The 144,179-nt window shown below is 48.0% G+C and overlaps 1 protein-coding gene across 1 annotated transcript; it reads left to right on the top strand.

Annotated features, from left to right (window-relative positions):
• Positions 1-40,047: 40,047 nt before the first annotated feature.
• Positions 40,048-129,037, top strand: LOC118025890. The gene is made up of 5 exons (XM_035028615.1): positions 40,048-40,130; positions 41,853-41,996; positions 113,469-113,747; positions 120,143-120,294; positions 128,981-129,037. The coding sequence occupies exons 1-5, from the start codon at positions 40,097-40,099 to the stop codon at positions 129,035-129,037; spliced, it is 666 nt and encodes a 221-aa protein (XP_034884506.1). The 5' UTR covers positions 40,048-40,096.
• Positions 129,038-144,179: the final 15,142 nt, after the last annotated feature.

Genomic DNA, 144,179 nt, shown 5'->3' with positions numbered 1-144,179 from the left:
CACTGATGTGGGCTGAGGGAAAGTTGCTTCAGGTTGTGATGTTTAGACCTTGTGATCAGGGATTGTCCAGAGCCCCCTTGAGGTAAGGCTTATAGGCATCTGAAGCAGCTTTTATTCCCATCCTATAGAATTTATCTTGGCTGTAGTCAGCTTTCTAGAAAAACAAGAACAAGGGACAAAGTACCTTATACCAGTGTTCAGGGGCCTCTTGTGATAGGACAGTTCTCTTATCACTACTGGGAAGCCTGTCTCAGTGGTGTGGATCACAGAAACAGCCTGGAAAAACAGACAGAAGGGTTGTGAGCCTTTATAATCTCACCAAGCCCCTAAATATTTCCTGGATGGCTTGGGAAGTTGCTTGACAAGCCCAAGCCCATGAATAGGATTTTCGGCCTTTCAGGCATATGATTTTGGGTGGGCTCAGAGGTGATGCTGCAGGGATGACTTGGGTTTTCCCAGATTAGGGGACTTTGGGGGTAAGGTTTGGAGAATAAATGGTAATATGATCCAGCTTTACCATTGCTCCTTGGTCCAGAAGGGCTGGAAAAGTCAATCCAGAATTTGTTGCTAAGGGCAACATTGATTATTCAAACTGTCCTAAGTGTCTGTAGTGTCTGATTCTTTAGTGAGGACTGAAATGGGCCCCTTTGGAAAGCTAGGCAGTGGTTGGGTAGCTGCTATAGTTTAAGTTCCAAGGTCTAGAGCTGAATGATTATAAAGTTGGTAAACCATGACTTTTAGGTAGACATGGGACACAATTAATTGGAATTCTGGAATTATTCACTAGCTGACTTATTCTCTCTGAGCCTCATTTTTTTCTCAATTACGGAATGGAAAGTCTGACAATACTTACTTTTGGGAGGAGCTATTTTGAGAATCAAATTAAATGAGGCAACACTTAGCACAGTGCCTGGAACATAATAGGTGCTCAGTAATGGAAGATACTGTGGCTGCTGTTATTTTGTGGTGTCCACAGGTGGCAAGAGCCAATAAGTAAATACCAAGGGTCAAAAAAACTCAGGGAGTTGAGTCCAAAGTGGAAGAGTAAGACTGGAAATGAAAGACAAAGTCAGAATAGAAAATTGGGAAAAGTTGAAAGGGAGAAAATAAGAGCTAAAGTGGGAAGGACCACTATTATTGGCTATTGGCCACATGCTCCAGGGGTGATTCAGGCTGGTTTGGAGACACAAGGCCCTCAAAGATAACTGGAAGGCTATTTTCCACTCACCACTTACCTGTAGTCACAAACATCTTATAGGTCCAGCTTTGTGAATAACCTTTTGAGCTGGGCCAAGAAGCTGAGGTTATTCAAAACAGGAAGTGGTTACTTATAGTCACCATGTTGAGGCTGAGTAATTCTGCCAAAGTCATATTTTGCCATTCTTGTCTTTTACCCAAAGATCTGAGGTCTTAGTGAGGAATGGAGCCAGAGAAGCTGAAATCCTAAGGTCTTATCTGTACCCTTAAATTCCTGAACCTCTCATCTCTGAGAGAGAAAATACTTGTCTGTATTAGTCAAGATAGTTTAAGCTATGCTGTAGTGACAATCCCTGAAACTAGTGCTTAAAACAATAAAGGTTTATTTCTTGCTTATGCTGTGTGTCCATTGCAGGTCAGCCTAGGGCTGTACTCATCATAGTCATCAGAGACCCAAGCTGACAGAGCTTCCATCTCAAATCATTTCCATGATTCCTGCATCAAGGGAGAGGAACAGCTGAATTACTCACTGATCCTTAAAATTTCCACCCAGAAGTAACCAAGTCAATTCTACTCAGTTTTCATGGGCCAAAGTAAGTCATATGGCCATGCTTAAATTCAAAGGGGTGAGGGAAGTGCAATTCTACCATGTGCCTGAAGGAGGAAAGCCAGAAATTACTGGTGAACAGCATTTATGACTACTATTGCTGTCTTATTGAAATATGGGCTCTGGTACATTAACATGTGGTATAGTCAAAATCTCAGTGCAAAATCTCTCTTGTCTTTTTCTGAAAAGTTTTATTATTATAGAAGGCTATTTCCTTAGTCAGTATTCCAGGTACCTTAGAGGCAGATAAATTGGCTTAAATGCCTGACAAGCTCACTGAAAGGGCATGTGACAATATTTTGGGGTTAACTAGTAAAGTGGATTGTGGACTTCTAACCAGGTTAGTTTGAGAATCTACAGACAGTATCAAGGTGAACATGAGGCATAAAGACTATCAATCACATAGCATGGCTTTTTATATCTACAGCAACACTAACCACAATGAGAACAGTTGCATGGTGATAAGTCCCCCAGATTTGTGATGCAGAGTATGGAAGCAAAGCTGAAGGATTTCTAGCCTGATGAGGGAGGACAAAACACTGGTTTTCCAAGTGCATGGTCAAGAAAACCTCCCCTGCATGGTGGTTATGCTGGGTTCATGGAAAAATTAAAAGGAATGTACCAAGTTCTACCAAAGGTGATCTGCCACTAAGAGTCAAGGTGGGACAAGTTGGCTTCTTTGCCTTGGAATTCCATAGTCTTGTGCAAGCCCTCTCTAGGATGATGCCACTTACTTGGTGAGCACTTTCAGGTTTTTCCAGGGCTTCTATACGATCAGTTGTCTCAGGTGTTCGAAGTGGGAAATCTCATTAAGTGGGTACTCAGTGGCACAAAAACAGACACATAGATCAATGGAACAGAATAGAGAACCCAGAAATGGACCCTCAACTCTATGGTCAACTAATCTTCAACAAAGCAGGAAAGAATATCCAGTGGAAAAAGAACAGTCTCTTCAACAAATGGTGTTGGGAAAATTGGACAGCCACATGCAGAAGAATGAAACTGGACCACTTTCTTACACCACACACAAAAATAAATACAAAATGGATGAAAGACCTAAATGTGAGACAGGAATCCATCAAAATCCTAGAGGAGAGCACAGGCAGCAACCTCTTTGATCTCAGCCACAGCAACTTCTTGCTAGACACGTCTCCAGAGGCAAGGGAAACAAAAGCAAAAACAAATTATTGGGACTTCATCAGGATAAGAAGCTTTTGCACAGCAAAGGAAACAATCAACAAAACTAAAGGGCAACCTACAGAATGGGAGAAGATAGTCACAAATGACATATCAGATAAAGGGCTAGTATCCAAAATCTATAACTTATCACACACATACCCAAAAAACAAAAAATCCAGTCAAGAAATGGGCAAAAGACATGAACAGACATTTCTCCAGAAGACATACAAATGGCTAACAGACACATGAAAAAATGTTCCACATCACTCTAGCATCAGGGAAATACAAATCAAAACCACAATGAGATATCACCACACACCAGTCAGAACGGCTAAAATTAACAAATCAGGAAACAAGAAAAGTTGGCAAGGATGAGGAGAAAGGGGAACCCTCTTACACTGTTGGTGGGAATGCAAGCTGGTACAGTCACTCTGGAAAACAGTATGGAGCTTCCTCAAAAATTTAAAAATAGAGCTACCATATGACCCAACAATTGCCCTACTAGGTATTTACCCAAAAGATACAAACATAGTGATCCAAAGGGGCATATGCACCCCAATGTTCATGGCAGCAATGTCCACAATAGCCAAACTGTGGAAAGAGCCCAGATGTCCATCAACAGATGAATGGATAAAGAAGAGGTGGTATATATATACAATGGAATATTAGCTATCAAAAAATGAAATCTTACCGTTTGCAATGACATGGATGGAACTAGAGGGTATTATGCTAATTGAAATTAGTCAATCTGAGAAAGACCTATATGATTTCACTCATATGTGGAATTTAAGAAACAAAACAGGTGAACATAGGGGAAGGGAGAGAAAAATAAAATAAGATGAAAGCAGAGTGGAAGACAAAACATAAGAGTCTCTTAACTAAAGGAAACAAACTAAGGGCAGCTGGAGGAGAGGTGGGTGGGGGCATGGGGTAACTGGGTGATGGGCATTAAGGAGGGCACGTGGGTGTTATATACAACTGATGCATCATTGAACTCTACCTCTGAAACTAATTATAAACTGTATGTTAATTAATTGAATTTAAATAAAATAAAATATTTTTAAAAATCCACTCAGTGGATATGGCTAAGAATGTGAACTTGAGGCCACAACTATTTTCTAGCATAGCTAGGACTATTATTTGGGCCCTTCCTGCAGCTAAAAAGAGTGCATGTATTTGGGTGATTCTACCATCTATTACTCATGGCCAAGCATACATGTTTTGAGAGGCATCATTGAATCTATGTCATGGGGCAGTTGAATTCCTGGGCCTGCTCTTTCCCCCATCCTACCTTCATGCCTGCCCCATTTTCATATTTAGAGCTTGCTTGCCAATCCAGGCCATAGTATATTCCAGAATAGCATGCAATTTTATTCATGGGAATCCTCTCTATCAAAACTTGTTGATTCTCTGCCCCAATTTTGTTGTATTATGAATGGATACATTCTATGGGCAACATAGCAAAAAGGTTAAAAGCTCAGGCTCTGAGATCAGATTGCATGTATTTGAATTTGGACTCAACCAGTTACTAGCTAGTATGTAACTTTAGACAAATCACTGAACCATTCTGAGTTTTGGTTTCTTTAGCTGTAAAAATGAGGATAATAAGAACCTCTCAGGATTACTGTGTTGATTAAGTGAGATAATTAATATAAAACATATTAATATAAAATTTAATATAGTGTCTGACATACAATACGTGCTCAATAAGTGGGAACCATCCCATCATCATCATTACCATCATCACCATCATGAGTCCTGCTAAGAGGGTTTTTACATGTAAACTTCTTTCTCAGAAGCCAGGATAAGTTGCTAACTTTTGTGGTCACTCACTGCCTGTCTTTTCCACTGTAGAGCAATGGCTTTCATCTTGATCTACTGTTGTCGACACTTAATGTGGGCCCCTCAGCCAGCAGTCCAACCTACCCTGTCAGTAGCTGAAATTCTGGTCAACTATGTGGTGTCTGGGATGATTCTCTTGGAGCATAAACTCAGGAAGCTTCTTCCTCCCAGGAGTTGGAGGGACAGGATTATTTCCTCATTTCCAGGGTCCAGTCTATATCACGTGGGAATACTTTGTGGCCAGGGCCAGAAGTAAGCATGTTCTGAATTGTTATTGACAGAAATCTCTGGGGAAATAGCAAGGCTTTACCCACGCTTCAAAATAGTAAACTAAAATTCCTCTAGGACAACCAAGTACTAGAAATCATGACCACACGAGACTGGAAATTTCAGGTATCAGGAGACATAATACCTTCATCTGTAGCCCCAAAGGCAAGTGGAGGAACATCTGCCAGTGTCTCACCCTGCCCGATTGGATTCTTAGCATTAGCCCACTTCCACCTAAACCTCAAACCACATAGTTGGAACAGACCTCTGACATGACTTGCAGCCTACACCCTGAACCACTTTCATTGACCAGCTGTGCACTGCTTCCTAACCTATTGTTGATTTTCTTGGCATCAAACTTATGATTTGTTTTACATCCTCCCCCCATCTCCCATGTTATCTTATGGCCTAGTCTAATCCTCAGATAAAATCTTATATTCAACCCCAGCTCTCTGGTTTGTACTTCTTCTTTTCCTCTTAACCACAGCTAGGACTTTCTATGGCTATAGTGCTATTGGCTGATCCTGGGAGCTCCATCCTAGTTCAGGCCTTCAGAAGCAGTGATCTTAGTAAGTTCAAAGCAGCCTCACAAGTAGCTAGGACCCCAGACCACCAAGTCAAGTATTTTACCTTGGTCATCCTAGTACTACCAGGAGTGTTCCACCATGTCATGACCAGCATCCCACGTGTATTCCAAAGCTATGAAGTTGAGATATATTTGGGCAACATGCTTAATTATACCTCAGCTCAGATGGTTTGGGTGACCTTCAGAGCAATCATCCTTGGCCACCCCAGAGTAGAATTCCCTGAGACCATACTCTCCTCAAAGCATTTAGATAATGCTGACAAAGGTGACTGTGGTCTCAGAGCAGGAGCTCCCTTAGGCCCTTGTAATTAAAAAGTTTCTTAACTTCATGAGCTACTATTACCTTCTATCTACAGCAGTCTGACTTGTCTTCATTTCCAGTGCTACCCATGATCCAAACGATCACCATCTGTCTCCTGGACCACTGAAGTAACCTAACAAATCTCTTCACTACCATCATTGAGCACCTATAATCTTTTCTCCATAAGTAGCCAGAGTGATCTTTTAAATACAAATCATGCCACAGCACTCCCATGTCTAAATCTCTCCAATGTTTGTGGTTATATTAAAAAATAAAGTCCTCATTTTTTGGGAACTATATATAAAGTATTTATGGATGAAAGGTTATAATGTCTGGATTATGTTTAATAATTCAGTGTGTCGCAGGATACAAAATCAATGTACAGAAATCTGTTGCATTTCTAATCAGCAATAATGAAGCAGCAGAAAGAGAAATCAAGGAATCATTTCCATTTACCAATGCACCAAAACCAGTAAGATACCTAGGAATAAACCTAACCAAAGAGGTGGAAAACCTGTACTCTGAAAAGTATAAAACACTGATGAAAGAAATTGAAGACGACACAAAGAAATGGAAAGACATTCCATGCTCCTGGATTAGAATTGTTAAAATGTCTATACTCCCCAAAGCAGTCTACATATTTAATGCAATCCTTATCAAAATACCAACAGCATCTTTCACAGAGCTAGAATAAACAACCCTAAAATTTGTATGGAACCACCCAAAACCCTGAACAGCCAAAGCAACCTTGAAAAAAGAAGGCTGGAGACATCACAATTCTGTACAAAGTTATTACAAAATTATATTACAAAGCACTAGTGATCAAAATAGTATGGTACTGGCACAAAAATAGACACATAGATCAATGGAACAGAATAAAACCCCCCAAAATGAACACATAACTATATGGTCAATTGATCTTCAACAAAGCAGGAAAGAATATCCAATGGGGAAAAGACAGTCTCTTCAACAAATGGTGTTGGGAAAACTAGACAGCTACATACAAAAGAATGAAACTGGATCACTTTCTTACACCATACACAAAAATAAATTCAAAATGGATTAAAGACCTAAATGTGAGACATGAAACCATAAAAATTCTAGAGGAGAACACAGGCAGTAACCTCTTTGACATCGGCTGTAGCAACTTCTTTCTAGATATGTCTTCTGAGGCAAGAAAAACAAAAGCAAAAATAACTATTGGGAGTACATAAAAATAAAAAGCTTCTGCACAGTTAAGGAAACAATCAACAAAGCTAAAAGGCCACCATATGAAATGGGAGAAGATATTTGCAAATGACGTATCTGATAAAAGGTTAGTATCTAAAATCTATAAAGAACTTATACAACTCAACACCCAGAGAACAAATAATCCAATTAAAAAATGGGCAGAAGTCATGAACAGACATTGCTCCAAAGAAGACATACAGACGGCCAACAGACACATGAAAAGGTGTTCATCATCACTTACCATCAAGGAAATGTAAATCAAAACTACAATGAGATATCACCTCACACCTGTCAGAATGGCTAAAATCAATAACAGAAGAAACAAGTGTTGGCAAGGACGTGGAGAAAAAGGAACCCTCTTGCACTGTTGGTGGGAATGCAAACTGGTGCAGTCATTGTGGAAAACAGTATGGAGGTTCCCCCAAAAGTTAAAAATAGAACTACCATATGATCCAGCAATCACACTACTGGGTATTTACCCAAAGAATACAAAAACACTAGCTCAAAGGGATACATGCACCCCTATGTTTATAGCAGTATTATTTACAATAGCCAAGATATGGAAGCATCCCAAATGTCCATCAAAAGATGAATGGATAAAGAAATTATATATATATATATATATATATATATATATATATATATCTCCATATATATACGGATAAAGAAGAAATGGTACATATATATATATTTCATATATTTATACATGTGAATATTATTCATCCATAAAAAAGAATGAAATCTTGCCATTTACAATGGCTTGGATGGAGCCATAGAGTATAAGTGAGATAAGTCAGTCAGAGAAAGACAAATAGCATATGATTTCACTCGTATGTGGAATTTAAGAAACAAAAACAAATGAGCAAAGGAAAAAAAGAGAAAGACACACCAAGAAACAAACTCTTAGTTATAGAGAACAAACTGTACCAGAGGGGAGGAGGTGGGGGATGGGTTAAATAGGTGATGAGATTAAGGGGTGCACTTTGATGAGCACTGGGTGATGTATGGAAATGTTGAATCACTATATTATACACCTGAAACTAACATAACACTGTATGTTAACCAACTGGAATTAAAATAAAAACTTTTAAAAAGGGAATGTATGTAAAGCTAATTGAGTTTCTTTGGCCCAAAATAATCAAGGAATTTCAGGCAAAACGTGACAACTGCATTTCAAGTGTTTAGTAAAATCATTGCCCACACAAACAAACTATAAGGATATAAATCATCCCTCAAACCCCTAGAATTAATTGTTTTCCCTTGAATAAAATAATTATTATCTGGGCAACATATTGGTGTCTTGACACTTGTCGTGCCCAGTGAACCTTGCCTGGAATCAGAGAATATCCGTGATAGTACAGGTATGCTGGGAGGCACTTTTGCTTGCATGCATTTTGCCTGAGAGAGTTTGAGAGTTCGTTGTTATGGAAACTGTCTCAATTGTCAGGAATCAAAAAGTGAGAATTACTCCTGTCATTATCCAAAGAACCTCTGTATTAAAATTTAAGAAATGTTAATAAACATGGTGGGGTTCCTCTGGCCATAATAAGATCGGGTAGAATGGGCATGTGGGCTGTCAAGTCCATACATATAATGATATGAAGAGTATGCCTCTGGCCTCCCACCCACCTCCTTGATATTTTGAAGGGAGCCCTATCTGACCATTGGAATCTGAAATCAATGGAAGGGCCCAGATGGGTAGATAAGGGCTCTGTTTGCAGGTAAGCTAAGGAACACATTTCCATTTGCTGATGGGTAGGTGATGGGGGCAACACAGTACCCCAGACACAAAGGAAAAACACTATGACACCTGCATAAGGCACCAAAGTGACTGTTCAGAGATCAGGTTTTGTTACATGTGAAAGCTGCTATACTGTTGGACAGCAATTCTGTATCTGGTAGTGAACTGGTTAGAATACTTGTCACTTTACAAAGTACAACTGGAAAGGGGAACAGAAGCTGGACCTATAATGCAATGATTTTCAAAACTCAAACAACATCAGCATTTCCTGTAGGAATTGTTGAATACAGATGACTGAGGCTTACTCTAGAATTTCTCATTGACTAGGTCTGGAGTGATGCCAAGGATTTGCATTTCTAGCAAGTTTTCAGGTGAATTCTGATGCTACTGGCCTGGGGACCACATTTTGAGAATCACTGACATAATGCATCATATCAGTGTTTACCCACCAGGGAAGTAATTAGGATAGGAGATATTCCAAACTCAAAGCAATAATGATGATGATCAGATTAGCTGTTTATTCTCAAACCTGCTAAAGAAAGAAGAGCATGGGGACATATAGTGGGGTGTGTATGTCACACATTTTGAGGGGAATTCCATGACTACCTCAATCTTTGATAAGTGGGAAGCTCTTTCCAAAGCACCAGGAATTAGCAAGCCTCCACCCACAAAACATTGTCTAGATACTGCAGTGTTTAGTCTTTGGAACTGGAAGTTGTTTCTGTGACAGGAATGTTGCTAGTGATTTTGAGAAGAGGACACTCTCATTGTTTACCTGGAGGATCCAGAGATAGTCCCCTGAGAACATGTTGGGAAATTCTAACTCACTGAAGGAAGTGGCAGTACTCTTCTTTGCAAGGGTACTCCTAGGATGCTTGTTCCTCATCACTCTTACTCCTGGTGAGAAGGGAGGAATTCTTTTCACAACAAAAGTTATCCAACTCCTCCTCCCCATCTTCCTTAAGGTGAGGAGGAGGCCATTTATTACAGTAATGCATAGACTTTTTCTTTTTTTTTTTTTTTTTTTCTTCAGGAGAGGAAACAAATAGAAGCAATAGAGGTTTATTGGTCTGGAAGGTACTTCATCTGAAGAATAGGTGTTTCCACTCTCCTCCTAGAGCCAAGAGACATTCCTGCTGGTCTTGACCACAAGAAGCCAATGGATCCTGCCATCCTTGACCACAGAGGTAAGCAGAATAGGGCCATAACCCTGGGAGTGGAAGCAGGGGCAAAAGAGTAACAGAGAAAAGGAGGGGGATCTAGGAATGGGAGCCTGCTAGGCACCTTTCTGAGACAGAGTCTGTGGACTAAAGCAGTATTAGCTGGCAATAGGGGAGAAATGGTTCATACCATTTTCTAGATTTCAAATGTATTTAAGTAAGCCATAACTAAAATACTTTTTAAAAAAATCTTATAATTAATCCTACTCTTACAAGTCATCATGGAACATAGTTGCAGTGTTATATAGATAAAATGCTAAGTACAGGATCTGGCACAAAATGTAACAGAAACTACCATTTGTTAAACACTAACTCTGTGCCAGACTCAGTACTGAGCCCTTCATCTACATTTTCTCATTTCATTCTCCTAACAATCCCCTGAGGTAGACTGTAGCATTTTATAAATGAGGAATTACAGCTCTGAGAGATGAAGTGACTTACCCAGGATGATACAGCAAGAGAATTGGGAGTATTTGGCTGCAAAAAGAAGAGCAAACTAAATCTAAAGCAAGGAGAAGGAAGGAAATAATAAAGATTATAATGGAAATAAATGAAATAGAAAGTAGAAAAACTATAGAGAAAAGAAATAAAACCAAAAATTGGTTCTTTGAAAAGAACAACAAAATTGACAAACCTTTGGCTATATTGAAATCAACAGAGAGGATTCAAATTAGTAAAATCAGGAATAAAAGAGGGAACATCACTACTGACCTTATAAATATGAAAATGATTATAAGAAAATAGTACAGATAACTATATGCTGAGAAATAAGATAACTTAGATAAAATGGGCAAATTTATAGAAAGATGTAAACTACTGAAATAGACCTAGGAAGAAGTTGATAATCTTAACAGGCCTGTAACAAGTAAAGAGAGTGAACTAACAACAACAACAAAAAATTACCCACTAAGAAAAGCTGAGGTCAAGATGGCTTCACTGGTGAATTTTACCAAAATGTTTAAAGAAGAAAGAACACCAATCCTTTGCAACCTCTTTCAAAAAGTAAAAAAAAATAGAGAACACGTCCCAATTCATCCTATGAGGGCAATATTGCCCTGATGATAAAACCAGACAAAGGCATCACAACAAAATGAAATTACAGACCAGTATCTCTTAATGAAGATCCTCAACAAAATACTAGCAAAATCCTCAACAAAATACTAGCAAAGCTAATCCAGCAGCATTTAAAAAGGATTATCCACAATGACCCAGTGGGACTTATCCCAGGAGTTTAAGATTGGTTCAACATATGAAAACCAATCAATGTAATATACCATATTAATAGAATACAGGGGAAAATCTACATCTTTATCTCAATAGATGCTGAAATAGCATTTGACAAAAATCCAACACCCTTTCATGACAAAAACATGAAACAAACTAGGAATAAAAGAGAACTTCCTCAACCTGATAATGTGTATATATGAAAAACACACAGTTAACATCAGACTTAATGGTGAAAGACCAAAAGTTCTTCCCCTAAGGTCAGGAACAAAACAAGGATGTCTACTCTCACCACTTCTATTCAACATTGTACTAGAAGTTTAAGCCAGGAACATTATACAAGAAAATGAAATAAAAGATATCCAAATTGGAAAAAAAAAAAAAGAAGTAAAACTGTATTTATTTATAGTTGACATGATCTTGTATATAGAAAATCCTATGAAATACATGGGGTGCCTGGGTGGCTCAGGTGGTTAAGTGTCTGCCTTCTGCTCAGGTCATGATCTCAGGGTCCTGGGATCGAGTCCTGCATCAGGTTCCTTGCTCAGTGGAGAGTCTGCTTCTCCCTCTGCCCCTCTCTCTCTCGAATAAATAAATAAATCTTTAAAAAAAAAGAAAAGAAAATCCTATGCAATACATATACATGCAGCAACTATTAGATTTAAAAATAAATTCAGCAAGTTTGCAGGATACATGGCTAATGTAAAAAAAATTAGGTGTATTTCTATATATCTGTAATGAATAATCTAAAATGAAATTAAGAAAATCCTTTTTACAATAGTATAAATACTTAGGCATAAATTTAACTAAGGAAGTAAAAGACTTGTACACTAAAAACTATAAAACATTGCTGAAAGATGACAATACTCCCAAAGTAATCTACAGATTCCACCCAATTTCTATCAAAGTCCCAATTGGCTTTTTTTTTTTTTTTTTAGAATTATACAAGCTGATCCACAAAATCATAGGGAAAGGGAAGGGACTCACAATAATGAAAACAATCTTGAATGGGAAGAAAAAAAGTTAAAGGACTCATACTTCCTGATTTCAAAGCTTACTACAAAGCTACAATAATCATGACAGTGTAGGGCTGGCATAAGGATAGATATTAAGATCAATGGGATAGAACTGAGAATCCAGAAATAAACCCTTGCATTTATGGTGAGTTGATTTTCAGCAAGAGTGCCAAGACTATTCAATGAAGGAGGAATAGTGTTTCAACAAATAATGCTGGAATAACTGACAATCCACATGCAAAAGAATGAAGTTGAACCCCTGCCACAGAATATACACACAAATTAACTCCAAATGGATCATAAAACTAAATGTAAGATGGAAAACTATAGGGGTGCCTGGCTGGCTTGGTCGTTGACCATCTGCCTTCGGCTCGGGTCGTGATCCCGGGGATCTGGGATCGAGCCCCGCATAGGGCTACCTGCTTAGCGGGAGGCCTGCTTCTCCCTCTCTCACTCCCCCTGCTTGTGTTCCCTCTCTCACTGTCTCTCTGTCAAATAAATAAATAAAATCTTTAAAAAAAAAAAAGATGGAAAACTATAAAACTCTTAGAAGAAAAACCTGAGTTATTCTCCATAACATCAGTTTAGGCAAAGCCTTCTTAGCTATGACACCAAAAGCACAAGTGACAAAATAAAATGTAGATAAGTTGTACTTCATCAAAATTAAAAACTGTTTTGCTTCAAAGTATACTATCAAGAAAGTGAAGGGGCACCTGGGTGGCTCAGTTGGTTAAGCATCTGCCTTCAGCTCAGGTCATGATCCCAGCATCCTGGGATCAAGTCCCTCATCGGGCTCCTTGCTCAGTGGGGAGCCTGCTTCTCCCTCTCCCACTCCCCCTGCTTGTGCTCTCTCTCTCTGACAAATAAATAAATAAAATCTTTAGAAAAAAGAAAGGAAGTGAAGAGATAGCACACAGGACAGGAAAAAATATTTGCAAATTGTATAAGGGACATGTACATAGAATATATAGAGAAATCTTACAAATCAATAATTAAAAAGCAATTAAAAATTTAGGAAAGGCTTTGAATAAACATTTGTCCAAAGATGGTTCACAAATGGACATTAAGCACATGAAAAGATGCTCAACATGTTAGCCATCAAGGAGATGCAAATCAAAACCACAATGAAAAAAAAATGAAAAAAAAAAGAAGAAAAAACCACAATGAGATACCATTTCATACCCACTAGGGTGGCTATAATCAAAAAGACAGATAATAACAAGTGTTGTAGAAAATGTGGAGAAATTGGAATCGTCATCCTCTGCAGGTTAGAATGTAATGTAAAGTAATGCCACCACTGTAGAAGACAGTGGTGGTAGTTTTCCAAATAGTTTAACAGAGTTACCATATAACCCAGCAATTCCATTCTTAGGTAATACCCAAGAGAAATAAAAGCATATGCCCACAGAAAACCTGCACACAAATGTTTATACAGCAGTATTCATAATAACCCCAAATGGAAACAATCAAAATGCCCAGTAACTAATGAATGACTATATAAAATATAGAATATTATTTTGCAAGAAAAAGAAATGGAATACTGATACATGCTACAATCTTGGAAACATTATGCTAAGTGAAAGAAGCCAGCCAGAAAAGGCCACATGTTGTATGATTCCAATTATATGAAATTTCCAGAGTGGGCAAATCAGTAAAGACAGAACACAGCTTGGTGATTGCCAGGGGCTGCAGAGGTGACAAGACTCTTTCCTTGACCAATCTTTAGTCAGCCTCCTCTAAGCCCTTTACTCAACTAGGACTTGTCCTTGGACCTAGATCTTAGGCCTACATAGCCTAGTTTTAGCAAGAATCCTGTTAGGACAATTTAGTGAGAATCCCCTACTCTAGACTTGATATGTCAAATTCCCAATTCCCTACTGTCCCCCAGGTATTTCTGATTACCTTAGCCTGCCTTCAGCAAAAATACAATTTAGTAAATATCTCCCTACGCCTGTTGCCTCCTCTTAATTTTCCATCCACCAACCACGCCCCTCCCCAACCTGCTCCTTCGCTATAAATCCCTACTTATCTTTGCTGTATTTGGAATTGAGTTCAGTTCTATACTGAGATCTCTTTTGTCCCATATTGCAATAGTTCTGAATAAAATCTGTTTTTACTGTCTTAACTACTGTCTGGCTGCTTTTGTTTGTTTGTTTGTTTGTTTTTTAACAAGGGTTGGGGTGGGAATGGGAAGTGATTGTTAATGGGTATGGAATTTCTTTTTGAGATGATGAAAATGTTATAAAATTGATAGTAGTGATTGTTGCACAGCTCTTTGTACACACTGAAACCCATTTAATTGTATACTTTAAATGGGTGAATTGTATAGTATGTGAATCACATCTCAATAAAGATGTTAAAAAATTGGCTATGTCTGGATCTGAACGCAGCTCTAACTAACTCTAAAGCTCACACTCTTCACAAGACTGTTAGGCCCCCACCCTGGATGTGCTTGATAAATGCACGGCTGTCCTTAGGGCTACTGCTTTGATTACTCAGTGGAGAGAAGAATTCATGACTTAGAAGATCACCTTGGAAGGGCTTTGGAAGTTCATGGACCTGAGGAGCAACCAACACGGCCCAGAGCAGTTGCTAACTGCCCCAAAGCAAGTCTGGATTCCCAGGGATTCTACTATCAGATTTTAACTATGAGGGGAAGCAAGAACTGCTTACTGACACTTGTCAACCTGGGGACACAGAACTCTTCCGTGACTTCCCATTTCAGGACCCAGGAAATAGCACTCGACTGGGTCTTGCCTACAAGCCTCTCGTCACCAGGTGCAGGCCATCCCCTGTGCTCACTGGGTGCTGGCAGAGTTCCAGGACCAGCTACCACAGACCTAGAAATGACTGAAGGCAGAAATGATCTTAGGCATCACCCCCGCTCTGCTACCTGGGTCCTGGCAAGACTGAAGCCAGCACCTCCACCTGGGTCACCACAGCAGACTGGGGGTGCCTGAGGCCTGTTCACCCTGGCTATTCAGGACATCAGGCAAGATGCCCATGGGCATGGCACTGTCTTATCAGAGACATGAGGACAAGAGAAAGAGAAAAGGCTGTGCCTAGGCAACCAGAAGGACCACTACACTTATCCTTAAACCCCAAATTCCCACAGGGACAGAAGCCATACAAAGAATCTTGACTCCTTTCCCTCAAGTCATTATGTCACACTTCCCAGACAACCCCTGCAAAAATGGCCTTTCCTTTGCCCAACACAAGACTCCCCTTGGCCTTGGGTCCCTTGTAACAATAGCGACTATTGATTGGGCCCTTACTCTATGCCAGCTACTCTGCTAAGTCCTTATTCCTCTTATCTCATCTCATTCACTACAATATCACCAGAGATAGGTGGCCCCATTTTGCAGAAAAGGAATCTGAGACACAGAGAGGCTAAGTGGCTTGCCCAAGTTTGCACAGCTAAGTGGTAGATCTGGGCTTTGAATTCTGGCAGTCTGGATTCAAACCCATGTTCTGGGTCACTTCTCGAGCATCTGTATCTCTGACCAGGTACCTATGTGGTGACCCCATCAGGGAAGGAGCTTCAAGAAAGGTGCAGATGCCTTTTGTACTGTTAACCAAGCCCAAGTGTGAAGCCAGCCTGGAGACAACCTCAGGGATCCCACCACCACCAGGAAGGCCACTGACCCACCCACCTCCCCACAGCTTATTCAGTCAGAGCAGCCCATTCCACAGTCCATATCTGCTGTAATTATGATCCTCTGACCCTGTCACTGGTCCATCCTACCCGGCTCTGTTGTGAAGCCAGGTGCAGCAGGCCAGAGCTCAGACGGGCATCATATGCCGATGCCCTGGCCCACAGCATCACCAGCAGCAAGCACACCAATCTGTCTTTTTTAGGTTTCCTCAGCCCTGGGGACCCTGCAGCCCACCAGAGGGCACTGTGAGTATTTAATTAAGTGACATACTACCAAGCTGGGGGAAGTGGGGTATCCCCAGAGGTTTTAGCCCACTTCAAGCTGGCTCCACCAGGCAAACCCAGAGAAACTCTGCCTTTTCTTGCCCCTGTCCCTCACCCATACACACAGGTAAGCACCTGAGGATTCCAGGCCCAGGATAACTCTTTTTAGTAGCTGCCTTACTCTGTCATAAGGACAAAGATAGATGTACAAGAAATAGCCAATTTCCTTATTTTCCTTAAATCAATCAAAATCTGACTTTATTCTCACCTCCTGGGCTCTTAGGAACTTTAATCTGTTATTAACACGTATTTTTTCCTATCACAGAGTTAGGCAAATCCTGGAGTCAAATGTGGAACAAAAGCTTTGATGAGACCCTTCTTCTCACCAGTCATTGGTCCATGGACAGCCAGCCTCTATTTTGAATTGGACATTGCCTCATTTTGACTGGTTGGACAGCATGCCCTTCCAGTCATTAAATATTTGATCACCACCTTTGGGTTATAGGAGCCAGGTGAAATTCCAGCTTCTTTAGTTTGGTCCCAAGGTTTTCCTGAGCCTGCTTCCTGTCACCTTTCCCAGTCTTATCTTTTGCTGCACCCTCCCTTGCACCTTATGTTCCAGCAATACTAAACTACACAGAGTTGCCAGACTATAGCATGCTACTCTCACCTCACCTCACCCCTGCCTTTACTCTAGGTGTTACCTCTGCCTGGGTTGCCTCCTACACTGCCTCAGCTCAAGTGCCCCCTCCTCTGGAAAGCCTTCTCTAACTATGCTAGTCTGCACAAGGTGATCCTTCTCTGTTTCCACACTCCTCTTTGCTTCCTCCTGTCATAGCAATGAGTGCAGCATACTGTACTTGTCTGTTTTCATTATGTGCGTTCTCACAGGTCTGGGAGCAACCAGAGAGTGGAAACTACATTTCCATCTATACCTATTTGTACCTCCTACACCTTATTTAGAGCCTGGCACAGTGAGTTTTGACAATTAAATGAATGAATTATTAAATGGAATAAATGAGAAAGATGGGGCAGAGCTGAAGTCTGGAGAAGTCGAGAAGAAGCCCATCGTAATATCCCATGAATGGAGTTGTCTGATGTGGCTAGAATGGGTTTTTCCCTCTCTACCCTTCCTGGGCCCCAACTATACCAAGCTGGGACAACAGAAGGGGACCTTCTGTGATGCAACTCAAAGAGGAGAAGATCAATATGAGATTCTTTTAGCAGCATTACACATAGGGGGCAAGCTAAGTGGCAGTCTTGTCAGTGTGAAAGGCCTGATTGTCTTGTAATAGCTTGACAGCGAAGCTGGACCAGTAAGAAATGTTTTCCTTCATCTCCCTTTCTACCTGTAAGGGTCCAAAGCCCTTTCTAGCTCCACTCAGGGGCAAACTAGATGCAACAGTAACCCTAAGGCCTAACCCTAAGGCCAAGGAAGAGAAGAGATGAAATTTTGAGGGGATAGGAAGCTTAAAAGGCCAAGGAGCCTCGGTTGGGGTCAGGGAGGAAGAAAGGGGTCCCAGAGAAGAGGCACTTGAGCCAACTCTGTGGGTGGCCCTTAAAAGGAAGAACAAAGGCCTGCTAAGGCCATTGATTCAGACAGAGAAGCTAATCACAAATTGGGAGGGGCGTGGTAGGGAGGACTCTCCAGATTGCAAGAGTTGCTGGGAGTAAAGACCTATTCTTTACATTGTTCTGGACTCTCTGTGTATGATTGAGCAGGTAATAGTAAGACCTCTTGCCCCCCCCCCCCAGTAAAGGCCTATATTAGCCTACTCTTCTGATATTAAAAGGCATAATAACAGGGTTATATGATGGGGGGGGGGAGTGGGACAAGGGCATTCGGGGTATGGGCCCTGTCCAAGATTGTTAAATTGTAATGCAGAGTCTAACTGCACCCAAAACAAAGCATGCTAGAGAACTGAGTCGAGGAGTGGGCCCCTGGCCTCGAAATTGTTAGCAAAATGGGCCTGGGGCTTAAGAGACAAAGTGGACACAGCCCAGGCAGGAATGGTGCCGGAGAGCCCCTCCCAGTAAGAGAGGGATGTTTTGGAGACAGCTGTGACCTCAGCACTAAAGTTTCTGGAGGAGGGTCACATTTGGAAAGAGGTACTTCACCAAGGAGCTGGGAACCTATTTGTGTTGGGAATTTTCTAGGCTGGTTCAAGCCTAAGATTTCTCTCAGGATATCAGACACAGGCACAGAATTTTTATAGGCATTTCGTTTGCTTCTGGAGATATAAGTTCTCCATATTCCTTGAGGGATATGGCAGAATTAATTTTGAAAGAGCTAAACAGATATTGGAGCCAGTGGGACACAGGAGCCTGAGACAGGTGCCAGAACTAGGGATGCAGCTTGTGAACAAGGAATGCTACTGGGTACCAAAAGCTCTGAAGTTTGGTGGCCTGTTCGGGGATGGGTATGCTATAGGGGGCAGGAGGCAGTAGATCACCTCCTGAGAAAGGAGTTTGAGGAGTGGTTTGGATATGCTAAATAATACATATTTTTTTAAAAATAGAAAAGTCTTGGAGACTATGCTAAGGAAGCATGTCAGAAAGCTTCCAGGGTCTCATTCATGAGGGGGTACATGTACAAAATCTGTCAGCAATGGATGGTGGTTGAATTCAATATAAGTTTTGGAGGAGAGAAAGTGCTGGGGAAGCATATATCAAGTTCTTGGCCCCCTGGCAGAGAGGATCCAAAGTCCCGTGTTTTGGATAAGACTAAACACCTATTTACATAAAGCAGTAGAGAGGGGAGCCTAAAGCCCCACAAAGAATCAAGCATTGATCAAAACTGCTGACTGGAGTTTCTCATAGCCAGCTGTGGGAGACAAAACTAGGCTGCACAGTTGGCTTAAGGTATTTGACCACTGTAACAACCAACCCTGAAATCTCAATGGCTTAACATTATAAAAGTTTAATGTGGTCTGCAGGGATGGGGGTTCTCTGTTCCTTGTTGTCATTCAGAGATCCAGCTTCATCCATCTTGTTATGCCAGCATCTTTACCACAGGTCCCAAGGTTGCAAGGGAAGAGGAGGACAGCGTGAGGAAGGCACACTTAATATTAACTATCTCAATTTGTAAGTGACACCTATCATTTCTGCTCACTTCCTATTGCCACAAAAACCCATCATGTGACCTAATTTTGATGGAAGGACACTGGCAAAAGTAGTCCCTAGCTGGACAGTTGGTTCCCAGCAAACCTTTATACTACGGAAGAGAAGCACAGATTTTTAGTGGACAGCTGGCTGTCTCTGCCACAACCCACTGGAATTTTCCCTGTTGATACAATTACTTGCTGCTGTGAGATTGAAGTTGAAGTTATTATTATTAGAGATAACCTGGAACAACTAAACCTACATTTTAGGCCCAAACTCAGGTTTTCATGGTTGATGCAGATATAGCTATGGAGAGGCATGTGGAATCGTTGGTGGCTACACCAAGGACAGTGTGGGTTAGGAACCCCTAAGCCTTACCTTAGCTCCCAATCAATCTGAAGGGGCCCCAGGTTAGAATCAGCAGTTATAGGCTACACAGGACTCACTCCTGTGTGGCTTCTCCAAGACCCTCTGGAATAGATTCCCAGCAAGTTCAGGCCCTATTCTCCAAGGCAAATGGGGCTGCAGATAAATGTAAAAATAGAGAGAGACCCATGACAATAATTTCATGGGCAACATCTGACCCAAGTAGAGTGGCCACTACTGGCCATCTACCCAACATCCCCTTCTCCACCACATGTTTTTCCTAACAGGTCTGACTGCACTGATCTGGTAATGGAAGTAGGGGTATGAATGGTACTCTGGGGGAGAGGCTGGTTCATGAAGGAGATGGAGCTACGTTGTTGGGTTGGGGTTTCCTTAGATCTGGTGTGAGTGAAGTGAGATGTTAACAAAGGCAGCCTGCAATAATATTGCTGGGATAGAGTCAGGATTGATGCTTAAGAGGTCACAAGTTGGAAAATAAGAAAAAGCATTGGAGCCAAAGGATGAGGTAAAGTTGGAAGCAGGAGGATAAACAACGAAGAATTTAGGCTGGGAAGTTGAAGGTAGGACAAGGTGGGGTGTGAGACCTGAGTGAAGGTGAGTCATTCCAGACTAAGGCTGAGCACGGATTATTAGTTTAAATGTCCCACCTAGGGGCTTCTCTGAGATTGGAGCAATGCCTTAAGTTTCAGGGGCTGACCACAGCAGTGTGGTATGTAATAGTGTTGTAGGCTGGAGCCTGAGAGGACTCTGAAAACCTCTATAAACACCAAAACAAATCCAATCCATAACTACTGAATGACTGTTGTAGCAATAGATGGGAGGAGGCAGTGGTGACTGACCACTGAGTTTCTAAATGCCCTGCCTGTTTGGGGTAGCATTCTTAAGATAGGTCCAGAAGCCAAAGGCAGACAGGTAGTTTTCCTTCCAGCTCTCTAACAGCTCTAGGTAAGGTCATATGAGCTGAACACAGCCAATCAGATTCTTTCACTGATGTCGAGAGATTATTTGTGACGGCTGTATCAGAACCCAGAATGTGCTGGCACATCCATAAGTGTTCAGAGGTGGCAGTGTTAGCTAGAGCCTGGTGTTAAGGGAGGCTCTTGGCTAGACCTCATCTTCCTTTTTTAATGATTAGATCCTAATCTTCTAGATGATTCTGTGAGCTATATCCCTCCCACATGAGGAGGTTAGCTAGAACTGTTTCTGGCATGTGTAATCCAGAACTCTGACTGATATGATGTCTAGTCTGCTTAAGATGCACATGATCCAGTCCTGGCCCTCATGGAGTGTGCAGTCTAGCTTCTGCTTTGAATACTTTTTGGAACAAAGTGTGTGCTGAAGAGCTAAATATGGTCTGGATGGGGAGACAGACAAGTGACAAGTGATGAAATGATTTAGGAACAGTTCAAGATGAGGTTAAAGAAATAGGAAGTAACTTAATATTTAGTGAATTCTACAAATGTCACCATCTGTAGCAGCTCAGGACAGAGAGGTCAAGAGGCTAGTAAGATCAGGGAAGTGATGAGGTGGGATCTCAGCTGGTCTTGGAAGCTGGGAAGGTTTGGGGGAAGCAGAAGGGATGCACTAGGAGGCTGCCTGCTCCCCCAGAAGTACAGGCTACGCTGGTGGTCAGGAAGCAGTGACACCCAGAATCATCCTTTTTTGGTTCTCTAGTCCTTCCATAGCTTTCATGTACACAGTATCTCTTTTAGGCCTCACAATTCCATTGTAAGGGAGGTAGGACAGGGCTTTCCATTATTCCCTCTTCCCAGATGAGGGAGTCAAGATTCAAATGAGCCAGGTGATTTGTCTAAGGTCACAGAGCCATAAAGCCACAGCATGAGAAGGAAGCATTGGATATGTTTCAACATCTCAATGGATAGGCTAAACCCATGCTCTATTTGCATACTCAAGTATAGGTGTTCACTATTTCCCTCTTTTAAGCTAGACTTCTAGAAAGTTCTTCCTTGTATTGAACTGAAATGTGTGTCCTGTTAACCCACCAGCACCACAGAACTGATCTACAGCAAAGTAAGGACTAGAACTCATGTCCTTTGACTCTCAGTCTGTGTCCTTTCAATCGTCCCTCACTGCAGACTGCTCATGGCCTTGTCCTCCCCTCCTTGCCCCTCCTCCTGCCTAGACTGTGGATAACAGCTGGCTCTTGCCAGGGGGAGGTAAGTGGGAAAGACCAGAAGTTGGTAGGGCAGGCGTGCAGTGGGAGCAAGGTGGCCAGCAGGGCGGCCTGGCCTCTGGTTGGCTCCATTGCCCTGAAAACAATTTGCTTGTCTGGCGTGCTAATTTGCTTTATGTCTTCCCTTATTAATCACATTATTTTGCACAGGCCTGTGAGCTTCAAATGTGTTTGTTATGACTTCAATTAAGTGTGACTGACCATGGCCCCAGCAGTCTGGAAGCAGGATTTCCTCCCTCCCTTGCATTCCCAGATTCCAGAGGCCTCTTTGGTAGCCCCAGCTTGTTCCTCTTGGCAAGACTGTGGAGGGGAGTGAGGTTCCCACTTTCTTCACTCTCAGGGCCCAAGCCTTCATCCTATGGGCAAATAGGCTCCTTCAGGTAAAGCTCAAAAGGAGGGAGGGAAGGAACCTCTATCCCTCCTCCAAGATGTATACCTACCCTTTCCAGGAGTGCAGGAAGACAGCAGTGACAGACATGCAGGGGACAAAATGACCAATCCTGAAAAACATGAGAAAGCAGCCCCCAAGCACACTTTCACTTGTCAGCAAAATGATGAGCATTTGAATGAAATGGAGTGCCTTCCAATTGCAAAGAACTTAATAGGAACCAGCTCAAAATCCTGCAAGCCTACTGAAGGCCCTGTTCCTTTGTAAAAAGCCAGATGGGGTCTATTATTTTTAAGTGTCAACTAGATGGAGGATATGACAGGGAGAAGGATGAGATTCCTCTTCCTGAAAGCCCAGATGAGGTTCAGCATGCTCTGGGGAAGGTACCCTCCTGGCTCCTTCCCGCCTTTCTGCAAGGTGCCAACCAGGAATGTCCTGGTGCCAAGAGCCAGGTCAAGTCCCAACCTGGGTCTCCTCACTGAGGCAGGTCAGCAGCACATCTGGTTTCCATTAACCATTCTCCCCCACCACCCCTCCTCCACTTCTCAGTGCCTCATTGTGTCTCATTGGTGACAGGCTGTTGGAGATGTCTTGACACAAGCTTGCTGAGGGATTCTCAGTATGTGTTGTCCCTTTGCTTGGTGTGCTAGTTTTCTTGGGCCCTCTGGGGTCTTTCCATAGTTAGTCGATCTGTCAGTTTATCTGTCTGTCAGTCAGCCTGTCCATCAACCATCCATCTCTATTAGCCAGCAAGACAGTCTGTCAATTAGACAACCAGACAGTTCGTCTGTTTGTCAACCAGTCTTGGCCACCTGGGCAATCCACCAGTCAATCTGTCCATCTGTCTGTCAATCAGTCAGTATTTTAGGAGGGGAGATGGGACACAGACCACAGGAAGGACACACACCACACCACATGGCAGAGGGGGGGGAGCAGGGCTACCCTTGTTAGCCTAGTGTGCAGTGAAGGCATAAATGCTAAGGAGGCAGCAGTTGAGAGGTGGTCAGAACCAGGGTAGGGCTAATTTGGGAAGGCTTCCTAGAGGAAAAGCATTTGAAAGGGCTAAAAGAACTTTGATTGGACTGGGATTTTTAGCCCCATCCTTGACTCCAACCAAAGCAGCTCAGGGTTTGACCCTGAACTAAGGGGTTAGGGACTGAGAACTGAGGATTCGGTTGTGCTGTGGAGAGAATTCTACTCCTAGCTGTCTCTTGATGAGCTGTGGGACCTCGAACTAGTTCTCTGAGCCACAGCTTCCCATCTGTACCACGGAGGAACAAGTAGGGGGCAGCAGTAGACCAAACAAACCCCAAAGGCCCTTCCAGCTCTGATGTGCCCTGGTTTTTTCTCAGGTTTGTGTCTGGGAGAAGGAGGGAGTGAAATCCTGAAGCCTAACTTAGGCCCTCAACTAGGGCTTTGGGTCTGGATCAGTTTTCTGGACACAGGGCCTCCAAATGGAAGATACCAATCCTAAAGAAAAATGGACAGACATACAGACACACAGATGCATGTGCACAGATGTCTGGGTGGGGCACCCCTCAGCTAAACAACAAACTGCAGTGGTTGATCTGTCTGAGGGTGGATTTATTGGAGGCAGTTGTTCTGGGTTGGGGTGTTGTGGAATGGGTGAGCCATTTCTGGGACTGGTAGAGGGACGGGAAAGACTGGAGGAAGTGGATTTGTCAAGAAGTTTGTGAAGGAGGAGGAAAGGTGCTTGTCAGGGAGAAAGGGAGAAGTGTCAGGACTCAAGATCTTGCCCCTCCTTCCCAAGTCATTTTTTCTCTTCACCTCTGTATCCCCTCCCCAGGCCATTGTCTGGGGGGCATATCCAGTTTAGAGGTCTCTCAAACACAGACCTCAAGGTCATAGGAAGGCCAGCCTGGGAGGGCCCTTTGAAGCTGTCCACCAAGGATACTAAAGCCCAGAAAGGGGACAAGACTTTCTCCTTAGAATACAGTGTAAAAATCACAGTAATAGATACATGAACAAAATGCTCTGGGTGCACAGAGGAGGAATCAGCTGTCTGGAAAGGCTTTACCGGGGTGCTGACAGTTGGCTTCAATCTTGAAGAATGAGTAGGAGAACAGCAGGTGTACAGGGAAAAGGATTCCAGGCAGAGAGAACCACAATGCACACAGGCACAGAGCAGCAAATGTAAATGAGAGGAAATGGTAAACATAGTCTAAAAGACCTAGAGCAAAATGAGCAGAGCAAAGGTAAAATAATGGATTGAAACTAGGTTTTGACGGACCTTAAAGCCCAGGTTGGGAATTTGAGCTTTATCTTGTAAGTATTTGGGACTTGTTGGTTTTTAAGCAGGGAGACCTCAAATTATTACTCTTTTTTAAAGATCTCATTTATTAGAGAGAGAGCAGGGGGAGGGGGAGAGGGAGAAGGACAGAGAGAATCTCAAGCAGACTCTGCACTGAGTGCGGAGCCCAACGCTGGGCTCCATCCCATGACTCTGAGATCATGACCTGAGTCAAAATCAAGAGCCAGATGCCCAACTGACTGAGCCACTCAGGGGCCTCATCAGATTACTTTTAATAATAATGCAGATTACATTAGAGTTCATTAATGGAATCATTCTTGTCTGCAGGCTCGGGCGTCAGCCAGCCTGGTTCAAATCCTGGCTCCTTATTAGTTGTGTGACCCTGGGCATGTTAAGCAATTGTCAATGGCTCAGTTTCATCTTCTGTGAAAACAGAGGCAATAATGGCACTTTTTTTCACAGGGTTTTACTGAGGTAAAGCATGTAAAGTTCTTAAAATGGAACCTGCGTCATAGTAAGCACTCAATAAATGCCAGCTAAAAGTAATGATGGTGGTATCTTCCTTTCATGCAAGAGGATTTTTGAGGCTCAGAGAGGTGAAATCACTTGCTTAGGACCACACAGCCAGTTTGTGGCAGAGCTGGGTTTCAAAGCCAAAGTCTGGGCTAAGATTTGTGCCTTAAAAATATCTCCAGAGGCCCCATGAGGGATTGCCTAAAGTGAGGGAGACTGGAGCCCACGCCACCACTTGGGAGGCTGTTGCAACTGCCCGGGCATGAAGATGCCGGCTGGAACCCAGGAGAGCCACTTCGCCCAGCCAAGCTGTCATTTGGGAGCCTCTGAGGAGCTGGCCTGGCCCAGGGAAGAGCTGTTCTTTCCATCAGTGCGGCTGGGGAGGTTAATGGCATTCCCAGGAAGGGCCAGGGATTAGGGGGAGCCTGCTCGGCAGAGCCAAATTCTTTCACCTCTAGTGAGTTTTCCAGAATTTCCCCCTCTGCCCCTCAGTGCCTGGCCCCAAGAAAAAAGAGGGGGGATGGTCTGAGACACTCCCCCTCCCCAGACCCGCGGACCTGGCTGGAGGAGAGTGTGGCCCCCCACCGGGCTGGCCCTAGTCCCGCTGTGGCTGTTCCGGCACAAGCTGTGGGAAAGGAGGAAGGCCCCAGCATGCTCTCTGGGGTGCAGCAGGGGAAGACAAAGAGGAGGGGGCCGGGACCCTTCAGAGGATGGACAATTAGAGAGAAGGCACATTCCAGGGGAATCCACATCTGGGATGAGCCTGAGCCAGGACCAGCCTTGTAATCCATTGCAGATGTGACGGCCAGCAGCAGATGTGGGCAGGACCTCCCTCATGGGTGGCTGGCGGGTAGGGGGGGAGGGCGGGGTTGGGTCTTGCAGGGGCAGGGAGATGAGGAGCAACTCCCAGACACCACCAGGCAGCTCCTCTTGAGAGGTTGCTACCTGGTTGCAATTCCATGCCCAGTACCTTGCCAATGGCAGCATCCAGGCTGGGAGGCTGCAGCCAGCCCAGGAAGACTGGCTTCAACTCAGTGTTTCTGGGAGCACAGCTTGGGCCAGGAGGCCACCAGCCCCCTGGATGGGCTTTTTGCTCCACAAGAAAGCCTTATTTTCAGATGCCATTTGCTGGGCAGCAGTGGTTTCAATGGCCTCAAACCTGAGGAGGCAGGAATTTGGGACTCTGGGTCTAACTTGGACCAGCTCCAGCCTGTTTATCCTCCAGGGACTCTGGGTCTAGCATTGCCAGGAGGAAGTCTAAAGGACGTGTCGGTGCCAGGAACTGATTTTCTGGACCCCAGTGGGCAGGGCTAGATAATGTCTAGTCCTCTGTGCCAGCCATGTGACCTGACAGTTGGCACTAGAACAGTGCCCTGCAGGAAGAAAGGAGGAGCACAGCAAGGGCTCCCTCGTTGGTTGGTTTTGTGAAGGCCAGTCAGAGGCCTGGGGGTGGGGGTGGAGGGAGTCTGGGGAGTATGAGGCAGGATATCCTTGGTCTCTGAGTGGGGATGTGTAATTGTTCCATCACCCAGCATGTTTGTCAGGGCACCTGCTGCCAGAGAACCATCATCTTAGAATGGCAGAATGGGGGACTTGCCCTGGTCCATCCCAATCCCTTTGTGTCACGGAGGAGAGAATGGAGGCTCAGAGAGAAGCACAAGTTTGCCCCAGGTTAGACAGCCAGGAGCAGAGCTGAGCCAATAAGGCAGGGCTCTCCATTCCCAGCTGAGTGCTGTTTCCCACAGCCCCAGGCTACATGGTAGAATGAATGGATGAGTAAGTAAGTGAGTGGATGAGTGAATGGAAAGGCTTGGCTGCTAAGATGGAGTTGTGGCCTGGCCAAAGTTTTGTAGACAAAGAGGGCATGTCCATTTCCAGCTTCTCAGCAACATATTGCTTGCTTGAAATGGGAATCCATCTTGCCCCCCTTTCTCTCAACCATGTCTGTCTCCTCACAGGCTCCAAAGAAGGGGAAGGATTCACCCCAGGTCACCCACCATGCCTAGGGCAGGGGCAGGGTGGAAAGCCAGGTGTGCCTTGAGCCCCCACTCCTCATCTCCTTCTGCCAGAGCTGAAGACAACTTCCATCCATTTCAGAGGCAAGGAAACCGGAGACAGGCCCAGAGGGGGCACAAGACGGATTACAGGATGAGCTTTAAATCAGGCCTGGCAGGACACTGTGTGTAATGGATTCCTGTTGGCGGGAGCAGCATTTGTGGCCCCTGTGGGTCTAGGCAGCCCCCAGAGCTATGTCATGCCAGGCTAACGACAGGTGGCAGCAGAGGACCATGGTAGGTAGCCTAGGCCTTGTCTAGTAGGCTTACCCAGCCCCCTTCCTCAGGGCCGAAGTTGGCTAGATTGGTACCCTGAGTGCATGTGGGGCCCTATGGCAGAGAGCCCAGGCTGAGGTGCCTGGGGTACCCCGAGGTGGGATACGTGGGTGTTTACTGAAAATCAGTGTCCTCAGCAAAGGCGAAAAGCAGGACAGAACATCTGAGAGGGAAGAAGTGGTGGTGGTGGTGGTGGGGCTGCTGGACAGAGCCTAGGAGGGAAAGGGAACTGCAGAGAAAGAGAGACAAAGAGACAGAGGGAGAGATGGAGAGACAGAGAAATGGGCTGACAGTTTACAGAAAAATAAAGAGATTCCATGGGCTAGATCCACACACATATGCTGAAATCATGGAACTCTACAGCTGGAAGGATCCTTAGAGGCCACTTAGTCCAAACATTCCACCTTACACACGAGTATACTGAGACTCAGAGAAGTTGTGATTTGCTTGAGATCCCACAAGCAAATTTCCAGTAAACAGGCCCCAGCCTAGTTCCTTCCCTGATTCCTGGACTTCACAGGCCCCAGCCTAGCTCCTTCCCTGATTCCTGGACGTCAGTTCTTTCGTCCAAAAGCCACCTTGGATGGTATGCTTAACTGCCCAAAGATCTACCCAGTATTTGCCACTGAGTAGGGGAGACAGAAATGGAGACAGGTACCTCAGACAGAGGCATAGAGAGGCAGAGCAAAAGGAGAAAGGGAAGGGGAGCAGGAAGGAGCAGAGACCTCAAAGGCAGGTGAGGCAAGGTTGTTCTGGTATCAAAAAGCTTATTTCCCAACTGGCCTGCCTTCTAGGGTCCCACCTGAGGTCAGGTAGCCAGCTAACTGTGAAGGACACTTAATCTTCCACATTGGACATTCTGTGCCCCTCAGCCCAAGCCTAGTCCACTCTAGAACAGGGACCAGTTACATGAAAAAGGGGCCCAGGTGGGATGCCTGGGTGGCTCAGTCAGTTGGGCATCTGACTCTCGATTTTGGCTCAGGTCATGATCTCAGGGTTGTGAGATCAAGCCCCGCGTTGGACTCTGCACTCAGTGGGGAGTCTGCTTGGGATTCTCTTCCTCTCTCTCTGCCCCTCCCCCTGCTCACTCTCTCTCAAATAAATAAAATAAATCTTTAAAAAAATAAAAGAAAAAGGGGCCCAGGTTGGATCCTAGAGCTGGAGAGACACCTTGATTTTCTTCTACCTCTGTTGCCACATCACTTTGAGATCACTGTTTGATTTTTCCACATAGCATGGGCACATTGGTTTCTGACCAGGGCCCAAGCTCTGCCATCTCAGGCCTGCTGGTCCAAGATAGGACATCCATGCTATGTCATCATCAACTCTAGTGACCATATTTTTCAAACTAAAAATCAGACCAGATTGTCTAATGCATCATCCAATCACAGAACAGAGTATTTTAAATTAAGCTTGTCCCTGGAAATCTGAGCCATCTGGTTACTGTCCTGTTACTCCACCCATTGGTTTCCCCTTCACACACAGGCCTGGAGATGCCCCCAGCTGTTAGCCAGGCCCTGGGACTGAGAAATGAGGAAGGGGAAGGAAAGCTAATGTATACTGAGCTCTTGCCATGTGTCAGGCATTTTCTGTCCATTATCTCATTTACTTCCCATGACAGCCGTATGAGTAGGTGCTTTTTTAATCCTCATTTCACAGATGAGGAAACAAGTTCAGACAGCTGGACTCACTAACCCAAGGTTGCACAAATATACCCAGCTAGGTACAGAGCAGGCTCCATGACCCCAATATAAGGAGCTGAACTCTCCAGCAGAGAAAGCCCTTGTAAGGAATGAAAGGAAGCATGGAACAGAAATGCCACCCTGAAAGCTAGTGGGAACTTGGATGTATTAACAGAGGTAAAGAGACCAAAATGAAGTAGGTTACAGACTTACCCTTCTCTGCCCTCTGGAATATGTGCCCAGTTCTGGGCCCCGTACATTGAGGGCACACTGGTGCCTGTCTATAGGGCAGTGAGGAGGCTGGGGAGCAGGTTAGAACCCATGTCCACGAGTAACGGTGGAGGCACTAAGGCTATTAGGCCTGAAGGAGTGACTTCAGAGACTTCAGACCACAAAAGGGGTATGTATGTTTTATGCGACTCCGAGATAAAAGGTGGTAGTTACGGAGAGACAGATGTGGACTCAGTGCAAGGAAGAATTTTCTCAGAACCCAAACGATCTTGTCATAAAACTGGTTGTCTTGAGAGAGAGTGAGCTCTCCATTACTGCTAATGTGCAAACATGGTTGAGCTGAACACTTGGTCGAGATGTTGCAGAGAAGGCTCAAGTTCTGGATCAGAGGTTAGACTGGATGCCCCCTGAGTTTATTGCAGTGCTGAAACTCCATGAATCTGTGATGGTTGGAACTGTCTCAGGCCACCCCCATGGAGATTCCATAACTTCCTTCCACTGCTTTTTTTCAGGGCTTCACATCTTTTAAAACCAGAAAATCCTTTCTTAGGTCCCACCTAAATTCCTCTTACTGGAGTCATTCTTCGTTCTGTATAGGACCGGCTGCTGAGAAGGGAAGGGTGGAGAAAGCAGCAAAGCAAGGCCACCAGAGACCTAGAGGAGAATCATTCTCAAATAGCAAATGTTAAGCAGACAGATGGCCAATGACGAAGGTGGAGGGAGCACTCAGAAAACATTACAGTTGAGATGTAAATGTATTTTTTCCTTAAAGATATTATCGTTTCTGATTGATTTTGTGATTTAAATTGCTAACACTTGAAAAGTGGTGGGAGCAGTGAGTTGCTCACATCTTCATTATTTGGAATATGACGTTAACCAACCACTCGGTAATGCTAAACATTTTCCTGCTGGTCAGGAAATCCTTTCTTAGGGCTAATCTAGATGTCAATTACAGCACCACCAGACCGTTGTTAAACGTTAAATGTGCATAATGATCTATTAAGTAAGAGGTGCAGATTGTCAGGTGCCTGGAAGGTGCATGAGACTGATGGTAGTCGTGGTATGTCCTGACAAGACCACTGGGATGTCCTGGACTGAGAAAATTTTGACTGAAACAGATGGACGGCCCATTTCTGCTAAATCAAATCTTATTTCTCTCCATTTTCTCAGATCTCTATTACTTAAGTCAACATCGATTTACCAGAGATGTGTGCAGCACTCAGAGGATGCTGGCCTGAGGAGCTATCATCCCTGTCCTGGAGGCTCTGGCTAGCTCTTAACATTTCTCTCCTCCATCACCTTAGAAATATACGTTGTCCATCCTTGTGACCAGCTATTCTCAGGAAAGTGCCCCGACTCCGGCATTTTTGCCTGGAGTAGTTTATCCAACTGTGAGAAGCCTATGAAAGGCTGGGAAGTAGTGTAAAGAAAGCCTGTCTTTCTTCCTGCAGGTTGTGTGCATGTCTGGCTTACTATGTGATTAAGGCCAGGTTCTATTTTAGACGTGGACCTGTGGGTTTCTGTAAGAGATACTCTTGTTTTGGAGGAAGATATGGGAGCTTGTTCTAGTGAGTATTTATATAAATTCTAGCTGTGAGGGAGTGTCTTAGGTCAGGTTACTGAGAAGTGGAGCCTGAAACTGGGATCAGGGCATGTGATTAATTGAGGCCATGCCCTTCTAGAAAAGTCCAAAAGTGAGTCAGGAAATCAGGATAGGGAAGAAGTAGCCCAGAAAGGATTCGGTCTTTAGGAAAAGTCTAGCTTTGACCTGATCTAGAGTGGATGTGGGAGCTCTGGAGCATGAATCACACCACAGAGTTATGCCATCTTCAGGAAAGGGACTGGATTTTTGTATTCCTGGATCAGTCACTTATTGCCCCACCCCCGTAGGAGGCAGGTATAACCTCCCATGCAGCTCTGGATTAGGTGGTTTCCATTAGCCAAGGGCAAGTCTCAGGTCTTGCCATTAGCCACAGCACTCAAAGCAGCTAGGACTGGGTGTACAGTTGGAAAGGAGGATCTGGCCCAGGCACCAACATCCTCTACTACAGCACGGCTGCCATTTTAGGTTTCTAAAAGCCTCCTCTTTCTATGAGACACAAGGACTTCAGTCACTATGGCTCTGCCAATCAGCTGTGAGCTAGCTGTGTCTCACTGACCAGAGCTACTGGGGGGTTGTAAATGGAAGGGTTAGGAAGTTGTCACTTCTGCAAGAATGAGATAAGAGTCCAAGTTCCTGGGTCAGGGAAGCCACATGGCTGAAATAGGCAGGGAGCTGGGGCAGAGATACCAGGCAAAAGTGACACTGGAGTTGTGTCAGACCATCAGGAGCATAGTGCTATCACTTCTAGTGGCAGGGTTGGGGGTGCTCATCAGCTTTTACACTGTGATGAAGCTGGAGTTAATCCGGATGGGTTGTTTTCTGTTGCATATAGTTTTATAAATTATAGGGCTTCCTTTTCCGTCTCCTTGTTCATTTTCCTTGTGAAAATGTTGGTCCTTATCAATATGTTCAAGGGAACCAAGGGAATAGCTTGGCACCCATCCTGGGGGTGGGATGTGGCCCGTGAATGATAGCAGCTAACCCCTATTGAACACTTAATATGTACTGAGCACCTCCTGAGCACTTACTTTCAGACATTATTAGCTCGTTGAGTTCTCCTAGTAGGACTTGGAGTTGTACTGTATATGGGTGAGGGTGGTGAGAAAAGGAGGTGTCAAAGATAACTCCTGGTTTCTGAAAGAATGCCATTATCTGAGATGAATGATAGAGAACACTTCTCTGGCCTCAGTCCTGTCTTCTTTAGACTGGAAAATTATAGTTTCTGTAAATGCTTCCTTGAGGGCCTGTTTTGAAAGCTCTGGAACTTCTTAGAGATGCACTAGATCCTGATTGGGAAATTTCTAGATCACAGAAGATTTACACATTTCTTTATTTCTTTAGTCCCTCTTTACTGACACAATTAGTGTGTCAAAACAATCAGGTTGCACTCAGCCCACCCGGTTTCTCAGATGGACATCATCCTGTAAATTGCTCTGAAACAGAACCACGGCTCTCTTCCTTTACCCCAACTCTAGCAAAATCCTAATCATGAGGATATGTAGGAAGATGTACATTTGCTACCTTGTCCCTTCCCTAAAAAAGAGTCACAAGAAAACTCCATTTTGACAGCAAATAAACAAGCAAGCACTTTTTAAAATTCCAAACACTAAAAAGTAATATGTATTGAGTGCTAAACTAACCTATTTACATGGGTTATTTTATTTAATTCTAAAATCTGTATGAAATAGGTAGTTGTCCATTAGGATGCTTTTAGCTGAAAGTAAAAGAAACCATGATACAAACTGGCTTAAACAATTAGAAAATTTGTCCTCAAATAACAGGATGTCTAGAGGTAGAGCAGACCTAAGCATGGCAAAATCAATGACTTAACTAGGAGGACTAGGATCTTTTCATTTCTTGGTTCTGCCATCCTCAGGAAAAGTTATGCTTAAGGTAGTTCCAAACATCACTTCCAGGCATAACATCACCTGAAGGAAAGGAAAAACTTTCTTTTTCTCCATAGGAGGAAGGAAATCTTTCCCAGAATTCCCCAGATAGACTTCCCTTCATGTTCTGTTGGCAAGGATTGAGCCACGTGTTCACTTCTGAACCAATTACTAGCAAGGAGAATGGAAAATACATGATTGGATTAGCTTACTTATTTGAGATGGAAGGAAGGACACTAAAATATTACCATGTTCCCATTCTACAGAAGAGGAGACTAAGGCTCACTGAGATGAAGTAACAGAGCAACTTGCCCAAAGTAACATATCCAGTAAGTGACAGAGCTGAGTTATAAATATAGTACTTCCCTATTTGCTGTACTTATTAATTACTAAATACTTGTTAATTGCTAAGAGCTTACTGAGGTTATACAAGGAATCCTTATTATCCAAGTATTCGTTTTCCAAGTCCCTGCAGTCAGAAGGTTGGGTAGCAAAGCAAGAGACCATTAAGATATTCACTAGTGAACTGGCCAATGATTAAATTACTTTGGCATCCCTCCCAGATTAACAGTAGCATCTAGATCAGTCTTTTCTTGTTGTTGGGTATTATAGACATCAGAGAGTAAAGAACAAATTCAATGCCAATCAGTTTGCAAAGTGAAACTGCAAATATGAGAAAAGATTCAGGAGTTCATGAACAAAGCATCAACAAAAGTGATACTGGAAAACTGCTGGAATCTCAGAAAAGCCATGAACACATGAGAGCCTGGCAGAATTAGATCAGTTAACAGTTAAAGAAGAGCAAGTCATCAAGGATGAGAACAAGATAAAGGCTTCAAAGGATAATGATTTGACTCACAAACTCTTAAGAGATATCCTTGGGAAAGCCAAAGTCCTTGGATTATTTTGTTATAAAGTGATCTTTATGATCATGCTATGTAAATCAAAATAAAAATGTTATGCCATGCTGTCATTCAGTTTTGTCAGAAAAATCATACTATAAATCAACTAATGCTTGAGTGATTCTTTGCCTGACCTAAGAAATAGAACATAGCTGCAATTGCAGCCTAAATTTGTGAAATATGAGATAACCTGCTTGTCATAATTTTTGATTTTGGTTTTCTGCGACAAATTCAAATAAACTTTAAAAAAATTTTTTTGTTCAAATTCCAGTTAGTTAACATAGAGTGTAATGTTAGTTTCAGGTGTACAATATAATGATTCAACACTTCCATACAACACCCAGTGCTTATCACAAGTGTAGTCCTAAATCCCCATCACTTTTAAAAAATGTTTTACTATGACAGTTTAAACAGATTCACTTTAAGCGGAATTTCCCCCCCCCGACCCATATCAATTATCTGCAGATAAAGAAGTTCTCCTATAGAATGTTAAGATCACCCTGGGATCAAATCAATCTCACCCAGCCACTCACTAGTTTTTTAGCTTTGGCCAAGTTTCTCAGCTTTTCTAAGCCCTTGTTTCTCATTTATAAAATGAGGAAGCTTCATAAAGTTATTGTAAAGATTAAATTACACTACTCATATAAAGCACTTACCTTAGTCCTTCACATGTAGTACGTACTCAAGGAATGTTAGCTGTTGTGATGTTGTTGAAGTGATTGTGTGGAATGACAGCAAAAAACATGGGCTTCAGAGTATGTCAGACCCCAAGTTCTAATTCTGCTCAGTCATTTCCTTATTATGTGACCTGGAACAAGCCACTTCCCCTTTCTGGACCTCAGTGATCTTACCTAGAAATTAGCGTGGGTAGGGTTGCCGTGACAGTTAAATAAGATAACTGATGCCCAGTAGTCACTGTCACTTAACCAGTAAGAGTTTTTATTTATCTGTGTTGAATATTGTATCCAGTGTTGTGTGCAGCTGTGAATGTGTCTGTTGGGGAGACATGGATAATAAATGTAAGGGGTTCCTGTCCTCAAAGGGCTTATATCTCACAAAGAAAACCATTAATGTGCTATATGCCAGCTACATGCCCTCTCTGGGCCTCAGTTTTCCTTTCTGTAGTACTAAGTCTTCAAACTAATTGATCTTTAAGGTTCTCAAACTCTGAGAATCTATATAAGCATGTGGATTCCTGAAACAAGTATAAAGAAAGCCAAGGCAACTTGGTTCCAAGCATGATATACTGGAGTTCATAAAGAGGTCCTTCAGGAACTCACAGGAGGGAAGGGAATGTCATCCAATGGAACAAGTACTGGCTTTGGGGCCAGACAGACCTGGATTTAAATCCCAGCTCTTCCACTTGCTAGCTGGATATCCTTGAACCATGAACTTCTCCTTTCTGAGCCTCTGTCTCCTCCTCTGTAAAATGGGACTTAAATGCCCTACTTATAAGGATATGGTGAGAAATAATCAAGCCCACACATTTGAAAGTGTCTCATATGCAGTAGGTGCTTTGCTTCTTGCTTAAGGAGACTTCCTGGAGACTTGGGGCCAGGAGTTTTTGGTGGGAATAAAGCTGCTAGAGAACTGGGTACAGTTGGGCAGAATAGCAGAGAATGGCTTTTTGGCAGATGCCTTTATTGGGAGGGCAAAATGCCAGGCTCTGACAGGGCAAGCCCAGTACCCTGAGGTCCACGAAGAAGCCATCCCTTTGCCAACCTCTGCCTGGGATTCTCATCAAGCCCTAGAGGGAAAAAAAAGAAACCAAAATGAAATATATATTTATAACAATAATAATAATTATTCTTTCACCAATTTTCTCTTCCTTCGATGGAGTCTGGCAAGGACTACAGAGCAGGAAAACTGCTAAAGTTGAGAGTAATGGTGCCCCCAGGACAAATAAAGAGGGAACTTCAAACCAGCAGATGCTGCTGAAAACCCCAACACAGGAAATATCTGCAGAATGAATTGAGAATTTATGGGGGTTTGGGTTTTCAGGATTTATAAGTAAGTTCCATGAGCAGAGGAGGGAGATGAAGGAAAGAGAGCAGGACAGGGCAAGAGGAGTGGGCTGGGGGCAAAGGCCAGCTGTTCCCCCACCTCCCACTAGGCAGATCTGGTGTCAGTGGGGTGCTCCAGGGACAACAGCGGCCTGGGCAGGTTGAGCTGAGCTGGGGCAGATCCTAGTGTGTCCCATGGCCCTGGTGTCACCCTCATGGTGGGCTGGCGGCTGGGTGGAGGTGGACACATGGGCCTACGGGCAAATGTGCATGGGCAAGAAAGGCCATCTGATAATGATGGTGATAATCAGTAAGCCGACCATCAGCAGGTCTTCCTGGGGTTCAGACTTAGAGGCTTCCCTAGGCCTTTCCCAACCTTAAGCATGTCAGAGTCAGGTAAGAAAAGGTATGTCCAGAGTGTGAAAGTAGGTCAGCCCAAGGACTATGGAAGGAATGAGTGAGAATGGCATTCCTGCAGGCTCCTGGGAGGCTCCATGTGCTGAACCCACACATGTTCAGCAGCCCAATCCCTCTGGGGGCCTCAATTTTCCCACCTGTAAAATGGTGGGGTTGGGGTTTAGACTATAGTACACAATGGGCTTGTTATTGAAGTGTTGGTAGTGGAGAGGTGTGGGACTAGGGAAGCAGGACACTAGGCTGCCAGAGATGAGGCAGAAGGAGAGTAGAGAGGGGCCCTTGCCCAAGCAAAGGTGCACCCTGGAGGTGTTGACAATTTCAAGAACTCCAGGGACTCTGGAATACCTTTTCCCACCACCTCAGGTGTGGCACTGTGAGTTCAGACTGCATTCAGGCCACCCTGGGTGCAGGCCCTTTAAATATACCAAAGGACCCTAAAAGTTTTCCATTTCTGGTCTCTGCCCAAAGGGGGATTTGGGAGGAAAGCCATTCGGCTGCATTTAGAGGTTAGTGATACTTGGAAAGTGTATGTTCAGCCAGCTTCTGGAAACGGAGGCCCTTTGCTTTGTTTACATCTGTTGTTGAACCCCACCTCCAGTGAACTTTTAATTTCAGTTATTATACTTTTAGGTGCTCAATTTCTATCTTTAAATATAATTTCTATCTTATTGATATTCTCATTTTGTTCATACATTGCTTTTCTGGTTTCCTTTAGTTCTTTGACCATAGTTTCCATTAGTCCTTTGAGTATATTTAAGACAGTTGATTTAAAGTCTTTGTCTAGTAAGTCTAATATTTGAGCTTCCTTTTTTCCCCCTTTGAATGGGCCATATTTTTTTTCTCTTTGTATGCATTTGTGATATTTGTTGAAAAGTGCACATTTAAATATTATAATGTGGTAACCCTGTAAGAAGATTGTCCTCTTCCCCAGGGTTTGCTCTTCTTCATTGTTAAAGGTTGCAGTCCTCCATTTATTTAGTACATTTTCCAAGCTATTTTTGAAAAGATCATATTTGTTGTCATGTATGGCTACTGAAGACTCTGTTCCCTTTACCTTGTGTTCAGCTAGTGCTTTGACAGAGAGTTCCCTGAAAAGCAGGAGCATTTTAATGTGGCCTTTTTTCTTGATTCAATGTTTGCTTGGTTGCTATATAACTTTGACTCTTTTCCAGAGTTCTGGCAAAGTTGATACTGATGGTTTCTGTGTGCTTTCTGATGTTTCCATGGAGTGATGGGTTTGGAGCTCTGCCACTCTGCCAGTGTCACTTGGGTCTTTGCTTCTTGCCCATAGGTACCAAACAGTAGGGGTGGTGTCTCCAGCCTGGATATTCTTGGCCATAGGAAAAGTTGGTACCCTGTTGCTCTGTGCAGGGCGAAACCTCCATGTGTTGTGACTATTCTGAAGCAGGGTTGGTTTTTCTGGCAGCATGGTGAGATGGTTTAAAGGATTTGAGTCAGATTCCTAGAGAATCGTTGGAGTGCAGAGCTGCCTGGAGAAAGGGAGGGATGAGATCATGATAATACTTGTAATAATAGCTACCATTTAGGGAATGCTGACCACATGCCAGGTGCTGGCCTAAGTGCTTTGCATGTACTCAGTTCTTCCTCCTGGCAGACTACTGGGATTACCATCACTGAGGCCAGGGAAGGTAAGCCACTGCCCAAAGTAACACCGTAGAGCTGGGTTTGAACCCCAGGTCTATTTGACTTTAAGACCTCTTAATGGTAATTAAATGCTTCCTTTTTGAATCTCATGGGATTTACACTTTGACCTCAGAGACCCTGGCCACCTGTCCTATGGGCTCTCAGTAGAAGAAAGGGACATCTATGGCTCACACTTACTTCAGTTGCTGTAATTTTCAGTCCTGGATTTTCTACTTTTATAACTTCTATAACTTTATTGATATTCTCATTCATACATCATATTCTTGGTTTCCTTTAATTCTTCATCCATGATTTTCTTTAGCTCTTTTAGCATATTTGAGAGTTGATTTAAAGTCTGTGGCTCACTCCTGCCCTGGGCAGATTCCAAGAAGCTAGCAGCTAAGTGCCATGTTCCTTTATTCCCTTCATCTCCTGCCTCCCATACCACCACATTCTAACATAACAAAAATGAAGAGGATTGGAGTTATTTAACATGAAGGCGGGGAGGAGGGTAGTTGCTCTCTGCTTCCATTGAGGACAGAACCAGAAAAATCTGGTAGAAACCGCAATGGTCATTTTAATAATTAGTAATTTCTAGTTCAAGGCACTGTGTTCATTATATCTATTATCTCATTTACTCCTCACAAGAGCTCACAAGGTAGGTGCAATTTTTCCCATCTTAGAGATGAGGAAACTAAAACTTAGAAGAGTTAAGTAACTTGCCTAAAGTCACACAGTTTATAAGCAATAGGATTTCATTCATCCATTCAATCACCATTGGGTACCTACCAAGTGCTAGGCACTATTCTGGGCATTAAGCAAACAGAGATGGAGGCAGCCAATCATCAAATAAATATGAAATATGATACCTGGCAGTGATAAGTGCTTTGATGAAAACTAAAGGAAGGTTGTAGACTAAGGGGTATTTGTGAGTAGAGCTGAAGCGGGGGCTGTTGTAGCTAGGATGGTCAGAGCAGACCTCTTGGAGGAGGTGATCTTTGAGTAAAGATGAGAATGAAGGAAGGGAGGGCACCATGTGAAGATCTGGGGGAAGAATATCCTAAGGACAGGGAATTGCAAGGGCAAAGTCCCTGAGAAGGGAATGAGCTTGGTATGTTCAAGGAATAGTAAGGGGACAGTGTGGCTAGAGTAGAGTGGGTGAAGTGGGGAGTGAGGGGGGGATGTGGTTAGATGACATAGGGCTTCATCAGCCACAGTGAATACTTGGGGTTTGGTGTGATAAGAGGGCAAAGCAGGGTTTTAAACGGAAGAATTGCATGATATGAATGACATAACCATTTAAAATATATTCCCAGCTTCTCTGGAGAATGGAGTGTACAGGGCAACAGTGGAGTGGCAGGGAGACTGAGGAGGTGTGCAGCCATCCAGATAGACATAATGGAGGCTTTTGGCCCATGGTGGTAAGTGTTGCTGTTGTGCAAGGAATCAGATTGGGAATACAGTTGAGAGTTGGAGCTATCAGGTTTATTGAATAATTGGACAAGGTGGGTAAGAGAAAGAAAGGAGGCTCCCAGGTTATGGCCTGAGCATCTGGGTAAATGGTGGTATTGGACACTGATATGTAGAAGACTGAGGAAGGCAATTTGGGGCTTGGTTGCAAATTTGGGTTCTACCATGAGTGATTCCATGGGTCTGCGTTCTCCCTGAAATGTCTTCACAGTGCAGGGATTTATTCCCAGAACAAGGTACTGGGGAAAGACACTAAAAAAATCTCTGGCCTGTGTTCTTAAAAGATGGAAAGACAGACATTGTCTTGGCTGGTTGGGGCCTGACCTGCTCTGAGGTGCAGCCAAGCCAGATGGCCCCTTGAAGTCCCTCATGGCTTGAGGATTCTCTTCTGTGATCTATGACCTGGAGGTGGGAGTAAGAATTTTCTCTTTTAACTAACATTTTTCCTTTTCCACAGCCTGATCTCTTTTAGATCCAGTCTAATTTCTTACAGGCCTTGGGCTAATTTGCACAGCTGGGTTTTACATCTGGGTGATTGCCATCTGCACCAATTGCCTTGCTGGCTGCAGGCAGGATGAGACTGCAGCCCCAGGGCAGGCCACAAGCTTCTGGAACTGCCTTTTTGAGGGCACTCTGGGCTTGAGGATGGACTGGGCCCCCTGAGCCTGATGCCTGAGCCAGTCTGTTCTGTCCCCCCAGCTCCCAGTCAAGGAAGTCCTGAGCTTCAGCTTCAAGTGGACCTCATGGACACCAGCATCCTGGGAGGTCAAGAAACAGGTCTGGAGATGCACACACGTGCACACGCACACACACACACACAGAAATAATGCGACAGATATATAAGCAAGACAGCAAGAGACAGAGAGATAGAGACAGGGATAGAGAATCAGAGAGACAGAGACAGAGAGAAAACTCTGGGAGGGAGATGGACCGAGTAAGTGTGGGAAACAGTGAGAAGCCACAACAGAGAAAATGAAATCAAGGTAAAGAGGGAAACATGCTGAAGCAGACAGAGTAAGATAGAAAAGCCCAAAGAGACAGATAGACAACAGAGGAAGAGAATGGGAAACTTGTGGGAATGATGTGTTTGGAGGCCTGTGTCTAGCCTTAACACAGTATAAGGGCTTAATAATCTATGGCTATTAGTATTACCAATATTAGAAGAATGAGAGGATTTTGTCATTTTTGTACACCAATAACAGTTGAAAACCAGCAACCTCATATGGTTCAATCTTAACGTTATTATTTCATCCCATGGGACCCTAATAGGTGGTGGAGGCATGATCTTGAGTTGTAGGTATGTCATTTTCAGAGCTGAGTTTGAAAAAGATAGCTCTCGAAGGCAGCATGGATTTGAACAGGTAAGACTGGGGGCCAAGAGGTCAAGGAGGAAGAGGCTGGGCCAAGTGTCCAGGCTGGAGATACAGAGGGTCTGAAGTCTGGCAGGGACAGGAGGGTTGAAATGAGAGAAAGGGTATAATTAAAGGCATTTCCAATGAGCATTAATAGAACTCGGTGACAGATGGGTAGAGACGGTGAAGGGGAATTGGCTCAGTCCTTTTTTAGTTTTCAGGGCCAAACTCAGGCCCCATGGTCCTGCCAGGAAGCCTCCCTTGGCCCTTGCCCCCTGCCTAGGGTTCTCCCCCATCAGCCTCTGAGCTCTCACATTCAGCAGCATTGGGACAGAGTTTGCTTCAGACTCCTCAGGGGCTCCCTCACTAGGGGAGATACTACCTGGCACAGCGGTTGCAGCCCCACATGGGCTCTGGAGCCTGAGCTCTTCCATTGGAATCCACGTTCTGTATTCTGTGTCAGCTTGGGCAAACTACTTACTTTCTCTGAGTTTCACACATCCTACCTGCTTCAGAAGCTAGTGTGAGCATTAAATGGAGTAATACATGCAATGTGGTCAATAAGTGTTAGCTATTCTTATTATTATTGGCCATTAGTCATTGTTGATTTTTAGTGTTCTATATCCTCTTGGGCTGAAGCACATTAACTGCATCCAATTTCATTTATGTATCCATCCTCCCTCTCCAAGACTTAGCTCATAATGGGTCACAGAAAGTACTGGATGATTGTCTGGAGCCTTGATTCAAATCCCTTCTATTCATCAAACACTGCAGAAGCAACTCACAGCTTCTCTGCTGGCCCCTTGGTACACACACAGATGACAAAGACCTGGTCCCAGCCTGTGAAATACCCAATCTAATAATACTAATAAAATAACATTTATTGAGCTGTGTCTGTTCGAGCCTGATCAGGGAAGCAGAACCACTGTGAGTGATCTGAAGTAAGGCATTTATTATGGGGGTTAGAAGTTCCACCATCTTGGGAGCAGATGAAGAAACCTGTGGAAGGCTGTGAGCTCTGCATCTGGTGGTAGGACTAAAGTCATTGTAGGTGAGCAAGGCTGGCAGTCAGGAAGAAAAACTGAACATGAAATGGGAGAGAGTGAGGACAAATCAGAACCTACATCTTGTCTCTCACCACCTCCAGCCAAGACTTTGTGGGTGACCTGCAGAAGAAGCTTGGTGTCCTTCACCACAGAACTGCATGTGTTCCTGGCCCAGGACGCACTGAAGCTCAAGATCTGCGGAGCTGGGAGTGCTGTTGGCCTGACAGCTGCCCCATGCCAGCAAGGTGAGCCAGCAGAGTGATAACAACATAGGCCAGCTTCAGCAGCACCTCTTCATCAACCTGCAGAGAGCAATGGCTGATGCTGCATTTCTGCCTTCCAAATCTGTGTGAATTCGTCTTGTAGCCAACCCTTAGCCTGGAACCATACAAAGAAGGGAATTCTGAGGAAGGGGAAGGGGATTTCTGAATTACATAAAAGAGGATTCTGGGTCTCTCTTACCTTGTCCTCACCCAGAAAGAGAAGAGAGTTTTGCCCTTTGATAACATCTGTGAGAGTGGGGTTGTCAGTACCTGGTGTTTGGTGGGGATGGAGGGATGGGGCAGGGAACAGAAGCCGAGGAACTAATCCCTACAGAGGATGAGTTGGTGAGTGTGGTCCCCAGTCCAGTTGAGACGGAGGTGGTTTGGGCTTCATAATCCAGAAAATCAGTTCAATTCTCTATGTCACTTATGTGCACAGTCCCACGATTCCTGGTTCTTTGAGGACTTTCTAGGCACCCCTCCTCTGGCCTCCTCAGTTAAGTATGACATGGTTTCCATTAATTTTTCAGTTAAAATCAGGTTCAAATTCATTTTGTTTAGAGAGTTAGAGGAAAGTTTCATGGCACCCCATAAGATTCCCCCTGGAGTATCACTGGGCTGTCACCAATCCAAGGCCAGAATGGCGAAAAAGAAGGCAGAGAGGCAGCGAGCATGAGGGTGTGTGTGGCAAAGCAACCAGTTTTGAATTAGCCCTTGTTTGCTTTTATTTAGACCTCATTGAGACCACACTATAACCATGCCCTCCTCGAGGCCAAGAAAAGGAATAAGGAAAATAATATCCCTTGGGTGAGCAGCCCAGGGCTTAGTTTAGAGAATGAGATGCATCTATGTCTACCTTGCCCCTCTGATTACAAACGATTTGCATTTCAAAACAAACCATCTTTAATTCAGAACAAATGCTGTCCCTCTTGGTAGGGCCAGGCTGGGGCAAATTCCGGAGCTGATACAACTGCTGCCTGGGGTGGGAGCCTCAGCCCCTAGGAAGCCCTGAAGGGAGAGCAAGAGAGGAAGGAAGCACTGAGGCTGGGCCTGGGCTAGGCTGCCTGGCTTTTCAATCTTGACCTCACCACATGCTAGCTGTGTGACTTTGAGCAGATTCCTATACCTCTGGGTCTGTTTCTCCATCAGTAAAATGGGGATAAAATAATAGTGTCTGCCTCAGAGGATGTTTGTGCAGACACATAGAAGGCTCTCTGACACATTTTGTTGTTATTGTTGTTGTTGCTGTTGTTAATAACATTATTATTATTGATTGCATGAAGCACTGAGTTGTTTCATTTAATTCACGGCACAACCCTACAAAGTAGGTACAGTTCGCAGTTAAAGTATCTGAGGCTCAGATAGGCAAGTGACTGGTCAAGATCACACAGCAAGCGACGGAAAAATGATTTGATCCCATCTGTTTTCTCCTGCTATGTCACGAAAAGTGAGAGGAATTTAAGAGAGGTCCCAGTAACTACCGAGTCCAGAAAGGGAGTTCACCGCCAGCTGTGGTGTTTAGACGAGTCTTAACCAAGGAAATGGCATTTTGAGCTAGGTCTTGAAAATGGCTCAAATTTGAAGACATGAGAATTAGAAGAGGGGCAATGCAGCTGTGGGCACAGCACAGGATGTACATGGGGAACAAAGGATTGTTCCGTTGGGCTGAAGTGCGGAGGAGTCAGGCCTGGTTGAAGCCAGATTGTGGAAGAGCTTTGAATTCATTTGAATGTTGAAGCCAGATTGTGGAGAGCTTTGAATTCATTTATTTAGTCATTTATTTAGCCACTACTTGCTAAGTACCTACTACGTGCTGGGTCCCTTCCTGGATGCTGTGAACACAGCAGTGAGCAGAATAGATCAAAACCCTGCTCTCGGGGAGCTGGTGCTGCTGGCAGAGAGGAAGAATTCCTCATCAGGCTCCTGGGCACCTTCCCCAGCCTGTAGGTTTTGAAGCCCAGAGGGAGGACCTGGGCAGGCCCAGGGGGACTGTCAGCATGTTGGAAGGTAGACGGAGTAGGTCTACGAGGAGGAGTCCTGAGAAAACAGACCAAGTGGGGACTTGGAAGGCTCTGGAGGCTGAGCTATTTGGAGTGAAACGATGAGTAATGGGGAAACATGGGAAGTTCTTGCGAGGAAGAAAGGCAGCACCAGAGCTGTGCTTCAGGGACAGTACTCAGGAACCACGAACAGAATGGACTTTGAGTGGGAAGAGTAGACACCAGGAGGCACGGAACCATCATTCCAAGACTTAAGGATTCCCTGTAGAACTGGTCTAGTGTCAAATTAAAATGCAAGCCTCCTGTTCAAAAATTATTAAGAATGTCAAGACAGTGGCACCAGAGCATTAAACCAAGTGCAAGGCCTTTCTGAGCACTGGGCCTTACTGTGCACAAGGCTGTGTATGAGTGCCCAGATCACATGTCCTTGAAGCTGGCCCTGCTCCCAGACTTTACAGGTGTTACCACTCAGGACAGCTCCAAAAAGCCTCATGGAAACCAAGTTCACCTTCATCCACCCCCTAGGCACATCTGACATCCTCCCTTCCTTTCAAGCGGGATGGCTCCAGCCACCACTTGAAACCAACCAATTCTCAAGGCAGATGTTTCCTTCCAGGCCTTCCAAGAATTATCTGTCCTTGTTAATTCACTTATTCTTTTTTTAATCAAATATTTATTGGGGGGATATAGTAAAAAAGGTTATGTATCTTGGAATGTGACAGACATTGGTTTAAAACTAAGCCTCACTTCTCACCACCTGGGCAAGACCTTTAACCGGTGTGAGTCTCAGATTCATAAGTTATAAAATAGGGACAACATACATACTTACTTTGTAGTGCTGTCATAATGCTTAAATTAGACAATGAGTGTAAAATCACACTACAGTTCCCACATTACACAATATGTGTTCAATACATATTTGGTAGAGAGAACCAGGACTCAGAAGTCATTTTCTAGATCTGCCATTTCCTAGCTGTGACCCTGGGAAAGTCATTTCAAGTCTGAGGTTTTTTAATTTGCTCACTTGTAAAATCGGAACAATCATACACATTTCATAGGGTGGTTGTGATAAAAATATAGGCAAAGTGTTTAGTAGAGTAGTTGGTGCTCTTTCAGTGGAAATTCTCTCTCTCCTTAATATACATCCACTCACTTCCCCTCTCTGCCCACAGTGTGAGCCACAGTGATCCTGGTCACTCAAGGAACCCATCTCCCTCTGTATGGACCCCTCATTTGATTGCCAGGTTACCCCCGGGTGCCTTGGGCCCAGTCACTGACCTAGGCACAGAGTTCCTGAATCCCCAACTCTTGGCCATCTGGCTCTTTCATATCCCTGGGCCTCTCCCTGAGAAGCCCAATGGTGTTTGCTTCCCTCAAAACTTTCTCCGCACCTCTGGACCAGGTTTTTGTCCTGTTCCTTTTCCACAATGTTATCTTTAACTCAGCACAACCCCAGACCTGCCCATGGAGGTAGGAGCTGCTTCTTTCTAGAGCTCAGCATTCTAAGCCCACCTCTACCTGGGAAGGCTCAAACAGCATAAATTACAAATCCTCCCCCAACCCTCTTCTCTCAATTCCTTGGGTTGCTTCCTAGGCAAGTCATTAGGTACCTTTGGTTGGTGTGGCATGGGTGGTGGCAGGATGCAGAGTAGGCTTGCCTGCCAAGTTCCAGGCTTAAGAGCCTGATGAGCCAGAATATGGCTGGCCACAGTCCTGAGTCTCACAGGTGATGATGCCAGGCCAGAGGATTAGATGTGGCTGGCAGGAAGGATCAGGCAGACAGAAAATAGGCATCAGAAGGACAGGAGGGGGGTGGGGCACCTGGGTGGCTCAGTGGTTAAGCGTTTGCCTTGGGCTCAGGTCATGATCTCAGGATCCTGGGATCGAAGTTCCTGGGATTAAGCCCCGCATCAGGCTCCCTGCTCCGCGGGGAGCCTGCTTCTCCCTCTCCTGCTCCCCCTGCTTGTGTTCCCTCTCTTGCTGTGTCTCTCTCTGTCAAATAAATAAATAAATAAAGGAAGGAAGGAAGGAAGGAAGGAAGGAAGGAAGGAAGGAAGGAAGGAAGGAAGGACAGGAGGGTAAGGCTCTGGTGTCAGCTTCCATAGGCAGAGTCAGGCTGAGCCCAGTGCTGAGCAAGTCAGTAACATTAAAAAGCAGAAGCACAGGGGTGCCTGGGTGGATCAGTTGGTTAGGCGTCTGCCTTCAGCTTAGGTCATGATCGTGGGGTCTTGGAATCGAGCCCCACATCAGGCTCCCTGCTCAGTGGCGAGTCTGCTTCTCCCTCTGCCCTTCCCACCTCGTGCTCTCTCTCTCTCTCAAATAAATAAAATCTTTCAAAAAAGAAAGTTTTATATATATATATATACACTTCATATATGCTATATATATATATATAGCTATTTATTTTGTGGCTTTGCCATTCTTATAGAAGAACTATATATATACACATATATATATGTATATATACATATATATATATATATGTATGTGTATATATATATATATATATATATATATATATGCCAGAAGCACAGAGGGAAACTCCAGTGTTGGGGCAGAGACAGTTGGCTCTCTGCCCTGTTTGGTGAACTCACAGGGGTGCGTTCTAAACCACTCATTCATTCAATAGTTATTAAGCACCTACTATATGCCAGCCATTGTTTTAAGTGTTGAGGATACAGCAGAGAAGAGAAGACATTGCCTTATATTCTAGTGGTCAGATAAAGGCAATGCAATGTATCAACAAATATACAACTGGTAGGAAGTGATATGGAGAAAGGAAAGGCAGGTAAGAGGGGTAAAGAGTACTGGGTAGGATAGGGTGGTGGAGTTGCTATTTTATACCATGCAGTCAGGGAGAAGGCCTTTCCAAGAAGGTGACACTGGAGCAGAGATTGAAGGACATGAAGGTATGTTATATCAAGTTATATGGAAAGAGTGTCTCCAGTAGAGTGAAGAGCAAAGGCATAGAGGTGGGCATGTGCTCAGTGGGTTTCTGGTTAGTGGGCAAGGTAAAGTGGAATGCACAATGAAGCGAGTAGTGTGAGATGAATCAGAGAGGTGGCCTGGGGATAGATCCTATAGGGCCTTGTAAGTCATTTGGCTTTTATTCTGAGGAGAATGGAGCCATTGGAGGATTTTGAGCAGGCAATTGACAAGATCTGACATCTTGACAGAAACACAATGGCTATTGTGAGGTAAATGGATAGCATGGAGGACAGGAGTGGATGAAGAGAAAGCAGTAAGGAGGCTTTGGTATTGTCCCAATGAGAGATGATGGTAGTTTGGACCAAAGTAGAAGTGAAGAAATGGTTTGAAAATGATTAGATTCTGGATCTCTTTGGAAGGCAGAGCCAACAGGACCTCCAGCTGGGGAGCAGGGAAAATGCAGGAGGGTAATTTGGCCTGTGTTAAGGGAAAGATGGAAGCACCACACCTCCAGAGACAGATCCTTTCTAACCAAGCCTCCAACAGCACCTTCCCCAACCCACTGTTTTGTGCCTAGCAGAATTATCAAGTAGTTGGTGGAGCAGTGCCCTACAAGGGCATAGTGTCTTAAGTTGGCCTGTAAGGCACAATTGCAGATAGTCAAAATTACTTTGGGAATCTTTTCAATTACCCACGAAGTTGAAACCAATCACTGCCTCCTGAGTTGAGCCTCATTTGAAGCTATTAGGAGCCATGTGACATGAAAAAAGTATTAAAGATGTCCACTGTACTTGGTATGGTGAGATGCTGGTGAGAGGCTGGAAGCTTATGAGGCAGATAATGAGAGAATGGCAAAGCCACAAAATAAATAGCTACATGGTGCTACTCCACCAAGCTAGCTGTCTGGGAGGTGCGGACTCAAGTCATAACCCCTTGGAGAACTCAAGGAGTGAATGCTAGTTCCTTGGACTCCACCTCACAGACGTAACCCATCTAGTTCATGGGGCCAGAGATTCTCATGATAGGGCGCAAGAGGATGCCAAGGGACCACCTCCATCTACTCTTTGAATCACAAAGTGGACATCCAGTCCTTGTTCACCTGCCTTCAGTGATGGAACATTCACTATCTCCCTCCTCCTCAATTTTGAGCATGGACAGCTCTCGAGAAAATTCTTTTTTGGATTGAACTGAAGAACTCTGTTTCCCTGTGGCTTTCCCCCAGGAGTATCTGCCCCCTTAGGCCACACAGACACTGTCTGCTCCCTCTGCTCCCTCTGCCTATGACAGCCCTTCAGAACACTGAGAAAAGAGATCATATTCCCTTATTTCCTCTGTTCCATGAAGCTCTAGCTCCTTTATTAGCTTCTTATGGGATCTGAGCTTCAGCCCCTCACCAATCCTTCTGTACTTCCTCATGAATTCTACCTTTCCTGTTCCATTCTGAAGACCTCCTCAAAGGATCATCCATAAGGACCCAGTCTTCCCACACTGGATCCTGTAGGGCTCCCACCTGAGCCCTTGCCAGCTACCTGGCTTACCAACCTTTTCCTATAAGCAGGGACCAGAACCCATCTAAAACCTGCCCTGCCACATGCTGCTGCCCCTGCCTTTCCAAGCAAGAGCTGCACTTGGAACCCATGAATGTGGGGACTGGGAGCTCTTTCCCAGCATCTGCTTCCTAGACTGGTTCTCCCAAGTCAGTTGATGATGGTTACTTTCCTGAAGCTGCCCCTCTAGCTTCTCCCTTCTCTTCTGACTTGTCCATCTTCATATTTCTCACTCACTCCACTAAATACTCTGTATCTCATCCCCACACAGCTCTTCTCCCTCCCCCACTGGTGGGAGCAAGGCCCAAAGCACTCAGTTCTGGGGGCTCCCCCTTTTCCCCCATGAGGTCATACCAAGCTTGATTGCATCCAGACAGTCTGCCACTGCTGCCTCCCAGCCCATAGCCCCTGGAGGAGCCCTGGCACCCTCTTGGCTTGGCTTCTGTGCTGGTCCAGGCCCCAATTTCCTGCCCTGCCCATCAAGAGGAAGTGTCACCTCCCAACCTGAAGAGTGAGCCTCTTCTCCACTTCCTGCCACCCTAAGGCCGTGATGGATTCTCTCCAATCAGTCACGATCCCCTTAGCAGTAGATATCCCTTTGCTGAAACCTCCAGACAGGGCAGGAGGGTGGGGTTAGGGGTAGGGGTGGGTGGTCATCACAAGGGAGCAGACATGGGTTGGAGTTTCCTCAGGACCCTGCAGATTCAGGGGCAGGGGAAGCTAGGGATGGCCAGCACAAGACGTGAGAGCAAGATTGACCTCTACATCTGGCCCATGGGGACGGGGGTCAGGGGTCAAGTCTGGTGAGCTCTTCTGTCCTCCCTGCCCCTCCTGTGGCATCAGAAGCTCTGCTTCCCGCTCCAAAACCCAGACAGCATGTGGCAAGCAGCTGGCCGGAGGTTCTGTGCAAAGTTATGGTTGTGGCTCACCAGCGTCAGGCCTGAAAATGGATGAGCCTCTGTGTGGCTAGGGAGGTGGGCTCTAGTGGGTAGAGTTCTAGCCCCAGGGATGGCTGCCTTCCCTTCTGTAGTCTGTCTTTGGACCAAACTGCTGGGCTTGGGGCCCAGTGACAACTCTTTGATTCTTATTCAGTATATCTCTGCTGACTTTTACTACCAGCATCAGACTCCTCTGATCCTTCCCTGGAAGACCAAGCAGGGAGTACAGGGCCCTACGTAGTTGCTTCCCTATCCCAGGCAAAGTCTCCGGAAAGTTGCTTTGCCTTCTCCCAACACCAGCTCTGTCCCAAAATAAGAATAAGAATGATAATAATAAAATATTCTGCCTAATGAAGAGTACCAATGAGGTAGGTATTATTATTCAAACCATTTTACAGATGAGCAAACTGAGGCTCGGAGAGGAAAGTTACTTTCCACAGATGTAGGAAGAAGTGAAGATAAGATTTAAACACAAATTTGTAGCTCCAGGAAGTTGTTCCTGTTCCATCATTTCCAGCCCCTCTGCATTCACAGTTCTCCTTGCCCCCTTTCCCACTTCTTCATCTTGTTTCCTCTTTCCCCTCTCCTTGCCTGCTCCTCACACCTATCCCAATCTCTGTTTTGTGTCCTCCCTCCATCTCCCAACCCTGCCCCCCACCCCAAACTGCATGTAAGCCAGCCAGCGGCCAGCTCACCTCCTTGGCTGAAACGTGGAGTTCAGCTGCTCCAGACACACGTTTTTACCAGAGCAGATAAGGTTTCACCATTGGGGCAGTGAGCAATTTATTTCTGAGTCTGAAGTGGGGAAGGTGGGGGAGTCCTAGAATTTAGCCTGCTGAAGCAAAAAAGAAGTGAGGAAGTGTGTGTCTGGTGTGTGTGTGTGTGTGTGTGTGTGTGTGTGTAGAGGAATGGGGGGAGGGAGAACCAGACCTGAGGATAGTGGAAAACAATGGAAGCTTGCTGGCTCCTCTTCACTCCTAAACAGAGAAACACAATTAAAGAGAATGGAATGTAGCAGAATTTAGGGCAGATACACTGGGCTGTCCCTACCTTTTCAACTACTGCAGTCCAGCTACCATGCTCATCAGTACTGAAAAATGCTCTTAATGAAAGTTGCCAAGGACCTTTTAATCACCAAATCTGCTGAACACTTTCTCTTCCCTATATTTGACTTCACAACATTTGACACAGTTGATTACCCTCTCCTTTTGGCAATACTTTTTCTTGGCTTTTTTGCCCCTGTACCTTCTAGATGTACTTCCTATTTCTCTGATCCAATTCTGATCAGTGTCCTTGACAGGCTTTCTCCTGCACTACTCATTCCTGAAAGTTTCCCCAGACCCTATCCTCAGCTCTCTTTTTTTCTCATGCCATGCTTTTGCTCTAGGTCAGCTCACCCACTCCTGTGGCTTCAGTAACTGTCTTTTTGCCAATATCTCCATATATCTAGGTCTGGAGTGGAGCTCCAAGGTCTGCCACTTCCTGACCACTATCTCAATCTCGATGGCCCATGAACACTTCAAATTCCACATGGCCAATCTAGAATTCAACTGGTCTCCAAATTGTGTCTTCACTTGTGACTTTGGGCCAATAATGGGCATCAACAGCAACCCAATTGTGCCAGCCAGAGTCTGCTTTCACATCCCCCTCTCTGCCATGCCTATAACTAATCAACCACAAACCCCCATTGCTCCCACATCCTAAATATACGAGAAAAAGTCCACTTCTCTTCATAGCTACATCCTGGTCCAAGCCTCCATCATCTCTCACCTAGACTACATTAACAGCCTTCTTAAAGGTCTCCTTGCTTCCATTCTTGCTTTTCAATAATCCAGAGTGATCTTATAAATTACAGAGAAATCATCTCCCTTCCTCTGCTTAACAACATTTACTATCCCCCTAGCAGTCTCGAGATTAGGTGCAGACTCTTACCTGGCTTGGTCCCAGCCTACTTCTCCAGTCTCATCTCTTGACATTTCCTCCCACCTCCCTCCCAGGTAGCCATTCCACATTCTACTGAGCTTCTTTATGCTCCTTCAGGAGCAAGCATCAAGTTCTTCTGAATGAGGTTGAGGCCAAAACTGAAGTGAGTACCAGCAGGGATGTGTGACATCTAGATATGGACAAAGGGTGTCTGTGGTGGAGCCAGACTCAAAGGTAGGGCCTCTTAAGTGTCATTGACTCATTACTGAGTTCTTCGAGTTCTGAGTAGGCCAGGAGCTCCTGCTGGAGCCTGAAGGAAGCCAAAGATGTTACTTCCCCTTTGGGGGAAAGAAGTTGCAGGACCCAGGGCTTCCTCCACCTTCTCAGGGGCCAAGATGATTTTGCACAAACCTAACCCCCCAATATCAGCTGCTAAGGTCACAGTCTGAGACTGGAGAAACACAAATCAAATAGGTGGTTCCTTTGTAGAAAACTGAGGAAGGCAGGCTGTGCCAAGTAGAGCAGGTCCTTAGTCAGGGGAGGCTCTGAAGGGAGGGGGTGGGGCAGGGGAGGCAGAGAGAGAAGCAGAGAAAGATGGGAAATATGAGAAAGACAGAGAGAGAGGGAGAGAGACTGATTGGGACCAAGGGAAAGAAGACAGAAACAGAAAAGCAGAAACAGAACAGAGAGGTGGAGAGAAGTAAGAGGAAGTAAAAATACACAGAGAAAGATACAAGGAGACTGAAAGAGAAAAATAAAGAGGCATAAAAAGACAGAGACTGGTGGAGAAAGAGAGATAAAGAATGGGAAATGAGAGGCTGAGTGCAAAACTGAATAATAATAGAAGGGTTCACATAGGAAAATGAATACCTAAGTCAACAGAACTTGTTGGAAGGATTCCCAGCTTGGACGGCCCCCCAGACAATGCCTGGGGCTGAGCAGTTGGCCCTGCCCATCTACCCTTGGACAGCTTTGACTGTTAGAAAATTCTTCCTTATTGTCAAATCAGGAGGGCAGGGGTAGACAGGATGGGAACAGAGGGCAAACTACCTGGGCTGGGTTCAGTTCTGAGATGTCCAAAGTAAGGAAAGTATAAGGGCAAGTCCACTGGGGAGAATGAGTGTTGCCCCTAGGTGAAAGGGAATGCCAGGGGCAGATGTGGAGCTGCGGTACAGGCCAGGAATCTAGATGGGGTCAGGGTAGAGGAGATGTGGAGTTAAACAGTAGCTTCCAAGCAGTTGCTGCGAGCAGCCTGAGGGTATACACAGCTCAGCCTTTACAGTGCAGTGCCTGAGTGGGGTTGGGGATGCTGGTTGTGATGGCTTCAATGAGCTGTGTGCATTGAACACAACACTGCCTACTTTGTCCATTGGTCAGAGCAGTAGGATGTGGAGAATGCTAGCTATGATGTTAGATGACCTGGTTTTGAAAGGCAGCCCTACCATGTCATAGCTGTATAGACTTGAGCCTTAGTTTCCTCACCTATAAAATGGGGACAATACTCCTTAAATTGTTGGGATGATTCCATATAATAATAGAGTAAAAATACTAGCAAGGGCCTGGTTTAGCTTTACTACTTAGACCACAGAGAACACATCCACTTCCTCTGCCCCATGACAGCCCTTCAAAAGGCTGAGCACAAAGACTCTGGCCTCTTCAGGTCTCTTCTCCTCAGAAGACATGTTGTCTCTTGACCTAGACATCCAGCAGAAGAAGATGTTGCTGGAACAATGTTAGGAGGTAGGCAGTGAAGAACTTGAGTAGGCAAAAGCACCAAATTTCAGGGGGCTTTTAAAAAACTCTAGCCCTGAAAGACACCATTTGGTCCAAACCACTTTCCTTTTACTAAATTAAAACCTCCCAGAAAGCCACAAGGAAAACCTTGTAGGGCAGGTCCTCCCCAAACAGGCGGTTTATGGGGTAGAGTGTGAGGGGGCCTCAGCTATAGTTGCCGACCCATTCCCAAGAAAGAGCCACAGGGCAGGGCACTCCCAAGAAAGGCTCCATAGAGCTGGAACAACTAACTCACTGCCTGGGAGTTATAGCTCAACCCCAGCCCCATGGGTTGTCAGGCAGGAAGGCTTTCTAGACAGATGGGCAGGGTTGGGAATGATGGAGGATGGGACAGGGTGGAAGGGGGAGGCTCAGCTGTGTGCTCAGGACCAGATTCTGGGACCTGCCAACAAACTGAGCCACGAGCAGAGAATATTGACCCAGAAATGGCAAAACCAGGGCTTCTCAATGGAGGTGATGGTGGGGGAATAAGAATGGGCTATTTTGCAACATTAATTTTGCAATCTCACCAACACCTTTGATATGCTCTCTCAGTGCCACTCTCCTTGCCAAGGCCCCCTTCATGTTTCAGCATGAGGAGCTCAAATTTTCCTGGGAGCCGGGGGCCTAATGGGAAGGGAAGAAAGGAGCTGAGTGGGGAAGCTGTTCTCAAGGGGAGGAGGGAGGCAGTGGGGAGCAAGGCAGGCTGGTGAAGCCCTCCCCCCAGCAGGCACTTCAATAATCTGATTTCCATAAAGAGAACTTTCCCGGCTATAAAGATTTTATTGAAACTCCCAGCAGCCTGATAAAAGCATAATTCCACTGACCACAATCTACCTAGGAATAGCTCCAGGATATTAGGCTGAAACTCAGCAAAGCTATCCCTTCTGGAAGGCTGCTCCACTCCATTTCCCCCTTTCCCCTCTCCTCCCACATGCAGGAGGGGCCTCCATTTGGCTTAACTGTGGACCATCCATATTCCGTGGGGAAAATGTCTGTCCAGCCCTGAAAATAAGCCCAGCTCTACAGGCTTGGGACGAAGAGAAAGGAGGCCCTGGGCCAGGTAGTACTGGAGTGCACTGATACTCTTCCCACAGTTCTGGGCTTGCCATGGCCTGTTCTAGACCTGCTGCTCCTCCAGGGTACATAAGAGCCTTCATCTCTGAACCCCTGATTGAGACCCAGTCTAGAGTTAGAGTCCCCAGAGAGCAAGCTGGAGATGGAACTTAAAAGAAAGTCTTCAGACTCTATTGGCCAACAGACCTGGATCTGAATCTTTGCTGTTGCTTACTATGTAATCTTAAGCAAGTCACTTCTCTGAGCTTCAGCTTCCTTATCTGTAAAATGGGGAAAAGAATACTTATTCAAAGTGTTAAAGATAATGACAGAATATGAGATGTCCTATGTAAAATGGCTGGTGTGAGGCCTGGCACAAAGTAGGCATTCAATATGCTACTCTTCACTACCATATTACCCCCTACCCTTCATGACCCCTACCTTCTCCTCATGACCATTAGTTGCTCATAATCTCCTTCAACCATAGTTGTTCTTCCACCCCCAAGAAAGAGCCACAGGGCAGGGCATTCTGAAGAGAGCCCTCTTAAAGCTGGAACAACACTGCCTTGGGGTCAAACCCGAACCCCAGCCCTGCCAGATACAGGGTAGAAAGCCTAAGAAGACAGATGGGTGGGGTAGGGGATGTGAGGAACTCAGCTTTGTGCTTCCTTGTAGGAAGGAAAGGGCTTTCTTGTAGTAGAGGATAGGTCCCAAGAAAACAGCCCATGGAAGCCTCCCTAATTCTATGGGTTAAATTGCTGATTTCTGACTAAACTAACTCCCGCTATAACTTTGGGAAAGTCCTTTTCCTTCTGCGTGTCAGTCATACCACTTGTCAAATGGGAGTGGGCAGTTAGATGAAGTGGTCTAAGAAACTTCCAGGCTGATGCTACACGACTCAAAAGCTGTCCAAAATTCTGATTCTTTGGGACTATATACTTATTTATTTAGTCAACAAGTATTTATTAAATACCTACTATGTACCAGGCAATGTTCTAAGTGCTGGGAATAAAGCACTTTGAGAAATAGACAAAAGTTGTTGCTTCGTAGAGCTTGATGAAATCAATAAATAGAATCAATCAATAAAATATGTTGTATGCACAGGTGTTAAGTCCAAGGAGAAAAATAGAAGTAGGGAAGAGGGATAAGCAGAAGGGTAGGGGCTAAAAGCTTTAAAAAAAAATGTAGTCAGGGAAGACCTCACCAAGGAAGCAGCAGCATTTGACTAAAGATTTGAATTGGATATGGGAGCATACCATACAGCTACCTGGGAGATGAATATTCCAGGAAAAATGAACAGCCTGTGCAAAGGTCCTGAGATAAAAGTATGACTGGCTCTTAGAAAAACAGCTAGGAGATTAGTATGCTGGAAGAGTGAGAGAGGGACAGAGTTGTTAGAGATGAAGTCAGAGATTTAACATGAGCCAGTTTGTGAAGGGTCTTGTAGGCCTTTACAAGGACTTCAGATTTTATTCTGAGTGAAATGGGGATCTTGCAGGAGGGTTTTTCAGCAGAGGAGGGATATGGTCCAGCTTCTGCTTTAACAGGATCCCCCTGGCTTCAGTTCAGAGAATAGACTGGTGGTGGGAGGAGAGCCTGAAGAGAAGCAAAGAGACCAGTCAAGAGGCAACTACAATAATCCAGGCAAGAGGTGATGGTGGAGTAGAGAGGCTGTAGTGAGTCAGGAAGAGAAATCAGCAGGGAAGCCAATGGAGTAGTTTACAGAAAGGGGGAGGTTGTCATGGAGCTGTGGGTCAGAGAAAAGGGTCAAGAAAGGGCCAAAGCTGCCTTGCCCCAGAGCATGCACAGATGGCCTCACTGATGGGTGGGTCTGGAGATACTATCCTCTGTGGAGAAGGACAGAGTCAGTTTATTCAAGCTACATGCAGGGTTTTTTTTATGACTTATTCTATACATCTCTCCTCTTTGGTTAGGGCAGAAGTGGGAAGAGTGACAGCTCTCCCCATCAGAGAGCCCTCCTGAGGGTGGGGATCAGAGAGAGTTCCATGCTCTCCATAGTGAGGTGTAACTAGTACCCCTTGGTTCACACTACCTGTATCCAAGTGCTGCTTCTCTGGGCTGCCCACAGAGTATCCCATGTAAAAGTGGCTACTTGCAAATGTGTCTTAGTAGTTAGCAAAAGAAGGTAGGAACAGGATACCCTAGTGTAGAGATAAGAGACAGACATATTGGGACTGGACAGAGGGCAAGACAACATCAAGTCCCAAAAAAAGGGTTAATTGATGTGAACCCAGGGGTAGTTAGAATTCTGTTGGAGGTACTAGCAGGGATAGAAGTACTCTGGGAAGGCTCCCCAGAGGTGGTTGGGAAAGACAACTTGAAGAATGAGTGTGGTCCATGTATGTAGCACAAAGAGGACAACCTGGTCCTTGTCTCGGCTCTGCCACTGATTTGCTGTGTGACAGTGGTAGGGTTCCTAGCCTTTTCTGAGCACCAATTTTCTAGGCTAAGCAGTTAAAGATTTGGATGAAATTATCTCTTGGGTAAGTCTCAGCAAGGAAGTCGTAAGTTGAGAGAATCTAAAACTAGACTGGAGCTTCCTTGAGAGTTGGTATCCCAGTACTCAGTACAGACCCCAGCACAGAGCTGGTCCTCAACCAGTGTTCCTTGAGTGGTTTGTTAGGTCTGTGGGGTGATGCCAGAAATGGCAAGATCTCTCTAGAGACTTCCTAGTCTCAGTTTCTATTATTCCTCCTAGGGGATATGTTTATTGTTTTTTGCCTGATTAGTACTTATTATTCAACTTCTGGTAAGATAATCTATATGTTCTTTAAGGAACTACCCTTCTCCCATGCTCAGTCTCTCTGGTTCAGTTAGGGACTGACACCACGCTTGGCTCAAGGGAAGAACACATAATTCAGGCCTGGCTCCAACTCCCCTGGCCATGAAAACTAGTTTAGACATGGGCACAATAAGACTTAGTTTGGGAGTTTTGAAAGAATTGTTGGGAAAAGATAATTTCTCTTTACATTGAATTTGGAGCTTTGAGGATGTTAACCTGAACCTGATGGCTGCCATCTTATAATCATAAAGGGAGAATGTACCAAAGAATGGCACCAATGCATAAGAGAGCAGAACTGAGAGGAGAGCAGAAGAATGAGTCTTAATGACTGAATGAAGCCCTAGATTCAGCTGCACCTAAGGCTAGAGCTGCCGATAAGCTTATCTACTTTGTGAGCTGATAAATATTTTTCTTAAAAAAAAACTGAAGCCTGATTGAGTTGGTTTTAGTTACTTGCAACAGGAGGAATCCTGAATAATATACACCCACCTCACCTTCCATATGGTCCAGTCATTCAGGGCCACTTGTCAGTCTGAAATAAGGCACAAACTTTCATATCTCCATCTTTTGCACATACAGTTGCTTCTGTATAGAATTTTTCCCCTGCTTTGTTCATAGATGTCTGTCTATCCCACAAGAGTCAACCATAGCATGTCATCTGGAATAGTGGAGTAAGGACATCTAAAAATCTGCTTCTTCTTAAAAGCAGTAAGAACTCTAGTACAAATGGTCAAAATCAACTTTTCCAGAACTCTAGCAGCCAACCAAAAGTTTGCTACAATCTGAAGAGAATTATTTGAAAAAAAAAAAAAAAAACCTGTTGATTCTTGGTAAGAACAGCAAGTTTTGTAAGGTTTAGACTTGCCCTATTTCCATCTACTTCTTCCCAGATCCATGATAACCTTGAAAACCAGCAACCTAGCAGCAACCAGAAGGCGCAGACCAGGTTTGGAGATCCTGAAAAAGCCTAATTCCCAGAAATTGTCACTACTTGAACTATCTACCTGCTTCTTGGAAAAGCATCTTTCACAAAGCTTTTTTTTTTTTTTTTTTTTTACCTAACTCAGGGTTCACTCAATGGGGAAAGTCTTATCGCTCAAGCATTTGTTGAAAATGACCAGTAACAATGGTTTAATATCACAGCAGAAGTACGAATTGGGGCAAAAAAGAGGTTATCAGGTCAAAAACCTTAAAAGGAAAATCTGGGGAATGAGACATTCATGGGGGCTTTGAAATGCTCTGACATATCATATTGTTGGGATCTAGGAGGCCACTTGCATATGCAGGGTTGTGTGCATGTACCAAATACACCTGAAAAAGCCTTATGCTTTCACCTCTGTCTGACATTGGGGCTTGCTAGAAGTAGAAAGTGATGGCTAAGGTAGAGTTGTAAACTGATGGAGCATTGAAGTAGTGCCCCAACACACACACACACACACACACACACACACTCTCTTATCAGAGGGTGGTTGTTTATTGATTGATTCAAGGTATTTAAGGAAATCTAGTATTTCCTTAATACTCTCTCTCTTTCCAATTATTAGCTGACCACTAAGCTAACAAAGCATACACTTCAATTAGTTAAGAAAAATCACTAAACAGAAAAACAACAAGAACCAAAGCAAGCAGTAACAAAAACAAATCCTCGGGAGGGGGAGAAATTAATTTTCAGAGTTGTCACATTATATTATTTGAAATGATCAGTTTTCAACAACAACAACAACAAAAATGAGGCATGAAAAAAAAGCATGACCCACACATAGGAAAAAAATCAATAAAAACCGTTCCTGAGGAAGCACAAAGATTGGACTTACTAGACAAACACTTTATTTTTTTTTAAGAATTATTTATTTATTTTAGATAGAAAGAGAGCATGAGCAGGGGGAGGGGCAGAAAGAGAGGAAGAGAGAGAGAGAGAGAGAAGCAGACTCCCCGCAGAGTGCAGGGCTCACCATGGGAGCTTGATTCCAGGACCTGGAGATTACGACATGGAAATCATGACCTGAGCTGAAACCGAGAGTGAGACGCTCAACCCACTGAGCCATCCGGGCACGCCTAGACAAACACTTTAAATCAGCCATTACAAATATGTTCATCAAAAATCAACTAATGTAATGCACCACATCAACAGGCTAAAGAAGAAAAAATATAAGATTATGTCAGTAGATGGGGAAAAAAACACATTACCAACTCATGATAAAAATTCTCTTGATAACTAACATCTACAAAAAACTTACAGTTAACATCATAATCAATGTTGAGAAACTAGATGCTTTCCCAGTAACATCAGGAACAGGCAAGGATGTCTGCTTCTCACCACTTCTATTCAATATTGTACTGGAGGGCTTAGCTAATGTAAGAAGACAAAAAAGGCATACATATTGGGAAGGAAGACATAAAAACATCTTTGTTCATGGATGACATGATTGTCTATGTAAAAAATCCTAAAGAATCAACAAAAACTCCTGGAACTAATAAGCAATTATAAGAAGGCTGCTGAATAGGTTGGTCAATACATGATTTTTTTTTAAACTGGAGGAAACCATGTCTAAAAAATTAAAGGGCATCCAAGTTGGAAAGGGAAAAGTCAAATTATTTCTGTTTGTAAATGACATGATCTTATATGTAGAAAACCCTAAGGATTCCACAAAATGTTTTTAGAACTAATAAACAAATTCAGTAAAGTTGCAGGATATAAGCGCAACACAAAAAGATCAATTACATGTCTATACATTAACAATGAACAATTCAAAAAGAAAATTAAGGGAACAATTCAATTTACAATAGCATTAAAAAGGGTAAAATACTAAAAAAAATCTTTAAAAAAAGGGTAAAATACTTAGGAATAAACTTAATGAAAGGGTCAAAAGACTTGTACACTGGAAACTACAAAATAATGTTGGAGTAAATAAAAGATGACACATAAAGTGAAAACACATCCCATATTCATGGATTGAAAGACTTAATATTGCTAGGATGACAATATTTACTTTAAGAGGTCTACAGATTCAGTGCAATCCCTATCAAAATCCTAACAGTGTTTTTTGCAGAAATAGGAAAAAACATTTTAAAATTCATGTGCAATCTTAAGGGAGCCTGAATAGCCAAAACACTCTTCAGAGAGAAGAGCAAATTTGGAATACTTACACTTTCTGATTTCATAACTTCCCACAAACCTACAACAACCAAAGCAGAGGGATACTGGCATAAGGACAAACATATAGACCAATGGAATAGAATAGAAAGCCCTAAAATAAACCTTTGTGCATAGGGAGAGGTAATTTTTGACAAGGATACCAAAACCATTCAATAGGGAAAGGAGAGTCTTTTCAACAAATGGTGTTGAAAAAACTGGATATCCACATGCCAAAGAATGAAGTTGGACCCTTATCGAGCACCATGCACAAAAATTAACTCAAAATTGATCAAAGACCTAAGCATAAGAGCTAAAATTTTAAAACTCTTAGATGAAAACATGGGAGGAAATCTTCATGGCATTGCATTGACACCAGTAGCACAGGCAACGGAAGGAAAAATAGACAAACTGGACTTCAAAATTAAAAAGTTTTGTCCATTAAAGAAAACTATCAACAGAATGAAAAGGCAATCCATGGACCAGGAAAATATATTTGGAAATCACATATCTGATAATGGGTCCAGAGTATATAAAGAACTCCTAAAACTCAACAACAAAAATCAAACAACCCAATTCAAAAATGGGCAAAGGACTTGAATCAGCATTTCTGCAAAGAAGATATACAAATAGCCAATAAGCACATGAAAAGATGCTCAACATCATTAATCATTAGAGAAATGCAAATCAAAACCACAATGAGACACCACTTCATGCCCATTAAAGTAGCTAGTATAGAAAGAAAGAAAAAAGAAGAAAGAAGAAAGACAAGAAAGAAAGAAAGAAAGAAAGAAAGAAAAAGAAAGAAAGAAAGAAAGAAAACAAAACAATAAATGTTGACCAGGATGAAAAGAAATCAGAACTCCTGTGCACTGCTAGTGGAAATGTAAAATGGTATGGCTGCTGTGGAAAAGAGTAGGACAAAAAATTTAAAAAAATGAATTGCCATATGATCCAGTAATTCCACTTCTGGGTATATGGCCAGAAGAATTGAAAGCAGGGACTCAAACAGATATTTGCACACCCATGTCCATAGCAGCATTATTTGCAATAACCAAAAATGTGGAAACAACCCAAATGCCCTTCAATAGGTGAATGGACAAACAAAATGTATAAACAATGGAATATTATTCAGCCTTCAAAAGGAAGGAAATTCTGACACATGCTATAGCATGGATGAACATTGAAGATATTATGCTAAATGAAATAAGCCAGACACAGAAGGACAAACATTGTGTGATTCTACTTATATGAGATACATAGAGTAATCAAATTCTAGAGACAAAAAATAGAATGGTGGTTGACAGTGGGGCTGAAAAGAGAGAGGAATGGAGAGTTATTGTTTAACAGGTGGAGATTTTCAGTTTCAGAAGATGACAAAGTTCTGGAGATGGATGGTGGTGTGGTCTCACAACAATGTGAATGTAATTAATGCCAATAGCATGTACAGTTAAAATGGTTAAAATGGTAAGGTTTTTTAATCTTGTTTTTTTAAGGAGGCTCCATGCCCACCATGGGGTTTGAACTCATGATCATGAGATCAAGAGTTAGATGTTCTACTGACTGAGTCAGCCAAGCACCCCTAAAATGGTAAATTTTATGTTATGTATATTTTACCACAATAAAAACAAAATTTAATTTAAAAATGTGTACAATAAATTTATACTTACTACCCCCCAAAATGGTTAAAATGGTAAATTTATGTTATATATATTTTACTACACAGACACAGACACAAAAGAACCAAATAGAAATTATAAAATTGAAAAGTAGAGTAACTGAAATGAGAAATTCACTAGCAAGGCTCAACAGCAGATTTGAATTGTTAGAAGAATTAGCAAACTAACTTGAACTGAGATTTTCCAGTCTGAAGAGTAAAAAGGAAAAACAATGAAGCAAAATGAACAGAGCCTCAGAGACACATGGGACAGCATCAGGTGTACCAACACATGCATAATGGTAGTTCCAGAAGAAAAAGAGAGACAAAGGGGCAGAAAGAATACCTGGAGAAAAAAATGACCCAAAAGTCCTAAATCTGATTTTAAAAACCCAACAACACCAATCTACATATACAAATAGCTTAATGAACTTCAAATAAGAGAAACACAGTGAGATCTCCACATAGATATGTTATAATCAATTGATAAAATAAAAGGCAAAGAGAGGAGCTTGAAAGCAGTAAGAGAAAAATCACATGTACATGATCAGCAATTAATGAGATGAAGAGAACCTAACTTCTTATCAGAAACCACAGAGGCCAAAAGACAGAAGGATGACAAAATCCAAGTGCTGAAAGAAAAAGATTGTCAAGCAAGAATTCTCTGTCCAGCAAAACTATCCTCCTTCAAAAATGAATGAGAAATTAAGGTATTGAAAGATTAAAAAAAAAAAGATATTTCATTGCTAGCCTTACCTACTGATATTTCATCACCAGACCTGCCCTACAAGAAATATCAAAGGGAGTTCTTCAAACTGAAATGAAAGGACTCTAGATGGTAATAACATGAATCAGTAGAAAGAAAAAAAAGAGTACTGATAGAGGCAACTACATAAATATTTAAAGACAGTACAAATGTAATTTTGTTTGTAATGCTTTTTTTCTATCCGACTTAAGAGACAATGATATAAAGCAATAATAAAATTGTGTTAATGGGCTTACAATGTATAAAGATGAAATTTGTATGGCAGTCACAGCATAAATGAGGAGGGAGGGAATTAAGCTATATGGGAGCAAAATGTTTTTATACTATTGATATTAAAATAGTATTAACCCAGACTGATAGCCTTAAATTAAGATCTTAATTGTAATATCTGGGAGAGCCACTAAAAAAGACAAAAACAAAACAAAACCAAAAAAGTCAAAAATATGTGGTAAAATAAATGACAAGACAATTAAAATGTTACACTAAGATATCTAATTAACACAAAAAAGGGCAATAATGGAAGAATTAAGGAAAAAAAAGACATAAGACATATGAAGAACTAACAGCAAAATGGCAGGTATAATTCCAATCTTACTAGTAATTGCATTAAATGTAAATGAATTAAACACCCAATCAGAATGTAGAATGGATTTTAAAATCTATGATCAACTATACATTCTCTATAAGGGACATATATTAGATTTAAAGGCACAAATTGGTTAGGAATAAAAAGATGGAAAAAGATATGTAAATAGTAACCAAAAGAGAGTTGGAGTATCTATACTAATATCAACAAAATCAACTTTAAGACAAAATTGTTACTAGAAAAAATAATGTTTTATAAGGCTAAAAGGGTTAATCCAATATAGAGATATAAAAAATATAAATTTATATGCACCTAACAAAAGAGCTCCAAATTAAATGAAGCAAACACTGACAGACTTGAGGGAAGAAATAAAAAATTCAACAGTAATTGTTGAAGACTTCAATACCCCACTTTCAATAATGGATAGAACAACTAGGCAGAAGATCAACAAGGAAAAAGACTTGAACAACACTATCAACCAACCTAACAAACATCTATATAGAACACTCTACTCAACAACAGCTTCATACATACTCTTCTTAAATGCATGTGGAACATTATCCAGGGTAGACCACATATTAGGTCATAAAACAAGCTTCAGTAAATTTAAAAGGATTAAAATAATACAAAGTGTGTCCTCCAGTCAAAATGAAAATAAATTAAAAGTCCACAAAACAAGAACATTTGGGAAATTTGCAAATATGTGGAAATTAAACAATGCACTCCTAAATAATGGGTTAAAGAAGGAATAACATGGAAAACAGGAAAATACATTGAGATGAATGAAAACAGAAACACAACATACCAAAACTTATGGGATGCAGCTAAGGCAATACACAGAGGGATATTTTATAGTTGTAAATGCCCATATTTTTTAAAAAAGAAAGATTTCAAACAATAACATAACCTTCCACCTTTTAAGTTTCTTAAAACTAGAAAAAGGAGAGCAGACTAAACCTCCAGAAGGAGGAGGGAAATAATAAATATTAGAGCACAAAATAGCCAAATAAATAATAGAAAAACAATAGAGAAAATCAACAGAATTAAGAGTTGGTTCTTTAAAAGTAACAACAGAATTGACAAATCATTAAGTAGGCTGATCAAGAAAGAAGAATAGACTCAAATTGCAAAAATGAGAAATGAAAGCAAGATAGAAATAAAAAGGACTTTAAATACTATGAAAAATTGTATGTCAATAAGTGAAATAAATTAGATGAAATAAACAAATTTCCAGAAAGAGAGAAACCACTGAAATTGATGCGATAAAAATGGAAACATTTGAATAGACTGTAACAAATAAAGATATTGAACTAGTAATCAAAAAAAAAAGAAACACAAAGAGGGGTGCTTGGGTGGCTCAGCTGGTTAAGCATCTGCCTTCAGCTCAGGTCATGGAGCCCTGTGTCAGGCTCCCAACTCAACAGGGAGTCTGCTTCTCCCTCTCCCTAGGCCCATTGCCCCTGCTTGTTCTCTCTCTCTCTCTCTCTTAAATAAATAAATAAATAAATAAATAAATAAATAATAAAATCTTTAAAAAAAAAAAAACCTGTTGGAACTGATAAACAAATTCAGTAAAGTCTCAGGATACAAAATCAATGTACAGAAGTCTGTTGCATTTCTATGCACCAATAATGAAGCAACAGAAGGAGAAATTAAGAAAACAAACCCATTTATAATTGAACCAAAAAATAATAAGATACCTCAGAATAAACCTAACCAAAGAGGTGAAAGACCTGTACTCTGAAAACTGTAAGATACTGATGAAAGAAATTGAAGATGACACAAAGAAATGGAAAGACATTCCATGCTCGTGGGTGGGAAGAACAAATATTGTTAAAATGTCTATACTACATAAAGCAATGTACACATTCAAAGCAATCCTTATCAAAACACCAACAGCATTTTTCATAGAACTAGAACAAACAATCCTAAAATTTGCATGGAACCACAAAAGACCCTGAATAGCCAAAGAAATCTTGAAAAAGAAAAGAAAAGCTGGAGGCATCACGATTCAAGACTTCAAGTTATATTATAAAGCTGTAGTGATCAAAACAGAAAAAAAAAAACCAGACACATAGATCAATGGAACAGAATAGAAAACCCAGAAATGAACTCACAATTATATGATCAATCGATCTTCAACAAAGCAGGAAAGAATATCCAATGGGAAAAAAAGACAGTCTCTCCAACAAATGGTGTTGGCAAACCTGGACAGCAACATGTAAAAAAATGAAACTGGACCACTTTCTTATGCCATATGCAAAAATAAATTCAATATGGATTAAGGATCTAAATGTGAGACCTGAAACCATAAAAATCCTAAAGGAGTACACAGGCAGTAACTTCTTTGACATTGGCATTAGGAACTCCTTTGTAGATATGTCTCCTGAGGTAAGGGAAACAAAAACAAAAATAAACTATTGGGACTACATCAAAATAAAAAGCTTGTGCACAGAGAAGGAATCAGTCAACAAAACTAAAAGGCAACCTGCTGAATGGGAGAAGACGTATCTGATAAAGGGTTGGTGTCCAAAATATATAAAGAACTTATACAACTCAACACCCAAAAAACAATGCAATTAGAGGTGGGCAGAAGACATGAAGAGATATTTCTCCAAAGAAGACATACAGATGGCCAACAGACACATGAAAAGATGCTCAACATCACTCATCATCAGGGAAATGCAAATCAGAACCACAATGAGATATCACCTCACACATGTCAGAATGGCTAAAATCAACAACACAAGAAACAAGACGTGTTGGTGAGGATGTGGAGAAAAAGGATCCCTCCTACACTGTTGGCGGGAATGCAAGCTGGTGCAGCCACTGTGGAAAACAGTATGGAGGTTCCTCAGATAGTTAGAAATAGAACTACCCCATGATCCAGGAATCACACTACTGTGTACTTACCCCCCCCCAAAGAAACACTAATTGGAAGGGATACATGCACTCCTATGTGTATTGCAGCATTATTTACCATAGGCAAATTATGGAAATAGTCTAAGTATCCATCAGTTGATGACTGGATAAAGAAGATGTGCAATATATATATATATATATATACATATATATATATATGTATATATATATATATGTATATATATGATGGAATATTATTCAACCATAAAAAAGAATGAAATCTTGCCATTTGCAATGACATGGTTGAAGCTAGAGAGTATAATGCTAAGTGAAATAGGTCAGTCAGAGAAAGACAAATACCATATGATTTCACACATATGTGGAGTTTAAGAAACAAAACAAATGAGCAAAGAGAAAAAATAAGAGAGACAGAGAGAGAGAGAGATACCAAGAAACAGACAACTATAGAGAACAAACTGATGGTTACCAGAGGGGAGGTGAGGGGGAGGCAAAATAGGTGATGGGGATTAAGGAGTGCACTTGTGATGAGCACTGGGTGGTGTATGGAATTGTTGAGTCACTGCATTGTATACCTGAAACTAATATAACACTGTATGTTAACTATACTGGAATTAAAATAAAAACTTTTTAAAAATCCCACAGAAAAGATCTCAGACTCAGGTGACTTTTCTGGTGAATTCTACCAAGCATTTGAAGAAAAATTAATACTAATTCTCATAATGTCTTCCAAAAAAATAGAATAGTAGGGAGCACTTCTCAACTCATTCTATGAGGCCAGTATCAACCTGATACCAAAACTGAAAACATTACATGAAAACTACAGGCCAACAAATATAGACTCCAAAATATTCAACGAAATACCAGCAAACTGAACCTAGCAATTTATAAAAAGGTAAATCCACCAAGTGGGATTTATCCCAGGAATTCAAGTTTGCCTTAACACCCACAAATCAATCAATGTACACTGTATTAACAGAATAAAGGACAAATAAAGTGCAATAATTTTAATGAACACAGAAATAGCTTTTGACAAAAATCCAATAAGTTTTCATAATAAAACACTAAACCAGGAGTAGACGAAATCTTCCTCAACCTGATCAAGAGCATATAGCAAAAACCCACAGCCAACATCATACTTCATGGTGAAAAAAATTCATACTTCACTCTAAGGTCAGAAACAAGACAAGGATGTGTGCTTTCACTGCTCATATTAAACATTGAACTGGAGGTTCTAGCCAGGGCAATTAGGCAAGAATTCTTGCCTAATATATTTAAAATATATAATATATTATATTTATATATAAAGGCATCCAGATTAGAAAGGAAGAGGTAAAACTTTGGTTATTACTTCTAATAGTGTTGTCTCTGTGTGCGTGTGTTTCTTGGGATTTTCTATATACAAGATCATGTCATTTGTGAATAGAGATAGTTTCAACTGATTTTCAACAAGAGTGCCAAGATAATTCAGTGAGGAAAAGAGTAGTAACTTTTTAACAAATAGTGGTGGGAAAATTGGATGTCTGCAGGCAAAAGAATGAAGTTGGACTCCTACCTCACACCATATTAAAAAATTAATCCAAAATGTGTTCAATATAAGAGCTAAAAATATAAAACTCTTAGAGAAAAAGGTGAGTTTGAATTAAGTTCTTGGGGTGCATGGGTGATTCAGTCGGTTAAGCCACTTCCTTTGGCTCAGGTCATGATCTCAGAGTCCTGGGATCAAGCCCCAGGTCAGGCTCCCTGCTCAGTGGGGAGTCTGCTTTTCCCTCTACCTCTCCCCCTGCTTGTGCACTCTCTCTCTCAAATAAATAAAATCGTAAACAAAATTAGGTTCTTTTTTTTTTTTTATGTTATGTTAGTCACCATACAATACATCATTGGTTTTTGATGTGGTGATCCACGATCCATTGTTTTCGTATAACACCCAGTGCTCCATGCAGTACGTGCCCTCCTTAATACCCATCACCGGGCTAACCAATCCCCCCTCCCCCCTCCCCTCTAAAACCCTGTTTGTTTCTCAGAGTCCATAGTCTCTCATGGTTCATCTCTCCCTCCAATTCCGCCCCCCCCATTTTTCCCTTCCTTGTCCTAATGTCCTCCACGCTATTCCTTATGTTCCACAAATAAGTGAAACCATATGATAATTGACTTTCTCTGCTTGACTTATTTCACTTAGCATAATCTCCTCCAGTCCCATCCACGTTGATGTAAAAGTTGGGTATTCATCTTTTCTGATGGCTGAGTAATATTCCATTGTATATATGGACCACATCTTCTTTATCCATTCATCTGTTGAAGGGCATCTCGGCTCTTTCCAGTCTGGCTATTGTGGACATTGCTGCTATGAACATTGGGGTGCATATGGCCCTTCTTTTCACTACATCTGTGTCTTTGGGGTAAATACCCAGTAGTGCAATTGCTGGGTCATAGGGTAGCTCTATTTTTAAATTTTTGAGACACCTCCACGCTGTTTTCCAAAGTGCCTGTACCAACATGCATTCCCACCAACAGTGTAAGAGGGTTCCCCTTTCTCCACAACCTCTCCAACATTTGTTGTTTCTTTCCCTGTCCATTTTTGCCATTCCAACTGGTGTAAGGTGGTATCTCAATGAGGTTTTGATTTGGATTTCCCTGATGGTTAATGATGATGAACATTTTTTCATATGTCTGTTAGCCATTTGTATGTCTTCTTCAGAGAAGTGTCTTTTCATATCTTCTGCCCACTTTTTGACTTGATTATTTGTTTTTTGGGTGTTGAGTTTGAGAAGTTCTTTATAGATCTTGGATACCAGCCCTTTATCTGTAGTGTCATTTGCAAATATCTTCTCCCATTCTGTGGGTTGCCTCTTTGTTTTGTTGACTGTTTCCTTTGCTGTGCAGAAGCTTTTTATCTTGATGAAGTCCCAAAAGTTCATTTTTGCTTTTGTTTCACTAGCTTTTGGAGATGTATCTTGAAAGAAGTTTCTGTGGCCGATGTCAGAGAGGTTACTGTCTGTGTTCTCCTCTAGGATTTTGATGGATTCCTGTCTCACATTGAGGTCTTTCATCCACTTTGAGTTTATCTTTGTGAATGGTGTTAGAGAATGGTCGAGTTTCATTCTTCTGCATGTGGCTGTCCAATTTTCCCAGCACCATTTATTGAAGAGACTGTCTTTTTTCCATTGCATGTTTTTTCCTGCTTTGTCAAAGATTATTTGACCATAGAGTTGAGGGTTCATATCTGGGTTCTCTATTCTGTTCCATTGGTCTATATGTCTGTTTTTGTGCCAGTACCATGAAGTCAAACTCTCTCTTTTCGCAGACGACATGATACTTTATGTGGAAAACCCAAAATACTCCATCCCCAAATTACTAGAACTCATCCAGCAATTCAGCAATGTGGCAGGATACAAAATCAATGCACAGAAATCAGTTGCTTTCTTATACACTAACAACGCAACTGTAGAAAGAGAAATTAGAGAAACGATTCCATTTACAATAGCACCAAAAACCATAAGATACCTCGGAATAAACCTAACCAAAGAGGTAAAGGATCTATACTCTAGGAACTACAAAACACTCATGAAAGAAACTGGAGAAGACACAAAAAGATGGAAAAATATTCCATGCTCATGGATCGGAAGAATAAACATTGTTAAAACGTCTATGCTACCCAGAGCAATCTACCTTCAATGCCATCCCGATCAAAATTCCGATGACATTTTTCAAAGTGCTGGAACAAACAATCCTAAAATTTGTATGGAATCAGAAAAGACCCCGGATCGCCAAGGAGATGTTGAAAAAGAAAAACAAAGGGCATCACGTTTCCCGATTTCAAGCTATATTACAAAGCTGTGATCACCAAGACAGCATGGTACTGGCACAAAAATTAGGTTCTTATGGTGTCTTAGATGTGACACCAAAAACACAGGTGACAAAAAAAAAGAATAGAGAAATTGGACCTCATCAAAATTAAAAACTTCTGTGCTTCAAAAGACACCATCAAGACAATGAAATGATAAAAATACGTTACAAGATGGGAGAAATTGTTTGCCAATCATATATGTGATCAAGGACTTATATTCAGAATAAAGAACTGTTACATCTCAACAAAAAAAACACAATTCAGTTAAAAAAATTGGGAAGTGATCTGAATAGATATTTCTCTAAGGAAGATATACAACTGGCCAAGAACACATGAAAAGATGCTTCACATAATTAGCCATCAGAGGAATGTACATTAAGACCACAATGAGGTACCTGTTAACACACACTAGGATGGCTATAATAAAAAAGACAACTAACAACAAGTGTTGGCAAGGATGTGGAGAAATTGGAACCATCTTACACTGCTGATGGAAATGTAAAATGGTGTAGCTGCTTTAGAAAATAATCTGGCAGCTCCTCAAAAAGTTAAACATAGAGTTACTATATGATTTAACAATTCCACTCTTATGTACATATTTAAGAAAAATGAAAACATATGTCCACAGAAAAACGTGTACATGAAGGTTCATAGCAGCTTTATTAATAATAGCCAAAGGTGGGAAAAAACGAAGTGTCTATCAACTGACGAGTGGATAAATAAAATGTGGTTTATCCCTATGATGGAACATTACCTAGCCACGAAAAGGAACAAAGTACTGTCACATGCTACAACATGGATGAAGCTTAAAAACATTATGTTAAGTGGAAGAAACCAGATGCAAAATGCCACATATGACATGAATCCATTCATATTACATTTCCAGAAAAGGCAAATCCATAGAGATAGAAAGGAAATTGGTGGCTGTCAGAGGCACAGAGTGGGGAAGGTGGGACTTGGGAGTTACTGCTAATGGGTATAGGGTTTCTTTTGGGGTTGATGAAAATGCTCTAAAAGTAGATAATGCACAACTCTGAATATACTAAAATTCACTGACTTGGGTGCTTTATTTTTTTTAAGATTAATTTACTTATTTGAGAGAGAGAAAGAGAGAGTGGCAGGAGGAGCAGAGGGAGAGACTCTCAGGCCGACTCCCCACTGAGCCCGGAACTCCATCCCAGGAGCCATGAGATCATGACCTGAGCCGAAACCAAGAGTCGGACGCTTAACCTATTGAGCCACCCAGGTGCCCCTGACTTGTGCACTTTAAATGAGTGAATTTGACGGTTAATGAATTCTATCTCCATAAGGATCTTATTTTTTAAAAAAATGAGTCACTCAGGTTCATTCCTCTGTGAAACAGTCCCGAGTTTCACAAGGGCAAGGGGACAGGGCAGAGAATTAGAAAGGCCTGAGCTGCCATTGCTGAGTGCCTCCTTTTGGCAGGCACTGTGCTGGGCACTCGACATACCTGAACTTGTTTTGAATCTAGGACCAATTCTGTGAGGAAGGAGTTACCATCTCCATTTTATAGTCACTTTATAGTTGGTAAAACTGAGCCACTTGCAGAAAGTGGTGGAGGCAGGATTTAAACCCAGATCTGTGCTCCATGTCCTCTTCCAGGGGCCTGGCTATGGGGGGGCTCATAGATGATCCTGCTCCTTTGATCCCTGTGTCCCCAGCCATGGAGTGGAGGGGACAGTGGGCCCTCGTTAGAGCTCGGTCCCTGATGCCCTGTCCGACTGAACTCTCCATCTTGATGCAGCTGGCTGGGGTGGGGAGTGCACATGAGCTCAGCTCTGGCTGCTGAAAACCTATCTTGAGCTCCAGACTTGCAGACTGGGTGTATTTTTATCATAGGTCACAAGGAATTTCCCGACCAGGGGATCAATACCAGTTCATTATTCATGGGGGGAGGGGTGGAGTCTGGGACAGGCAGCCGGTGGTAGCTGTGCTTGAGGACTCCTTCAGGCATTTCCTGCACATGACAGTGCTCCCATCCTCCCTCTCCCTCGCCCTAGCTCTGTCTGAGCACCGTTAGGTGCTTTAGAAACGTTGCGTCATTTATACCCAAGATCTTAAGAGTAAGTAAGGTTCATCTAATACCTGGCTTGCTGGGGTGCAGAAGGGTTGAGAGACTTGCCTGAGGTCACACAGCTAATAACTGTCTGGGCTGGGTTTCCTGTTGAGGTGGGATAGCGGCATCAGTGGAGACCCCGCTGAGGAAGTGACTTCACCTTTCCAGACTCAGCTTCTCTCCCCACTCCCTGCCTCCACTCCAGCCCTCCCACCTATCTGAGCTCTCTGAGGACACTGTTCCTAGCAGTGTCAGCTGACTCAGTAAGGTAGGCAGCAATTCTCATTTGACAGATGAGGAAACTGAGGCACAGGGATGGAGAAACCACAAAGTAGCACATCAGTAGCCGCAATCCAGCTCCTCTCCCTTTCAGCTGAGCATTTTTCCCCACAGCACACAGGCAGACAAACCAGTTTTCCAGACCAGCCTAGAAAGTTTGGGGTGAGGGCCTATAATCACATCGTACCTGCAGGAACACAGGGCCCAGTCAGGAGTCTAGGCCCCAGCAGCTTCCTAAGTGAAGAAAATCCCTTCAAGGCTCGTGCCCGGCCAACTGCTCTGCCCGCTACCAGCTTAGACCCAGCTGGGGCCTTGCAGAGGAGACCCTGGGGAGCATCAGTTCCCCGTGAGGCACCTGGAGCAGCTCCAGATGCTGGCCTTTGGCCCCGAGAGTACTGTACTCCTGCCATTTTGGGCTTCCCCAGCAGCCGCAGACACCTTGCTTCTCCTCCCCTGGCTTCCGTCAGGACTCAGGCTGCTTCCTGGAGCCAGGCAGGCCACGGAAGCCCCATCCTCTCTCCCCAGAGATAGCTCAAATGACCATTAAGCTTTGAGCAGATGCAGGCAGTGGTAGGCGAGGGCCCAGGGCAGGAAGCATTTTGTTCTCTGCTAATTAGCCTCCTATGGTCAGCTGAGAGGGTCTGGAGCCTCTAAGCAAAACAGCCACATCAGTTCTCCATAGCTGCTCCTCTGTGGCCCACAACCTGAATGCTTTGGGCCTGGTGGGCAAGCAGATGTCTGGACAGCCCACGCTACATGGCAGGGAATGTGCAGACGGGGGCTTCGCAGATGGTCTCAGCCTCGTGGAGTCCAGTCCAAAGGGCCTCCCTGGGAGATGTGAGAGGGCCAGGGAGCCTGAGGGGCAGAGGCACATCCTAGGATCAGAAAGCGCTTCCCAGCCCTGTCTGCTCTGAAAACCTGGGTTCTGCTCATTCCTTGTCATGACCATTCCTTGTCATGACCACCAAACCACTTCCCCAGCTCAGACTCACAGGTCCTCAGAAAGCATCTACTCCCCCACCTTCTCCATTGTACAGATGAAGGAAGAAGCTGAGGCTCCGAGAGGCAGAAGGCTCTATTATGCAGAGCAGTGACAGAGCGGGGATAAAGCTTTACCCCCCCAGCCCTATCCCTCACCCTGTCTGTGCCCCACTACCTTAGCTACGAGATACCAACTCGTCAGAAGGCAAGGCCTGTGGGATTCCCCTCTATTTTTCCAGCCCTGGTGTCTGATGCTTAGTAAGTGCTTAATGTTTTTAGACTGATGACTTCCTGATCTGAGCAGCTCCTCAGAGACCAGTTGAGCTTTGGAAAACCCTGATGACTGGCTTGAGGTGGCCCTTGAGGTTTGGCCCTTGAGGCTTTCCGTATCTTCCTAGAGCCCTCCCAAAGCTGTCCAGTGTTCAGGTCTCCCTTCGTCCCTGCCCCTATCCCTGTCTTTCCTTGCTCTGGCATCCAGGAGGCTGAAGCTCAGGGATATTTCACATCAAACAGGTTGTGGTTCCCTGCTTTCCCCAACTCTGGTCTCAGACCTTGCTATATCCCAAGCCCCACCCAGGGAAGATCCATCCAGGTCCATCCAGAGAGAGAGAGCAGGCACCAGAAAACTCTTCAGGCAGGCCTTGGTCACAGAGAGGGACTGGCCTTTGAAATCTCTTTGACCCTTGGCCCTCAGACTACCACCTCACTTCTTTCTGGTTTAATTAGAGTGCTGTCAGCATTCTCTCAACCCCTGCCTCCCCATCGCCACCCAAAGGGATCACTTCCCAGCCAGTCTCCCTCTTCATGTTCCTCCACGTAGGCTTGAGCTCTTCAGGAAACAGCCCTGGGTCCTGCTGCGAATGACCAGGTCATTGCAGTCTGCGAGACTTTATATTAAGGCTTCTGCTGGAGTCAGATCAGCCCTACTGTCCCTGCCCACTGCCTGCCTCATGCCTAAGCTTGCTATGCCCTTCAGGCACTGCTTTGGTGTTTGGCTACTCTTGCCAGGGCTTCCTTGGCACCCTTGCCAGTTTTCCCGGCCATTCTTCTCCTTTTGTACCCACCCCACCCTCCGGCCCAAGCCAAACTAGCCTCACACCTGAGCTCCATGGATGTGGCAAGATAAATCCTTACTGGGTGACCAGCATTGTGATAGGCACTTCGATGGCCACCATCTCTTTTGATCCTCATGTCAACCTGTTGAGGTCGGAGCCACAGTCCCAGTTTAGAGATAAAGAACCTAAGGCTCAAAGAAATCCTCAGAGGTAAGTGGTGAAACTAAAAGTGAAATCAGTTCTGTCTGATTCCAAAGACAGAATTCGGGCAGCTGAAAGAGGATGAACTGGGGCCAGGGAAAAAGCCCATCTGACCCATCTGCGTCCCTCGCCCATCAGACTAGGAGCAGCACAAGGGCAACACAGTTCATTGAGGGCTGACTCCACACTGGCCCCTGTACATACGTTGCTTCTCTCCATTGCCTGAAAGTTCCATGTTGGATCTCACTGAAGTCTGTAGAGCTGGGAACCTAACTTGGTGCTGGGCCCCAATGCGTTCGGTGTAGATGCCAGTGGTAGGAACAGGTGAGAAATGAGTGTAGGTTTTGGTGACTAACGTTGGTCACCAGGGTGGGGCCCTGAGGTGGTGGTCAGCGGTAGGGTGGAGAAATGTGTGTGTGTGTGTGTGTGTGTGTGTGTGTGTGTGTGTCTGCTAGTCCAGGTGGCAGCTGACTCAGATCCCTGGTCGCCTGTGTGGAGGGAACGATGAGGCCTGGGACTGAGTCTTCCTGAGTTTGCCAAGGACTAGGGGGAGACACCATGAGCTCCACTCTGCTCCTTTCCCCTGGGACCCCTGTGGTGAAGCCCAGCACCCCATCCCACCCCACAGCCTCCCAGCTACTCTTCCTCCCTTAGCCCCAAATGGAATCTCATCAGCATATTAATAGGACATTATGGTTTCTAATGAGGAGCCAGAAAACATTTATGGAGCAGATTAAAGACAGCTCCACCCCATTAACCAGCTCTGGGCCCTCCCTGGGGATCCTCAGGTGGGGGGAGGGGCAGAGAGGCTTGGAGGAGGGGAATTGTTGTTTCCTGCTGGCCCATAGAAAGGGACGGTGGGAAGAGAGCCACAGGGAGAGAAGCTGGGCTCAGACCCCCAGGCTCCTCCTCCCTCCTTTTTCTCTGGGTCTCAAGGTGACCGTCGGACTGGCAGAGCGTTGGCATTGCTGCTGTCCTCGTCCCAGAAGGCTCTTGAGGGCGAGGAAGTCTAGGGCCTGAGGCTGATGGGTCCACCACACCAGCTGGGACCTTCATCCAGCCCCAGCCCCAGCCCCAGCCCTTAATCTTGTCCAAGCGTGGGGGTAGCCAAGGCTGGCCACACTGGCCTCTGCCTTTACATTTAAGGTAGACATAACTCAATGAACGTCTATAAACAAGAACCTGCACTGATTGGCCATCTGTGTGCTAGGCACTATACGGGACACCCTCCCACATGGGATGTCACTGACTCCATTAAAAAATAACTGCACAAAGCAGACGCCGGAAGCAACTTGCCCAAGGTGGCACAACAACTCTGAGATTCTAAGCTCAGTCTGTCTGATTTTAAAGCCCACACTGTTTCCCTTATGCCATGCGGCTTATTAGCAGCTCCTCGGTGTAAGTGACCTTGCTTACACCCCCGGGCTTTGCTTCCTAACCTCCTACTGTTTCCCCAGGGGCAGCGTGGTATTATGGGAAATATGAGTTGGTAGAGAGAAAGATCTGAATTTCAACTCCAGCTCTTCCATGACCTAGCTGTCATCTGTCAAAAGAGGCTGGGACTCCAGGGTCCTTGTGAAGAGTCAATGAAAAGTACTTGGTAAACATTGACCACTAATACTACTCTCTATCCTTCATTTGTTTCCGTCCGTCAAATGGGGCTACTTTCGCTCACCCTAACTGCTTCCGTGGGTGGGGAGGGCTGTGGCAGGATTAAGTAACACAGGGAAAGCAACAGAATGCTACCCCAATGTAAGGGTTATGGCCAGCAGCCCTCTTTGTCCTCAGCCAAGCTGGTGAAATTGTCCTATGTATCATAGGCAGGGCAAACTTTTTTTTTTAAATATTTTTTATTTATTCATTTGAGAGAGAGAGAGATAGTGAGAAAGAGAGCACGAGCAGGGGAGAGAGGGAGAAGCAGGCTCCCCGCTAAGCAGGGAGCCTAACGTGGGGCTCGATCCCAGGACCCTGGGATCATGACCTGAGCCGAAGGCAGACACTTGATCAACTGGGCTACCCAGGCATCTCCTGAATTTGTATTCTTTCTGCCCAGGCTGGACATCTTTTCTGGAAGGAAAATGTTGCTCTGGGTTTAGTTGTTTGTTCATTCATTCATTTAATGTGTGCGTGTGTGTGTGCCAGGCACTATCTCAGGTGCACGGGTTACAGAAGAAAACTAGCCAGACGTGGTCCTGCCCTTCATGAGCTTTGATTTTGCGGGGTGGGGAGACAATAAGCAAACAAGCTGATGGCTTGGTGCTATGAGGAAATGGTGTGATGGGCTAGAGCGGACTGTGTAGTGAGGAAAGGCTTCTGAGAAGGGTGATGCCCTCGTGATGAGATGAAGGCCATATTCAGGGGGCAGAGAGTTCCAGGTGGGGGGGTGGGCAGCGAGGACAAAGGCTTAGAGGCCAGAGTGTCGCCCAAGAGTGAGGAGGAGTCTTAGGCTTGATCTGCATCTCATGCGTCATCCTTTGGGAAGGTGTTTTGGAAAGTCAGAGTAACACCCTATCTGAAGACAAATGTGTGTGTTGGGGAGGGGTTAGTGCAGAAGAGGGGTGTCCCCGGGCAGATGGTGGGGTATGATCGGGCCGCGGCTCACTCAGTTCCTGGGAAGAGAAAGGTACAGTGGAAAGAGGACGAAACTTGGAGTCCAGAGGTCCTGGTTCCAGTCCGGTCTGCACCACTGACTCATATCTAATGTAAATGGCATGTGTAATTTCGGCCAAGTCCCTTTGCCTCCCTAGGCCACGGTCACCATCAATAAGATTGGGGGGGGCTCCCTCTTATTTGCCAGCCTTGTCTCTTGGCTTCCCACGCCAAGGAAGTGCTATCTCCTCGGGTACAGCAGTAGTGACAATAGGTGGGGTGGAGTTTGAAGGCCTGGAAAGGGTGATGGTGAGGTCCTGTGCTGCCTTGTGCCTGGGTCCCCAGCCTGTGGTGGGGAGGAGCCTCCGTCCCTCCAAGTGCCCCTCCGTTCGCCTTCCCAGCTAGCTCATTCCTTCCCTTGCTGAGAAGGCGCTTCTCCAGACCCTGGCGCACAGATGCTTTGCTTCTCAGGTTCCCTGCTGGGCCCCACTGAGCCAAGTGCCTCAGCCTCGCCAGGGACTGCTCCCTTCCCCCGCCGCCAGCGCCAGCGCCAGGCCCCCTCCACCCCACATCGCTCTCCCCGCTCTTCTCTGAACTGCCTCCAGCTTGGCTGCGTGGCTGCGATAATGAGGTGTCTGCGACTGAATGCAGTGGGCTCGGCGGGGCAGAACAGCAGGCCAGAGGCCCAGGAGACAGGCTGGAGCAAGCGCAGAGACTGCCCCAGCTGGCCCTGGAATCCTCGAGGTGCCCCCCACCCACCCTGCCAGCCCCAGTGTCATCCTAGGCCCCACCGCCCAGGTCCCAGGGGCAAAGACTTAAGATGAAGAGAGGTCCCGGGTTGTAAAAAAAAAAAAAAAAAAATCCAGCTCCACGATGATGCCAATGATGATAGGAAAAATCTTGGGTTTCAAAGGGTTGCCCCTCTAATAACCCCTTATATCTGGACATGTCGGTGTTTACAGGCACTTTCACTCATTCTGCAAACATTTACTGAGCGCAAACTCACTGCCAGGCCCCATGCGGGTCAGGGGGAAATGAGACACAAGATAGTGAGCTCGCTGCCTAGTGGAGAGACAGACCCTGAAATACGCCAGGATGGTAAGGGAATCAAAGCCAGGACTGGAGCCCCAAGAAGCCAGGGGACTGGGTGTCCAAGCCAGTCTTGAAGGGGCAGGGAGGAAGTGGGAAGGTTTCTCAGAAGAGGGAACCTTTGGAACCAGTCTGATGAAAAAGCAGGAAGTAGGCAGGCAAGGGGGCCTGAGGGTGGGATGGGGATGTCCTATGCACAGGGAACAGCCTGAGAAGCCCAGAGGACATCTTGCTTAATCCCCAAAACAACCCCAGAAGGCAGGGGTTGTCCATTTTCCAGATTGGCAAAACAGAGGCCCAGATGCAATAATAATGCTTGCCTCCAGGTCACGGTTAGTTTGAAAAAAAAAAAAAAAATGCTTTCGGGATACCTGGGTGGCTCAGTCAGTTAAGCGTCTGCCTTGGCCTCAGGTCATGATCCCAGGATTCTGCGATCGAGTCCCACATCGGGCTCCCTGCTCAGCGGGAAGCCTGCTTCTCCCTCTCCTTCTGCCTGCTGCTCCCCCTGCTTGTGTGGGTGCTCTCTCTCTTTTTCTCTCTGACAAATAAATAAATTAATTAATTTTTTAAAAAAAGAAAAAAATGCTTTCTCATCCATCAGCTTCCTTTTCTGCTTACACCGACCCTACGATATAGGGACTTAATGTGCACTTCACAGGTGGAGAGACAGAGAAGGAAAGAGGCTAGAGAAACAGGCTCTGAGCTTTTCCCAAGTTTGCCTAAGTTTCCCACGTTGAAGACCAGCATTTGGGGGGATAGGGACCCTAAGGTTTCCCTTGGGCATCCCTACCTTATTCTCTACCCTGTACCGCTCCACCTTGCCCTGGCTGATCTCCCACGTGGCTAAAGCAGAGTTTAGACAAGACACCACGCCACTCACCCAGAACCCCCGTTCAGTCAAAGAGGCGGGCGAAGAGGGCGTGCAGTATTGGTATTTTCCTGAATTATTCAGGAGCTGTGGCTAGCAAGATGGGGGCGGGGAGGAGAATGGGAGCAGGTGTTCCCACATGCCAAGCATGGCAGCTGCACAGGAAGTGACCCCAGAGGCTGGATCCTCTTCAGCTGCCTGGTCTCTCTCTCTCTCTCCACCCGGAGAGAAACCAGAGAACTCGCAGGCCGGTGGCGCAGAGGGGAGAGGACACTGGGTAGGGGTAGGTGGGAGGAGGGAGCAGCCTGAGGGTGCTTGGTAACAACAGGTTCCCAACTCCTGAGTGCTTCTAATGTGCTACACCTTAGGTCCTTTACTCCCCGCAGTAACTTTGTGCTCTTATTGTTGTTTTATAGATGGAGAAAGAGAGAGAGGCAAAGTAGCTTGCCTAGAGTTTATGGTGGGCCAAATGTTTGCATCCCCACCCTCCAGAATTCATATGTTGAAGCCCTAACCCCTAATGGGATGGTATTAGGAGGCGAGACCTCTGGTGGGTAATTAGGTTTAGATGACACCGTGAGGGTAGGGTCTTTGTGATGGCATTGGTGCCCTTATGAGTAGAGACCAGAGAGCCTGTTCGCTCTGTGCTCTTGCTTGCTCAACACCTTCCCCCTGCCACCCCCACCATGTGAGGCATGCAGCCAGAAGATGGCCATCTATAATCCAGGAGGAGGGCCCTCACCACAAATGAAATCTGCTGGTGCCTTGATCTTGGATTTTCCAGCCCCTGGAACTGGAGAACATAAATGTTTGTTGTTTAACCCATCCAGTCTATGGTATTCCTGAACTGAGTGCAATATGTAAATTGCGGCGCCAGGATTCAAACCTGGGTTTGGGTCCTCCACACCCTTTCCACCATTCCATTCCTTGTACTTGGGATTCAGGCTTCTGGGATTTGGGCCCCGAAGGGGACAACCTGCTCCTCTGACTCTCCCTTTTCAGGGACCCCATGGCTGCTCAGGACCCCAACTAGGTCTGAGATCCAAACTTTCCTCCGTTAAAAGTAACTCCTGGGGGGCTTCTAAAAGTGCAATTACCCGGTGTGGAATTGCACGTGGGTAAGAGAGAGTTTGGGGTTCTGGGCGGGGGCATCCTCAATCTCTTCGTCAGAAGCCCTTGGAGTAGGGGGAAGTGTTTGAAGGTACTGTTAAAAATGCAGCCTCGGGAGTTAGGGTTGCTGGATCTAGCAAAAAAAACCCAGGATGCCCGGTTAGGCTTGAATTTCAGACAAACAATGAATATTTTTTAGGCAACGTATGTCCTTTTCAGGATCAGTATGTACTAAAACAGTGTTCGTTCTTGGTCTAAAATTCAAATTGAACTCAAGTGTCCTGTATTTTATGTGGCAAACCTACCTGGGAGTCAAATCACCTGAGCTTCAACACCAGGTCTGCCGCTACTTAGCTGTGTGACCTCGGGCAAGTTGGTCACCCCCTCAGTGCCTCGGTGTCTTCATCTGTAAAGGATGGTTGAGGAGCTTAAAGGAAATGATGCAGATTGCAAAGCATGTTGCGGTTGTTTTCACTTTTCTTCTTCTTTTTTTATAGATTTCACCGCAGATGCTCCTCTTTTTCCTTACTTTTCCTGGTATGTGGTCCCCAAGCCATACACTGGGGCAGGGGGAGCCTGTTGCATCCACAGAAGTGGAGGACTCACGTCTGTCTTTTATGTTCCTACTGTGTGCTTATCACTGCTAGGCATGCTACTCATCTCATTGGGCCATCACAACCCTACAGATGGGGAAATGAAGGCTTGGCATGATGAATGAACTTGCCCAAGGTCACCGGGCCAACCCTGGAGCCTGGGCCTCTATGATGTTCTGTGGCTCTGCTTCCCCCACCTTCTGCATCCTCCTCACTTGGTACCCAGGTTCTAGCTTACTGAGGGGAACCCCCGGCTCAGGTTTGGGGAGCATAGATAGGAAGCTGAGCAACCTAAGAGAGGAGGCCTGGGGCCTCTCTGGCTCTTGGGCTCCCTGGGTCCAGCTAAAGCACCACCTTTGGGTCTCCCTCCCTCTGCATCCCTCCCCAGCCCAGCCCACGCTGATGGCTCGATCCTGCAGGAAAATGCACTTCTCTCTGATATGCCCAGTTGCATGTCCACTATGCATGCTAATCAGCGGCCAGTGCTTGCCAGCAATTTGCTTCAGTTCTGCGACTCACTGTGAGTTTATTTATTTTTTATATTTATACCTTGTGTGTGAAGATGGCTGCCTTGGAGTAGGAGCGGGGTCTGGAAAAGAGGCCCAGCAGAAATAGGAGGAGGAATGAAGCTGAAGTTAGAAGTCAGGAGGGGATTCAGGGGGTCATCTTTGTCATCCCTCCGCCCTCCGACAGGACTGCACCTGAAGGAGAACAGCGACTCAAAAGGATAACCCTTCTAGCATACTCCTGGCAGACTTTGGAGCAAGGATTAGCAAGCCTCTGTTGAAAAGGAGCAAATCAAGGCTCTGGGGGTAATGTGATACATTGATTCTTCCAACCCGAATCTTTTGACTGTAGACAATAAGGCTTGAGGCATCATCTTGCCTCCCTGTCCCACGTACTGAGAAACCAAGGCCCGGGGAGGGGCAGGCACCTGGCCAAAGTCACACAGTGAATTTGAAGTGGAACCAGGACCAACACCTGGGCTTGCTGACTGCCAGTCCCCACATCTCATGATCGCACCCATACAAACCTGCCTGGGAGGAAGAGGTCTTCCCCCTCACCCACCCACCATGTCTACCAAGGTAAGATGCCATAAACCACTTGAAAGCTCTTCCCATAGAGTTTTCCACAAATTCTTGGTAATTAAGTACTCACATCTCCCCGAGTTCTTTCTAATTGCCCTTACCCCCTACCCACCCCCACTCCTCTCCCGCTTCTCTCTTTAAGGGAGATGGTCTTAAGCTCTGCTGTCACATCAGGGCTTGGCACATCGTAAGCACTCAGTAAACATCTGTCCTAAGCAGATACAAATGAATAGAGCAACTTAGCAGCATCGTGTAAGGGTGAAGATGGATACACACCCCCAGACCCCGGAGAAGTGCTCACACGCATGTCCACCGGGAGACATGCACAAGGATGTTCATAGCAACACTCTCTGTTCTAATAAAATGTGCCATACTACCTAAATGTTCACGATCAGGAGAACGGATAAATAAGCTATGGTGTGTCTATACGATGGAATACTGCATAGCAGCGAAAATGAATAAAATTGCAGCTGCATGTGTTAACCCAGACACATCTCAGACACGATGTGGAGTCAGAAAGCCACTTACTAAGCATACACAGAATGCCACTATGCAAAGCTTTCAACACACTGACATCAGGAGAGTGGCTACCGTGAAGAGGGTTAAGACTGAGAATAGGGGGGCACCTGCGTGGCTCAGTCGGTTAAGCATCTGCCTTCGGCTCAGGTCGTGACCCCGGGGTCCTGGGATCGAGCCCCGCATCGGGCTGTCTGCTCAGCGGGGAGCCTGCTTCTCCCTCTCCCTCAGTCCCTCTCCCTGCTTGTTCTCTCTCTCTCTCTCTCTCTCTCTCTCTCTCTCATAAATAAATAGGGTACACAGAGAGCTCTGGTGTTATCTGTGATATTTTCTTTGTGAAGCTGAATGATGGGTAACGGGGGTTGTTATGTTATTCTTGAGACCATCGCGCATATCTGAAATAAGTCATTCTAAAAACAAACAAATGGAAAGAAGAAATAGATGGATAAATAAATGAATGTAGGCTGCTTCCCTTCAGCCAGAGGACTAACTCTCCTGACTTTCCTTTGTTTCGTGTGAGTCTCTGTTGGACTCACGTGAGCTTTGGAGTTCAACTAACCTGGGTTGGAATCCTGGGTCAGCTCCTTGCTGCCTTGTGACATGGGGACCTGATTCCTTCCCTACACTACCCACCTCGGGAGGCTATTTGTGAGCACTCACTAAGAGGATGGAATGTCTTGGAGTTTATCTATTCCCATCCCCCATTTCACAGATGACGTAAGTAAGACCCGAATGGGAACCTCAGCCCCCGCTGTGGAGCTAGGAAAGTACCTGCTCCTTACCCTACCACCGGACGGGGCCAGGGAGGGAGGTCTCCAGATGGCGATCAGGACTTCAAGATGACAGCTCTGGTAAGGGAGGGGGAGGCAGCGCCCTGCTGAGGCTGGGCCGCAGAACAGGGTGTTCAACCTCGCCTGAAGGGTCAGGCCCCAGCGGGAAACCTCCGTTAGGTGGGGGTCTGCCCCTACCAGGGGACCCTGGCTCACAGCTCTAGGACTTGTGGCAGGAGTAGCCCACCCAGAGGTGTGGAGTAGAACACAGACCTGCGTATGGGGATGAGGGAGGGTGAAGGTGAGGGGTTGCTTCAAGAGGCCAAATTTAGATCCAATCGGAATTTCTGACAATCAAAGGCCACAGGATAAAGGACAGGCCGCCTTGAGAGAGAAGGAAAGCAAACTGTCTGGACTCTCCTACCCTGGGACTCCGTGGTACTATGATTGTTAGAGATTGTTGAACACTCAAAGCGGGGGCCGAATGAAAGCTGATTCTTCAGAAGGCAATTATCTGGATGAAGAAGGAACAAGGACATAGGGTGGCTAGACACGGAGCTTGTTTCTCCTCCCAGCTACCCTGCTCTAATTACCTTCCTCATTTTCCAGATGAGGAAACTGAGGCCCACAGAGGCCCAGCGAAGCAAAGGTCTAAATCCAAAGCCTGGGCTCTTCACAACCCCCCACCTCTCTCCTCTTGGCCTGGACTTGGGTGGGCCGTGGTGGAACAGTGGTGGTCTGTCCCATCAGTTACTACCAAGAGAGGGGGCCAGAGAGACCACTGTGGAGGCCCTGTAGCCCAGCCAGGCCCCCGGACTCTGTTGTTCTTGGGCCCCAGCCGGGCACTCCTCAGGTGGGTGGTGGGGCCTCGGAGCTGGCGTCTGCTGCAAGCCTAGGTCCCCTGCGGAGAACCCCTTCAAGGGCAGCCCTTGTCCCCACTCTAATTACACAAACAATTTTTCTCGGCTTCTCCAAATAAACAGTGTGCAGTCTGCAGGCCATGGCATGCTGGGAAATCTGAAATGAGAAGCTGCTGCTAATGGGCTCCTCAGCTGCAGGGCTAAACGGATTGCTTAAAAGGCCGGCGCTGACCGGCCCCTGCTATCTTCCTGACCAGCGTCTTCCATACCGTACTGTGCACCCTACACCACCCATCTCTGGGCCCTCCTCCTCTGCAGATGCCCACCTGCTTGCCGTCCCCGGGTGACAGAATGCAGGTTGCATGAAGAATCACAGTTCCGAGCCCTGCAGGCAGAGCTCCCTTCCGCAGCCAGGGTTTCAAGGGAGGGGTTGTGTGCATAGGGACAGGCGCGCGTGTGTGCAAGGAGGTCTGTGCAATCCCACGAGGAGTGTGTGTGTGTGTTTGCGGGGAGAGGTGCCCATGTGTCTACAAGGAGGGGTGTTTCTCAAGGTGCAGCGGGATGGCCGGGGCCTGAGTTGGCTTGGGGAGCGCAAGTTCACAGTGGGGTAAGCACACAGTGTACGTATTGGAGGGTGGGGAACCGAACACGGGGATCGTGAGCAAGCAAACATAAGAAGCTACTGCTAAGCTCCCCTCCCCCCGCTCTGTATGGGTTACAAGGCACCACGTGGCAGGCTGTGTAAGTTTGTGGGGCTCCGAAGCCAAACCGCCAAATTTAAACCCGTTTCTGTCATTTACTTGCTGTATGGTATTTGACCTCTCTGGGTGTTGTTTTCCTCATCTGTAAAGTGAGGGTGTTAATTGTACCGACTTTGTTGGGTTGTTGCGAGATCTAATGAATCCATGTATCCGCAACACCTAAAACAGTGCCTGGCACAGGGCGAGCGCTTAGAGGTGGTTGGCTGCTGGCATTATTATTACTTTCCTTTACTTGCCCTCTCCCAGTGCTTGGGGACTGTAGATGTAAAAGATGCAATTTGGGGGGTAAATGATAAACCCACGTCTGTCATGTTACTGACTGGAGCCAGTGGGTTGAGCTATTCCCTCACCAGGTGACACTTTGGCCATTTAACAGGGTCTTTCACTACTCATTACTTCTGGAACCCCTTGGAAAGTCCATCCCCATCTGGGGTATGTGTGTGTGTGTGTCTGTGTGTGTGTGCGTGTGTGTGTTTCTGAGGAGGGACAGGAGTTGGACTGGGTTTGATGGGGCTTCTGGGCCTCTCAAGCCTGGCTGTCTGTGACTCCCCAGGTGTTGACTCCTCTGGGTCCCCATTCATGGGCCTCCCCCAGCCCCCTCATTGATCCCTGGCCAGCAGCATCCCTCTCCTCAGCTTGTGCCCCCGTATCAAAGCCCTGCATCCCCCACATCCCTGCTGCACCATTCAGCCCTCACTATAAATCATCAGAGAAATTCTCCCTTCAGGCTGAACTTTCCATGCTCTCTCCCCCTTGAAGGAGACTATTCGAGAGGAGAGGTTTATTTAAATCCATTCAGATGGTTTTGAGTTACCAGAGGGAACTGAAGAGGGAGAAAATGGAAGGGGAGAGAGGCGACAGAGCAAGGGAGAGCCAGCTTGAGAGAGTCGCAGAGCAGGGGAAAAAGGAAATAGGAGCACCTTAGGGAGAATGATTCCTTTCCTGCTTTTCCCCTCAAACACTGAGAGACAGAAAATTGCCAATGACCTGGCCGTCCAAATTCTTAATGTTCTTTGTGACCAAAGAGGGCCACATGAGCTACAGGAACAAGTGGGCAGTGCGAGGCCTTTGGGAGGACACCCAGGTGACCCCAGTTGTGGCTAAGCTCTGCCCAAAACTCACTGCGTGACTTTGGAGAAGTCTCTCCACTTCCGGGGCCTCGGCTTCCTGACATACACTGTAGGAGGGGGCTGGGGCTGCAGACAGGGGAACTGGCCTAATGAGTGCCCATAGGGGGGGTGGGTAGTACTACTCTCCCCATTTTAATGATGAGGAAACTGAGGGACAGAAAAGTAAGTTGCTCAAGTTTACCCGCTGAAATGATAGAGCCAGAATTTGAACCCAAGGCAGTCTGGGTCCAGAGGCTGCACGCTTATGGACTATACCACCTCCCACTCTGCTAGAATGATCTGTATGGATCTCTAGCTACATGGCCTTGGGCCAGTCACTTCCCCTCTCGGGGCCTCAGTGTACCCATGTGTAATGTCTGCTTCATTAACCTTCTTACTGGTAAAGAGCCACCGAAAAGGGAAAATCAGACCTTACAGACATCCTGCTCTAAAAGGCCTGGGGGCTTTGCATATCTCATTGAATCCCTCACCTAAAGTCTAAACCCAAGATAAGTAAGGCCCCAGGAAGGTAAGTCACTTGCCCCTGGCCACTGTTGGGAAGGGCCAGAAACCAGGGCCCGGGCTCCCAGTCTCTACCTTTGAGTGGCCTGTATCTGAGATACTGGTGTGGTGGTTCTCAGCCCTGTCAGTACATTAGAATCACCTGGGGAGCTTTTAAAAACTTGGCCCTGGCTCCACCCCAACGCAATGAAATCAGAATCTCTGGGGATTGACCTTGATATTTTTGTAATTCTCCCTAAATGAGTCTAATGTGCAGCCAGGGTGGCCTAGGGAACAAGGACGAAAATATTATAATGATAGTTCAGAGGACCAAGTCCAGGCTGGGGTCAGGGCAAGGGGGAGGGAGCAGGCTAATGGGCTCTGGAGGCTCAGCATCCCATAATATCCCAGAGTTGGAGGCGAGCCCTTCAAACCAAACAGCCTGTTTTACAAGGGGGAGCCTGAGGCCCACATAGGAGAAAGCTCTTGCCCAAGGGACAGAGAGACACATCTGGAATTTCATTCTCTTGCCCTGACTCTTAATACAGATCCCTTTCCACGGCCCTGGGGCAGGTGGGACCCATCCTTTACAGATTCCCTTGCTTCCATTTTATAGATGAGGAAACTGAGGCTCAGAGGTGAAGGCCGAGCGCCCAAGAGCAACACAGCTAATAAGCGTCAGAACCAGATTTCCAAGGCCATCTTGGCTGGCTTTCTCTCCTGCGCTCGACCCACTGGCCCGACTGCGTCCTGGCCTGCGGTGAGGCTCCGGGATAGGCAGGGCAAGGTGTGGGGTTGAAGCGTGGAGCAGGGGCCCCGGAGATGGTCCTCGCTTGATCCGCCCAACTGAGGCCTTCAGGCTGGTGCCGCCCCACCTGCTCGAGGCCCTGGAGAGGGTTCAGCCCGGGCGCGGTGGGAAGGAAGGCTTTTGGGGGCCCACAGCCCCCTTCCCTCCCCCTCTGGGCTCCTAGGGCCTGGAATTCTTTTAACAGGAGACAAAGCCTTTAATTCCAAGAGATCAGATGAAAGGCTCCAAATGCAAATGTGGGGCAGGGAAGCTGCTGGTGAGAATAGGCTGCCTTCAAAGTGTAAATGACTAAACGCCTCAGCCGGCCAGAGAGGAGGAGTGAAAGCCTCTGGCCCAGCTCTGCAGTGCACCCCCCCCCACCCCTGCACCCTCAATTGCAATTCAGTAATTGACCGTTCCAGGGTAGCTCGGGCCCTGGAACTCCAGGCGTGGAAAGAGTCCCACAGACCTGCACGGGCAGCCAGGCTCAGCCTCGGGACCCGGGGAGATTCACTTCATTTTTTCTCAGTGCCTCAGTTTCTTCGTCTGTGAAATGGATTTGGTGGAACACACTCCCTGGTGATAAAGCTGGAAGGAGAAAATGGATCTGAACTGCTTGGCACGGAACAGGTGCTGAGGCACGTTGGTGGCCTTCTGTCCTTCAGATGCCCATCTTGCTATGCCTCTTGCTTGATGGAGGCTCCGTACTAACTCCAAAATCGTCTTCATTCCAATATCCCCCTACCCCCTAAACTCTCTGCCATCACCTGCCTCAAAAGACTCCCTAGTTTCCTCCCCTGGACTTACAGGATTGGCAGGGCACTGGGGCTGTCCTCCCCTTCCAGAATGAGAGTGCCCATTTTCCTGAGCTTCGCTGACTGGGGGAGAGAGGGGCAGAAGGCAAGGTGTCTAGGGGGAGGGACCAGCACCAGCAGAGACAGAGTGACTGGAAGTGTTTGGGGCAAAGGATAACAGAACCAGTGTGGAGGAAGCAGGAGATGCCTGCCGTGGCAGTGGATGGCTGGGGGGCCGAGTGGGCGCTGGACGACCAGACCCTGGAGCACGTTGAGGGTTGTATAAAGAGCCTAGCTTTATTTTAAGGGCAAGAGAAGCCAGCAGTGGGTGTTGAGTAGGGGTGTGGCACCATCTGATTTACATTTTTTTTAAAGATTTTATTTATTTGAGAGAGAGGGAGAGAAGGCACAAGCCGGGGGCGGGCAGGGGGGGCAGGGGCAGAGGGAGAAGCAGGCCCCCCCGCTGGGCAGGGAGCCCGATGCGTGGCTCGATCCCAGGACCCCGGGATCATGACCTGAGCCGAAGGCAGATGCTCAACTGACCGAGCCGCCCAGGTGCCCCCAGATTTACATTTTTGCACCGCCCTTCTGGCAGTTAGGTAAATTATTTGTAGGGGGTCAGCAGTGGAAGCAGGGAGACCAGGGAAGAGGCTACTGGCCTTGGCAGGAGAGATGATGGTGGTGTGGGCTCAGGAGGGAGCTGTGGAAGGGGAGAGCGATGGCCTGGCCTGGGACTACCTGCATAGCAGGTTCTGGGTAGGAGGGAAGGAGAGGGCAAGGGTGCCGTGTTCCACATTCGGCACTGCGTTCTCTGTTCTCTGCATTCTAGAGTTGTCGCTCACATAGACTCCCTCAGGGGTATTGGGAGAAGGAGGAGGCAGCAACACTCATCCAGATCATATAACCAAGGCCCAGAACCTCCACCTTGACCGCCAGTTCTACCTTCCTCGCAGTGGACGGTTCCAGAGCAGGTGTTGATCTCCAGCTTTGCTCTATGGCATTCCCTTTCCCCAGGCACGTTGCTGGGTTTTCCTCCTTTCTTTCTTCTCTCCCTCAGAAGGTCTTCCCTCCAAGGCAGCTGCCTCACTGAGTCGAGAAGCTCACGGTGGGGGTGGGAAGGGGCCTGCAGAGCTGTGTGACCTTAGGCAAATGACCACCCCCTCTAGTCCTTCACCTTTTCCTTTTCTATAAGGCTGGCATAACGAGGAAAGGAGACGGCAGCCTACAAGTATTCTAGGGCAAAAGCGCCATGTAAGGACCTTTCTCCACCCAACATACCTGCCCTGAATTGGCTTTTCTTCTGCAACTCTACCCCAGCTCTTTCCCCAGCTCTCCCCCCATACGCCACACCCCACTCTGGCCCAAGCCTGGCCTCTTCTCTTTCTTCCCTTTGATCTGTTTTGCTAGCCAGCTGTCCCAATCGGGCACCTTCTGCCCATTTTCCAGATGGAGGAAAAGACCCGAAGAAGGAAAGCCATTGGCCCCGGCCCTAAGTCCCGCCAGAGCCAAGGAGCAGCCATCATAGGAGGTCAAAGCTACCTTCCAAAGCTCCTAGGATCAAACTGCACCCTAGGACTTGTCCTGAGCCCAGGGAGGGCCTAGGGCAACCAGCCCTGACATGCACGTAATAGACTTTGATACCCAAAGGGACTGGAAGTCGGTACAAAATGAAATCTCTTTCCCTGTGGCAACACAGCAGACCTCTGACAAAGGCCCCCCAAAGCCCAGAACACAGGTGGTTCCTCCTGCCTCATCTGCCCCCAACCAGCACCGTGTCCTTACGCAGCATCTTTCAGAAACTTGGGCAGACGGTGATAAGGAGATAGGGGCCTAGAGTGCAAGGAGCTCACGGCTCCAGGAACAAATAGCCAGGAGGGTGCACAGCTTTGTCCTGGGATTAGAGCAGGGGAAACTGTGACCCCAAAGGGCCTGGCTTACACTGGAAGCAGCTGAGAGGAGTGCAACAGGGAAAACCGTGGAGGAAAGCGGTACTTCGGCAATGGTCAAGACCCAGGCGGCCCTGGTAACTGGTCTTATTTGAGCAGTCTGCCCCGCCCATGGGGCACCACGCAGAGGACAGCGGGATGAAGAGAGCCTGGAACCCTGGGGTAGGACAGCGACAGGAGAGTCCTTTAGCACAGGAATGATGGACATTTCTGGAGACATGCCTTAGGGGAGTCCCGTAGCCCCTCTGGGTCCCTATCTCCTTATCTGGGTGCCAAGCTGCTGCAGAGATCCGGCCTGGCACTGTCTGGCCCAGTGCATGAAGCAAGCAGTCAATATTGAGGGTTTTACTTTTCCTGTGCCCGCCCCCATCCATGCAGCACCCTCCCAGCCCAGGCAGCTGTAGGCAGGTCTGCTTCTATTCAGTTGCTGGGTGGCTGTGTTTTTTCTTTTATGTGTTTTACTTTCTTTCCTGTTGTCAATCAAAACCCCTGCCGAAGCCCGAGTAGCTGGGCAGGCTAGGAATGCGTGCACTTGGCAGGCCCAGCCTGGGAGGGCTCATGCCACTGCTCATCCACCCAATGAGCCGCATCTGCCAGGCGGGGGCAGAGGGGGCAGGGCGTCCCACATCTGCTCCCCACATTGCCCATCTCAGCCCCTGCTGCTGCCCAGAAGGAAGAGGCAGCCCAGCCAGGAGAGACAAGAACGGAGAAAAGGAATGAGTGACTCTTGGGAGAAGTTGGGGGGGGGGGGGGGCAGAGAGGGCCCAGAGTAAGAACATAGGGCAAGGGTGGGGTTCCATGTTGCAGCAACCAAAGCTCCCTACCCAAAGGATATATCTGTGAAGAAAGGCTGAGGGAAGGGAAAGGAGGCCAAGAAGGAGAAAGATGGAGAGTAAAGAGGCAAGGAGGCTGCGGGACAATTAGTTGCCCAGAGGCCCAGCAGAAAGAGCAGGGAGACCATGTGAGGATTGGGCTGGGGGTGGGGGTGGGGGGCGTGCAGAAACAAGGAACGAAAGAGAAAGGCCAGGAGTGGGAAGCAAGGAAAAAACGGTGTGGGGGTTTGGAAACTCCAGTTTTGCTTTTTGCACCCTTGTGCCTTGGCGAACGGGACTGCCCCATAAACCTTGGGATTAACGGCTCTGTTGTCCTGGGCTGGCCTGCACCTAATGGAAGCCACCTGGCTGGCTGTGGGCCCTGGCCCCGCCCCAGCCCCAGGCCCAGGGGCTCCCTCAGAAATGACTTTATTTGCAAATTTACAGTTGGGGAGCAACACGGGGACTAGGGACCAGGATGCCCCCTGGTCCTCCAGGAAACCAAGTCGTACCTCCTGCAACCAAGCCTTCCCTGCACATTACCCTCAGCCTCTACCACAGAGCGCCCACATGGGGAAGGCCCCATTTTATCTCTGTGGGAACAGTTCAGAAGGGCAGAGGGAGCCCAGTGTCCCTGGAGAGCTCCTTGGTGGGGATCCTGCGGAGGGGACTCTGGATTCCAAGCATAGGTCACCTTTCTTGCCTCTGAGTCCCTTTGAGGACTCTGCAACCCCACGGCCCTCTGCCCGCAGGGCTCCAGCAACCACCAGTTCTAGCCCGTTGCTCGTTCTCGCTGTGGCCTGAGGCAGAGGCTGAGGCAGAGACGAGCTGCCAGGTAGGAGGTGCGATTACCCTCCTTTCACAAATGGCTTAAAAGAGGCAGAGGGAGAGAGGAAGTGTGCTGCTTAGGATCACACAGCAAGTCAGGCACAGGAACCAAGATATTCCGGGGGGAGAAATGAGGAATCAGGGATTTGCCTTGGGAAAGGAGGATAGAAGGAGTGGGTGAGCTGGCTGTAAGGATGTGTATGTGTGGTGATGCACTGGGGGGGGGGGGGCAGGAAGGGCTCCCTCCGCAGAGACAGAGGGCGAAGAGGTAGCAGCCGGTGGAAAGAGGCAGGCCCTGAGGCTGGGAGGAGGGGCCCAGGGCACCATGCTGTTCACCGAGGATCACAGGTCGGCCTGCTCGGGGCAGGGAGCAGCCAGTCTGCACCAGCAGGGCTGGAGCCAACTGGCCACAGGCTCCTTGTTCTGTGAGGGAGAAGCTGGCCTGAGAAAAGGGGGGAGGTGTGGGAGTGCACAGCTTTCCCCACAGGAGTGCACATGACCACACACACACACACACACACACACACTCAACCATGAGGATCTAGGCTATTCTAGCCTGACTTGGCTCAGCTCAGGAAGATGGTTTCTAGAAAGATGCCTGGGTGGCTCAGTCGGTGAAGCCTTCAGCTCAGATCATGATCCCAGGGTCCTGGGATCGAGCCCTGCATCGCGCTCCCTGCTCTGCGGGAGGCCTGCTTCTCCCTTTCCCTCTGTAGCTCTCCCTGCTTCTGCTCTCTCTCTTTCTCTGACAAATAAATAAGTAAAACCTTAAAAAAAAAAAAGATTTCTGGAAATCTTCTCGGACTGCAATATTAAACCTGGAAGGAGCCCTTGACATCTGGAGGCACCATGAAGGCCTTAGATGGACAAGAGAAGTGAGGTCAGTGAAGGCGCTTCCCACGGTCACACTGAGAGCTCAGGGGGACCTGGAGGACCTGGGGCCAGAGCCTGCCTGTCCTATAGCTGGAGGGAGCAGGAAGCTCCAGGACTAAGTAAGAGGCCACCAAGATGAGAGGAGGCGGGGCCAGCAGGGTGGTGAGGGAGGGCACTAGGATTACTCACATTTATTAAGCATTTACTATATGCCAGACACGTGCCATATACCTGTCAGGATGTGCATCGGCCCCTTAAATTCTCGCACACATCCCGTGAGGTTGATATTAGAGTTAGCCCCGTTGTTACTGACAAGGAAACTGAGGCTCAAAGAGGTGAAGGGACTCACAGCTAGTAAGTAGAAGATCCAAGTTTGTCAGAGCTCAAGTTCAGGGCTTCGGCCCTACTGGGGCCCCGGGCCCCCATGCTGGCAGGATGGGCAGGCGGGGTGGTTGGGCCAGCTCTTGATCAGCGCCGCCTGCATTTAGGGAGGAGAGTCTGGGTGCCATCTTTCCTGCAGTCCTCTCCTGGAAGAAGGGCCCCTTGCTGGCCAGGGCTGCCCACCAGACTGTGAGGACAAGGAGCTGTCATTCCTTCTGCTCCAGAACAAAGATCTCTGACCTCAACCACAGCATGGCTGCATATGGAGTCCTGGGGAGGTCCAGAGATGTGGGAAGTGGTGCGCTGAAGCCCCAGGTGGGCCCGACTCCAGCCTTCTCCTTTCAGCTCTGCTGAGTGACACAGTACAAGTCCCTTCCCTGCCCCGGGGCCTCAGTGCCCCCATCTGGCCCATGGGGGGGTGCGCCTAGGTTGTCTGCGGGCTCTGCCAGCTCTGGCAGTCTAGAAATCTATGACATAAGCACATGGAAAGAGAACTGACAGTCTCGGGCAGGCCATGCCAAGCGCCAGATGAGGAGTGCTACAGTTCCTCAACGTGGACTTGATGTTCACCGGGAGCGAGGTCATGATGAGTAGCGTAGCTAGCAAGGACAGATGGGCTCTCATTCATTCCTTTCAACGAGCGAGCATGTGCTAAGCGCCTACTATGTGCCAGGCACTCTGCTGGGTGCTAGTGATGCAACAGGGAGCCCTTCTTCTCCTCCAGGAACCATACGCACCTGCCACATCAACGTCATTACCTTGGGGAGCAGTAGCGTGACGGACGGGCCTGGCCTACCTGTTGCAGTCATCAAGTCTCTGTCTCTCTCTTCCTCCTCCTCCCCGCTCTCTTGGGCTTTGCCTTTGCACTTTTCTCTCTGCTTTCTCCCCTCCCCTGTTCGGATCTCTGTCCGTCCTCCCCTTCCTTGAGTCTCACTAAGCATGGGAAGAGGGGGTGGGGGATTCCCACCTGGAGCTCCCCTGCCCGCCCGGATGAGGACATTTGAAAACCAAGGGAGGGATCAATGTAGATAAGAAGACTGGCCAAGGCCCGGCCTGGCAGCCGTGGCCCCGGGATCATGGGGAGGGCCACGTATGCTGGTAGGCCCCAATCAATGGGAGACTGATCCAATGCGAGAGCTACTCTACCCTCCCCAGTCGCAAGGTAGGGTTGGGTTACAGCGTGGAAGGCAGATCCCCAGGGAAGGCCAAGGAGCACAGAGTGGGCCACTAGGACCAGGGAAATGGCTTTTGGACAGATGCCACCTGTTAGTTTCATGCCTGGAATTCCAGCGGGGACTGGCGTTGAGGTGTCTGAGATGAGATGAAAAGAGAACCCTGGGAATGGAATCCATCAGCCGACCTGGATTCAAGGCCTCACACATGTAACCTTGGCTGAGCCTCTGTTCCTTCAAGTGTGAACAGAGATAATGCCAGTTACCCAGAGTGAGACCTAAGTGATCCAACCTAAGTGATAGTGCTTTACAAATGAGCAGGATGGCTCATCTCTTCCCGAGGCCAAGGACAACAGGCCACAGCGCTAGAGAACGGGCTCAGGTGTCGGGGGGGGGACTTCTCGGCTGGGGGAGGGTAGAACTGGGGAGGAGAACGTTGTGAGCGTTCAGAGAGAGAAGAGAAGAGCACCGTGGGGGAGGGGCGGTCCTGCCCGGCACACCTCGCCGCATGCAGAGACAGTGTGCTGATGAATGGTGGCAAGAGCGGGTACCTTTGAGTCAGAGAACCCAGGCCTCAAATCTCGGTTCGGTCCCTCCCTAGCTGGGTGGCCTTGGACAAGTCAGTTATCCTCAGAGCCCTCGCTTCCTTCATCTGTACAACTGGGCCCCTCAGGCCTCGCTCTTCAGGTTTGCATGGTTCCTGGCAGGTGTCAAACACGTGAGTTTTCAAGTTCCTAATCTCTGTACCTAGGCCTCAGTTTCTGCCTTCGTCCAGAATGGAGGTTGGACTAGATGATGTATCAGGTCCCATCTATCCCGAATGTGCAGAAACAAGCCTCAGTTATCATCTCTGTTTTCTTTCTGGGTCCAGTGAGTCAGTCACCAGCAAGAACTTGATTGACTGGGTGCTCTCTTAGGTGCTGTGGAATGGGGAAGGAAGGGGTGTTGCTAGAGCAACAGGATGGAGGGCCCTGGGGCCCTGGCCCTTAGAAACAAGGCTGCCAGCCTGCTCTCTCCCACAGGATGGCCTGTTAGAGCCCAGGACAGCCCCTGAACGTGCCCAGGGGCCACTGCTGGAGGCCCCACTGGCAGAGTGAGACTGGAGGCGGATCTGGGCCTGGGGCTCGGGAGCTTGGCTACAGCAGCTGGGAGTAGAGAAGCCCCACTGGCTCAAGCCCATGTGTTTCTCTTCCTCAGGAAGCACAAAGAAAGACTTAAAGGATTTAGACCTCAGGGGGAAAAAAGAGAAGAGAATTAGAACCCAAATCCACATCTGGCCTGACAGTATGTCTAACCCTAAGCTGTGCACACTGAAGGGTGGGGGGCTGGGGTTGCGGGGGGTGGGTGGGGGGCAGCGGGAGAGCAGCTGGTTGTTCCCTCTGAGCTGCCTTTCTGGTGACATCACTGACAACAGAGGCATCCACGTGGGGCAGGGCTGACCACCCCCATCTGGATCCGCCCAGAGTGAGGAAGGAGAGAGGATGGGGCTTCTGAAGGAAGCCGCAGTTCCTGCTTGGACTCAGCGGGGAGCCTCTCAGGGCTTCATTCTCCGCAGCTACGAAACAGGGCCCATCGTGCTCCCTCACATGCAGAGTGATACTGTGATTAGGCCTCTCTGCAGAGAAAGGTGTGAGGCAGACACTCATGCCACCCCTCGGAGGGGATGCTCTGCACGTTGATATTCCCAGCGTTAGTGCCACTGAGCCTGCTCCTGGGGGGGAGGGGCAATGGCAGACAGTCTGTCCATGTTCCCTCCAACGATTCAGAGGCATTTCTGATCCAGAACGGCAGAATCAGCACTGGGCGGGGGGGGGGGGGGGGCTCACACCTTGCCCTACTGGGGAAGGGACTGGTCAGGGTCACCCGGTGAGCCGGGAGTAGTGGCAGGACTTGCCCTTGGCTCTTCTGCCTCCCAGTCAGGCAGGGAACGTTTTCCCTTCTCCTCACCGCCTCCTGAAAAGCACAAGGGAACTGAGTCCTCAGAAATAAAGGAGAACTGGTCCTTTGCCCTGAGGAAGGTGGGTGGCGGTTCTCAGTCCTCTAGCTTAGAGCGTCCATCCCTGCCTCTGCCTGGATCTATATTCCAGGCCCTAGAGCCTCAGGACCACTCCGACTGGGGTTGCCAGAGAAAATACGGGAATGCAGTTAAATTTGTGTTTGAGATAAACAATGAATTTTTTTTTTTTTTTTTAGTATATGTCCCAAATATTGCGTGGGACATACTGGTACTAAATTGTTTAAAAAAGTGTTGTGTATCCGGAACTGAGATTGTAATTGGGTGTCCTGTATTTTTATTTGCGAAATTGGCCAACCCTACTGCTGTCAAGCCACCTTAAGGAACAGGAGGAGATGGCTGCTTTAGGGTAGGGACTTCCCACTTTCCAATCCCCAGGCCTCAGCTGATCAGCTGGAACAGCTCGCTAGCTGAGAGCACATGTCTAATTTGGCTGCTCACTGATTTGCACCCCCTTCTCCCTTCATCCTCCTGGGCCTGGTGCTGCCCTAGTGAGCTGAGCCTGGTAATGAACAGGAACCACTTCATGTGGAACAGCACAGGCCCACGGGCACTGGGTGGGCCCTTTGCCGGCGCCTCAGCTGACCCACCTCACGGTCAGGCCTTTGGCACTGAGGGACTCTGAAGGGAGGCCCTGCCTCTCAGATTGACCTCCGTGGGGAGATCTAAAGCGGGAGATTGGGCGGCCACTCTCCAATCCTTCACTGATAAGTTTGGAAAGTGTGGGGTGGGCATGGAGGCCAGGGGGTGGGCAGAGAGCAGACTGCTGAGGCAGGCAAGAGGCAGGGTGTAAAGTCTCAACCCTCTGCTTGGAGACTAAGGAAACTGGGCAAGAAGATTCTAGTATGTGAGGGAAACAGAAGAAGGCTGAGCCCAGGACCTGAAGAAAAACTCAAGGCTACACTCCCCAAAGTGAACACTTACTGTGAGATGTTCTGTGGAAAAAGTCCTTTGAGGTCAAACTTCTTTGGGAAACACAGTAGACTGACACACACAAACACACAGCCCCATGAGCGATTTGCTTGTATGGCAGCTTCCTGGAGGTTCTGAGAAGTCCTGCAGTAAAACAAACAAAAAACTACTTACATTGGCTAAATTTGGCATTTCCCGTATTTATTTGACATTGAATCTTCTTTTATCATAATGTCTCTGACCCTTCCTAGGCACTCCTGCTTTCTGGGACACACTCATATTCAAGACATTCTGTGGGCCATGCCTCTGTTAGGACAGTGGCCACCTCAGAGTAGCCAGGTTCTCTGGGTCCTGGAGGCCAAGCCTGCTGGGTCCCATCCTCCTGCCCCAGGGCCCAGGCTCCAGCTCAGCCCTGTGTCCCTTCCCAGCCTTCATTTCACATGAACCTTTTTTCTCAGGCTCTGTTTGTAGTCATGACAATTCATGTGTATGTGCACATGTTCATATGTGTATCTACGAATAGGTACATGAGGAGACACCGACGGCATGCCTATGAGTGTGGGCTAATTCTGGGAGCCCGAATGTCAAAGTTGTGGGGGGTGGGGAGAGAGAGAGAGAGAGGTTTTGATAGATTTTCTCTCCTGGTTCACTTCCTTGGGTAACTCTAACTTCTCCCACCATTCTAGCCACCAAGAAACATTCTAGAAGTCAGCTAGTGACAAAGTCCATGCTAGTCACACCATCTGCCAAGCTTATGGGCTCGTGCCTTTTAAGATTATGGAGAAAGGTCTCCAGAGTGCATAGCCCATACCCACTAAGGAAAGCATAGCAGAGAGGAGCAGAGGCTGAAATCTGGGCCCCACTGTTTGGGAGGATTCTAGAACCAGCCGCCAAGCCTCAAGGGTCCGTTGAGGACCAAGTGTCAGTTCCAGGAGGGCAGGGACTGTATGTGTCTTACGTCTGTGTTCCTAGTGCCTAACGCAAGGCCCGCCATGTGATCTGTGTGTGTGTGTGTGTGCGTGTGTAACAAATGTTTATTGAGCATTTACTATATAATACCAGGCATTGTCCTAAGAACTTCACATGTAATAACTTAGGGAATCCTCACAACCACCCTCTGGGGTAAGTACTATTATTATAATACCCATTTTACAGATGTCAACACTGAGGTACCAGGGAGTGAGTACCTCACCCCAGGTCACACAGCCAATAAACAGTACAGCCAGGGTTCGACCCTGGCGGTCTGACTAGAGCTCACTCTCTAAACCACTATTCCATACTCGGTGGTTCAACGAATAGTTAATTATTGAATGAATGTATGAAGGCGCGCACGAGTGAATGAATGAAAGAAGCACCCAGCGATGGTGGCCCACGCCCTTCGGGCAGCTTGATGTCCTGCCGGAAGTGGTGTAACACAGGGAGTGTGCCCTGCCAGCCACCCACACCAACGTCACCTCCGTCCTCCCTCCTTCCTTCCACCCAGGCTTTTGCCACATTTTCCTGTCCCCCTCCTCCCCCACTACTCCTCCCTGGCTCCTCCCCAGCCCACCAGCTCCTTGGGTCGCCCGCTTGCCAAAGTGCCTGTCTCCTCTGTCTTGCGTGTGTGCCTGCTTGTGTGTGCACCACAAGACCCACAAGCTGTAAAACAAAGCAGGGAGCTGCCTCACTCACGCGCCGCACCTTTGATGTCTCCTTCCTGGCAGCTGCGGGACACTGAGCCACCCTCCGCAGGCTTGGGTCCCGGAGGGCGGCTGCCAGTTGAGAAATTCCACACCCAGAAGGCCCAGGCCAACAGGAACATGGGTCGGTGGAAAGGCAGCAAGCAGGAGACCTGGTAGGGAGGGCCGGCCTGCTGGATGGACCTGGCCGTCTCACACTCAGCAGCCTCGCACCCGGGGGGCGGGCGGGTCTTTGGGGACTAGCTGCTAACATGATTCATAAATAATAACACCCGCCCCTCACATTAGTATAGCAGTCAAGGGGTGACCAAGTACTTTTGCACCCGTTTGCCTAATCATTCTGCGCTACGGCATAGTTGGTAAAAGCTTTGGGGTCATGATGCCTGGGTTTGAATCCTGCTCCTGCTGCTGGGACATAGGGAAGGTCACCCATACCCTCAGAAGCTCAGTGTCTGCATCTTTAAAAGGAGGATAAGAATAACAATGCCTGGGGGCGCCTGGGTGGCTCAGTTGATTAAGCATCTGCCTTCGGCTCAGGTCATGATCCCAGGGTCCTGGGATCCAGCCCTGCATCCATCGGGCTCCCTGCTCAGCGGGAAGCCTGCTCCTCCCCCCAGCTCGTGCTCTCTCTCTCTTTTTCTCTCTCTCTAATAAATAAATTAATTAATTTAAAAAAAAGAATAACAATACCTGGGGGTGCATGGGTGGCTCGGTTGGTTAAGCAACCGTCTGCCTTCAGCTCAGGTCATGATCCCCCGGGTCCTGGGATCGAGTCCCGCCGGAGTCAGGCTCCCTGTTCGGTGGGGAGCCTGCTTCTCCCTCTCCCCGCCCCCTACTTGAGCACGAGCATGCGCTCTCTGTCAGCTAAATAAAATCTAAAGATTTTATTTATTTAGTTGACTGAGAGAGACACAGCGAGAGAGGGAACACACGCAGGGGGAGTGGGAGAGGGAGAAGCAGGCTTCCCGCTGAGGGGGCAGCCCGATGCGGGGCTCAATCCCGGGACCCTGGGATCATCACCTGAGCCGAAGGCAGACGCTTAACGACTGAGCCACCCAGGCGCCCCTAAATAAATAAAATCTTAAATAATAATAAAAAAAAGAATAACGATGGCTGGCTCATAGTGCTGCCGTGGGAGTAAATGAGCCAGTCTGTGTATCATACTCAGAGTGGTGGCTGCCATGCAGACATATACCATTTATTGAATTTGTACTGCGTGCTAGACATCATGCTAAGTTCTTTTATTCACACATGGAATTTTCAACAAATTCCACGAAGTAGAAGAGGAAGCCGAAGCTTAAGAAGGAGAAGTGACCTGCCCGGAGTCATAGAAGAAGCAGTCAAGTTGGGATTTGAACCCAGGTGTGTCTGTCACCACGGCCCATGCTCCTCGGGAGAACTGAAATTGAAAATATGGCATGTGTCTGTGTTTGGGGCTAGTTCAGCTCCAAACCTTTTCAGAACTTGTCCTGTGTGGCCTTTGTCTCCCGGATGCGATAGACCCAGACATCTCCCATCCCCTCGAGCTCCCTGAGCGGGAGCTTCCTGTCTTTTGCTGTCTTGCCCAAATGGCACGGAGGGGAGGGTGTTCTTCAAGGACAAAGGGTGGGGGACTGTTTGAAGCTGGGCTCTGAGCCGAGGGACCCTGTCCCATGTGTCCCTGGAATACAAGTGCCCAGGCCAGCCTGAGCCAGGCATACCTGCCTGCCTGCAGATACTGGTTACGTCTGGTCCGTGTCACCACTGGCCAGGTCTCCTTTGTGCCACAGGTGCTTTTCCCATGACACGTGTTGGCACCTGATCCCCAGGGGGTGGGCCCCTACTCTCCATTCCTGGCTTAAGGACCAGGTGCCCTTGACTAGTATCACAGAGGCTGGGGAGCTGGTCTTAAAGGGGAAGGCTATGGAAACCAGGGGAAGAGGAAGAAGCAAAGGGGGCTCCTTGGCCCCCTAACCGTTGTTCCCATGACCCCAGCTCCTCCTCCTCCCTGCACCTCTCGGCCTCCACCAACCATACCCAGAGCCGGCCATCACCTCTGAGCTCCTTTGTCCCCCAAGGGTGCTGAGAGCAGGAGCCCCTGTGCTGGCGCTCCCTGAGGTCCGTCCACAGGCTGTGCCACGATTTTCAGCCTTCTGGCCGGAGACCTTCTCAAAGGAGGAGGACACACCGAGTGAGCCCTAACTCTGCACTGGGGGGCGGGACATGGTGGGGGGGTCTTTGGTTTCCCTGATTTAATCCTCACGGCCCTGCAAGGCAGGTATTCGTATCAACATGTTACGGACGAAACAGCTGAGGTTCAGAGAGGCAAGTGACTCACTGAGGGTCCCACGGACAGTAAGTGGTGGAACCGGTGTTGGACTCAGGACTGGCTCCCAAGCAGACGGGCACGTCCACAGCACACTGGTTCTTGGTGGGATGGGGAACCCGGCCAACTTCGGCTCCGCAGGGCTTGAGGAATGAGGCACGCTGGACTTTAGGATTTGTCTGGGAGGTGAGGTTTCATTCCCGTGTGTGTGCACTTAAAAAAAAAAAAAAAAAGATGACTCATTTCCATGAAAGTCTTCCCTGTCTTCCCTGCCTCCTTCGACAGAGCATAATCGAGCTCGTTCTAAAGCTTCAGGGACATCATCATTAAGCCCCCATCATTATTAGCACTGGGCCGTTGTGATCTCCTCAGGCCTGTTTTCCCTGCAAGAAATGGCCCCAGTTTGTTTGCGATCTTTGAGCTCTCGTACCTGGTTGGGGTTGTTTTGTATTTTACTGGTTTTGCTGCCTACTCCCCTGCTGTCAGGCCATCAGCTCTCACTTCTTGACACTTTTAGTGTGCCTGCTTCCAGCCACCCCTCTGCCCTCCTTTTGATTTACTGCTTCTAATTTGCTGTGGCCTTGGGAACCAGATAACCAAGCTTGTTAGAGTAAACAGGAGGGGAAACGCTACAGAGGGTCCTCCTGCAGGTAGCCGGCCTGAGCTTTAGCGTGGACAGCCAAGGGCCCAAGGAGCAGCCACCAGTGCTCCGTCCTAAAGCCTGTGGCCCCCACATCCATACTGTCCGGGGCCTCTTTATCCTGACTTGTAACAGGGGGGACCTCTGGACCGGGGTGAGTTTGAGTCCAGCCCTTACTTAGCCCTAAACTGACTGGTCTCCCCGACCCTCTCCCTGGCCACACCATTGAGGAGTCTTGCTGAGCAGCAGAGTTATGGGATGGAGCGCCACCCTTGCCTAGAGGTAGAAGAATGGGCAGGAGGGCCTCTGGAGACCTCCAGTATTCCTCCCTTTCCTGCCCTGTCTCCCAGAGGCCCTGCAGAGAATTCGGGGCTGAGGAAGCTCCCACTCTCCACCTTGTCCCCAGTCCTGCCCGACAGCAGGAGGCCTCATTCCAGTGCTCATCACAGCCTGGAGGCCTCATTCCAGCGCTCATCACAGCCTGGAGGCCCACTGGAGGCCTCGGAGCCTGGGTCAGCTGGGCCCATCTCTGCTTACATCCAGGCCTAGTCCTTCAGGCTCTTACGGTTGTCCTCCCCCAAACCCCCCAGCTCTGGCAGGAAATGGGCTGAGCTGAGCTGGCCTGGCTTGCCACCTCAGCAGTCCAAGGGCTTGCTTCTCCCCCGGCCTGGGGGAGGGAGGCGCCACTGAGGGGGAAGCCTCGAGGCAGATTTAGGACTTGGGTGGAGTTTGAAGCCCCCAAAAGCCATTTTTCAACCTGAAAACTGAACCAAGCTGGTCTGGAATTGTGGCTGGAGGATAAATGTGGACCCCATGGTGTCATTTTATGGTCAATTTTCAGAGTGTAACTGCACTTTAAGCACTAACGCTGAGTAGCAGGAAAAAACTTCTTAACCGTAAGATCTATTAAGAGTGCAGAGCTGGCTCCCAGGGGCGAGGTGGGAATGCATAGACGTGAATCATTGGAAACAGGTCTAGCCCAGGCACTAGGGAATAGCCCAGCCCAAGCTGGGCTGCAGAGAGGGAGGGGGCGGGCAGGACTGGAAGGACGAGAGGGTGCCTCCAGCTCCTCGGGCCCTGACCGCAGTGGCGGCCTCTAGTCTCCTTTCCCCAGGGGGCTGAGTCCCGAACCCCACCCTCTCCGGGGTTGGCCACTCCAAGCAGGACCTGGGAAAAGAGCACCTGGGGTAGCAGCCGGCCTGGAGGGCCGTGGCAAGGCGGGAGGGCCAGGGCTGCTGAGCTGGACAGGACTGATGCCTCTGTCTCTCTGGTTGTCTTGTTCCACGTCAGTCACCAGCCTAAGCAAGCTTCTCAGCCAGACATGGCCAGGCCCCAGGGGAAATGGGACGAGAGGCCAGGGAAAGTCTAGGTTATTTGGGGTTAAATGCCTACAGGGGGAAGCAGAGTCTGAGAAGGCTGGGGGAGGGGGAAGGGTCCCGAGATGGAGGCTGGGGATGGCAGGTGGCAGATGGAAGGGGAAGCTGGGGACAAAGTGATCGACGAGGTTCCTTCCAGCTGGAAAAATCTCTGGCTCCAAGGGATGCGGGAGTGAGGAGGCAAACTGAGTGCTAGACAGGACCTCCAACCAACCGGAGGTGAGTCTCCTCATCTCAGGTCTCAGGACCATGGTCCGCCCGTTGAAACACCTGTCAAGAGCCCATCTTTTGCGAAGATGCAGGGCTCGGGCTGGCGGGCACGGGCACTGGAGGACACCCATCAGGGGAAGGACAAAAAGCGAGGCTCAGGCTTGGCAGTGAAGAAATCTCAGCTGAACCACGATTTGCTGTGTGATCTTAGGCAAGTCTCTTTCCCCCTCTGTGAGGAAATGTACTCTTTTGTAGCCCAGTATGTGGCAGGAGGGCCAGGACTGGAATTTGAACCTGATCAAATCCTTTGACCCTCAGAGTATAAGTTTCTTGCCAGGTAGAACATTTCAGGATTTCTTGGTCTGGTGTGCTCTGGGACAGGATTTCCTGGGGGTTGAAAATAGAAATAGAGAGAAAGAAGCACACACACACACACACACAAACATACTCACTCACTCACTCACTCACTCACTCACTCACTAGGTGCCAGGGAATATTGTAAGAGCTTTTTACAAATAATAATTCACTTAATTTTCACAACAGCTCTGCAAGGTGAATACTAATGTCTCCATTTTACAGATGAGGAAACTGAGGCACAGAGAAATTAGCAGGCAGACTCAAGCACCAAACCGACTCTAAAACCAAAGACACTTGCTCAGCCTCCTTTCTGGTTCCTTTCTCTAGATGGGTGACCCCGCCTCCCTCACCCCCTTCCAGGGCTTCCTTCTCTCTCACGGCTTTCACATACCGGGCTGGGTGAGGGCTCCCCTGCCTGAGCCAGCTGGCCTCCTTGAGGTGCCCTTCACCTCCCTGTACTCCCTCCATTCCCTCCCCTCCTCTCTCGGGGAGCTGAGCCAGGCTCAGGTTTCTCCATTTCCAGGCTAAGGTTCCTGCCTTGGGCTGGGCTCACTGACGAGATCTTGCTTACCTTGCACTTTCCATCCACCCTGGGGCTCTGGGTCCTGAATGGACATACGAAGAGTACCGCATGGACTGACGAAAGCCTGGCCTCTTGCCCTTGGCCCCTTGTTCGAGAGAAGGCACCCCCCAGTGCCACTGAGCAGGCCTGACTAGGCCCCCATGGGTCTCTCTGAGCGGATCTGGGGCAGAAACTTTGCCGAGGGCCCTGGAAGAATTAAGGCTGAGGGCTAGGTAAAATGTCCTTCCGGTTGTCCGTGCAAACTGCCTCTCAGAATCATAATGCAGTACTAACTCTGCCTAGCATCAGACTCGTTTCCTCTTCAAGCTCTGTCTTTAGGAATCATAGCATTGCATTGTTATGATTAGATAGGCTCTTAGGAATCACTGGGGTCGAGACCTTTTGGTTCTAGATGGGAAGCCTGAAGCCCAGAGAGAGCAAGGATGTACTCAAAATTGCACAGGAAGACAGCCAGGAAAGCAAAGGGTCACTTAGGGTTCCTGAATCTTCCAGGTGACTGCCTTTTCCAGCTCAGCTCCCTGCCAGGCTTCTGGGGTCAGCTGTGTGCTACCCTCTTTGGGGTGGCCCTGCTTGCATCCCCACCCCTCACCATGCCCAAGATGACCCCCTCTACGCACATGCACCCTGCCCTAGAGACGCAGGCCCTTGGGAGTGAAGTGGGAGGCACCCAGAAGCCCAGATGAAAGGCAGAGAGCAGGATGGCAGGGACTAAAACTGTGCCACTGGGGTGGGAGGGGCATTCTGAGGCATGAGTATGCCCTGGTTTTTTCCTGCCTTTGGGTCTTACGAACCCTTGTGAGCTCCGCTTGAAAAAAAAAGAGAGGTTCACTGTGTTGGTCTCTACCGATGCTTGAAGGTCTTGGAGGTCTCCAGCAAAGTCACTGACCCAGCCCCTGCATTCTTCGTCACACCTGTCTCCTTCACCAGTGCCGAGTCCCATCTGGCGCCCCCTCCCTCCTGATTTTCCAGACCGCCCGGGGCCAGCCAGGCGAGCTGAGCACTATGGCCACAAGGGGGCACTAGCGCTCCATGGCCATGGTGGGTTCCGAGGCATGCTTTCTCAGGGCTTGGGGTGGGGGCAGCAGGAGTTTGTGTTGGGCTCCCCCACTCCCGGCACCCTCCCATTTCCTCTTGGAAGTCTCTCTAATCCTCTTATGCCGAGGGTCACATCCCCAGGCCCAGCGACGAGGTGTTTCATTTCAATTGGCCCCCACTGCCCCTAGGGGAGCTCCATGAAACGTGGGGAGGGGAGACCCCTTGGCCACAGCCCTCCTCCCTGCCCCTCCGCAGGCCCAGTTTCCTTGTTGCTCTCTTCAGCTTTCCTCTTTTTGCGGTGTCTCTCTCCTACCTGCTCACCCTCCATTCCTTTCCGGGCCTGACTTCTTGCTTCTCATAGCCCTTGGTCCAGATCTCCTCTTCTGAGCTCTGTCCTTACCAACTTTCACTCCCTCCTTCTCCTCACCCCTGGCCCTCTTCTCTCTCTTCCCTCCTCCCCTGGCCTCCCCTCTCCCTTCTCCTCTGCTCCCTCTCTCCTCTCCCTTCTGCCCTTGCTCCCCAGTGGCCCCTCAGGCTGGACCGGTGGAGTGGGCCTTGGCCAGGCTGAGACAGGGAGTCAGGTAGGGGATGTCAGTCGCTGCTGGAATCTGGGAGTGGAGGAGGCTCTGGGTCAGAAACTCTCTTCAGTTCACTTAGCAAATGCAGCCTCTGGGAGTGGGGCGGCTGGGGGGTGGGGCAGATTTAGAATCCAGAGACTGGGGCCTGCTCTCAGCTGTGGCCTCGACTGGCTGTGTGACCTTTCCCATTTGCTCCCTGGGCTTCAGTTTGCCCCCCCGAAGACAATGCGTGCTAGATCTCTGAGGACTCTCCCAGCTTGCGTTTTGTTTATTTTTTTTTTTTTCCAGCAGTGACTCTCAATCCCAGGAGGCCTTGAGCACTGCTTCTTCCACATCCGCCTTCCCAGATTTGTCCTCATCATTCCCCTTTAGAACGTTAGCGACCATTGGTGTGACGGACAGGACCCGGCCAGTGTCTGTGTGCTAGGGTTGGACATGGGCCATGATGTCAGCATGCTAAGGAATCTGTCTGGCGTATTTGCTCACTGCCTTTGGGGGCCCCGGGTAGCTCTTGGGGCAGATAACTGTAGAATGTCCGTGCCGGAAGAGGCCTGGGGTGAGAGGTAAGTCAAACATCGGTTATGGACCCCACATAGGACCCACACCCCCCTGATCTCTACCCCCGAGATACAAACCTAAGGCCCATGGCCTGCCTTCTATGTCTCAGCTTTCAGAAGAATCCAACCCCTGCCTGTGGTATAAATAAAGAAGCCAAGATCCAAAGAGGGTCAAAGACTTGCCCAGGTACATGCAGGAAGGTGGTAGCAAGCTGAGGCTGGGCCCCGAGGCTCCCGCATTCAGGGGCTCTGAGGATGTGGGTGAGGCCGTGCACTGGGGAGCTGAAGTGAAGGGGGAGATGCGTGTCCTCACCCACATGCATAGCAGAGCTGGGGCCGGGGTTTGAGGCGGGAGTGGGTAAGGCTGCTTGGCTGCTCCTACCTCTTGTGATGGGCACACACTCATCCTAGGAGTAAGGCAGACCTGGGATGCCTGGCAGTCCCTACCACAGCTGGAGGGTAGCACCTCCATCGGACAATGTGATTTATCACACTCTCCCTCTCTCTCCTCAGCTCCCAACCTTCTTGCCGACCCCAGAGAGGGCCCAGCCTGACTTAGAGGCAATTCACCTGTTTTTGATTTGAGACTCAGGTGGACTTTTCTTTCTTCTCATCAAAGAAGTGGTGAGGGGAAGGCAGGGCCCCATCCATCACCCCAGCCTCTCAGCAGCCTTGGGGAGGGGGAGCGGAGGGGGAAGGGAAAGGCCCAGGGATCTTGCGATCTCCTTAATTCCCAATGGGAGCCTCCCAGACAGGCAGGCAGGGCATCACTGGCCCAGACGTTTAGATCGTGGCCACAGATGCTCAGTAGAGACCGCCTAGAGTTTCCTCCATTGGTACTCCGGATCTCTGGAGGTCCTGCAGCCAAGTTTTCTTTTCCATCCCCTGCTTCCTGGGTGATGGGGGTGGTGTCTGGAAGAGGTTTGGGCCCCAAACCAAAGCAGATCAAAGATTTAGCCCCCGGGGAAAGAGGGAGAGGGTAGAGATTTCACTTGGTTCTTATCACCCACTCGGTGCCCGGCCTTGTTCAACCTGTGATCCGTGCCATTTGACCCTCCCAGTGCCGTCCCATCCTCCTGATCAGGAAACTGAGGCTCAGAGAAGCAACGTGATGGATCCAAGGTCAGATCACAAGGGAGTCAGTAATGGGGGCCAGAGTCCAGGTCAGGGCTGTTTGGCTCCACAGAGAAGGCAGAGGAGGGAGGTGAGGTGTCTGCATGCTGGCCCAGCCAGGAAAGTAGAATGAGATGTCGCACCAGCGCTGACCTCACCCCCGGTAGGTGTGCACTGCAGCTCGGGGCCACTGCTAACCTGCGTAGGGTCTTTGTGCAACTAGAAAAAGGCACCCCTTCTCCTGGGAGTGGCCCAGCCCCAGGGCAGGGCACGTGGCCCAGGGCAAGGAGCAGGGCTGACTTTCCGTCCCCACTGTTCACCTGGGCCAGGCCCCCTTGAGCAGGGCTCAGGCGCGCAGTCATCCAACTGTGGCCTTGCTCGGGCTGTCCCTTCTTTAGAGTGGGCTGAGCAAATCTCGGTCTGAGAGGGCAAGTGAGGGGCCCGGTAGGCTTGGCCACAGCACACCATGCTGCGCGATCTTCTTCCTCCTTGTCCCCCTTCCCCCTGAATGTTATCATCACTGTCATCACTACCATCTTCCCAGGCATCCTCATGATACTACAATTACTAATAACGGGGGCTCCATTGCCGCTCAATCTGTTTGGAATTCTTTCCCTGAAGCCACCCATTTTCTCCCTGCTGGACTCTTTCCTCTTCATTACACCCTTCTAGGTTTCCAGCTCACAGAAGCCCATTCCTCAGGGAAATGTGAGTGTGTGTGTGGGGGGGGGGACCTGACCAGGCAGGTCATGGGCCCCGGGTGGCCTGGAAAGACCCGAGAGAGATAGGGGAGCAGGGCTGCTGCATGGGTTCAGGTATGCTGGCTTAGCTGCTGTGTGGTCTTGGGAAAGCTGCTCATCACTCTGGTTTAATCCATGTAAAGCATACAGTGGGGGCTCATTAAGTATCAGGACACCATTCGAAATTCTGGGGTGCAGTGGCCATAATATGGACAAGGTCCCCGCCTGCATGGAAGAGCCAATAAATGTTGGTTCCTTTCTATCTTCCTATTGTTCTCCCCTGTGAGGGGGATAAAAAAGTGTGTCGGGCAGAGCAAGCTAAAAACCATCCTTTGTTTCTTCCCCTCCAAGAACCAGCCCTCAAATATTACACAAATATTCACACATGCAGTGAAGATCCATTGAGAACTTTGTGTAGCTCTCTGCTAGATTCGAGGCTGTAGAGATGAATATGACTCAGCAGCCTTCATTCACTACAAGTGCTCAGTCTATGAGAGGGAGAGAGAGAGAGGGAGAGAGAGAGCGCACGTGGTGGTTTTTCTGAGGGCCAGGAGGGAAGACTTCTTAGAGCAGGTAGCCGTGTGTTCTGAGTTATGCTGAGGACATTCCAGACAGAAGGAAGAGAAGGAAGAACACGAGCAAGAGCATGGAGGTGCAAGAGAATGACCGTTAGTCCAGCGTGGCTGGGGCATCAGCGGGTATGGGGGTATGCTTCGACTCTTCTCCCTAAAGCATGATTTACAGGGCACGTCCCCTTAGCCAGGGGCTGTGCTTGGCACTCTCCACGTGTCCTCTTACCACAGGGACAGGGATGCTTACCTGCATTTCACGCATGAGGAAACAGACTCAGAGTGCTGAAGGGACATGCTCAGGGCCACCCACCTCGCAAATGGCAGAAGTGAGGTAGCCCCCCAGTCTGTCCATGTCTCTCAGCACTTCTCTGCTGGCTGTATGCAGCAAATCAGCCTGATACCGATTTGCTCCAGATAGCTCTGTGCGTGTTGGGGGGCGGGGCGGGACAGGTGCCGAGGAGGGGGACGCTTGAGGGTCGGGGCACACCTCAATAAGCCCATGCTCCCTGACCCGCTGCAGGGACATTTGGGCAAAAGGAAGTAGCAAGGGCTACTTTATCCTGTCTCTCCTCACCCGGGGAACTCACCAGAAGGAAGGCTGAGCCTCTCTCACCAGCCACTCACCACCCCCCCGACACACACATACACCCGGCAAGCGTGAGCGCACGCGTGCGCGCGCACACACACACACACACACCGCCATCCTCCCCTGCTCCTAAAAATATCAAACCAGCGGAGCTGCAAGGGAAATGAATGTTTGGCAGCCGAGCAAGTGGCCTAGGAGTGGTGTCAGGCTCCGTAAATATTTACCCGCTGGATTAGAGCAGAAGTTGGAAACATTAGGCAGCTGAAAATGACTGTTTTAATAGCATGGCTGATAAATCCAAACTTGGGGGGTTTGTTTGGAAGTCTCAGCTTCTGGGAATTTCAGCACGTAAACTATGGTCCTGGGGAGGGGCCGGGACCAGAACAGAGGGGTTCGAGGGTGTGCTGGTGGGCAGGTCTGCCTGGAGGAGAGGTCGGCCAGGCCACAGAAGGCCCCGCGCCTTAGGCTACAGCCGTCTGGAAGGTGCAGCATTAATTCATCTCCTCGTTCATTCATCCATTCATTAGACTCGGTCAAAGGGAGGAATGAGAAGCAAACATTTATTGGATAGCAACCATGTGCCAAGAGGGAGGGGAGGCTTGGCCTTTTAGTCCCACATTTAATATTTACTGTAACCCTGAGTGGTAGTAAGTACTATTTTCATCCTATAAAAGCTAAGGAAAAGCAGGTTTCAGAGTGGGAGGGTACCTTGCCCAAGGACACCAGCTGGGAAGAACCAAAATGGGGCTTTAGGCCAGGGTGTCTCTGACTCCAAAGCCATGTTCTTCTTACCATGTGAGATGTGAAGTAGACACTCAATACATTCCTAAGAAACTGAGGGGCTGGGAAATACAAAAATGAGTCCGACATAGCTTCACCCTCAGAGGGCTCCCCGTCTAGAAGGGATTGAAGGTGCATATCCAGACGATTACAATTCCAGGGAGAGAGTGGCTCGCATCTTTTTTTTTTTTTTTTTTTAAGATTTTATTTATTTGACAGAGAGACACAGCAAGAGAGGGAACACAAGCAAGGGGGAGTGGGAGAGGGAGAAGCAGGCTTCCCGCGGAGCAGGGAGCCCGATGTGGGGCTCGATCCCAGGACCCTGGGATCGTGACCTGAGCTGAAGGCAGATGCTTAACGACTGAGCCACCCAAGCGCCCCGAGTGGCTCGCATCTTAAGAGAGGGTCAGATAACGTGCTGTTGGGGGTCTGAGGAGGGAAGTTTCTTTCAGCTTAGGGGGCAGAGGAGAGGGAAGTGTCATGGTGAGGAGGACCAGGACAGCTCCCTCTAGGAAGTGGCGGTTAGGCAGGGCCCTCACTGGTGGGTAGGATTTGCATAGCTGAAAGTAAGAAGAGTGGGTGCTCCAGGCAGTGGGAGCAGCTTGAGTGAAGGCATGGAGGAGGAATATTGAGTTTGGTTGAACCATAGAGTATATAAAGACAAGGAGTGGGAAATTAGTTCCAGAAGGTAGATGGGAGCTGGAGTGTGAAGGACTTCGTGCTACCAAACTGTAACCCTTCAGAGCTGAGGGAAGCAACGGTCCCAGCCCTCAGACCACAGCTGGACTCTCCACTTTTGCCTTCTGCCTTTAGGAAAAAGCAAAGAGAACAGTTCCCCCGTAACAGCGTCCAGTTCAGCTCATCCCCTGGTGAGACAAAGCCCTTGAGCGTCACCCCACTCAGGTGTGTGAGCAGTTGCACTCCCCTTCCACACAGCTTGCCTTGTGGCCACTTCCAACTCAAGCCAGCCCCCCCACCCCATTCCATCCTGAGGCCAAGAGTCCAGCTCCCCACCACTAGTGGTGAGGACTGGGTGGCCCTGAGAGGGCCACAAACTCAGTTGGTGACAGGACAGTAAAGCTGGTTCAGGTGTGTGGACACTCTGGGATCTGAGGAGAAAGGAGCACCGTGGGAAAGGCCATGATGGGCAGCTGGGCCCCCTGAACACGGGCAAGGGGACAGGGGCAGGTAGGGAGAAGAAAGCACGGCTTAGGTGACCAATAGGTCTGGATATGAATCCTGCGTCTGATGTGTGACCTTGGGAAAGTCACTTTACTTTTCCGAACCTCGGTTTCTGTCACACGGAAAGCTCATTTGTTACCCAGGGGTCGTGACACCTACCTGGAGGCATTACTCGAGGATTCAATGAGATGCTGCAGGGAAAGCACCCGGCATGCTGCTTGACACATTGTAAGCACTCAGCAAATGTCAACCACATCGTCACAAATAAGTGAACACTTGTGTGCCTCAACGAGAAAGGATTTGATATATAGAGGGAAACTTCCAGAGGGCTTAGAATGGGGAACTGCGGCCCCGCTGAGACAAGAGAAGGATCCCAAGAGCCTGCGGGTTTCCTTGTCCTGTCTAAACTGTCAATTTCACAATTCAGTGGGGAAAAAAAAAATCGATTTTAGGTTTGGGGAATTGGGGTGTCAGGACTTCTAGTTTCTGCCTCAGGGTCCCCAGATCAGGCCCAGCCTGTGTTCTCACTCCAGTCCTCCCCCTCTACCTTTTCCCAGGTCCTTTGGCTGTCCTGCCAAATGGGAATAAACAGGCCTGCACTACATTCTGTGGGGTGGGAGAGACCGAGGGAATGTCAACAAAGAGGAGGTGACAGGCAGGGCTGTGTGCAGGGAGCAGGGGGAGGGGGCCCCAGCCAGCCCAGGGAAAGGTGTGACTGAAATGGAAGAAGCTGTTCCTTGGGGGTCTGTCCTCCCCAGTCCCTAGCAAGAATGGGGGGAGGGAGGGGAAGCAGCCCCAGAGGAGCTTGAGGCCATCCCCAAATTTGGTAATTTGGCCTCTCCGTGCGGTTTTCCTGCTCCAGAAAATGTTAATTTATTACAATTTGAAAAATGATTGAACCAGGCCTGGGGACTCAGCAGCTGGTGCAAGGGAGAGAGAAATCTCTTTTTGTTCTGCAGGGAATTGGGCTGCAGCCCCCACCCCCACCCTGCTCCCTTGCTGGGCCATCCTTCTCCCAGAGTGTCGAATGTCGACAAGGCTCCTCCCAGGAGCCGCATGCCTTCCTCAGGGGCTGAACTGGCCGGCATTTATCAAAAGCCTGGAAGCTTCTGAGGGAAAGAGGTGTGCAGGGAGGTATGTGAGCCAGCCTGGCTGGGGGTGGGGCCCCGATGATCCTCAGCAGCTTCTGGGGTCACTGTGGGGGCTGCAGCAGAGTGCCTGAGCTAGGAAGGGAGACATGGAGTGGGGTGGCTGTTTGTCACTAGTGGGGAAGCCTCCTGTCCTCTCCCTGGGTCCTGTCAAGCTATGTCCCACCTGCCTGGCTGTCCCCCTCACCTCTATTGTTCAGCCAGACAAAAGATGATTATGGAAAAACAGCGTGCACCCAGCAGGCAAGCTCAGCAAATCAACAAATTTTGAAATACCGGGCCCAGGACCCTGGTTCTCTCATTCCGCACCCAGCCAGCATCATGGAGCACCATCTGCCGTGCCTCCTGGGAACAGTTCCATTTCCGGTCTCCAGGGGCATGGACTTCCATTCTGGGGTGCCTCTGCCCCCCATAGGATTGTTCCAACATGGCCGCTTCCTCCCAGCCATCATGGCCGTCCTGACCACACCTGCTACTCCCCACCTCCCTTACTCCTTCACTCATCAGCAAGCACTGTTGACGCCCACTGTGTGCAGGCCACTGTCCTGTACAAGGACACCGAGGTGAGTGAGGCACAGGCCCTGCCCCAAAGGAGGTAGGTTCTAGAAGGGGAAACAGACACAATACGGAGAGAAGATGGGACAGTGCCTTCAGAGGGGTATGGACAACTCAGATCACTACCTTCGTCACCGTCTCACTCACTGTTTTTCTCGGCATCCGCCTCCTATACCTCCTTCACCTTCACATCCACCTCTCCCCCGGCACCACTTCTCCCGTCTCCCCTCCTCCTCCTCCCACCAGCATCAACCCCAACACCATAATCCTCATCATTGTCACACCCATCAGCACTATTTTCAATTCCTCATCCCTGCAAATCCACTCCCTGCCCTTTAGGAATTTATAGCCTGAAAACCGACAAGCCAACAGGGCACCGCTATTAAGATGCAAAAATAAAACCCCCTCGCATGAGTGTGTCGCCAGGTATTTACACCGTAGTCTTCAGTTCAAGCAACCTCTTGTGGGCTCGTGGAATCTCTCACATCTGGTTGGAGCTTTGCAACGAGATTCAGATTGGTTTCTGGCCTACGAAACTGTTCTTCATCCTGACTCTCTTCCCAGTGGGTCAGCATTAGCCCTTCTGGAGGCTGGGAGCCAGTAAGCCGAAGAAATCCAGCCTGGGGACTAAGGGTGGTGTCTGTTTGCATTTCAGCGGGAACCTGCCAACAGCTAACCAGTTTGGAATTCTCAGCACTCCTGCTGGGCCTGGGCTTGGCTCAGGTGCCACCCATCCTGACCCGGCACACAGTGGACAAGACGGCTCAGGAGCTCCAGAGCTCCAGGCGAAGCTCCCCTTTGCTAAATCACAGTGCCTCACCGGGGTTTCCGGAGGAGAATGGCAGGTGTCCAGGAAAGTCGGGGTTACGGCTGGAAGTTTTTCAGCACCAGGAAGGAGAGGCCGCCGCTGGGCCAGCCCAGGCTGCACCGTCAGGTGAGAACTGAACGAAGATTTTTAAGTACACACGCGGTCACCTCCACCTCTGTATGGTACTTTGCAGTTCTTAAAGTGCTCTGTGCATCTCATCTCTTAGGAGCCTCGCTGGCCACCATTAGAGGTAGGGAGCATGGGCAAGGACTCCTAGTTTCCACTCTACAGATGAGCAAACAGAAGCCCAGAGAGTGCACGATGAGCCATAGTGGTGGAGCGTCAGGCTCCTCCCTGCATGCCCAAGGCTGCCTTCCTTGGAGGTAGAGAAATTCCCAGACAAGTAAGGAGAGGCTTGACCGTGACACTGTCCAGGGCTTCCACGTGCCACTGTGAAGGGTGGAAACTGGGATGGCCTTGCTGGCCTCTCCCAAGTCTCCCAATGTGTCGTGAAAAACGTCGGCAGAACTCAGCCAGGCTCTCAGGTTATTTTCTCTTTGCTAAGGAGGAGGGGGTGTGAGGAGAGGGTCCTCACTAACCAAGTGGCCGAGGGCGGACCCTCCCGTCGCTGGCACCAGGATGCCCCCGTGCCCAGGCCAGAGCCCTCCCCGCTGAAGAACCCCTCCTTGCCCTGGGGCTGGCGGGCCAGGCACATTCCTATTACCCCACCCTTCCTCTTTTGAGTCTCCAGACCTGCTTGGGCTCTCCTGGTTGGATGCCTTCCCCGCTACTCTGCACCAGCTCACTTCCTGTTACTCCTGTTGAGCCCAAGAGGGCCCACTCCATACCTGCCACAAGGAGACCCCTGTCCCCAGCTGATGCTCCAACCCAGTGGTTTTCCAAGTAGGTTTACAGACAAGCAGCATCAGCCACCCCTGGGACCTTATTAGCCGTGCAAACTCTAGGCTCAGCCCCTGACCTTCTGAATCTGAGACATTGGGGTGGGACCCAGCAATCCTTGCTTTAACAAGCTCTCTTGGTAATTTTGCTGCATGCTAGAGTTTCAGATTCACTAGTGTTAAAGAGGGCAACGGACTCAGGCCAACTGGGATTCATTTTTTTTTTAAGATTTTATTTATTTATTTGACAGAGAGAGACACAGCAAGAGAAGGAACACAAGCAGGGAGAGCAGGAGAGGGAGAAGCAGGCCTCCCGCTGAGCAGGGAGCCCGATGCAGGGCTCGGTCCCAGGACCCTGGGATCACGACCCGAGCCGAAGGCAGACGCTAAACGACTGAGCCACCCAGGCGCCCCCCAATTGGGATTCAGATCCCAGCTCTGCCATTACTAGCTGTGTAACCCAGGTCAGATGAGTACACCTCCTTAACCCTCAGTTTCCTCATCTGCAAAATGGGGATCATAGGGCCTGGCTCCCTGAGAGTCGCATTGATTTTGATTCAATATAAGGAAAGGAAGAGTTGGTGAACAGTTAGAATTGAAGCTTCGGGTGCCTGAGTTACTCAAGAGGAGGCCAGGTGAGCACACCGTACAGTGAGTGTATGGTGTGTCTAGCCGGGAGTCCTGTGTGGCTGGAACTCAGAGTGTCCACTGTATGTCCACTTCCTTCGTACCCTTGCCAACTCTATCAGGTGTCACACATTTCAACCCCCCATGCTTTGGACTGGCTGTTTCTTCTGCCTGGAATTACCTACCTTAAGGGCCCATGCAAATTATTCCTTCCCCAGGAAGCTGTCTGAATTAGTTGGGAATTGCATTCAGTTGGAGGAACTGAAATCCCCCCCAAAGTCTGGCTTAGCCACATGAGAGTTTATAGTCTCACATGCAAGAAGCCTGAAGGTAGGCAGTTCAAGGACACAGTGACACCATGAAGTCATCAAGGGTCTCGGCTCCTTCTGGCTTTCTGCTGTAACATCCTACCGCCAACTTCATTTTCAAGGTCCCATGAGGGTTCAAGATGGCTGCCGGAGCTCCAGTCATCACGTCACCGTTCTAGAAAACAGAAAAGGGCCAGGGCACACATCCTAGCTGAGTCAGCCTTCTTTTAACCAGCTTCTCAGAAGTCCCACATGACATTTCGTTTTATATTTAATTGGTCAGAATTTAGTCGCATGTTATGCTAGAGGCTAGAAAGTATAGTCTTTGGGCTAGGCATTGCCATCATCGATAAAATTGAGGCTTTGTCACTAGGGGAGAGGGGGAGGGTGGCTACAGGGTGGTAATTCCCAGAGCAGTCTCCAGAAGGTCTGATCATCTCCTTGGCGGTGACTCTGTGACCTCGGCCATTAACAACAACGACCTTTGAGCCCTTGCTCTGTGTTGGCCATGTTGTTTACATATATTATCTCATTTATTCCCCCAGTGAGATCAGGACCATTATCATCTCCATTGTGGGGTTGAGCAAACTGGGGGTGAAATAACTTATCCAAGGTCTCCCCGCTAATAAGCGGTGGGGCCAGGCTTCAAATCAGACAGCCTGAGCTCAAGCCCACGCCCTTACCCGCTGTATTGTGTAATCCTACATAGTCGGAGCCTCACTGCACCTCGGGCTCCTCCTCACTGAAGCTGGGTAAGAATCATCCCTGCTTCGTAGGGTCGTCTCAGGGATTTAATGCCATCGCACATGTGAACATGCTTTCCATGTGGCCTGGCATGTAATAAATGCTCGTTCTTTTCTCCTCCTCCTTCTGCAAAGGGCCCAGTGCTGGTCAGCCTGTGCTTCTGTGGAAATCAGAGTTGCTATCTTCCTACTGCAGTTCTCTGAGCACAGGGACCTACCCATCCCTGTCCCGGGACAGCGCTATTGTCACAGACGCCCTGGTGGAGGGATGGGGCGCCCCTCCCCCCAGCTCTGAGAAGTGGTGGGCTCCATGTTGCATTTTAGGATAGAGGCCGGAGAGGGACTGTGGCCTGTCCCAGGTAACACAGTGGGTCAGCGGCAGGGCAGGGGGTCGAAGCAGAAGTGAACAGTGCTCTGGATGCATCTCTTCCATGCATCCAGAGCACAGTGCTCTGGATGCATCTTCCATTCCATGTCCTGAGATGGACATCTCAGGGCCATCCATTTCTCGAAAGCCTCAGATTGGCTGGTCTCAAAGGAACCCTCCACCCTACTTGAGCTTTACGTTTCCCTTACCTCTGCTACGCCACTCACGTGGCTGCTTCGCCTCATGCTGAGCACCCTGTCATGGGATCCCTCCCCGCACTGGACCGGAAGTCCTGGGGGGGCAGGGACTGTGTCCCATGGAGCTCTGCATTCACGGGGCCCAGCTGTGGGCTGCTTCCACAGTTGGTGCCTGGCACACGTTTGATGACAGAATGAAGAAAGAACAAAGGAGTAAGTGGCTATGTGCACCCCTTCTCTTCACCTGGGCCCTAGGGGGGCTGTGTGGGTGGGAAGAGCCCAGGACTGGCAGACCAGAAAAGTGCTTTTCCCTGGAGCCACAGGAAAAGTGAAGAGAGAAGGCGACGTTACAGCAAAGCCAATTCCCCATGGCACTAAGAGGCCAGGTTTTGCTGCAGGAGAGAGGCGAGTGGCAAACCAGGTGTGTGAGCAGATAATACAGTCTTCTTCCCCACACCCACATCGGTGAACCAGGGAGCAGGCAGCCGGAAGATTAAAGCCCTGGAGTCTCCTAACAGTGCCAATCAATATTTATTATAACAAGAGGCAAAGATCGCTATCAGCAAGAGAGAGGGAGAATATATATATATATATATATTCGTGTATATATATATGAAAGTAAGACATAACTTATTCCTACTTAGATGCAAGGGAAGAAAAATAACAACAACAACAACAACAAGAGTGACAATAATAATACAAGACAGCCTTGGAAAAGGAGCTTTGTTGATTTCTTGTGCTGAGAAGATAGCTCTTTCAGCGAGAGCCTCACTTAAGTCTCCAAGTGTCCACCCTGCTGAGGTTTTGATGTTCCACTTTCATCAAGAGTATTGAGCATGAAATGCCAACATTATGTGGGCTGTCTAGCGACAGCTGATGAAGAAATAGAGTGTGGAGTGGAGGAGCGCCAGGGACGCCTGCATCCACTGCCCAGAGACAAAGCACTGGCTTAATTGGGCCCCTGGGAACAGTGACAGCCCAAGAGAGCAGAGTGGGGTGCCTCTGGGCCCTCTGCCACCCATCACCGTTCGAGGCCTGACTTGGAAGCCAGATTGGGGGTTGAAGGAGGCTGAAGGTGCCTCACTCCTGAGGCAGCGGAGGGTCTGGTGTCTTCATGCCGCTGACCCTTGGAAGGAGGGCTGGACCAGTGCATGCCGAGGCTCTTGAGATCAGTGGATGAAGAGCCATGGGATTTGGCTTCTAGATGCACATTCCAAGCTCTAAAGAACTGGCTCACAGAACTTCTTGCACTGGCGATGGGAATCCTTCTAACTTGGCCAGCACTGCTGCCTTAGGACTAAACTGGAGGCTTTTCTTGAGGACCCGGACCTCGGCTTCCCAGGCCACGAAGGTTCGCAGTGGCCTCAGAGGTCACCGAGTCCGTCTCCAAGCTTCAGACCCCACTCTATCGCCCAGTCCCAGACTTAGGAGAGCTCAAGGGGCATTCTTGTCTCAAAGACCTCTCGGAACAGCCTTGGGGATTGGCAACATGGACATCCCCTGGCAGCTTGTGGGGAACGCAGAATGTCAGGCCCCACCCAGGCTTACTGAACCCGAGTCCTGGTTTGAAAAAAGATCCCTTGTAATCTGTCTTCCCATGAAAGTTTGAGAAGCTCTGCTCTCGATGAATAGTTTTTAGCCTCAGCTGCACATTAGAATCACCAGGGAGCTGTTTAAAAATGTGGATGCCCGGGCCACATCCCCAAACTGATAACATGCACGTTTCTGGGGATGAAGCCTGAGCACAGGTGTTTCTAAACAGCTCCCAGAGGATTCTGATGTGCAGCCAAGGCCGAGCGCCTGGGGCCAGAGAGCTATCTGTGGGCACCTATTCAGATGTGTCCCCAGCCTCACAGGTAGGCCTTCCAGGGGACTAGCCGCAGGCTGGGACTCCAGCCCATAGGCTCTCCCTCAGTCAGGAGAGAGAGGCAGCAGCGGCCTGCCCTTCTCCCTAAGAACCCTTCTGGGGCCTACAGGCACCACCCCCCCCACCCCGGGCCCTGGCTGCCATTCCTCCTGTGGGCTTATTTCTGTAACAAGTTGCAGCAGACTTTGCAGAGAGGCAGGGGAACTGGGAAGCCTCACAGCCCCAGAGCTCGCCTCAGTGCTCATGTCCACGGGCCCCGGCTCCCAACCAGGGGCTGCCCCCACTCTTGGGGGCTCTCCTGCGTGGGAGCACAGTGGACCAAGTGCTCTTCATTGTGATGCTTCCTTCGGTGCCTCCCCACCGGAGCCTCTGATGCCTTGAGCTAATGGGACCTAAGGTGGACAGATCGCCTCTACTGTTTTCCCATGTCCAGAAAAGCTGCTCTGCTGGCTTACAGCTCGGTGTTCAGAGGGGATAGTGCTGACTGAATTCTCCGTGTTCCTCAAGAAAATAAGTAGAATCAAAGGAAACATATTATAAGGAAGTAAATTCTCGCATGATTTTCTTAAAGACTTTTCCTAAAAGTTACAGCTGGGTAGCAGTAAAATGGTTTGCCGTGTGAGGTGATGAGCTCTCTGGAACTGGAGGTGAGCAAGCATGGGCGTCTGAGAGGGAAACTAGAAAGAGCCCATTTTATCCAATGGGCGTGGCAGCGTGGTAGTGGTACTGAAGCTCCTCACAGATCTCCAGCCCTGAGCACTTACAAGATCAATTGTCAAACAAGGGTGGCAGGGGTGACCTCATCCAAGAGCTTGTTCTAGAGAAGCATGGAGGATTGGAAGCAAGGCTACAGGGAAGAAAAATGAAAGGCAATGTGTATTATAATCCTCACACTGCCTAGGCTGTGTGACCTTGGGCAAGTGTATTTCCATCTCTGGGCCTCAATCCAAGGGACTAAACTCACGGGCGTGAGAGGGCCTCACAGCCAGGGCGGCCATTTTGCATGCTCGAATGAGCGCCATTTATATAAACTACTCTCTATTCTGTGCCTGTATGCTACATAATTTGCAAGGCCCAGTGCAAAATACAAATGCAGGGCCTCTCGATCAAAATTTAAGAATTTCGAGGCAGGGACAGCAAAGCATTGCACCAAGTGTGGGAGCTCCGTGGACCGGACTGGTAGCACACTCAGGAAGCTGGTCCTGACCAGATCGGAAGTGAAGGCTGAAAGGGCAGTGAGGCACAGGTGGGGGCTCCTACCTTCGCATTTCCTCTCTTGAGCCTGGCAGCGCTCACGTGAAGCCCTTAACTATTTAGTTAGGAAGGTGGGCAGAAAGCCCGGGGAAGCCAGGGGCCTGTTGACCCTGGAGGACTGAATCAGGAGGAAATTATTTGAGAGGTAATCAATACGTTCAATTGCAGTTCATTAACATCTAATGAGTCCTTCAACTGCTCAGCCTCCACTGGGGCCTAGCCAACATTGTCACCTCTCCCTGCCCTCCCTATGCCCCAGTGTCATTTATTCTCCCAGGCGCTGAGTTCAGGCGTGAAGCAGCTGTGCGGGACTGGGGAGGTGGTTCGAGCGAGCAGCCGCCAGCCACGGACAGAATGCTGCCACTGGAAGGGCCCTCAGGTCCCTTCTTGTGCAACCCCTTCAGGATAAAGGTGACAAAACTGCAGCCCAGCCCTCCTTCTTCGAAACAGAAGAAACAGAATTGGCAATGGGCGCCACGACCCCTTAACTTGGGGCTCTTTTCGCACTGTTTTGACAGCAGAACATCCAAGCTCGTCGTACCCCAGCCCTGCCACATCCTGGCTGTGCCCCTTTACTTCTTAGAACTTCGGTGTGCCTGGGTGGCTCAGTCGTTAAGCGGCTGCCTTCGGCTCAGGTCATGATCCCAGGGTCCTGGGATCGAGCCCCACATCGGGCTCCCTGCTCCGCAGGAAGCCTGCTTCTCCCTCTCCCACTCCCCCTGCTTGTGTTCCCTCTCTCGCTGCCTCTCTCTCTGTCAAATAAATAAATAAAATCTTTAAAAAAAAAAAAAGAACTTCGGCTTCGCTCTCTCTCAGATGGAGGCGGTAACACCCATTCTGCCTCCGGGACCGTGGTGTGGTTTAAGCAAGATGGCAGATGTGAAAAGCACTTGGTAAAGCACAAAGCATTTACCAAGGGCCCGCTTTTGTGCCAGGCGCTGGGCTCCGTGCTGGGGGCCGGGCTACGGATCAGACAGCCCCTGACCCCTGAGGGAGACCGATGTGCAGAGGGAGGTGTGTTTTGGTACAGCAAAGCCTCTTTGCAGGCCAGGGAGGAGCGGGAGGGGAAGTCTTTATGCAGGGGGTGAGTTTATGGGAGGCAGAGGATGTAAATTGGGTTTTCAGTGGGGGAATGACAGAGTCATATTTTTTTTAAAGATTCCATTTATGTATTTGAGAGAGAGAGAGCGAGAGCAAGAGAGAGAGAGAGCCCGAGCAGGGTGATGGGCAGAGGGAGAAGCAGACTCCCAGCTGAGCGGGGCTTGATCTCGGGACTCTGGGATCACGACCTGAGCCAAAGGCAGAGGCTTCACCGACTGAGCCACCCAGGCGTCCCGACAGAGTCATATCTTTGAAACACTTTCATAGTACTTGCTACATGTTAGAGCCTGCTCTCAGCAACTTACAAATATTAACTCATTTAGTCCTTACAAGCTGTTGAAAGTTCCTAGGGAAACTGAAGCCCAGGGAGGTAAAGCGAATCACTCAGATAGCTAAGCTCGTAAGTAGCAGAATTAGTATCTACACTCAGGTATAGCTCACAGTCTTGTTTTTTTTTTTTTTTTTAAGATTTATTTATTTGACAGAGAGAGAGACAGCGAGAGCAGGAACACAAGCAGGGGGAGTGGGAGAGGGAGAAGCAGGCTTCCCGCGGAGCAGGGAGCCCAATGCGGGGCTCGATCCCAGGACCCTGGGATCATGACCTGAGCCGAAGGCAGCCGCTTAACGACTGAGCCACCCAGGCACCCTGGTCTTGTATTTTTTAATTAAGTTTTTAATTTTAATTCCAGTATAGTCACCATACAGTGTTATATTACTTGCAGGTGTACAATATAGTGATTCAGTAATTCTATACATTACTCAGTGTTCGTCATGGTGAGTGTGCTCTTAATCCCCTTCACTTACGGCACCCATTCCCCACCTCCCACCTCTCCTCCAGTAACCATCAGTTTGTTCTCTCTCGTTAACAAGTCTGTTTCTTGGTATGTACATCTTTCTCTCTCTTATTTTTTCCCTTTGCTCATTTGTTTTGTTTCTTAAATTCCACATATGAGTGAAATCACATGCTTTTATCCTTCTCTGACTGACTTATTTTGCTTAGCATTATGTTCTCTAGCTCTATCCATGTCATTGCGAATGGCAAGATGTCATTCTTTTTATGGCTGAGTAATATTCCACTGTATATATATATATATACCACATCTTCTTTATCCATTCATCTACTGATGGATACTTGGGCTGCTTCTGCAATTTGGCTGTGGTAAATAATTCTGCAATACACAGAGGGGTGCATGGATCCGTTTGAATTAATGCTTTTGAATTTGGGGGGTAAATACACAGTAGTATGGGATTCCTGGATCTTAGGGTAGTTCTATTTCTACCTTTTTGAGGAAACTCCATACTGTTTTCCAGAGTGGCTGCACCAGTTTACATTCCCACCAGCAGTGTGAGAGGGTCCCTTTTTCTTCACATTCTCGCCAACACTTGTTGCTTCTTGAGTTTTTTATTTTAGCCATTCTGACAGGTGTGAAGTGATACCTTGTTGTGGTTTTGATTTGCATTTCCCTGATGATGAGTGATGCTGAGCATCTTTTCGTGTGTCTGTTGGCCATCTATGTCTTCTTTGGAAAAATGTCTCTTCAGGTTTTCTGCCCATTTCTTAACTGGATTATTTGGGTTTTGGGTGTTGAGTTGTAGAAATTCTTTGTATATTTTGGATACCAACCCTTCATCAGACATGTCATTTTCAAATATCTTCTCCATTCCATAGGTTGCCTTTTAGTCTTGCTGATTGATTCATTCTCTGTACAGAAGCTTTTTGTTTTGATGAAGTGCCAATAGTTTATTTTTGCTTTTATTTCCCTTGCCTCAGGAGACATATCTAGAAAGATGTTGCTAGCTGATGTCAGAGAAATTACTGCCTGTGCTCTCTTCAAGGATTTTTAAGGTTTCAGGTCTCACATTTAGGTCCTTAATCCATTTTGAATTTATTTTTTGTGTATGGTGTAAGAACGTGGTCCAATTTCAGTCTTTTGCATGTTGCTGTCCAGTTTTCCCAACATCATCTGTTGAAGAGACTTTTTCCCATTGTATATTCTTTCCTGCTTTGTCCAAGATCAATTAACCATGTGATTATGGGTTCGTTTCTGGGATTTCTATTCTGTTCCATTGATCTATGTGTCTATTTTTGTGCCAGTATCATACTGTCCTGATCACTACAGATTTGTAACATAACTTGAAGTCTGGAATTGTGATGCCGCCAGCTTTGCTCTTCTTTTTCAAGATTGCGTTGGCTATTCAGGGTCTTTTGTAATTCCATATAAATTGTAGGATTGTTTGTTCTAGCTCTGTGAAAAATGCTGGTGTTATTTTCAAAGGGATTGCATTAAATGTGTAGATTGCTTTGGGGACTATAGACATTTTAACAATATTTGTTCTTTTAATCCATGAGCATGGAATATCTTTCCATTTCTTTGTGCCATCTTCAATTTCTTTCATTAGTGTTTTATAGTTTTCAGGGAAGAGGTGTTTGACCTCTTCGGTTAGATTTATTCCCAGGTGTCTTACTGTTTTTGGTGCAATTGTAAATGGGATTGATTCTTCAATTTATCTTTCTGCTGCTTCAATACTGGTGCATAGAAATGCAACAGGTTTCTGTACCTTGATTTCATAATCTGCAACTTTACTGAAATTGTATATCAGTTGTACCGCTTTTTTTGGTGGAGTCTGTCAGGTTTTCTATACATGGTATCATGTCATCTGCAAAGAGTGAGTCTGACTTCTTTCTTAGCAATATGAATGCCTTTTATTTCTTTTTGTTGTCTAATTGCTGTGACTAAGACTTTCATACTGTATTGAATAAAAGTGGGTGAGAATGGACATCCCTGTCTTGTTCCTGAACTTAGGAGGAAAGCTCAGTTTTTCTCCATTAAGGATGATGTTATCTGTGGTTTTTTCATAGATGGCCTTCATTACGTTGAGGTGTGTTCCCTCTAGACCAACTTTGTTGAGGGTTTTTTTTTTTTTAATCACAAATGGATGTTGTACTTTGTCAAATGTCTTTTCTGCATCTATCGAAAAGATCATATGGTTTTTATTCTTTCTCTTATTGACGTGAGGTATCGCGTTGATTGATTTGCAAATATTGAACCACCTTCGGATCCTGAGAATGAATCCCACTTGATCGTGGTGAGTGATTTTTTTTTTCATGTATTGTTGGATTCGATTTGCTAGTATTTTGTGGAGGATTTTTGCATCTATGTTCATCAGAGATATTGGCCTGTTGTTCTCTTTTTTGGTGGTATCTTTATCTGGTTTTGCTATCATGGTAATGCTGACCTCATAGAATGACTTTTGAAGTTTTCCTTCCTCTTCTATTTTTTGGAAGAGTTTGAGAAGAATAGGTATTAACTCTTCTTTTAGTGTTTGGTAGAATTCGGCTGTGAAGCCCGTCTGGTCCTGGACTTAGAAACAGCTCCCATCCCTAGTCACTGTGCTACACGGCCTCCCTTCCAGTCTGACTGGGGACTGTGACAGCGGGGGTGTGCACAATAGTTGGTGTGCACAGACCTGCAGGGAGGGAGCACAGCAAGGAGTTGGGGGCAAGAGGCCAAGTTAGAGATATTGAGGACCTGACCTTGGGCAGTGGCAGAGGAGAAAGAGGTGACTGATTGGCAGTTTGGAGGCAGGAATGGACTTGGTGATGTTTTCACTTGAGCTGCTGATGCGATAACCTTTCTCTGCAGACACACGTAGATGAAGCTGTATTAGTCCAAGGCCATATTTAGAGTTAACCTTCACTCTAGCTTTTGAGTCCAGTGAATCTGTGGCAATTATTATTTTTATCTTTCTGGATCCTTTTCCTCCCTCTTTGCATGATAGATCCAGCCTGCTTGGCCACAGCAGTGAGCACGTGACCCAAGCCAGTCGATCGGAGTCCTTCTCTGAGACCCTCTTAATCAGCGGTTGGGAGGAACTCCGTTTCCTCCTTGGTAGTGAAGCCATAAGGATGCAAGCACTGCTTCTGCCTTCCCTTGGCATGGTCCTGCGCCACCTGTGTCTAGGGCCAGGCCTCCTGCCCCACCTAGGGGTCCAAGCCCTTGCAGAAACCTGGGCATCCTCCTTCAGGCCACCCTCTCCCTCACCCACATACAATTTGTCACCAAGTCCCTCAGATTCTATCTCCTTAATGTTTATTGAACCCACTGCCCCTTATTTCTTTCCCCTTTGCCTCACAGGAGTGCAGAACCTAGTCATCTGTCTTGGAGGGCTCTGATCAACTTCTAACTTCTCTCCCTTCTTCTAACTCCCTCTAATACGTCCTGTCCTCTGTTCAGTGGCTCAAGGTCTCTGATAAGTCACATAGATCTGATCATAGGCAACATCTGGAATCCAGCATGTTAGACTTCTCACATCCCAGGCCTTTGACATATTCGACTTCTTCCATCCCTGACTGAAACATGTCTGTCTCTTGAACTCCTCTGACTGGCAGGCCAGGAGTTTTCCTCAGGGCTCCCACCTGTGTGATATTCACTGATAATGTTTGGTTTATTCCTTCCCAGTCTTGTTTGTTTGCTTGTTTGTTTAAGGTAATTAAGGTTGTATTGTGCTACAGTTTTGTGTTCCTCGTTCTCACTTCACGATCTTTCATTGGTCTCTCTTCACACCATCAGAAATGCTCTGTAAACCATAATGTTGAATGTTTGCCTGACCATCTGGATATCCCGGGTATCCTATGCCTTTAGGACCTAAGCATCTCCAAGTTCTCCAGGCTTGTACAATCACTCTGAGAAGCAAAATAGCCCTAGTCTGAGAGCCCATCTGGGTGTGGAGAGGGAGCCTAGAGCCCCCTCTGAGTTCACAGTTCTTGTTTTTTTTAAGTTTTTATTTAAATTCCAGTTAGTTAACAGAGTGTAATATTAGTTTCAGGTGTGCAACATAGTGATTCAACATTTCGATACTACACCGAGTGCTCATTACGACAAGTGTGCTCCTTAATCCCCATCATTGATTCTACCCATTCCCCACCCACCTCCCCTCTGGTGACCCTCAGTTTGATCTCTATAGTTAAGAGTCTGTTTCTTGGTTTGCACCTCTCTCTCTTTTTCCATTGGTCTTTTTTTTTTATAAAGATTTTTATTTATTTATTTGACAGAGAGAGACACAGAGAGAGAGGGAACACAAGCAGGGGGAGTGGGAGAGGGAGAAGCAGGCTTCCCGCGGAGCGGGGAGCCTGATATGGGGCTTGATCCCAGGACCCTGGGATCATGACCTGAGCCGAAGGCAGACGCTTAACAACTGAGCCACCCAGGTGCCCCTTTTTGTTTTGTTTTTTTTTAAGATTTATTTATTTATTTTAAGATTTTATTTATTTGTTTCAGAGAGGAAGAGAGAGAGAGAGCAAGCATGAGTGGGGAGAGGAGGAAGAGGGAGAAGCAGACTCCCCACTGAGCAGAGAGCCTTATGTGGGGCTCCATCCCAGGGCGCTGGGATCATGAACTGAGCCAAAGGCGGATGCTTAACCCACTGAGCCATCCAGGCACTCCAAGATTTATTTATTTATTTTAGAAAGAGAGAAAGAGAGAGAGAGAGAGCGTGCACACACCTGAGTGAGCTCCTGGGGGGAGGGGAAGAGAGTCTTAAGTAGACTCTGCACTCCCGACACAGGGCTCAATCCCACGACCCTGAGATCACAATCTGAGCCAAAATCAAAAGCTAGTCACTTAACCGACTGCACCACCCAGGCGGCCCTTGTCTGTGTGTTTTGTTTCTTAAATTCCACATATGAGTGAAAGCATATAGTATTTATCTTTCTCTGACTGACTTATTTCACTTAACCTAATACTCTCTAGCTCCATCCATGTTGTAGCAAATGGCAAGATTTCATCCTTTTTGTGGCTGCATAATATTCCAGTGCATGCACGCGTGCGTGCATGTGTGCGTGTGTATCTCATCTCTTCTTTATCCATTCATCCATCGATGGACATTTGGGCTGCTTCCGTATCTTGGCTATTGTAAATAATGCTGCTATAAATAGAGGAATGCATGTATCCCTTTGAATTAGTGTTGTTGTATTCTTTGGGTAAATACCTGATAATTCATTTGCTGGATCACAGGGCAGTTCTATTTTTCACTACTGGAGGAACCTCCATACTGTTTTCCAGAGTGGCTACACGAGGTTGCATTCCCACCAACAGGGAAGGGTAGAAGGGTTCCTTTTCTCCACATCCTCGCCAACACCTGTTGTTTCTTGTGTTTCTGAGTTGACAAGTCTAGTGTCCCGGGGATTCTGTCCTTTGGCTTATCCTTTGTCACCTGCAGCCCTTGCCCGCTGCTTTGGGATTCTCCCTGTCCCCTGTGGCACCCTCATCCCCACTTCTTCCTCTGTGCTGCTGTAGCTGATTCCGTACCCGTAGGCCCACATGTGGACAATAGCCTCTGTCTCAATTTTCCAACATACAGCTGAGGCCAGCATGTTTTAGCTTACCAACGTCTTCGGCGCCGGCTACACAACACAGAGTACCTCCTCCCACACGTCAGCTAATTGCAACCACCTTCAAGACTTGCCATATTCATGTTCCACCTATCCCAAGTATTTAATGTGGGCCTTCCTATCAATAGACCCAGTCATCTTTCTAAACTTGAGCTTCATCCTCAGCAAGAATTAAGCTTCTTTCTCCTCTGTGTACCACCTAAAATCCTCTCGTGTACAGAACTTGTCTTGGGGTAACACCGGCATGGGAAATTACAATCGGTAGGCGCCTTGTTGCTCTGAGAGTCTCTGCCCTTTCCCAGGGCTCACTGCTGGCGGTCAGGGTCTTTAATCCAGACTGCCGCCGCGTTGCTGGGACCCTATCCTCCTCAAACCCAAGACTCTTTTCTTCCGTCCTTTCTATTCCCATGCCAGGGCTGTCATCGACCCCCGCCCCACCTGCCCCCATGCTGTCTCAAAGCCCGGCCGAAGGAAGCTGAAAATCATTTACCATCACAAGAGATTCTGTGGAGATGCGGCCCAGCCCACAAAGAAGCCAGCCTTTTACATTATTAAACAGAATTCCTACCAGCGCCGCTCACAGCATCTGCATATGGAGTCAGGGCCTCCCCAAGACAATGAATAGGTACTTGAGGTACATCTGCATGACCAAGGAGCCTGCCTGCCTGCGGTCCTGGGCAGAACAAAGGCACTGTCTGCCCCCAGGACAAATTTCAGCGGCTCCCTTTAGAGACCCGGGCAACACCCCACCGGCAATTAAAGAAGAAAAAAAAAAAAAGAAATAGTGGTTTTGCCTCTTTGCCTCCAGCCTTTGAGGATTCAGAAATGGTAAGGTCCGGTCTCGGAGGCCACCGTCCTGCGGTTTGAACACTTTCCCCATTCAATCCAGTTATTCGCTTTTAAAAATAACATCCAGGGCTGGGACATTTGGGGCATAAATGTTTGCTCCCATCTCCAGTGATGTCTTCAGGAGAAACACCTGGAAGTGGGATTTCCGGGTTCACACAATGTGTGCACTTTTACAAAGGCTCTCGTATCTCTTCCGAGGCCGGAGTGATTTGCGGCTGTCATCCCCACACCCCTCTCCGCGGTGTGCGCTGCGGCTGTTCTCACCAAACCCTCCGCCGCATCAACTGTTACCATTTGTAATCCCTGCTAATTTGATAGGCCAAATATGGTATCTCATTGTTGCTTTAATTTGCGTTTCTTTGCGTTGCAGTGGGGTCGAACATCTTTTCATATGTTTATTGGCCATTATTTTGTGAATTGCCTGTTCATCGGGGGGCCTTGTTTTCTTCATCTCCTGTCTCTTCCAAAGCCCAGGGCTAGCCGTGAATTAAACACACCAGACATTATTTTTAATTAATCTTCCTTAAACACAGCTCTGATCAGGTTACTCCCCTACTTGCAAAACCTCTGATGGCTCATTACTGCCTATAGGATGAAGTCCAAATTCTTTAGCCTGGCCTTCATCAAGGCTGGTCCCAGTCTGGCTCCAGCCTATCCCACCTCCCATCCCTGGCCCTCATGCCCCCGCTCCGCCTCAGCCACCGTGGACCACCTGATGTCTCCCCCCCCCCCCCCCCCCCCCCCCCCACCGCCCAGGCAGCCTCAGAGTCACGGCTCAAATGTCGCTTTCGGTGCCCGTTGGATTCCTACTAGCCGCAGGTCAAATGGCTTCCCCCATCCTTTCTGCTCCTATAGAGGGCACTTGGTACAGATTGCTGGTCTAGCCCAGGTTTGCAAGTCTAGCTCTTCCGCTCCCCCTGTGGACCGTGAGCTCTTGGGGAGGGTGCAGGCAGGGATCACATCTCTTTCTTCTCGGGGTTTCTGAACCTGAAGGGTAGGCTGGGGGAAAGTGTAGCCACCATGTAGCGACACCTCTCGCAGGCCAGGCACTGTGGAAAATGTGTCCCGCTGACGCGCACGCGTGATGGAAGAAACAAACTGTTTTAACACAAGTGACTGTAGTCACTTCTGGCATTCAAAGGGATGAAGCAAAATTCACATAGGGCATGTGAAGGGGGATACATTTCAATACCGCCGCCGTCCTCTCTAGGGCAAAGAGAAAGGGTGAGAGAGAAAGGCGATGGTCCAGTGTTAAGCAGCGCACAGTAATGAGTTGGGGGTGTACAAAGGCACGCTGGGAGCTGTGCTGGAACGGGAGCTGAAGAAAGTCAATTTGCTCAGTACAGTGAAGTGAGAAGGAAGGAATATAGATAGATATACTATATATAATATATAGTATATATATATAATATATACATCATATTTATATGTAATATATAATACATATTTGTATATAATATATAATAATATTTTTAAATGAAAATGTAATAATATATGTTATTGTATATTATATATATAAATTATAATATATATATATATATATATATATATATATTTTTTTTTTAGTTTCCAGAGGGTAGTAAAGGATGGGGAGTGGAGAGTGGGCCTAGCAGGGAACTTTGTAAAAAGCAGTGTCTAAAACTCATTTTATTTATTTATTTTTTATCTAAAGATTTTATTTATTTATTTGACACAGAGAGAGAGAACACAAGCAGGGGGAGCGGCAGGCAGAGGGAGAGGGAGAAGCACTCCCCGCTGAGCAGGGAGCCCCATGTGGGACTCGATCCCAGGCCCCTGGGATCATGACCTGAGCCGAAGGCAGACGCTTAACTGACTGAGCCACCCAGGTGTCCCCTAAAACTCATTTTACTGTTGCTTGTGATTCCATGACCTCAGCCTCTCCATAGTCTCCAGGCTTTGGTCAAGTCTGCCCTCCCCCCACCCCCCCGCCACACACACACCTGGTGGCTGGAGACAGAACCTGTGGGGCAGTGGCACAGTGGGGCCATCCGTAGATGAACCTCTTCAGGGCGAGAGACTCAGAGCCGGAGGGCTCTAGGAGAGCCCGCCTATCTGCCAGGGTCCCACTGGGATGGATGTACTTTTCCCCCCATTAACTGACAAGGACCTTCATTTGAATCTCAAAGGAAGATTACCTAGGTTGAGAGAGGGATACCCACACCTAACTTCTAGTGCCCCCCAACAGCCCCATGTGGTAGGCATTCTTAACATCTTACAGATGCCGACTTCAAGGTCCGGGAGGTGGGTGAAGTCATTGGCTGGTGCTCAGGCAGCCAGGAAGCAGCAGCCTGGGGTACCTGATGCCATAGCTGGTGCTGGTTTTCCTGTGCCTTGGCACTGGGACCTACCGCAGCGCCTGGCACAGAATCCATATACGATATATGCTTGCTGTAATTTACCTCAGTCTGTTATAACCAGCATTTTCCCAAGCATCGATTGTGTTCCTGGGTGTGAACTAGGGGTAGAGGGGTTCAGTGGTAGAGCATTGAGGGTGCAGATGGCGGAGGCTACAGAAGCTATAAGGCGTGCTTCCTGTCCTCTCTAACTTGATTATTTAACAGGCAATACTGAATATGTAAATAGCAAATGAACAACCCCAGGCAGTGATAAGAATAACTGCTAACATTTATTGAGTGTTTATTATAAACTGGGTGCTGTTCCAAGTGTTTCTTATGGATTATCCCCTGTAATCCTTATTACGACCCCACGAGAGAGGAACTGGGTCACAAAGAAGGCAAAAAAACTTGCCTAAGCTCACACAGTCAATAAGTAGCTAAGCCAGAATTCAAATCCAGACAGCCTAACTGTAGTTCCACACTCCCAACCTCTAAACTCTGTGCTCTGTCGCCTCCCTAAGCATCCTAGCTGGGTGCAGTTACATGTTAAAGGTTAAAAGGTCACAGGAAGTTGGAGCCAACTGAGGTGGCCATGGAGGGCTTGGCCAGCTTGGTGGGACTTCAACTGGGCCTTGAAGACTAGGGAGGCTTGGGACACAAGGGGCAGGCAGGGTACCCCGAGCAGGGGATAGGTGTGAGGAGAGACTGGGTATTGCAAGACTGAAGTCAATGAGGAGTACCCAGTCACAGACATATTTTGTGTGGCCCAGTAAAACAATTTACTAAAAAAAAAAAAAAAAAATCTGAATGATTTGCTAACATTGAAAAACCTAGCTATCTCACCTTCAAGTCTGGGATTTCTGGCTTCACTCAGCACATTGCTCAGGATCTACCAACATTGGGCCCTCATTCCCACATGGGCACAAATAGCAGGAGTGGGAGAGTGTTGCTCCCTGTAAACAGGGCATGTCCTTAGATGCCTGGGGGGCTCAGTTGGTTACGTGTCTGCCTTCCGCTCAGGTCGTGATCCCAGGGTCTTGGGATTGAGTCCCTGCATCGCATCGCATTGGGCTCCCGGCTCAGTGGGGAGCCTGCTTCTCCCTCTGCACTCCGCCCTCCTACTCTCTCTCTCTCTTTCTCTTGCAAAAATAAATAAAATCTTAAAAAAATAACAAACAGGGCATGTCCTCTCCAGTTCTCCACACGCCCCACCACTCCTGATTGTATGGCCAACTCAGCCGACTTGACTCACTTCCCTTTCCTACTCAGCCCATAGGAGCAAGCGAGATCAAGACTGTTGGGGGACAGAGAGGAGCCCTGGTACTCAATAAAAGTCAAGTGCCTGGAGAGGCAGGTTCCCCTCAGGAACCATGGGTTCGAGGTTAGAAAGGTCAGTCGGAGTCAGTTGAGCAGGATTGTGTCTCCCATGCTGAAGAATTTGAGACTTTACCACCCGTCACTGGCAACACCGAGAAGGAGCAAGGCCACTGGGGGGGGGGGGGGGGAGCTGTTAGCATAGCCTAGTCAGAGGTGGAGGGAAATCCTAGGGAATAGGAGACATTACCAGTGAAGACTCACCAGCCTGTGGACTGAAATCAACCGATTGGCTGGAGGATTCGAGAGGGGAAAGCAAGGACAGGAAGGATTCGGGATGACCGAAGCTTCTTAGACTGAGAGTGGTGCCACAAGCAGAAACTGGAGGAGATGGCTGGCAGAGAGGACATGGGGGATGAGCTGAGTTTAGTTTAGATGTGTTGAGTTTAAGGTGCTAGAGGGAATTCCAGATGAAGATGTTCAGCAGATAGTTGAGGGTGTGGGACTGGAGCTTGGCAAAGAGGGTGGAACTGGAGAAAAATTTGAAAAAGCCCCTTTTATAGGGGCACTGTGAAGCCAAGGGAGTAGAGTGTGTTATAAGGCAGGAACAGTGTGCCAAAGCCAGAACCTCATTGTGGGGGCCAAGGGGCTGTGATAAGTCAGTGAACAGAGAGGAGGAGGAAACAGAGAAGGCAGTGTGTGTTGGCGGGGCGGGGCGGGGGGGGGGGGGGAGTATAGCCAGAGCAACCAGAAAAGAATCAAAACAATGGGCTTCATGGAAGCCAAGGGAGGAGTTTTGAGAAGGAGCCTGTTGTGTCCACTGGGGCCAGAGGCCCAGAAGATGTGGATGGAGAAGTTGCCAATGGACCGGATGATTTCAGAAGTACAGCCTCACCCAGCCTCATGGAAGGGAGATGATCCCTTTCCATCTCCTCAACACTCTTAAAAACCAGCAGTCCTCCGTGGGTTGCGGGGGGAGGGTCAGGACTTCTGGGAGATGTGCTCTAAAGGCTTGGATGGCAGAAGGCCTTGGTCTCTGCAGGGCAACGGGTGGTGCCTGGCTCCAGGGCCCTCTCTCAAAGCAGGTGAGAGGGAGAGCTGAGGGGTTCTGGGAACAGCCTCTGCCGGCCAAAGCCCAGTGGTTCTCTGGCCTGGCTACATAGGAGAATCACCTGGGGAGCTTTTCCAAACTAGGAATGTCCAGGCCCCACCCCAGGCCAATTAAGTCAGATGCTTGGGAATGCTGGGTGTGGGGCCTGGACATTCCTAGTTTGGAAAAGCTTTCCAGTTGATTCTAATGTGCAGCCAGAGTTGAGAACCGGTGATCCAAGTGGTCACTAGAATAACGTTTGGCCCCGTGCTCCCGCAACTGGCAGTGGCGTAGGCAGAGGGCAGTCAGCCTTCTGCGTGCCACACCCTCTCCCTACAATAGGCCTGGAGGGGGTCCCATCCCCATCTCCCGTCACTGATTCTACAGTAGTCCCCTCTTCTCCTCGGGGGATATGGTCCAAGACCCCCTGTGGATACCCGAAACTGTGCAGAGTACCAAACCCTATATACACTGTGCTTTTTTCCTGTACATACATACCTATGATACAGTTTAATTTCTAAGTTAGGCACCATAAGAGATTGACAACAATAACTACTAATAAAATAGAACAACTATAACCATATGCTGTAATAAAAGTTATGAGACTGTGGGTTCTCGTTCTCTTCCTCTCAAAATGTCTTACTGTACTGGACTCACTCTTCTTCTTGTGAAGACGTAAGATGATAAAATGCCTGCGCCGTGGGATACAGAGTGAGGGGAATGACGTAAGCACCATGACGTCAAGTTAGGTTCCTACTGACCCCCTGATGCTACATCAGAAGGAGGATCATCTGCTTCTGGACCATGGGTGACCACAGGGAACCGAAACCGTCGAAAGCGAGACCGTGGCTGGGGGGTATTACCTCACTTACAGTACTGTCTCTATTCCCCAGTTCCACACACCTATTTGAACCCATATGTCCCCGAAGGAGCATGTGAATCTGGAGAATGCGTTTTGCTCCTCAGTGGATTCACATACCCTTCCGACCTCAGGGTTGCCATCGGCACTGGGGTTTAGAGTCCTCTTAACACAGTTTCCCAGAGCACGTCAGTTCCACTCCTGTAGGAGTTGCCTGAGGTTCAGCCCATTCCGAGTCCCGAGTAGGGTGCTGCTGCCAGATATTTGATTGATTGGGAAATAGTTCGGACATGCAGACAAGATGCAAGGAGAGAATACGTAATAAACGCCTGTGTACCTATCACCCAGCTTTGTCAAATTGTAGCATTAGTGCACATTTGTTTCACCTCTTGCTTTAGGAATAAAGCAACCCAGACAGAGGGGCGCCTGGGTGGCTCAGTCGTTAAGCGTCTGCCTTCCACTCAGGTCATGATCCCGGGGTCCTGGGATCCAGTCCCGCATTGGGCTCCCTGCTCAGTAGGGAGTCTGCTTCTCTCTCTCTCTCTCTGCCTCTCCTCTGGCTTGTCCCCTGCCCTGCTTCTCAAATAAATAAATAACATCTTAAAAAAAAAAAAAAAAACAAAAACCCAGACAGAGATCAGGGCACTTATGTACTCCTCTCTGGTCCCAGGCCCCTTCTTCCCACCCTTCCCAGAGGAAAGCACCCTCCTGAACCGAGTGTGCCTCATTCCCATGCATGCTTTTACTACATATTTGTTATCAGCTCCATTATGGAGAGGAGGAGAGAAGGCTCAGGAGAGTGAGGGCAATGTGCCCGAGTCATCCAAATCGACAGTAGGTAGTAGAGCCAGAAGCCCCAGGATAAGGTACCAGGCAGTCACCTCCCAGCATGCTGGCCCTGCAGTGCCCCCATCGGGGTACCTCCCACCCCATCATTCTGTCAACACCTCCTTTATAGGCAGGGCCGGGCCAGACCAGGCCCAGCACAGCCCGGGACCAAGCAGAAATTGTGGCCTTCTCCTCACATCTCCCGGTTTCTGTCATGCTAACAGGCCAGGCTCCCCTAGACCCCTGCCAACCCTTCCTCTGTTTCCTTTCTGAGCCACCGCTCAGCCCAGCTCTGCCCCCACCCCCCAACCCCCCACCCCCGCCAAGCCCCAAGCAAAGGGCCTGTCTGTGCAGCCGATTTCCACACTAGGCCACTGGGGGCTGGAGGGAGGCAGGCAGGGGGCCTACAGTTCTGTTCTGTGGGTCCTCCTGGCTTAATTAGCATGCTGCCTGGAGGGCAGGCCAGAAGTGGTGGGCAGGCGCCGAGACACTCCCCCTGGGCCCCAAACCATCGCCGGCTTCCCCCTCCTCCTCCCCTCTCCTTGCCAGCAACAGAGAAGGCCTGTGTATGCGGTTGGAAGGAAGGTGGTGGCCCAACACCTCCACCTCCGTGCTGAGGGATCGGGTGGGGAGAGACCTGCAGCCCATGCATAAACACAGGGAGATAATTGCTCCCCTTACATGTGAAGGAAGGGGAGGGGCAGGGAGGAAATGGCTATTCACTAGGTACCTACCTATGTGCTGCCACGGGTCTCCACAGCCACCCCATGGGGGAGAGGGAAAGGTGTCTTCAGCGCAGAGGGGAAACTGAGGCTGGGAGAGGTGGAGACAGGGGGCCCAGGCACACAGCTACCAAGAGGGAGAAGGAATTTGAACCCAGGTCCACCTGTCTCCAAGTGCCTTTTCAAGACCCCGGCCTGACTCCACAAACCTCCCCCTTCCCTGCAGGCCCCTTCCTCCAAGAAGTCGTCCTGTTTAGTGGAGGATTGGCTGGTTCAGATGGGTGGGCAGAGGTGGAGGAGAGTGGTTGGGGCAATAAGCGTAATCTAGTGTCCGCTCCGGAGCTCCCCATCTCAAAAGGACCAGCTCCCACTCAGGAGACTTCAGGCTGAAAGCCCCCCACCCCTACCCTGGGGCCTGCTCCATCCAGGGACTCTCACCTTCGGGTGCTTCCTACCACCTGATTCCATCTGGGCCCCCAGGGACCCTGTGGCCCGAGGCTACAGGTCTCAGAGCCAGCCCAGGGTGCCTGAAAGCGTGGATAATAATGAAAGCCAGAATACAGCCGGCCTTTTTAGGGAACTTGGTCTGTTCCAGGCACTAGGTGAAGAACTTGGCACACATTTGCTGTTTGATCCTTATGACAACACCATGTAGATGCTATTATTTCCCCACAGGAAGAGCAAGGAACCAAAACACACAGAAGCAAAGGAACTCGGTCTAGGTCTATCAGGCAGCTGGGTTCCAAAAGCCGTGCTCTGAGGGTCCCTGGAGGACAGGGCTGGGTGGTAGTAACCCCAGGAACGGGATTAAGGGACAAGGGATGGTCACGGGATAGAACATCACAAGTCTCTTGGCTCCAGAAGGAAGGCCCCCTTTGCGATGGGGCCCCTGCTCTGACCTTGTGGGGTCTACGAATTCACCCCTTCCAGAAATGCTGCCAAACCACTCCCTTGGAGCTGGTGGTATTTGGAACCATCTGCAGCAGGTCCTTCTCAAGCAGCTGAGGCCGTGGGGCTGAGAGGCAGCCCAAGCCTCCGCGCCCTACCCGAAATGGACAGAGCCTAGGGGAGGCCCAGTAGGTTGGAAGTTCTGCGGGGGGGGCCCTAGCTTGCAGGCTCCACCCCTGAACCTTCGCTCCATATCTGGGCCCAAGGCCTCCAGGCTCTTAGAGAAAAATTGCTAAAATCAAATTGCAATTAACAGAGGCAATTATCCGCCTATTAGAAAACATCCCCTGAGCCAAGGCTATGCCGTGAGCTGCCTGAGCTGCCTGGGCCCGACTGAGCAGCTGGGCCCCAGGGGAGACCCCAGAGCAGGGCAGCAGCCAGGGGTCAGGGGGAGGCAGGCAGCAGCTGAAGACAGGGATGGGGGTGGGGGTGGGAGACAGGTAGGGGGGTGCCGTGAAAGGCCCTAAGGGGAGTCAGTAGAAGCTGGGATCTGCCCTGGTCCCAGGAGAGGAAAGCCCAGGTCTGCATAGTGTGTGGCCACAGCAGGCCCCTCCTTTCCATTAGGCCTTCCTGGAGGGCAGACCTGGGGCAGTCTGTGTGTGTGTGTGTAAGAACAAAGGAAAGAAAAATCATGCAATGACCCTCCAGGGAGCAATGATAACATTTTTACTTGAAAATTACCAGAGAACAGATTGTCTTATGCAAATTATATGCAAATAACACTCCGGTTGTTCCTCTCTGAGCACTACCCAGAGTTCTTCCAGCTTTTTCCTTGACTGAGTTTGATGGGGGGAGGCTGGGGGGGGGGCAGTGCTCATCAAAATCTGGGTTGAGGGGGAATCCTGCCTGGAACTGAGTTGGAGAAGGTGCTCTCTTAGCTTTCTGTCCGGTCCACTGTCTGTCCACTCTGAGCCTTCCTGCATTTGTATAAACCCTACAGAAACCTCACTGCCTCCCGGCTGGACTGCATCTAGAAGCCAAATCCAGTGGGGGCTTCTGTGCTGCTCAGGATGGTCTGTGTCACTGGGACCTTCCATTCGAAGAAGATACTTGAGGTGGGCTGGGTGGAATAGGAAGAAGAGCACTAGACCAAGAATTAAGAAACCAGCTGAGGGCCCTCACATCTCTCTCTCCAGCTCACACCTTACCGCTGGGCTCCAGATGCGATTGTTCTAGAACTGGATGACCTGCCACTCAACACGCTCCATGGTTGTTCCTTGTTTCTGTTTCACGACCTGGCAACCTCATCCATCCAGCCGACCAAGCCGGAGCCTGAGACTCGTCCTTGACCCCCACCCATCATCCCCTGCACTGAATCCTTCCTGTCTAATCTATCACCTGCGAGTCTTGGGACATTTGTCCTCTCATCTCTGTCCCTCAGGCCACAGCTGTAGTTTATCACCTCTTCCCTGACCTAGTCCAGAAGTCTTCTGTCTGGTCTCCTGCCTCCAAGTCAGCCTCTCAGATCTGCCCTCCACCCCACCATCATAGGGCCTGACCAAGCTGAACACTCTCAGCGGTGTCCCAGGCCCAGCAAATCCAATCCAGGCCCGCTGGGCTCACCCTTCAAGACACAGACTGCAGGTTCACCTCCCACACCATCGCCCATGTCCTCTGTGCTCCCTGACATGCTGTCTCCCACCATCCACCAAACATCCATATTGTGCCAGGCCTTCCCAGCCTTCACGAGCTGTTCCTCCCCTAAAGCGTCTTCCCCCTTTCCCTTCCTCACCCCAGTGAAACAGTATTTATTCTTCATGAAATGCCTTGTCTGGGAGATATTCACTGCTTGCCAGAGTCCCCCCGCCACACGCTTCGCACACGCACACAAAACCCTCCCAGCTGTCATTGCATTTTTCCCTCCTCAGTTCTCCCTCAGCATTTGCCCATAACAGAAATTAATTCATATTTGTATCCCCAGCACCAAATAAGTGATGAATGAATTAATGAATGAATGGGGAAATATGAATGGGTGAGTTGCCAGGTGAATGGCGCCTGGGTTCGATTCCTGGCTCTGCTGTAGGCGACTCATTTCTCTGAACCTCAGGCTCCTTGGCTGTAAATTGGGATAGTGATACCTGCCTCCTCATGAGGATTCACCAAGACAAGCCACGGAAAGTCACCGAGCGCAGCTCCTGGGATCCTGTAGATGTTCAAAAAACCCCAGGTGAATCCTCACCTATCTAAAGTGAGAGTTGGCTTCGAGAATGTGGGTCCTCATAACCAGCATGGCCCACTGGCCACAGCCTCTATGGTCCTTGCTCTGGGGTTGACTCAGCCCTGGATCCAGCCTCCATTCCTAAGGGCTCTCTGGAGGCCCCCCTGCCAAGCTGGTCACAGGTACAGGCACGTCTCCTAAAGGAAGGCCTGTCACACCTCCTTGGACCTCACTGGCCCTCAGAGGAGGCTTGCTTGAGGCTTCTGCCCCACATGTAGCCCCAGGTCCTGTGAGTAGAGAAGCAAGTCAAAGGGGGAAGTGGCAGGGGTGGACAGGATGACCTTAGGAAGTGGCCATAGGGTCCCTGGTGGCTGAGATGGAACCAGGTGGGAGGAAGCACCCTAGGGTGAGAGTCTCTGGATGGAGCAGGCCCCAGGGTGGGGGTGAGGCTGGGAGCGGGGAGGCTTTGGGGGCTATCTTGGTAGGTCCCCTATGCCCACCCCAGTATTCACTTCAGGGCTCCATGAAAGGCAGAATACAGCTTATGACCACCAGAATGGAGAGTGCAGATGTAGAAGACATTCAGAGAAGCCAGAAGGCAGGGGAAGGTGTAATTTAGGTCGAGGAAATAGCATGAGTAAAGTTGGGCATGTAATTGATGGGGCGCTATATTATTCCTTTGCCCTAATAAAAACTGTGGTTTGCATCATTATATTTCAAATACTAAAGTTTATAGTTTTTCAATAGGTAATATATTCACACAGGGCAACAATTTAAAGGTAGAGGGGCAGATAGGTTAACACATACAGCAAATACACACATATATTCTTCCCCTCCTTTCTTTTACATAAATGGTATCATATTATAGCTACTATTCCGCATGTTGCTGTTCTACCATATATTACATCTTGGCGAGAGCTTCGAGGCAGTACGTAGAGTGCTGCCTCCTTCTTTTTCATGCACACGGTGTTTTCTTGTCCAAGAGTTAATGAAGCTCTCACTGATGGGCATTTAGATTATTTCCAATCATTTGCGATTACAAACAATGCTGTGATAAATAATCGGTGCATATGTCATTCCTCGTGTGTGCGTGCCTAACGGTAGGATAAATTCCTAGAAGTAGAATCTGTGGGTTGAATTTGTCGGCGACGGTTTGGGAGCGGAGGAATGACATGCTCAGGACTGTGCTTGGAAAGATCCCTCTGGTGGTAGCTTAGAGAAGGCACTGGCGGGGTAAGACAGGAGAAGGGTTGTCCCTGCTTCCATCTGTTGACTCAGGGAGTATTTATCTGGTGCATCTGGGCACTTTGCTGGTGATTAAGCAGACCAGACCCTGCTCGCAAGCAGCTGACAGTTGAGTGGAGAAGTTGGGAGGCAAGAGATGCCAGCAGCCTGGACTAGGGCAATGGCAGTGAGGAGGGATTGGGGGGGGTGCTTTAAAGAAAGCCACAATAGGGCACTGGACCAGGAGTCAAACAGATATAGTCAGCGCTGGGCTTTGGAGAAACCACCCTGGCAGTCAGCAAGAGAGAGGTAAGCTGCCAAGTGGAAAGCAGGGGAGGGGCAGCAGAGTGCAGTGAGTCCATCTGTGTGTGTGTGTGTGCGTGTGTGTGTGTTCTGGAAACAGACTGCCTGCGTTGGAATCCCAGCTCTGCCCTCTAGTAGGTATAAGCCCTTGGCCAAGGGACTTCACTGCTGTGGGCTTCAGTCTCTCCCGTCTGTAAAATGGAGCCAATAATAGTACAGCTTCCAGGGGGTTGCTGGTGGGAGGATTAAGTGAGGCAAATGGATGTAAATGTTGAGCACAGAACCTGGCATCACTCAAGCTTTCAGTAGCAGATAGGTAGCGTTGCGTGTTTTGATGCCAGGCGTAGTGGCGGTGAAAGGCACGGAACAGGAAAGATAAGAGAGGGCGTTAGGAGTTGAGATGGGCAGGGCATTAGTGTTTCCGTGACTGAGTGCATGTGAGGTTGAGGAAGGGACAGTGAGGACCCTGTCCCAGTTAGGCAGCTGGCAGGGATTCTGAGCAAGAGTCCCAGAGAAGGGGAGAACCGGAGGGCTCTGGCAATCACCCCCGGTGCCCAGCGCTTACCTGGAGCTTGGGACCTGGGCCAATGAGAGTTCTTCTCTGGGAAGCGGAGGGAAAAGAGTCTCTGGGAAGGTGAACCCCAGCCCGTCTGCCGGACGCCCTGCCAGACTAGGCGAGACAGCACCCTGCTCTGCGCTCCCGCGCTTTTCGGCACGTGCCTCGGAAAGCCTGAGAGTCCTTGTTGCTAAGGCTGCTGGGTGTTGGGGCACAGCTGAGCAGCTCCAACCTGTCCCCCTCCTTCCCTGCACTTGGTCTCCCCTCCAGTAGCCCAGGTTGGCCGCCCTATGGCGGGAGAGGTGGAGAAGCGCTATCAGAACATGTCTGCCCTGACCATACAGGACTCACAGGGACCCAGTTGGCTCCTGGCCGCCTACTCTGGGGATCCTAGGGCACTATGGGCAAGGGATGGGAACACACATTTCAAAGTAAGCTAGTCTGAGCACCGGGTTGGAAGACTTAGCGCTCAAGGAGGTAGCAGAAGACAATGGCGGGTGGGGAGCCTCGGGGAGAACGGAGAGTCCCTGAAGGACTATAAGGAGAGAGGTGGGGTAGGGGGGTGGAATCAAAGGAGACAGGGGCCTGGAGAATTCATCCCACAGGCTTGGAGGCCCCTGGATGACATTTCTGAGAACGCTGAAGGGCCCTGCAGCTCCGTGCTCCCCTCTCGCTCCTTTCCCACTGGGTGTCCCTACTCCTTCTGCCCGCCACCTGTTTGCTAAGGGCCACCTGCGGTGCTGCTGGGCCTGCAGCCTTGTCCCGGGGGTGCTCACAGGTCCTTGGGATCCTGAGTCAGCTGAGGAGGTTAGAGGAACCCTAGAATCAGCACCAACGTTCCATGGAGCCTCTCCTGGTTCTCAGTGGCCCCCGGTGACATGTGGCACAGTCCCACTGTTCTACGGAACGCCTTGCACCTCTGGTTGGGCTCAGGAAGGAAATGAGCTCCCCCCCTCCTCCCCAAATGAGGTCCTTGAAGCCAGCAGCGTTGTCACCAACATGCCATCTAGAGCGGCGCCCCCCTTTCCTCTAGGCAGTCTCAGGGCCCTTTCGGAACCAACTGCCTGAGGAGCTTGGCTGGGGCCTCCTACCCACACAGCAGCCACTCCCCTTCCAACTCCTCCTTGGGTTTCTAGGTCAAGAAGCACTTAGCGGAGCAAAGTCTCCAGAGCTTGTAGCACTTGCAAAGGCGAGTCCTGTGTGCTTCTTTCTGCTGACAGAATGCAGGGCTGGTGAGTGCTGGGGTAGGACTGGAGGCAGGGGTAGGAGACATCTTAGCCCGTAGTTCCGCTGAGGTCTTTCTTCCTTTCCGGGCTGCTTGGGAAATCCCAGAGGGGCACACAAGAGGGTGGAGTGTGGATGAGGGTCTCCTAACTCTCCAAGCGGCCTCAGTCCTAAGAGCCGTCCAGCCCCCCTCATCCACCCACCAGCCCAAGTTTCCATTTCGACTCTGAGCCTCCTCTGCTGAGGTTTGCTCCCTTCACCTTGGAGCCTCAGGAAGGACCCCTTAGAGAGCAGGGTCTCCATTCTGGGCCAAGCAGCTCCCAACCCCCTCCCCGACCCCAACCCTGTGTTTGGCCCCTCAGCCCCGAGTCTGCTGGCTGGCTGCCCACCACACCCCAGCCTTGGGTTCTGGGCCTTCTTCACATTCTTCCCCACCTCAGTCTGCCCCGCCAGCATCCCTAATGATTCCCAGCTGATCCCAGCCACATCCTCTCCCTGGGGCCCTGGCACAGACAGCAGGCCCTTCTCCAGTGTGCCCCTCAGAGCGTTAACCCCTGGTTGGCTGAGCCTCTGGGCTCCAAGAAGCAGCCAAAACAGGGAACGTGAGAAACATAGAGACAAAATCTGACAGTGGTCAGACTGCCTTGAAGATAAGTGACCTCCTTCCCTGGAGCCAACACTCTGGAGAAGCGTCCTGTGAAGGGTCTCCCGCTTGGAAAATCCTCCTGTACTTGCCAACCAGAGTGCCCTTGGCGAGCCTGCTCTACCTCGGATCCCAGCTCTTCTTGCTGCAGTGCTCAGGCCCCTTCCTTTTATTCTAGGTAATGCGGAATTGGGAGTATGGGTTCCGAAGGCAGTCAACTTGGGTTTAAACCCCACCTCTGTCACTTGCTGGTTGTGTGACCCTGGACAAGACACTTTCCCTCCCAATGGCTCTGTTTCCTCATCTGTGAAGTGGGGACAATAATAAGTGTCTACCTCATAGCACTGCTAAAGGGATTATATAAATCCATCCACCTGAGCTGCTTAATAAAACAGCGCCCGGCATCGGCCACTCAACGCTAACACTTGGTGTGCCATTATTGTTGAGAGTGACTGGGAGCTCTGGGAGGACAGGGACTATGTCTCTCTCATCCTTGGACTCCCAACACCCAGCACAGTTCCAGGCACATCTAGATGCTCGGTGTATGTTTCGTATACAACAGAGTGAAGTATAGACAGGACTGTCCGCTCCATGTGACCCATCTCAGCCAGGGACCTGGGTGTCCTCCCGAATGAAGCACCAGGTGGGCACCAGGAAGAGCCTCCATTCTCTTGTGGGAGGCCCGACCTCACCCTGACCTGTCAGCCTCCAGACCAGTGGCTCACTGGGCAATCCAGTAGGGTCCACAGGGACTCTGCTTTGAAAGGCCATCAGCAAAAAAAATAACAATAAAGAACTAAAAGGCCATCAGCAATCAGTTGACAGGCACAGTGGCTCACTCAGGCCACAGCCTTAGTAGTGGCCGGGCCGGTGGGAGCCAGAGACTCAAGATCCAGAGCATGGACACCGGGGCAAAAGCAGGGGCTAAGGAGGGAGACCGACCTGGATTTGAATCTCAACTGCCACTTGCCAGCTGTCTAACCCCCCAGAAGGTCATGCATCTCCCCCTCAGCCTCAGTTTCCTCACTTGCGACGTGAGAAGAATCTCCGAGAGGAGAGGAGCGTGGCAAGGCTTCAGGGAGACAGCCGCGTCGAGCATGCAGCCGAGCGCCTGGCACGGGCCTGGTGCCAAAGCAGCCACTAGAATTTCCTGCCCTGCCCTGCGGCCCCGGAAGGGGGAGCACTGGCTAGAGTGGGGGAGGTACGTGTGGGGTCTATTGGATCTGGCCCTTCTGCCCATGGGGGTTTCCAGATGGTGATTCGGAGCAAGGTCCAGGCCACGGGACCACAGCCGGGGCCCCCAGCTACCCATCCCCTACGCCCTGGCATGGTGGGGTTCTTGGCCTCCCGCCACTGCCAACTATGTAAATAAACCAGCTTTTCGCTGGCTGGGAGCGAGACTGCCCTAAGTGACATTTCAAATTAGTTCTGCTATATTGGGCTTGAGCTCTGAAGGGCCTGGGCATTTTTCCTCCCCGGCTCATCTCTTTCTCTGTGTGGTGAGAGCTCTTAAAGCACACCCGGCATGGGCAGAGCGCCAGGGTGGGGTGGGGGCAGGCCTTCTGAGGTGACCTGCTGGAGCGCTGGCTAGGCCCAGGGCCACCGCGTCCCTTCCTAGGGAGGTCAGGAGCCCTGCACCAGTGTGACCCCCCCCCCCCCCGCCAACACCAGCCCTCCATGGCTGCCATGGCAACCCAGCCTCCTTACACAAGGTTCACACACCAGCTGG

The sequence above is a fragment of the Mirounga leonina genome, unplaced genomic scaffold (genome assembly GCF_011800145.1).
Source record: "Mirounga leonina isolate KUSES-001 unplaced genomic scaffold, KU_Mleo_1.0 Mir_204, whole genome shotgun sequence".
Lineage (NCBI taxonomy): Eukaryota > Metazoa > Chordata > Mammalia > Carnivora > Phocidae > Mirounga > Mirounga leonina.
Note: the sequence above shows the minus strand (reverse complement) of the source record. Positions and strands in the feature narration are given on the sequence as shown.

Excerpts from the sequence above, each read along its gene's own strand:
- LOC118025890 (XM_035028615.1), top strand. The coding sequence starts at position 40,097 with ATGGACACCAGCATCCTGGGAGGTCAAGAAACAG. Across the intron at positions 113,748-120,142 it reads AGCCCAGGCTGCACCGTCAG|TGTCATTTATTCTCCCAGGC; the intron begins GTGAGAACTGAA and ends CCTATGCCCCAG. Across the intron at positions 120,295-128,980 it reads GCAACCCCTTCAGGATAAAG|GCAGCCTCAGAGTCACGGCT; the intron begins GTGACAAAACTG and ends CCCACCGCCCAG.